This window comes from Amphibalanus amphitrite, unplaced genomic scaffold (assembly GCF_019059575.1).
Source record: "Amphibalanus amphitrite isolate SeventyFive unplaced genomic scaffold, NRLGWU_Aamphi_draft 000783F_arrow, whole genome shotgun sequence".
NCBI lineage: Eukaryota > Metazoa > Arthropoda > Thecostraca > Balanomorpha > Balanidae > Amphibalanus > Amphibalanus amphitrite.
The window spans coordinates 146,443-255,502 of NW_024882277.1; the positions used below are offsets into that span (position 1 = coordinate 146,443).

Here is a 109,060-nt window from a genome sequence, read left to right on the forward strand (position 1 = left end):
CCTGGTACCTCCATCTGTACTTCGCACATCATCTTATCGGTATTTGGTACGGCGCAGCAGAGAACAGTCAGCTCGTGACACCTTCTGTCGTCGTTCCGTTCACCAGACCAGCAGACCACGGCAAAGTGACCCGTCCGCCCACACTGCCTGCACGTGGCCCCGGTAGCGGGACACCGACCGCGCTCATTGTGCTGGCGCCGACCGCAGCTGGGGCACGTGTCCGGTTGCAGCTGGGCAGGTCCGGGGCGACGGTCGGCTTGCAACTGGGCAGGGGCGGGGCGGCGGTCGTCTTGCCGCCGGGCGGGTCGCCAGGGCCGGCGCCCGCGGCGCTGACGAGCGTCAGATATCTGATGCAGTGACTGCGCTCCGTCGGCGGCGGGCCGCGCCGGCCCGGCCATGGCGGTCGCCTCGCGTCGGGATCGCTCGAATGCCTCGGCGATCTCCAGAACGCGGTCCAGGGTCAGGCCCTTATCCTGCAGAAAACGCTCGCGGAGAATCGGATGCACTGTTGCTTCCACGACTTGGTCACGTATCATCGCGTCTGTCATTTGTCCAAACGAGCAGTTTACTGCCAGGCGGCGCAGCGCCGCCACGTAGTCGGCCGTCGGCTCGTGCGACTCTTGCCGTCGCTGCCGGAAGAAGAACCGCTCCGCGATCACGTTGACCTGAGGTTCATAAAACTCGGCGAGCTGCCGCTCAGCCGCATGGAACTCGTCTTCGTCTTCTCTCCTCGGCTGGACCGGTAGGGTACGGTACACCCGTTGCGCCTCGGCGCCGACACAGTGCAGAAGGAGAGCCGTCTTCCTCTCCGTGCTGTAGGCCTCACCTCCCAGGGCAGTCAGGTAGTTGTGGAAACTGAAAATCCAGTCACTCCAGGGCAGTGCTGGTTTTCCTGGTCTCGCCAGGAACGGAGTTGGCGGCGACACCCCCTCGACGTTCATCGTCGGTAGTATTCAGGATCTCATCCTCGTCGCCAGATGTAGTGTCCACCGCCGTCTCCGGGTTCCGATGTATTCTCACAAACTCGCGGTGCAAAACACTAAGGCACTGTCGTGCTGCGCGGCCGGGCGGAGCCTCTCGACTGCTGGCTCTGACTGGAGCCGAGCAGGGTGCGGCCGCCTCACACTCGTATTACCGGGGGCCCGATGCCGAGCCTCGGACACCCGATGCACTAGGTACTCGATACACTACAACTGCGTTTTTTATTGCCGCTGAAACCATTGGGTGCACACCAAATTTTTGTGAAATTTCATTGACTGTCATTAATTCTTTCTTTCGTAAGTTACATATATCTGCTAGTCTAATAATACCTTTTTCTATTAGATGTTTCCTGTTGATATTGGCATTGCTTTCTATGTTCAAATCTTTGTTCGCCCATAATATGCTATTTTGTAATTGATCTGTGGCACTAAGATTAGCTCCGTTAATGTTATTCCATGCAATGCACGTTTCCTCCCAAAAAGTATTCTTTACCGTGTTTTTTATGTACTTTGCATTTGTATTGCAGTGAAACAGCGTTATGTCGTCATTTAGAAAAAGCATTGGGGTCACCAGGCCCTTCCACTTAGCATCGTGGCTTTTATCTAGGAGTCTTTTTATCCAGGTAACCTTTAAACTCTGTGCCTGAAGTGCTAAGTCTGGCACCTTTAGGCCGCCACCTTTATATTTACTTTTTAATGTCATACGTTTGACTTTATCTTTCTTTCCGCCCCATATGAATTTGAACATGAGCTTTTCTACTTCTTTTATAAATGGTTTTGGAGGAGCTGGAAGCACTGTCATAACATACACCAGCTGAGATATCAATTCGGTTTTCAAAAGGTGAACGCGCCCGTATGGAGTAAGACCGCGACCTATCCATGGCGCTAGTTTATCCTTCATTATGACAAATTTCTCATTATAATTTATTTCTGAAATGTTAATATTCGGGTTGTTAGATACCTTCACGCCCAATACATTAATGGGTGTCGTTGGCCACTGGATATTAAATTGCGTGCAAATCGGCTTTCTTAAATGCCCGTTCCTACCCAACCATAGAGCTTGTGACTTATGCCGGTTCAATTTCAGCCCAGATGCTGTTTCGAAGTCCTCAAAGGTATCCATACATTTATTTAGAGATAGCTCAGATCCATCCATGATAATCGTTAAGTCGTCAGCGTAGCTAGATACTTTAACATTTGCTCCGTTAATTGTCAGTCCTTTAATTGCATTTTCTTTACGAATTCTCTCTAGAAGTGGTTCAAAGCATATGATAAATAAGAGACAACTCAAAGGGCATCCCTGTCTAAGGCCTCGCTCAATTTTATACGGGCTTGACAATTTACCGTTTATTTGCACATTTGCCTGACATGATGTATCCTGCCCACCATTGTAAATAATATCAATCCATCTACAAAAGTCTCTTCCAAACCCAAATCGTTTCAATGTCTTTTTCATGTAAGACCAATCAACGCTATCGTAAGCCTTTTCTTGGTCACATGCTAGTAGGATTGCAGGAATATTTTTGTTTTTACATGCCTGCATGACGTCAAGTATTAATCGAATGTTTTCACCTATGTATCTCCCTTTCAGGAATCCAGTCTGATCTACATTTATTATGTTCGGTGCAGCATTCGCTAGTCTTGTGGCTAGCAACTTTGTTATGATTTTGTAAAATGTATTCAGGAGACTAATAGGCCTTAAGTTTTCGATTCTTCTTGGATCTTTGTTCTTTTTGGGTATCAAAACTGTGACACTCTTCTTACTGCCCACACAGTGCTGCTGTTCCGGTAGGCCTTTCTCGGTGACATTTGACACGGATCTTCATTACCGGCGAGCTGCTGGGGTAAAGTCCGGTCGTCTATGACGGTGTTTGGCTATTATTCACAGTGCTGCTGTTATTGGCTCAACTACGAGACGTGCAGGGTGGAAAATAGCTTACAACTGAAGCGGTGTGTGTGATTGCAGGAACGGCTACGAGTCCAATATCGGCCCGGGTTTCCCGTGACCGTGTCAGTGAGCCTCGCCTCGTCTGGCCTGTGCCGCGGAGCAGCCCGGCCTGCCGCTCCTCCCGGCTCCCCGGCCTCAGCCGTCACGTGGCCCATCCAGACCCGCGTCCCGATATTTCCGTGACCGACCTGACATTCGCCAATAACGTAACGGCGGCGCGGTCGCCAACGCCGGTACGGTGGCCGCGTGACACGGCCGGCGGCGGTACGGAGGCCATCTGGCGGGCGCCGGCGGGCGCCGGGCGGCTGACACGCGGGCCGCGGCCGGCCGCCGGGCGGCGGCAGTGCGCGCGGCGGACCGGCGGCGGGCGGTGGTGTGTCGCTCTGTTCCAGTGGTGGTCGGGCCGCGCCCGCCGGAGTATGACCCGAATGGCGGCCGCCGCGCCGGAGGTGTCGGTGAAGAGCGAGCCGCTGGAGGAGGCCGTGCTGGTGCAGAACGGAGACTCGGACGGAGAGGGAAGCGGTGAGTACGCCGCCCCCGGCGGCAGCGTGACGTCATCCGCCGCCGGTCCTATCGATTTTAATTTGTTGTGTCGACTCCGGCGCGCGAACGGGCAAAAACAGCCGCGCCGCGAGAGGGGAGCCGACGGCCCAGATGCTATTGATTTTCGGCGGGTGTGTTGGGCGAGGTTAGTGCCGCCGGTCGCCGGCCGTGCCCCCTGGAGCCAGCGCCGCGCCGCGGCAGAGCCGAGCCGGGCGGTCGGCCAGCGCGCACCCGAGCCCTGCCTCCCAGAGGGACTCTGCTGTCCTGGGACGGAGGCGTTTTGTACCTAGCTCTGATTTGCTAAAGGAGGTGTGAGTCAGAGGCTTCCCACGCTGGCGTCTAGGTTGTTATCTGATTAAAAATTGATGAGTCATTTGTTTGATTGTTTAGTCGTGTAGGGCTGATGTAGCACGTGCTCAGTGAATGGGAAGCGCTCGTTCCATGGCGGATTCAAGGGCACTGCTGATTGACTGACGAAAGCCACAACAAACGTCTGAACTCTGAGCACCACGGGATGAGCGGATCTTTTAGGCATCACGCAGGCCGTGTGACCTTGCACGCTCCTGTGTCTACCTCTGATAGGCCTCCAGCGAACCCCAGCGGTTGAATGATTGCTGGTGGGACTGATCCTACCAGCGGATATGAACCTGAACAGTGTGGTGTGGACAGAAGTTCTGCCTGTGCAGTATCCATCCCGAAGCACCCCTAGTCGCCATCGTCCGTCGTTCCGCCGCGCCGCCCCACGTGAGCGTCCCGTCGGGTCCCGCCGGTGGGAGGGTCGGTGCGCCGCTGGCCGACCGGCGGGTACCGGCCACCTGGCGCCGGCGGCGCCCTCCGAGCCAGGTGCGCCGGCCGAGCTGGTTGGACGCGGTGCGCTATACGGCACGCTCCACTTCCCCCGACCCATGGCGCCCCTGGGACCCCCCCCCCTCCCCTCCCCCGGCCGCCCCGGACCCGCACCCTGCCGAGCTTGGTGGAGCTGGTCCCGTGCTAATTCGTGCCGCTGGACTGAACCGACCCGTACCTACCGCTCGAGTCTGTCCCTTTCCTGTCCCAACCAGTGCCAGTCTGTTTCGCTAGGTGCCATCTTGACCCGTACCCCTCTGTCCCCTGGCCTCTATTCCCTCAGCATGCTGACCTAGCTCGACCTGACCTGGCTCCGTCAGACCGAGCTCTCATCTGTCTAACCCAACTGCTGTCATTTCCGTTTCGTCACGGCACCGGCTTGACCTATCTGACCTGACTCGTCAGACCCTGACTTGACCTGACCCATCGGACCTGCCCTGACCTCTGCTCGGCCCGAGTCGAACCGTGTCACGGTGGTGTGCCTGGCACCCGGGCGGACTGCGGGACCGTGCCGGTTTGGTTTACATCAGTCGCCGGTGTGGCACTGTCGCCGACACCGACCAGTGGCCTGCGCAGGACGCCGGTCAGCCTGAGAGGCATGGGGGCATGGGGCCTGGTACTGCAGGCTCACACTGACGGGTCAGGGGACGAGTCATACCTACTGGTCTACCTGGAGACGGTTCAGGTGAAGCGGTGACGGGTCACGCAGGGCAGGTCACACAATGGTCCATGGAGAGGTCGGACGGTCCGGAAATCTGCCGGAGGATGGGTCTGGGACAGGTCAACGGGTCATGCGACAGCTACCCGAGCTCATGGATACGTTGGATCGACCAGCTAGCTCAACACTCCGTCCTTTGTCAGTCGTAACTACACTGACCAATATAGCTCGATCTTGTTGTGATCGTATGTCAACAGTTTGAATAGCCGATCCCAAGTCTTCCTCTCGTCTCATTCAACCGACGCCCTCTCTCCGGTGGCGGTGGTGTGCAGACATCGCAGGTATGCCCAAATGGCTCCGCCGCGGCGAAGGTTATGGTCGGTGCGCGGCTTGTTGAAATGCCGCGCCCTGTCGCTCGACGGCCAATTTTCCCGTGCCGGTCCGTGTGGATCCTTGGGTCCGTGCCTAGTTCGTGCCGTATCGGGGGGGGGGGGGGGGGCGCCCCGGGGCGCGCGCCGGGCCGGTACCGAGGTCCAGGGCTGGCTGACGCGGCCCTGACTCCCGACTTCCTGCTGCGCCCCCGCGGCGCCAGCTGATGGAGATGTACTAATTACCTATCTGTTGGCTTTTTACGGTCGGCAAGGGTAGCAGACGATATCGTTCAAACCTGAACAGGCTGCGGGATGACGCGCCCATGAACCACGTGCCCGCTACCGGCCGCTGTCGGCTGAGCTCACTGAGCTGCAGTTGACCGGTCGCCGTGGCGCCCCGCGCGGCGGGCTGGCGGCCGTCCGCGCTGCTCGCTCCCTCCGCGGCGTTCCGGGAGCCTGCCCCCGCCCGGCGGCCGCCATGCTGGTCGGCGGTGACCCGCGGCGCTGCGCCGCCATTGGTCGGCCGCCGCCGCCGGTCGGCTGACCCGGCGCCGCGCGGCCTTGGAACGCCGGCCGCCGGCGGCGCAGCCTGACCTCGCTGTGACCGGCCGCGCCGGTCGGCCGGCCGTATTGATCGAGACCAACTCCGCTCCGGCTCCGGCCGCGGCTCGAGTGCGCTCCGCCTCTCCTACGCGCCGCGTAAAAATAGGCCGCTTTTTCCCGTCCCCCGTTGCAGGTCTGGTCTTTGTGGGAGGTCGGGTCGCGTTGCGCGCCTGGGGCGGTCGGCCGGTCGGTCGGCGGGTCGGGCCGCCGCCACCGACGTCCGGCGGGGAGGGCGGGCGGGCGGCCGACGGACGGAGACGGACCACGTGTCGGACGGTTCCGGCGGCTCACCCGCCCCGGGCGCGGTCAGGCCCGGCCGCCGAGCGCCGCCGAATTACCTCCGGTGGTGACGTCACACCGCCGGGGGACAGGACGCCGCGCCGGTCCGGTGACCTGGCCGGCCGACCGGCTCCTGACGGCCCGGCCATCCGCCGCCACCCGGGGCCGGCCATCCGCCGCCACCCGGGGCCGGCCATAGCCGCCGCCTTTGTCACCGCCCGAGTCACCGCGGAGTTCGGCAAATTATGACGCCGGTAAGCTCCTTACAGGTGACGAAGTCCAACTTTCACAGCTCGCCCTTTTCCTTCCCCTGACATTTTTACGCCGGTCTGGACTTAGTCGCGCCGGGGGCCGCCTCATGCTCACTCGACCGCTATACCCTCGCATCCCGCCCATCCACTCGCCCCTCCCGTCTGTGACGTCGTCAGCGCTTTGGCCGACATCCCGCTTCTGCCATCCGGAGATCAATATCTCTGGCCAATTTATTCATTCATCACCGTCTGACGGAGGAGGGGAGCTGGCCGAAAGGTTGCGCCGCTCGCCGCTCGCTGACCGCCGGCGCTGACCCAAAGGTCACCGCTGCTCGGGTCGGCGCGCCGGCCGGCCGGCCGCGTGGGCGACCCTCCGGTCGATCGAGGCGTGTCACCTGAGCGCCGCGTGCTCGGGTCACGGCCCGGCCCGGTCGGCCAGTCGGTCGGTCGGTCGGTATACATCAGTCATTGATTCCGCTCGGTACCGAGTACGTACCGAAGGCCGGGCGGTCGCCGAGCCGCCGGACCCCGGCCGAGCACCTAGCAGGCTCGATGACGGAGTTCGGTGCTTGGTGCTGACCCCGACGCCTCGGGTCAGGGTGTGCTGTGAATTGGCGAAACTACTTCTACGAGACCTGGCTTTCGGCGAGGTATTCATGTCTCGCCAGTGAAATGCAATCTGTCCCGCACCGGTGACAGACTGTGCTGTTTCTGAGCTGTACCGGTGTCCTGCTTCTCTGATCTCTCTGCAGGGTCACCCTGTGACCTCTCAGTGGGTTCCCTCTGACCTCTCATTAGGGTCACCCTTAACCTCTCGTTAGGGTCGCCCTCTGACCTCTCGGTGAGGTCGCCCTTTGACCTATCTGTGGGCCCTCCCTGACCTCTCTGTGGGGTCACCCTCTGACCTCCCGTCGGGCCGGTCTGCCGTGCCGGGGTGGCGCCGGCGCTGTTTGGCTGGCCCAATTGCGGGTTGGTGGCCGACCGATAGCCGGCGGACGGCCGTGCACCGATAGCGACTATCGGCTGACACGGGGGTCCGGCCGGTCACCCGTCACTGGGACTGACACGGGGACCGGTCACCGTTCATTGGGACTGTCACTGGGGCTGATACCGGGGGCCGGCCGGTTACCGGTCGCTGGGGCTGACACAGGGACCGGTCACCGGTCACCGGGGCTGACACGGGGACCCGGCGGGTCACCGGTCACTGGGGCTGACACAGGGACCGGTCACCGGTCACCGGTCACTGGGGATGACACGGACCGGTCACTTGTCACCGGTCCCTGGAGATGACACAGGGACCGGTCACCGGTCACTGACACGGGGCAGGTCGGTTGATCGGACTGACACAGGAGCCGGACTCTGGCGGCTGACCCGCCTGACCCTTGTCCCCCGCCCGGCTGTTTTCGCCACCGCCGCGCCGGACGGCGGGACGTCTCCGGACAGCGGCCTGCCCCCGCCGCCGGCGATTGGCTCCAGAAATAGCACCAACCCGTACGAGGGACCGGCGATGGTCCTCTTCGGCCGGTACAACCTCCGCCCTTCGGCCCCGGGGGCATGGACTGACCCCAATGTGTCGTCCCGAGCAGGTCCCTCCTACCGATCAGGGACGGCTCCTGACCTTTCCCCAGGGACGGCGAGCACAACAGAGCAAACGGCGCAAATATTTCACACATACCTCGGCCCGGCGCTATCCGAAAAGGGAACATGTCCCTCCGAGTGAGTAACCGTGTGGGTCGAAGACAAACAGACGGACGGACTGCGACGGGCGATACTGACCACTGGACACGCCCGACCCATGGAGGTTATAGCTCATCGTCCCTGACTACAACTAGGCGTGCCGGTCAGTGGTCGCTCCCGGAGTTTCTGAATTCGCCTGGCGACAATCCGACTGTCGATATGTTTTCATCCATGGCTGTCGGATTACTCCCTCTCGCCGCTTAGACCGTTTATTCCGGGCAGGCTGTGGCCAGACTGGCCCGTTCAGCTGCCCCCGGGGTGTTCTAGACTCTCCCGGGGCAAAATCTCCCAGACCCTGACTGACCCTCCACAGACCCCTCATCCAGGTCCAGCACTGCCCTCCAATGACCCTCTCCGTGTCTACATCTGCCTGCAGCAGACCCCCGTTCCGGGCTGTGGCGCTGCCCTCTGCTGAGTGCCCTCCACCGTCCCGCGCCGGCCGGCCGGCGGTGCACCCGGTGGCCGCCGCGGGCCGGGCGGCTGGTGACCCGGCCGTCTCGGTGTTTACTCGGGGTGACCAGCCGTGGCGCCGGCCGGCAGGGTCAGCCGGTGACCCCGTTTGGAGGCGGCCAGCTGTGGCGGCCCGTGACAGGCCGGCCCGGCCGTGCCCGCTGGCGGCCGCGCCGGTCAGCAGACGGAGCCCTGCTGCGCCGCCCGCCGCTACGGCGCCCCGGCTCTGGCCGCTACGGCCTCTACTCAACTTGGATGAAATGGAGGAATGTAGTGCTTAACTTTGTTCAACTGCTGTTGGGAACTGTTTTTAACCAAATTTTGTTTCTCCTGAACATTTCCGTCTCAAAGGGCCGCGCAAGAAACGATGCAAAAAGTAACAAAGACGGAGGCCGCATTATTGCCGTGTGACCGATGCGAGAGCGCCGCGTCGCTCTCCCAGACCGGGACAAGGGAGCGCTTTGTCGTGTCACACGGCCCATCACGCGCTGTCCCAGTTCCGCAGCACATTGCACATTTTCCTCTTCCTCGCTTGTTATGGATCATTGTCCGACGCTCGTGTCATGTTCGGCTGATGTGCACCTGGTTTATGAGTTGGAGCACGCTATGCAATGAAATCTTGACTCGATTCTGGAGACATGCCTGTTGGTGTCCAGCCGATGCTCTTGATCAGCTGGTCATCAGCTGATGTCCTCGGGTTGACTGACGTCAGGGCGGCCCCCTAACGTTGCATCAGAGGGGGTACCACGCGCAGGTCATCGCCCCTGCCCCCGCCGTCGTCAGTGCCACCTTTCCCGGCGAGGCGCGGGGCGGTGCGGCTCGCGTGCCCCGAGCCCCCTGGGTCGGCCATCTTTCCCGAGCGGCGGGCGCGCGGCGCCGGGCCTCGCGGGCGGCCGCAGCCGGCGGCGGGCCGGCCGGTGCCCCAGCCGCGACCGACCAAGGTCACAGCAGCTGACACGCGACCGACCGGGCCCGCTGACCGACCGGCCCGGACCCGGAGAGCCGCGCCGGTCCGGTCCGGACGGACGGACGCCCCGGACTTTGGGCGTGCCCGGCGCGGGTGCGTTTCCTGGTCGGTCCGATGGCGGCCCCGTCGGCGAGGTCGGACCAGGCGGAACGACGGTCACCACGCCCCCCCCCCCCCCCGCCCCCACCGGCCGTGAGACCTCGGCACAGCTCCCGCTGAACGGATCCGGCCTCTGTCGAATCCAGAGGTATCTGTTTTTTTTTTGTCGGTCGCAGATAAGAGATTCAAATTCAGTTTAATATGCACAATCAGGTGTTTGTTACAACATAAAGATTTAGGTACCTAGGTACAGTCGCAAATAAGCGATTCAAATTCCGTCTGATATGCACAACCAAGTGTTTGTCACAGCTTATTTACTTACGTGACCCCGCGCCGTGCCCCCAGGCGATGGAGCGGCGTCGGCGATGGACGACTCGATGAACGATAGCGTCAACGGCAACTCGATCCTGGGCACCTCCCTGGCCATGACGTCGATGACGTCATCACCCTTCAGGTAATCCGGCTGTCGACGGACGCCAATGTCGGGGGACTGCAGGAAGGCGGCGGAACCTGCCTTATAGGTACAACGCACTGTAACGGTCTGGAGACACCTACATCACACCTACGGTTTTCAGAGAGAGCATTCTGGAAATGGTAAATAAGGATTATCTAAAATCTAGCTGTTAGGCTAGTTCCCTGGGCTGCAGACATTACGAGCTGCTGGCGCCCGCCTTTGTGGGCGTATAAATAGGTAGGTATGTAGGCAAGGTATATAGGCACACCGGTGGGGGTGCCGGGTGCACAGGGCGTGTCGGTATTGCTGTGGACTGTGGAGGTTACCGTACTCCGTACCGTCAACTGACAGTGCGGCGGGCCGACCCGGACCGGCTACAGCTGCGGACCGGCCGGGTCAGCCGCCGCCGGCCGGGCGGCGAGGTCACCGGTCGGCGGCGAGCGCGGCGCGGCGCTGACATTTACGGCGGCCGGGTCACGGGTCAAAGGTGACTGCTGCGGGCGTCCGGCCAGGGCCGCCAGGGCAGAGGTCAAGTGGGCTCAGCTGGCAGCAGCCGGCGCGCTCCCCGGGCACCGCACAAACTGCAGCTGCTGCTGCAGCCGCTGAGACGGAACAGCTGTCAGAGACAGAACAGAGGGAACCAGCCGAGTGTCTGGTGTGAAAAGGAAGGTTCCGTCGGAGCCCGACAGTGGAAACTGGCAACTGTGCAGTCACGAGGAGTCGCAAATTTTGCTCGTATTGGCGCCTGTATGTTCACACTTCACTGCATGCTCATGCTGTGGCTCTAGCCGACCTACACTGTTGAGAACTCTCGACTGTTTGATCATATAGTTCTTTTGTTGTCCAACCACGAAACTGTGATCGCTATTCCCTTTTATTTTCTATTTTCAATGCTCTATGTGCGAATATACAGTAAAGAAATATTATGAAGTTTTCTCCGTTGTCATATGGTAGTACTACTGAGCATTTAATATGACGCAGATAATTCGATTTTGGCGCAGTCTTGCGCGTGCTGGGCCGTTGACCTTTGACCTGCGGGACCTGCGTATCGGGCTCGTGTGTATCGCAACTGGGTCGAAATTTGTCAGTCTTTTCCAGTTTGTTACGGAGAATATGTATTGAGCTATCTGCTTACAATCTTGGGCCCTGATCTTGGGCATTTATTTGCGATGGATCAAGCTTCAGAGATGGCCGAGAAGATTACCAAGCCGGGAGCCGTCATGGAAATCTGTGCCATGGATCCCAAGCCCTTCCCAATCAGCATAAAACCGAAGCCGCTCTGTGATTTTACTGGGGTTTTATTGTGGTGCGTATTCAAATTCATTCTGAATTTATCGCCTTAGGAGTAATGAGGAGTTCAAGGCCATAGAGGAGTTCATAATGCAAGGTTTAATTAAAGGGACCCTCCCACCTTCAAAAAAGTTTATGAATTGGCATGAAAGTGATGTCGCTCGGTTCAGAAAGAGCGAAAACGAATATCTACCAAATTTCACTGAAAAATATTCACCGGTTTTCAAGATATTAGACTTTTACTTTTGTTTACTTTTTTTGGATCTCCGCTGTTTCTAGCGACTTTATTTTAGAAGTGCGGCGTTTGCGGCAGATATTGCGCGCAAATAGCATATACCACCGCGTGCTACAAAACGTTTTAGTCAAACATTTAAAAATCGTTAGATATCTGCGCTGACGTCACACATTCAGAGGGGTATTCCTAAGCATTAGCCCCTCTGAATCAAAATGCTGCAATTTTGAAATTCAATATTTCTGATTTAAGGCATTTCTCGATGTTGTGAGTGCCGAAACCGGTAATTGTGAGCCAGGGAACCCATTTTGACTATCTCAACTCAAATCTAATGTTAAGGTGGGAGGGTCCTTAAGTGAAAAAGGCTAAGTCAATCTTTAGCGGTTTTGGTTTGGTGGATTCTGTCAGAAGTTCAAGTTTCAACTTTCAGAAATCAAGAAATCAAGAAATGCCTTCGCTTTGAATAGCGCCTAGCGGTAGGCTGATTCGGAATATCCTGTTGTACGATTCTCAGTTATCTTGTCTGCAGTACCCATAATGATATTGGCCTGACTTTGGACCTCATGCTCTCTGTTCAGTGTTCACCAAAAATAGGTGTTTGCGCCTTTTGGCATACCACGGGCGCTAATGACGTGACACGTTGCGTGGCTACTGTGAATCGCACGTGGGAACGACCTGCTATCGCGTCATTGCCAGAAAGGTGATGTTGCTTTCGTGCAAACGGTTCGGTGAAAGGGCGGCTTGACATTCGTGCTGCTGCCCCCCTCTCCGCCCATCAGCGGGTCATTGACGGGGTCGTGATAGGTCACTCCTTGTCGGCGTTGTAGCCGTCACAGTCCGGCCACGACTGACATCTTAGTGTGGCCGGCGGCGGCGAAAAAACGGTCCGACTTTTCCTGGAGCGGGTACAATGGCCGGTGTCCGTGAACCCGCCGTCCGCGCCGGCGGTCATGCGGCGGGGGTCGGGTTTTCCTGCAGCGCGCTGTCAAATGACCCGAGCTCGGCGTCAGAGGGGCCGCGCTGCCGCCGCCGTTTTCCTCCGTCCGGCGGTGTCGGCCGCCGTGCACGGCTCGGTCCGAGCGGAGCGGACCACTGCCGACCCGACCCGGGGCGGCGCCACCGGGCGGTGTCGGATCCGGCGGCTCTGTCCAGACAGCGCGGCGGCTCCCGACGTGCCGGTGGCGCTCTCGAGTGCTTATACGAGCTAATTGGTGCGTCAAAATAAGCTGGTTTCTGCATGATGTGCGTTGCAATATCTCAGAAGTTTCCCCTTGCTATCCATTGCGCGGTGAGAACGCTGGCGTAGGTGTTCGGTGGTGAAAAGTTGTCTTAGGCAAACTCATTTGTTCAGCGATTGTCATGGAAGTAACATCTGTCAGTGTGGCTGGAGTCTATATAATTGCGTTCCTGCTCTACCCGATTCTGTGCATTGTGTCCACATTTGACTTTAGTCTGTACCTTGTGCCCCTCTGTGATTCGCCTGCATGATGTCGCCCTCTCCCACCGTATGCATCTTGTGCCCCTCCCCGACATGAGTCTGTATATGTGTCCCTCTCCGGTGGTCGGTATCTAAGTTGGTCACCACTCGGTCCGGTTGACGCCCTTTCTGCCGTCCATACCCTTCTCTGACCTCCCCGCCTCCTCTCTCCAGCAGCACGACGCTGCCCAACATGTCTCTGACGGCCGACTGGGCGGCGCGGCTGAAGGAGCTGGACGCCGGCGCGCCCATCACCGACCTGCTCACTGACCGGCTCACCACCTCCTCTGCCGCCGTCAACATCGACATGTGCGTGGTGTGCGGCGACCGCGCCTCGGGACGACACTACGGCGCCATCAGCTGCGAGGGCTGCAAGGGATTCTTCAAGCGCTCCATCCGCAAACAGCTGGGCTACCAATGCCGCGGCACAAAGGACTGCGAGGTGACCAAGTACCACCGGAACCGCTGCCAGTACTGCCGACTGCAGAAGTGTCTCAAAATGGGGATGCGCAGCGACCTGAAGGACCTGCGCAGCCAGGGCTACCAGCGCTACTACGAGAGCCTGCCGCACCTAGCCGCAGAGGTCCGGACGCCGCGCGCCGAGTCGGGTGAGTGCGCGGCCAGCGCGGCTGTGGGTGGGGACGTGGACGGTTTTAGTGTGGGTGAAGGTATATTGAGGCATCTTTGCGGTGTGATAAGTCATTAAACAATGCTGGAAACGACTGCCAACGGAAACACCGACTTACAGCTCATACTAGTTAGTATGCAATAGCACTGAGCTCAAAATGGGATCTTTTTCACAGGAGTATCATGTGCTGAAAGACTCGCGCTCCTTTTCCAGGCAACGGCAGCCGCAATTCTCCAGACATGTCAAATCCACGCTTCACGCTTCAGGACCGAATCAACTCCATCATGGAGTCGAATGTGGTGCAGCGAGGATATGGCAAGATACAAGGAAAAAGTAAGACTCAGCCAGTTTATGGAGGTACGCATGCTTGGTTTTGGGTTTATTTCCTTTCACACACCGTTTTTTATTCACTTCTTTCTTCGATAAATCCGACGCTAAGTCATAGTGTTTTCTTGGAATGCCTTTCAAACTGTTGAGTCGTGTTAGTGCATCACTTGGTGTTGGTTTTTGTAGCGTCCAGTATTACCTATCTCTGAAACTATCTGAATGTTTTCTGTTTGAGGTCCTTTTAAGCACGCTTACTTTTCTTCCATATCGATGATAGAATCGTCTGTCAGCACTCAGCATTGGATTCTTTTCGTCTGTCTTTTTTGCGCCTTGGATTGGTTGAATGATGGGTAACACATTGCATTCATAGCTTCATGAATATTTCCCCTTCATGTGTAACCTTGTGACGTCCGCTCTGGCGCCAGCATGTTTGGCCGGTAACTCAATTAGTTAGACGCCGTGTTGAAATTCTGAAACTCCGTCCTAATCCTCGCCACCGGCCGGTGTCCATCGCCCTCGGTGGACCGAACTGCACCCGGCCGCTCCTCTCGGATCGGACCGGCTGACCAGCCGACCTGTGTTCAGACGCCGGGGCACCCCATCCTGTCAGAGCGCCAGGCCCCGGTCACAGGGTCGGATTGGGAGGGCCCCGCGCGGAGCCCGGCGGTCTTACCGTCGCCGGGCTGTCAGTGATCAGGGCGGCCCTGACCTTGATTTAGAGATGTTCTGTTGCAATGAGCAGTGTAAGCCGGTATGTCGCGCCATCTGTCAGCTCGGAGAGCTCGGATGTCAGCGTGTGAGTCGTCCCATCACCGCCACCACTGGGGAGCGGTCGGAATTCTGAGGTGTCATCAGTACCCATCACATGTTTCAGGCTCCTTCATAAAGCGTTTATTATTGCTGGAATCTTCTAAAACCTGATTCGGATACCAATATCTTGAAACTCGATGTCGCTTATTGATTGCATAATCAAATCTCCTTTATCACCTAGTTAGACATGGACCCGGCCAGTATCGCGTGGCCTGTGTGGTCAGGTTATGATGTAGATGCACACTTGGACATCTGACGGTCTCTCCTCGCGCACCCACCCACCGGCACGACCCTCGCCTCCTCTCGGGTAGAAAGACTCCTTCCTTGCCCCCAATCGGTCCTGATCCCACCCTTCTGCCCTCCGGTAGCTCGTCTAATATTCCGCCCCTCTAAACCCTCTTTTCCAATCGGCTCTAACCCCACCCCTCCGCCCACAGACAGCTCTGACCCCTCTGCCCCCTGTCTCCCCAGTCGGCTCCGGCGCCGTGTCGCCAGTCCCGGAGAACGGTCGGACGGAGGGCGGTCCGGCGGCCGCCGCGCCCCCGCCGCCCCTCTCCGCGGCCGCCTCCGACGAGCGCGACAAGGAGGCGGTCGGCCGCGTGGTGGAGCGTCTGACCCGCATCCTGGAGTCGGACGAGGGCGACGGCGGCGACTCTGGCGTGGTGGCGCTGGAGGGCGCGCTGCTCGAAGGCGCGCCGCTGGCCTTCTCGGTGACGCCGCCGCCGTTCAGCGGCACGCTCGACTCGTCCTACATCACAGAGATCGGCTCGCGTGTGCTCATCACCATCGTCAATTGGGCCAAGAGCATCGCCGCCTTCCAGGTGCTGGCCTCGGACGTGCAGGAGAGCCTGGCGCGCGCGCGCTGGGCCGAGCTGTTTATGCTGGCGCTGGTGCAGTGTCGCGAGGCGCTGGACCTGCCGCGGCTGCTGACGGCTGTCACACACCACCTGTCCACCTCCGTCCACGAGAGGAAGACGCCCGTCTCGCGGCTCCGACTGGTCAGTAGCGCAGGAGGGGCGGTGGGGGTTCGGGTCACTTCCATGTTACGGGTGGAGAACCAACGGGTCTCAGGACAAGCCGAATGTTCTAGGCATTTAAAAGTCCCCTTTCATCCTCCCTAAAGAGTATGTATCTAACGTGTAGTAAACTTGAAAATGACGGGCTTTCAACCAAAAATGGGGTTTCAATGATATGCTTGACGTTGAGAAGCATTAAAGCAGTTAAATGCTTGATGAAAAGATATGAACTTAAGTCGTTGCAAGCCGTATAAGATGATTTTATCTCACGTGACGTAGCATGTTGCCGAGTAAATCTCTCTATGATTGGTGGAAGGCGCGATGTCAGGACATATGTGATGTAGTCTCTGATGTAGGGTGATATGTACATCAGCACATGAGCTTGATGTTAAGTTTTTGACGGCGCAGTAATGGCCCCAACCATACAGTTGGGATTTTGAACTTTCAAAACTTTTTAGTTTTTGTGCATACACTATAGCCGCATCTCCAAACCTCAGCCCCAGAGTTTGTTACGTCCAATCCACGCTCGAGCCAGTCGTATGCTTTGTTCGCTGACAAACCTTTGACAGCACTCCGTCCATTTATGTCCCAGCAGGTCACGCAGCACCTGTACATGATCCAGGAGTTTGTGGCCAGCGTGCGGCGGCTCTCACCGTCTGCCGCCGAGCTGGCGCACCTGCGCGCCATCGTGCTGTTCCACCCGGACGGCCAGGAGCCGGCCTCGCGCCGCCAACTCGAGCTGTTCCAGAGCAAGGCGCTGGAGGGCCTGCGCCAGCTGACGGCCGAGCGGAGCGCAGAGCCCGACCGGCTGGAGCAGCTGCTGCTGCGGCTGCCGGCGCTGCGCGGCATGAGCCCGCTGGCCGTCGACCACCTGTTCTTCCCGGAGATCCCGCTGACGGGGCCCGTGTCGGCCAACCAGGCGCGAATTGAGGAGCTGCTGCCGCACATCATCCGCGGAGACGCCGACGATATCGGTGAGAGAAACGGAGGGGTGGTGGGAATAGGTGGGGAAGGACGGGGGTCAGCGATCATCCGCACATCATCCGGGGGGACGCCGACGATATCGCTGAGGGACGCTGAAGTGACGGGCACTGGACGGGTGGTGAGATCGCTCAACTGATATGATCACGTTTAGGGTGCCCTACCTATGACACCATGCTACCTTTGATCAGTCATTCAAGCTTCTGCTGTGAATTGCTAAGTTCTTATCTCCTTGTTGCCTTTTAACTGGCAATCCTTGGATCTAGCTGTCTGTCACGCTATTCAGTTGTCACCCTATAAATTGAGTTCACCAATCTGTTCCGTGACTATGCATGCGCTCGTGGCGCGAAAAGTAAACACCTGCGTTCAGCATCGTTCCACTTTTCTGTGCTGGTTTTGTACGCGCCAGCAAGCCCTCGATGCTGAGCTGGTTGCACCCCTCCCGACCCCGGTGTAACGGCCCGCTCCTGTGTTTTCCAGGCGGCACCGAACAGTCGAGCCCCAGCGGCGACTCGCCCTGCTCAGAAAACCCCTCCGAGTGAGTCGCCCGGCTCAGTGACGCGTCCAGGACTCCAGGAGTCCGCTCCGAGTCGGCTCCGAGTCCGGACTCGGCGCCCGGGCCGGACCTCAGGCTGTCGTTTCGGCGCTGATCTCCGGTGTCCTGCTCCGGCCCAGTCCGGCGGGTCGGCCGGACTCGGAGGTTGTACTGGAGTGTGTGTGGCCGTGCGAGGTCCGGTTGCCCCTCTCTCCGGGGGCGTTCCGGACCCGCTCGGTGATTGAGGGAACAACGAGCCGGCGTCAGAGTGGAGGCCGGCGCCCGCTCACCGCCGGCCGGCCGGCCAGCCGCCGCCGCTCGGCCGCCACCGGGCTGCTTATTTTTGTACCTGCTCCATAAGGCGCGGCGCACGAGGCGGCGGCGGCCGGCCCTGACCCGGCACCACTGTACAAAATGGCGCCCCCGCTGGCGTGATAGGTCGGCGACGACCCGCCGGCCGCGCGGTTTTTCACCCGGCGGCCCTTTTTAAACGTGATTCGCATTATCCATATCTCGATTTGGGCATCAGTGCGGAACGCAGTGTCCGAGTGTTAGGCGACGTTCGTTTTTATTCCCATTTCGTGCATGTTTTCTTCGATTATCACTCACGCGAGCGCTTGTGTTGTTTGTACAGAACAAGGGAAGTGAACATCTTTTATGGTCTTGTTTTGTTTTAATGCATATTTTTACACGGAAATTGACAGTGAAATTTGCGGTGTTTTTAAAATCGGTGCGTAATTGTGCATGTTTTCACGGTGTTCCTGCGGTCCACAGATGGATATTTCTAGTCCCAGCATGCCTACATTTGTATGAAGTGACTGTAAATACATTCAGAGAACATCACTGCTGTCTGTGGCCGGCGCTGACAGGCCGGGGTGTGACCTGGAGGGGCTCAGCCGCCGCGGAGAGACACCGATATCACAGCACATCGGGACGGCACGCTCGGCTATCCACGACCAGTGGGATCTTCCACTGACGGCACTGCACAGAGGCCGGGGTCTCGGCGGCCGGGGGTTGCGACAATCGTGGCGCAATGAAGACGTTTTTGCGGCGGCAATAAGCCGATGAACACGCGCTGTGTCTGGGGGCAGCGGTAACGGTCGTTCGGCAGGCCGAGGAGGGATGGAGGGACTGGTGGATGAGAGGGGTAGATGGGACAGGGGGTCGGGGTCGGGGTCACTCAGAGCCGTCCGAAGGTCCGACTGGCTGGACGGCCAGTAGGTATCAGTCACAGAGGGAGGACTCTGGTCACAGGTCAGGCAGTCTGCCCCGGCACCGGGGCCGCCGCGCGCCCCTCTCCGCCGCCGCCGCCGCCGCCAGGCGCTCACAGCCAGGACACGTTGACGCGTCGCGCGTCCATCAGCTGGTTGTTGAGGCGGATCAGCTGCTGTAGGAAGCCGTCGTTGGGGAATATCTCCCGGCGCGCCCTGGGGAGGAGCGGGCCGTCAGTGACGAGCCGAGTCCGACCTTGGGCGCGCGCCGCGAGCTGGGCGGAACGGTCCCACACTGGGAACCGCTCAGAAACGGCTCAACGGTCCGCCTGCTAAACCGGAAACCGGGGTAAAAACTCCCAGCCGAAATACTGCTTCACAGTTGGGCATATTGTGGCGGTTCCGGCACTCCGGCAATCAACAGTGCATCTCCAGCCATCGCCGTCACACTGAAAGTGAAAACTGCGCCGGAATCGTGACGAGCAGAGTCAAAGAACGGGTTTTTCTCGCGGTACTTGAAGGGCAGTTAGTTAATCGGCTGCTAGCGCGCCCAGCTGACCTTTAGCAGTGGCTGCGATATCGTCAGGAGTCAGTGAACGGTCTGCAAGTGACCCTGACACCGACACGACGCGCCGGGGGCCTCAGAGACTGTCGGAGATGACTCACCTGGTAGTCTGAGACTGTGAGAGCTGATTCACCTGGCAGCTCGAGTCTTTGAGAACGTGCAAGAACGGTCTCACCTGGTAGTTTGAGTCTGTGAGAACTGCCTAACAGGCTGAGCCTGTGAGATCGACAACACTCGCCTGACGAGTGACGACCTAACCTGAAATTATGAAGGCACCGAAAGCTCACCTGATTATCTAGTAGCCTATGGCAGAACTCCGGTCTCTTGACAAGCTGACAACCCCTGAAAGTCCGTAAGACTTAACCCGATAGTCTGGAGGGCCTGTGACAACGCCCCTGTCAGTGTGTGAGGTTTCAACGACTGTCTGTAGTAGGGCCTTATCAGTCCCCTGTCACGAGATCACACCTCACAGTCTGGAAGGCCTGCCCTCTGTCACACAGGCCTCCGTCAGTGTGTGCGGTTTCACCTGACAGTCCGGAGGGCCTGTGACGCCTCACCTGACAGTGTGGAGTACCTGCGACAGACACCGACTGTAAGATGTCGCTCACCTGACGGTCTGCAGGGCCTGCGACAGACACCGACTGTAAGATCAGCTCGCTCACCTGACGGTCTGCAGGGCCTGTGACAGACACCGACTGTAAGATCAGCTCGCTCACCTGACGGTCTGCAGGGCCTGCGACAGCGACATGTGCAGCTTGATCATGAGGTAGGCTATGACCAGGGTGGCCGAGCGGCTCAGGCCCTGGACGCAGTGCACCAGCACTTTCCCTGCGGCAGGATCGCGGCCGCCGGTGGGCGGTCAAGGTCAGCTGGTGGTGCGCGGGCCGGGCCAAGCCGGGCCGGCTGACCGCAGGGCGCTGATCCTGCACAGAGTCGGCCCGGACCCGCAGTACCACCACGGTCCAACACAGATGGGCAACATGGCAGCCGAGTCACATAGTTCAGTCGTCAGGCTTTGTTTCAAGTGAATGACGTTGTTACATTTCAATTGGATGTTTAATCTGATTGCCTTTTAGATTGCTAACTGCGATATGAGTAGCAGGTATTTGACCATAATTGCATGTCTTGCCCCCGTTAGTACCTACCACAGGCGATGACAGCTGCCATGAACAAAGACCACAAAATGCACTGAAAACAGCGCCACAGTCACGGCGGCGGCGCAAAAGTCCGGCCGAGGTCCGGGCTCCGGGAAGCGGTGCTAAGCGCCGAGCCACGCCGGTCGGCGGCGGTCGGTCGGCCGGCCAGGCGTGTCGTGTCCGCCGGCCGCCGACGAAGCCATGCATCAGCTGCTGCACCGGCGGCCGGGTGCGGTCGGCCGTCCCGGCGGCACCGCTCACAGCTGCGCCGGCCGCGGCGCCGCACCCGAGGCCACCGGTCCCCGCCGACCTCAGCGCCCGGGAAGGGGTCTGGGACAGGGGCAGCAGCCGCGGCGCGCCCGTACCGCTGCGCCGGCTCTCGTGGATGAAGTCGGCCGCCACCTGGAACCAGTCCTCCAGCCGGTACCAGTCGGCGTCGATGGCGTGCAGACCGAGAAACTTGACCGGCAGCCGGCGGCGCTCGTAAAAGTACGAGTCGGTGTCGACCAGGTGCGACTGGCCGATCCCCTGGGCGGCGTTCAGCACCGCCGAGACGCGCAGCGACTCCAGAATCACCGGGTCCGTGGCCATCCAGCTGCAGACAGCGCCAGGCAGGTGGCAGCACTATCGCTACTATACATAGATGTCGCCACAGCAGCTCAGGGGACCGGGCACGATCAGAGCTCTGAATTATCTTGGTTGGACAGAAGTCAGAACCACATACCAGGTAGTAGTTAACTCGCGTCAGAGCGCATAAATAAGAATGTCTGTAACACTTACTTCATATGCTGCAGACATTTAATGTTACTGAACTGACAAGAAGTTACATGACTCGAAGAGTTTCCAATAAGCACCATCTTTACAGGCGAACTCAAAGCCACATTGCAAAATAGTGGGTTCGGTCTGTCCGTTGGGTAATAAATGGTTGGTGATTATTGTTAGCTCCGGTTCATGGCTGTGATCATTCAGCTATGAAATTATCAAGAAATGACCGTGTGCTGTGCATGATGTACTTGATATTTACTGCTCACATGACAATATTGCATGTGTCGTTGGTCGCAATGCATGCTTTCAGCCCCTGGAACAGCTGTCATTTTTGAAGTCCGCAACGGTAACTGTGATGCCTTAATTGAAATCACTTTCTGTTCGCTCCCTTCCACCGCATCGTGCTACCTCATTACCCAGAGCTGTCATTATTGAGGTCAGCGGGTACATCGGCCCTGGAGTCGACCCGTCCGCCGGGGGTCGGAGGGGGGGGGGGGTCGACTGGCACGTGACCGTTCACGTGACCGGCCCGCTCAGCGATGGCCGCATAATCGTCCCCTGTGCACCCTCACGGTCTGACGCTGTCGAACACCGCCGCACATACACGGCCCGGTCTGGGGTGGGAGCGGGACGGCACGGGGAATGACTGGCAGGACTCACAAACAGCAGAGGAGCTGTGGTATGGCCTTCAAAGGGTACAGGTCGGCACCCGGCGGCACCTGTCACCTAGATCTAGAGCAGATCTAACGGCAGCCCAGAGAGAATGGCAGCTAAATATACATGCAATATGCATGTCTTGCGAAAGCAAATCCTGGATTGGAAGAATGTTTGACAGGGAAATGATAAGAAATGGAAGAGCCCACTTGTTGAAGGTATATGCAATGGAAGCTGTCACAGTGCATCTTTTCTGACCGGCAACAGTGAGAGTGCACCTCGCGCCAATGAAGCGGTGAAGTTCGACACACCCTCAGTCGCCAGTCCCGGCCGCTGGGGGCGCCTCTGGGTCATATGCTAGAGTCCGTCGACTATTAGCCGTCACGACACCGCACCGGGCCGGTGCATTGAATAGACCACCGAGGACAGACAGCTGACATATATTGGAGGCAGGCCCTTTCTGGCTGGGTAGATGGGCGACCAGGTCAACCGCAGGGTACAGCGGATATAGTGATCGTGCCGCTCCTGCAGCGACCTGGTCTGGCGAGTGTTGTGACCACCTTGGCCGGCGCTGTCGGTACCTCGACCTACCAGTCTTCCTGTATTCCGTCCAAACTGGGCGCCTCAGTCTCCTAACAGTGACAGAAAACGCACCGTCTTGTAGGAGTGGTCTGCTCCATCGCCCAACGATTTCGTTCCTCTGGAAGGATACCTCTTTCTTGTGTTCAAACCTGGTTTCATTCTGCGTGCGCTGTGCCATTATGACGACACATCTCCGAGACAACAAGGCAGGGAGTCCAGCAGACGGCGGTCGGAATAGCTGCTTGCACGGCGCAGTGCACCCAGGTGCAGCCGCACGATTGGTGTGTCAGCGGTGTGTGTGTTTGTGCAGAGCTGTGACGCCACCAAAAGCGAGCCACACGGCGACACAGATGGGGTTCCAGTCTCGAACCAAACAACAGGCGGCCAAAGCCAGGCTTAGAGGACAGTCCACAGCGCGCATCAGCTTTGCCACTCACGCGACAGCCATCATAATTCATACAGAGCACGCAGGGCATATAACGCGGGTCCCATGCCGTTAGCTGAAGCCCGGACAGCAATTGCAGTCAGCTGAAGCGGCGTCTCGGCCAGACCACCACTCCCTCCCACCGTCGTCTCTGAGCGCTCCTGCAATAAACTCAGCCGCCTTGTCGAAGTGGACCGAGATGTCGAATCCCCGGACGTCCAGGGCGCTGAGGCCCAGGAACTGGACGCCGAGCTCGCTGTAGTAGCCGGCTGAGGTCGCCACGTGACCCCGCAAGGAGACGGCGCCGCCGCCGCGCCCGAGCGCCGCGTTCAGCACGTGGGTCACGTGCAGAGAGCGGAGCAGAGGCAGGCAGAGCGCGGTGGAGCTGCGGCGGCCGGCAGAGGCGCCAGTCGAGCGGTCAGTGGTGGCTCTTTGGCTATTAATCACGTTTTGACGGCTACCTACCCTGTCATGACCGAGATGTCAAAGTGAATAAAAATCATCAAAATTTGCCTGTTATGGTTACCTCATTGAATCGACAAGGTGGTAATACTTACTAACATTCACAAAGGCGTGCATCGGGCACCGAAAAAGTACCGAGCTCGCGCCGGCGCGGACCGGTAGTTCCGTACCGGCCGCCAGAGGCGCCACTGGCACACAGCTGGCCGTCAGTCGTTGTCGGAGGCGGACCATCACCCCACGGGGTCTACCCGTCAGTGTACCCCCTATAGAGCCGTCTGACCATCAGTCTCAGAGTCGCCAGGCTCGAAGTCTCGGAGTCCGAGTCGAACCGACCAGAGGTCTAACCTCAGTCCTACGTCCTCAGGATAGAGAATGCATACCTTGTCCCCATATCCTGTCCCAGCCGCGTCGGGGGCCTACCCATCCGCAGCCGCAGAGACGTCAGTTGCTAAGGGACATGACGGATATCAATGTAGCGTTCGGCGAGCGTCCGGGGCTGGACCCGTGTTTGGTACTTACATAATGATCCGTTTATGGTAAAGTGAATAAAACATGACGAATGCTACGAGGGCACTATAACAGCAGTGCCGCGACGGCGCTGCAGCTTTGATCAGATGATAACCAGCGGGCCAGGCAGGGCTTTATATAATGCATGGCAACAGTCAACAGCTGCTGTCTGTCCGTCTCTGTGTCCGTCCGGGTGGCCCCATGTGACTGGTGTGTGTTTCTGTCTATATATCTTCCGTCCGTGTCTGCCCGCGCCGCTGTCCGAGCCGCCGCAGCGTCAGTTTAAGTCACTCCGTCCCTGGCACGGGGCCATGCCGAATGTCAACTCATTAAGGAGCCATCCCGCCTACTGTTTTTGGTCACCGGGCGTTCGAGGCACGGTCGACGGACCGCGAGGATGGCCGTCACGGAACGGTCGGACCGTGAGTCACGGAGCGATGTACGAAAACCAACCACCCACGGCGGTGAGGTCATTACGGAGGGTCAGATGACAGTCCACAGCTCCCCGCAAACCAGTATAGAAGGAGCGGAATGTACACAACGGCGCACCAGTTCAGAGATCAGATACCACATTATAAGTCTAATCACATACTTGGTCGAACGGTTGTTGAATCACGAGACCACTGATCATGTGAGGTGATGAGGTAAAAAAGGCTGGCCATACCGCAGCTGACCGGACGAATGCTGATTGCTGACATATAAGGACATGTGACCGATTACGCAATATGTTGTTTTCGATATCACATGTTGCTTACAATTCCGCGCGCCTGAATCAACATTGGGTTATTGATTACAGTCGAGTGGTCGTTAACCCCATTGTGTTATGAGCTGGTGACCGACCAACGGACACCAGTTCTCACCAGTCTCCGATGATGATGCCCGGGTAGACCTCGTCGTATGGCCGCGATGGGAAGGCTATGACGCCGCGAGAGGGCGCCACCAGCATAGCGCGCAGGTCAGCCACAGTCAGTGGCGAGCGGATGTCACGCCAGGCCGTCCTGCCCAGCGGAAAGGGTCGGGTCAGGTCAGGTCAGGTCAGGTCAGGTCAGGTCAGCCTCCGTCAGCGGTGAGCGGATGTCGCGCCAGGCCGTCCTGCCGACCGGCGGGGGAGGGGGGGGGGGGGTAGGTCACGGCAGAAAACATGGGCATGACATGGGACCGGGTGACGGAACACGACAGAGGCACGGTTTAGGTCAATGTCGAGGACACGATTCAGGTCACGGTTAAGGACTCAATCAGGGCCACGGTCTAAGGCCACGGTCAACTTACGGTCACAAGGTCAAGAGCTGGGTCAGGCACAAGGTCACGGCACAGGGTCACAGTTGAGGTCAAAGTCAGAGTCACGGCCAAGGTCATGGTCAGTATCACAGTGAAGGCTAGCGTGACCTGGACCAGTCCCGAGGTACAGCCCGGTTCGCGGTGGAGCTGATGGTACTCCATCGTCAGGTCGGGGCGGTCAGGTCGGTTGGAGCGGCACAGCGGGGTTAGATCGATGCGCGTCATCCGAGGTCCGGGTTCAAGGCTGCATACGATCGGCCGCGGTTCAGATACCGGGCGCCGCTCCAAGTGGCCAGGGCCATTGATGAGAGAGAGAGAGAGAGAGAGAGAGAGAGAGAGAGAGAGAGAGAGAGAGAGAGAGAGAGAGAGAGAGAGAGAGAGAGAGGAGAGAGAGAGAGTGAGTGAGTGAGTGAGTGAGTGAGTGAGTGAGAGAGAGAGAGAGAGAGAGAGAGAGAGAGAGAGAGAGAGAGAGAGAGAGAGAGAGAGAGAGAGAGAGAGAGGAGAGAGAGGAGAGAGAGGAGAGAGAGGAGAGAGAGAGAGAGAGAGTGAGTGAGTGAGTGAGTGAGTGAGTGAGTGAGTGAGTGAGTGAGTGAGTGAGTGAGTGAGTGAGTGAGTGAGTGAGAGAGAGAGAGAGAGAGAGAGAGAGAGAGAGAGAGAGAGAGAGAGAGAGAGAGAGAGAGAGAGAGAGAGAGAGAGAGAGAGAGAGAGAGAGAGAGAGAGAGAGAGAGAGAGAGAGAGAGAGAGAGAGAGAGAGAGAGAGAGAGAGAGAGAGAGAGAGAGTGAGTGATGAGAAGAGAGGGGAGAGAGAAGACAGACTGATATTTGCGTTCGTGACTCGAGTCACTCGATACATCACACAATAGCCGCCGCTTCTAAAACGTCCTTGATTCTATTCAATCCGATAACATTAATGGTCATAAAAACAGACGCGGCTCGACAGCCAAATGTATGAGGCGTCACAAACCACTCAGAGTCAGAACATGCTGGAAGAAACGTGCGTTCAGTCCGACCATTGTTTTTCTCCCGGCGAGAACACAACTGAAGCTTATTGGGAATCATTGTTTTTCTCCCGGCGAGAACACAACTGAAGCTTATTGGGAATAAATCTGGTTTGGATGTAAGGTCACGGACAAACGCGCATCAGCAACTGAAAGTAAACATGGAGAATCAGGTGTGAGAATAAAACACTATTCCTTCCTAATTATGAAAATGGGGGTGACAATCAAGACAGCAGTCCTAAAGTAGTGATTAGGAACAAAACAATCACCCTCCAAACCCATTTTGCAAACAAACAGTCCCATATCGACAAATGCACGGACCCCGAGCTCGCATTACCTGCTGGTGAGCGCCATGGCGACCCGCCGAGCTCCTCAGCGCTCCGCTGTCCCTGCCGGTGTGTCTGGGGTCGGCTGGGGAGCCGCTGAGGTCACAGCTCCCTGCGCCGACACTGCAGGACGCAGAGTGGGCGGCCACCACCGGCCGACCCGACCCCGACCCCCGCCTCAGCTCCGACGGGCCCTATTAATAGGCGGCCCGTGAGAACATTGTGCCGCCGCGGGGACGGGTTGTGAGTGTGACTCGGACAGTGGAACACTACCACTCCGGACCCCCCTGCCCTCCGTCAGTCGGTCCCTCCGTCATTCAGTCAGGACGACACGGCAGCGAACGGCGGACACTCACACGACACGGATTAAACAGGAAACTCGACACAAGTGGTGATCAATGCGAGTTTATTGATCCCGCTCCGACCGCCATGGGTCATTATCACTGAATCACTGACACAACCTTTGTTACGCACAAGTTCACAGTCACGCCACACTGATCACACACAAGTCACAGCCGTATCAGGTCCCTTACGACCTAACCCCTGGGCCAATTGGCAGATGACAGTTGTGAGACAGCTGGCGCACGCCTGTCACAAAGTGTGACGGCTGTCACCGGCTCCGACTTCCGAGCCCGTCAGTGACAGCACACACCTGACAGGGACGGGACGCCGCAGTCAGCAGCAACAAACCGAGACGGGGAGGAGGAGCGGGGCGGGGGGGGGGGGGCGGGGGAGGGAGTGGACGGAGACAGGCGATAGAAGAGACAACTCATCAGTCATGGGGCACAGCATGAAGACAGGAAACCGGACACAAGAGGCCAGAGAAAGTGGATCATTTCACCCGGAACGGATCCGGCCGTATGGAAATTGGCAGAGGATCATCGATAATATGCTCACGCCCTTATCGAATGACAGCTAACGTCGACACAGGCCGGAAAACGGACCAACAATGTCCCTGATCCTTAGAACTGTGTTATGGCGTCACCACAATATCACCATAAAAGACACGGTTAATGACTGAACATCGATAGCGTATCAATCAAACCGGGGAGCCAGTTTAGCTGAGCCGCAGCGCAGACGGAGAAGAGAGGATACATCGCGCCGCCGCTTCCGATACAAAACTGGTTAGCTTCCACGGCTGACGGCGGAGTAAATTTGTAGCGGCCGTTCTGTCGCGAATGACTCACCCCGGGCCATGAGTCAGCCCACTCCCCCTGTCACACCCCATCCTTTGGCGACACCGACCGGCCGACTGTCCCAGCTCCCCCCCCCCCGCGCGCAGCTCCGCGCCGCAGCTCGGCCAGCTCCGGAGCTGCGGCGGCCGCCGGCGGCGCGCAGCTGCGGCGGCGCTCAGCTGGCCGCTGGCCGGCCGCCAGTCGTCTATTCTGGTCGGCGGCGGACGGACGCGGCGGCGCAGCACGTGCGCGGTCGGTCGCTCGCTCCTGGACCACAGACGGTGCGCCGGCAGTGGCGGTGACGCTGGCAGCGGCGCTCGGCGCGCCTCATCATGGTGCCCTCGCTCCAGCGGCTGATCGAGGTCGTCTTCGAGCTACAGGTGAGTGTTCTGGACGGAGTGTCGCCACCGGAGCGGTACAGCCGCAGCGGCGGGGCTCGGCAGACTCCAGTCACCCCTCAGGACCGGAGTGGCGCAACTGCTGGCACCCGGCCGGTCGGTCGCAGTCTCTTTGTGTTGTCTTTGTGTGCGGCGGCCGCTCTGGATGGTTCTGCCTGCGTCACCGGCGCAGGGCGACATTGGAGCCGGTAAATAGAGCCACCCTTCGATGGACAAGTGTCGTGCCTAATCACTTTTCCAGTCACCAGGGCCGCATTTCCAAAACAGTACTGAGTACTGTCACGCGACAATAAATCAACAGCCGGAATGTCAAGCTTGGCGTCAAATTCCGGATCACGAATTGACAGGTGCCGTTCACTTCGCCAACAGACGTTCCATGTCTCTTTGTGTAACGAAAGTTGAGCCCACACTTGGCTGGCTGTAAACACGATGTCACGATTCCTTATGGAAGTTCCAGGTTAGGTGCCCCTTCGCACCCGATACGTCGCCCTTTATCGCCAGTACTGGTCCACCGTTCCCACGCAACTCCTATCACAGCTCTGAGCGGTGCAGGCAACGGACTCACCCACTGTCTGCCCGGCTGAGTCCTGAGTTCTGGCCGCGGAAGGTCCCGGCCCAGTGGTCCATCTGACTCACCGGTGAGGGATCCGTCCCCATCACACAGCCCAGCGTCCAGCGGCCCGCGGCGGCCGGCCGGCCATCACTCGGCGGCGCCCTGTAGGAGGTGGGCGCGCGCGTGCCGTACCTCCAGCTCCCACATCTGACGGTGGACCTCCGGCAGAGGCGCCAGCTTGATAACGCTCAGCTGCGGGGGCGAGCCGCACGTCAACTCCCCCACCGCCATACAGTAGCGACCTGTCAACACATGACGGGAGTAATGCGTCAGCTCCCCCACCGGCCATACAGTAGCGGCCTGTCAACACAGGAGTAACACGTCAGCTCCCTCCACCGCAATACTATAGCGACCTGTCGACACAGGATAACACGTGGGCTCCCCCACCGCCATACAGTAGCGACATGACAACACAGGAGCAATGCGTGAGCTTCCTCACCACCATTCAGTAGCGACCTGCCCGTACTGGCAACGCCATACATGATACAGCAGCCTATAACACCGCACACGATGGTCTCGTCGATCGAAGCATCCGCCTTCAATGTCGGTTTTCTGACCCACCCCGATCCCGTAATGCCCGTTGGCCGTTATTCTACCCAGGGTCTCTCTCAGTCTCCCGTCCGGCCCTATTCCATCCCGTCCCTCAGCCCACCGTCCTCCAGGACCATACAGCCTTACCCTATCCCTCTGTTCATGCGAATCGTGTAGTTTACTCAGAGTTCGTGTCTGCGTATTTCATCTGATCATTTCGTCACCCGACACCTTGAGGACCAAAAGTGTTCGAAAATAGATGTAAATTTCTTGATTATAAGTTGCATAGTGCAGTTGCACACAGATCGTTAACGTACAACGCTGGCGCCGTTGCGCCGGCGGAGCCGTGTCGCCGTCATCGTCGCGTCGCTGACGGGGCCGGTCAATGGTCATTGCACATGTGTGCATCAGGTGGACCACGTGCCGTGGGTGGCGAGATTTACCCAAGCCCGAAGCGCGCTGCCGTCAGTGCGTTTTCTCTCGAACATCCTCCATCGGGGATCTAGCTCCAGCCCCGTCCCATCCCCATTCCATCACCCACCCAATCTCATCCCATACCTCTATCCGTTATTGGTCCCAAGCCGTGCCAGTCTCAATTCGTCAGCCACCATCTTCAGCTATCCAGTGTGGGTCCCCGCCCGGTCACCCACCGTCCTCCATCCAGTGCGGGTCCCCAGGCGCCGCCGTGCAGCCAGTCAGCAGCACCGAGCCGGAGGTATCCACCAGCGCCGCACTGTCGTAGTCGGCGCTGACGTTCCTCAGCTCGCCCTGCAGCCAGACGAGCCGCAGCTGCCGCGGTGCCCCGCCGCCGGCCAGGCGCCACTCAGAGGACTCCACCAGCTGACCGCCGGAGGACTCAACCGGCTGGCTGCCGTGCAGATCTCCGGCCAGAAGCTTATAGGCCGGACAGTCGAACCGCGCCATTATCTGTGGCAGTGGGAGTGGGTCAGTCAGTGTTTCAGTGTCTGGGTCAATTTTAGAGACATGTGACACTAACACTGCAAAACAAGGTACATTGCCACGAGATCTCCAAATTGCGCCCTGCACAGGGCCCAGAGGCCAGAGTTCAGCGCACGTCCAGCATAACTTCGCATGCGGGCGAATTCAGCGCATGGCGGTGGCTGAATTGTTCGGCGCAGGCCGCAGGGCGGCCGCTTGGCGCTTGCTCGATATGTTTTGGGGGGCTGTTGTTATACATTCCTCTTCTCCTACTAGCTCCAACCGCTAACTCCTCTTCAAGCATTTTACATGAAATTAACCTTTCACTTTACCGCGGTCATATTCCACTTTACGAGTAATTACTTTTCTCTCCCTTTTCTCAATTTTCCCAATTGGCTGTCCTCTTTTTTGGCCAAGGCCATCTATAGATGGCAATGCTGAATGCTGAATCACGAACTTATAGATGTTCATGTAAATACGTCTTATAAGACGTATTTACAAATTTTTTGTTTCGAATTTGTTTAACATAAAAAATACTGCAAACTGGTTAATAATATATTCATTAAATATCAAAAATTGTATTTTGCTTATAGATTTGGAACAAAATTTATGCCAATGATTTATAAGACGTCATTTATATTCTATATTTCGAAATCAGCTGGTTTCTCTACATCGAAAATATTCCCATTTGATATTTGCTTTGTTTATCAGATTGATGATGCTTATTACTAGATTTTTTTCAGAAACCCGTATTAAACCAGATTTTTACACAATATTTTTAATTTATGTAACATAAAAATGACATGGTATTACGTTTAAAAGTAATTGTTGACAAACATTTCTTAACAAAGTTTTTATTACGTAATATAACGCGTCCACGAACTTTGCCTCCGCAACTGGCAACGCCTCCGCAAAATGCTCAAGACGCCAGCTGCATTTCAGAGACGTGACTCGAGAGCCGAGGATGGGAAACTTGGGCAACGTTTTGTGGTATGTGGCATGTGACCTAGTTTCCTCCCTATGTTTATTTACCCTTGGGATTGAAAGTGATTCTGGTAGTTTATGAATTTCAAATTGTTAAGGGGTTATAAGTATGAGGCAGGCAAATGTTCAAAGGTGTGGACAACCTTGAAGCCCTGGCAGCTGGTCTGGAGGTCATTGTCTAGGAGGGTGTGTATTTGTCAGCATATTTTCACTGATCTTTAGCTAGTGCTTAGCCTTGCCTGAAATATATTGCTTCAACACATGTTTGACCTCAATTGTGCCTGTTGGTGGCTCCAGGGCCTATTTTAACATGTTAACTCAGTTGGGCAAACTAGGCGGCGGGAATCAAAATATGGAGGCATCAAAATATTGATTCTAGTGGGCGGAGCTTTGACCATATATGGGCATAGAATCAATATTTTGATTCAATTTGGGACATTCCCACCTTCAGACGACCCGTTACGGCGGAAATAACCCCCATGACGGCGAGATTTTTTGACAAGTCAAAACAAAAAACTTCCCCGCTTCAATTTTTCGCTGCATGGCTATCAGCCGTTTGTCGCGCGTACCTTTACGAATGGCATAAAGATTTCGCCGCCATAATTCAACAAAAACGTGCTGATAAAACTTGCTCTGTTTATCATTAACGACGAGCCTTTGTATTTTTTTCATAATTTTGTCTAAAAGAAAATAAAAAATGCGTTATTTAGTTGTATAATTCATTTATAAGAAATATTCTTTTTCTTTGTATCTAGCCACGATTTCCGGTTCCCGCCATTTCGCGCCGGCGTCGTGGGTGTGTGGATGCAACGTAGTGCTCCCGGTTTTATTTTGTCTAAGCGACCTTTTCTGACGTGTAAGTAACAATGGATCATATTTTAAGATACTTTGAAGTGTGTTTTTCAATTTCAGGCATGTGATCTTAACGTTTCTTACCGAAAACTCGTTTTAAGAGATGGTTTTAGGAACATGGCGCGGTAGCGACGTCAGCGGCGCGGGACGCCTTCTCACTCTTCTATTGTCTTTTTAAGCTATATTTTTTTGAAAATGATGTCTTAGGTGTAGTATTTCAGTGAAATATGATGTCCTTTAAAAGTTACGGTATAAATTAGGTACAAGAAGCCTAATGTTTTGTCTCACCTGATAGAATTGTTGGGTGGACTCATGAAATGGGGGCAGTGCATGTCCAGTATTTTACATAATTTGGATGTTTTAGCCTCTGCTTGTGTCTCACTCACCCAATTGTTGCTACAACTTTAATTTGTAGCATTTAAATTTTTAATGGCAACTAGGTTATTGACTTGTTCCGAGTCAAGATTGAAAGGTCGTAGTGCATGTTCGTGTTTGCCTTATCTAAATAGTAGGTATGTATGCTTGGCTTGTAATTGCTTCGCCGATTTTTGCTACATATTTAATGATGCTTACTTTAAGTGTAACAAAAGCAAGTTGCTGAATGGTGTAAGCCATATTTACATTATGCGTGATCTTCAAGAAAATTATGTGTCTAATGTACGGCAGTCCAGGGAATGCTGGATAGTTAATTTTCAGGATTGTCCATGCCAAAGTTAATTTTAGAGGCCAGTTTTATCAACACAAATAGCTGCCTGCTGAAATTTTTTGCCTTAAGACTGTTTCACATATGGAGCGTTAACATGATGGGCACGTAAAAGGATAGGGCTGTACCGTTCATGCTCTGTATGTGAAGTAACTTTTAAACAAAAAAAAAAAATCCAGCAGTCACCTATTTTTCTGTTGGTACAACTGGCCTCAGATCTACTTTTTTGGCAGAATTTATATAATTGCATGAGATGACAGTTGTTGGCGCACCTGGTGGCGTTCAGTGGAAATTTAAGTGACATTAAGTATTTAATTTTTTATTAAATACATTCTAAAATTAATAGTTGCTGAACAAGGGGAATAATAACACATATAGTTTCCTAATTTATTGTCCACAAATGTCCTAATTATTGTGTTCTGTTGTTTGCTGCAGGTCAACCAAGGATCAAACACTGGTCGTTGCGGGGATCGGCTTCAGAGGGCCAAGGATGGCGTCTTGAATCGCTGTTTAGTCGACAGGCAACTGTATGACGCCATCCCTGTCAACCAGAGCGTCGACTGAAGTAGGGCGGCGTTGCGCGGACCTGGCCGCACCCGACCAACCGGCGGAGTACCTGACTCGGGCTGGGCGGAGACTACCTACATCACGACCTTTTGAACTTTGATCTCGTGGCGAGAAACAATATGACGTAAGGAAGTGTGTATGTGGCTGGCGGGGCCGAGGGTGAAATGCGCCACGTGTTTATCCTGCCGGATGACGACAGCGTCACCAACCTGTCAAAGAACGAGCTGGTGCAGCGCGTGATGACTGCTATCTCGTCCCTAGAACCGGAGTAGAAAAACGTGCGCATAGCCCAGATGAAGCGAACCAAAACACAGACAGGACTGATAGCTTTTCGGTCGAGAATGTTCTGAAGATGCTGATCAGTAGACCAATTGGTGACCGTTTTCGGTGGTAATATGGGATCTTGTGGTGTTCCAAAGCGACCTGCTTTGGGTGTGGACATAAGTGGCTCAACCTGACAGGATTGATGTTTTAGGTAGCCGTGCTAATCATAAACCCTATATTGAGTGTATCTGTACAAATTTTGTTTATATTTATTTCATGTATTTGATTCGAAACCGAAAATTGCTGTTTGTAATTAGGCAACATCGAGACGTTGAGGTCATTCTCCAGACGTTTATTTGTTTTTTTCTCACCTGTCCGCGGTATGTCTTATTGGTTAGGTCTCAGTTTCAAATATTATTAACTGCATGTTTTGCAAATACGTAGCCATATTGAATAAGAGACGTGTCCTAAAAGTGAGTATTGCTTTGCATGGGATGTGAGCATCAACGACAGGGCTTTGTGATGGCAAATATGTGGCAATTGCAGGGATCGTTGTGAAATGTGTTATGAATATCATCGTATTATTTGCGAATGCAAATACATCCGTGTATCATATTTTCATTCAAATTGTGCAATTTGTGCAACGGGCTTGAGTATATTGTTCGGCGAAATATCTCCTACTGTACTCCACAGAAATGGGACGGGATACAGATGCGTAGAAACACATTCATGAACACGTGAAAGACGATAAGTTAACTTTTTTTTACTCAAAATCAATGCTACAAAGCAGGGATGTGGAGCCGTGAAAATGTCAGACGGCTTCGGCTCCGGAGGAAAAAATCGGCTCCAGCTCCGGCTCCGGCTCCGAGTAAAATGGTCGGGCTTCGGTTCCGGCTCCGACTCAGTACAACCCCTATACAAAGGTCAGCACGGCTCCCTTCACGCATTCCCTCGAAGGCTTGCAGCTTTGAGCAGGGAGCCAGGGTGAGTGCTGAAAATCCCTGGTCTACCGTGGGAATAAGGTCTAGAAAAAAATTACACGATCCTGTGCTGATAATATCTTAATGAATTTATTGAATTTGCATTATTTGCACACAAGAAACATCCCATAAATCAATTTAAAGGGTGAAGTACGTCTGCAGAAAGTCAGTTCGCAGAATCAATATATTGATAAACCAGCTGATTTCAGAATCAAAATAATGATTAGCCAGCTGTTTGCAGAATCAAAATATTGATTCTCGCCGGGATTAGCCGCCGTGATGAATCAATATCTTGATTATTTTCAAGACACTTTCCAAAACTAACCAAAGAGGTTAGGGCTATTGTTTCGTGCCTGGTGGGCAGCTTCAACGTTGCTCTTCATTTTGTGAAGAAACTATCTTGAAATTGTAGCCGGTTGCTGAAGAATTGACGTTTCTGTGATGGTCTGCACGTATGCCCATATATGGTCAAAGCTCCGCCCACTAGAATCAATATTTTGATGCCTCCATATTTTGATTCCCGCCGCCTAGTTTGCCCAACTGAACTGGGGGGGGCAAATGCCCCCGCACTCAACAGAATTGCCCCCCCAGTTGTCGAGATTTGCCCACTTTAAAAATGAGCATAAAGGAACAGGGTAACAAACATACTACTGTGACTTGTTTTGCAATTGAAGTTGAAGTTGAAGTTGAAGTTGAGCATTAGTGAGCTGTAGTAGACTAGGTCTATTCAATGCTCACATCGAGCCGGACTAGGAAATGAGCCATAAGGTCAGTTGTGGCGTGAGGATGCAGGTTTGGCAGCCCTGTGTTGGTCTAGTCTTCGTTTGAACATGTTTGTAGAAGTAGCCTCCACCACATCTCTAGGCAATCCATTCCAGTCATTAACTACTCTGTTTGAAAAGAACTTCAGCCTGTATAGATGACTTGATCTGCCTTTTTTCAGCTTCAGATGATGCCCTCTCGTGCGGTCTTCGTGGTCGACTTCAAAGAACTGATCACTGTCCACCTTAACCTTCCCTGTCAGGAGCTTGTATGTTTCAATGAGGTCGCCTCGACGCAGTCTGTCTTCTACGCTAAGAAGTCCAAGACTGCGGAGGCGCTCTGGGTAGGGTGTGCTCCTTAAAGGTTTTACAAGCTTTGTCGCCCTCCTTTGAACTTGTTCCAGCAGCTTGATGTCCTTTGCAGTGTATGGGCCAACAGCCTGCATACCATATTCAAGATGTGGGCGTACGTAGGTGGTGAACAGAGGTTTGAAGTTGTCGAGATCCAGTCTATCAAATGCTTGCTTTAGCATACGTAAGGCCGACATACCCTTAGAAGCAGCTTTCTGGCAGTGGACTGATGGCTTCAAGTTGTTTGTGATGTAAACTCCTAGGTCCTTCTCCAGGGTACTGACTTGTAGTTTTTTACTGGTTGTGCCATCTGACATGAAGTAGTCTACACTTGGATTGTTCGAGCCACAGTGCATCACTTTACATTTTGCCTCATTGAATCTCAAAAGCCAGTCCTGAGACCATTTCTGCAGAAGTGATATGTCTTGTTGGAGAATCTCAGCGTCCTGTTTTGCTTGAATAGGCCTGTATATCTAATGGATATGGATGGATCCATGGATAATGGATATAGACAATGGATGTCAAATGAGTCAGTCTGCAAGTAATGACCAGTGGTGGATCCAAGGGTGGGTCATATGGGTCATGACCCCCCCCCCCGCCCCCTTGGGTCCCGGGGACACCACAGGCCTGCCAGGGGCACTACCGGCTTGTCAGGGGCACCACAGGCCTGTTGGGACTGGGAGCACCATCGGCCTAGCAAGAGCACCATAGGTCTGCGCCAGGGGCACCACAGACCTGCCAGGGGCCCCATCGACCTCACAGGGGCACTTTGGGCCTGTCAGGGGCACCACGGCCTGTCCGGGGCACCACAAGTTTTTTAGGGGTACCACAGGCCTGCAGGAGCACCATCGGCCTAGCAAGAGCACCATAGGTCTGCCAGGGGCACTACAGACCTGCCAGGGGCCCTACCGGCCTCGCAGGAGCACCACATTGGGCCTGTCAGGGGTACCACCACAGACCCGCCAGGGGCACCACAGGCCTGCCAGAGGTACCACAGGCCTAGCAAGGGCACCACGGACCTGTCAGCGACACCACGGGCCTGTCGGGGGCACCTCAGGCTTGTCAGGGCCAAGGGACACCATCAGTCCTTTCAGGGGCACCTCAGGCCTGTCAGGGGCACCAGAGGCCTAGCAGGGACACCACATGCCTGACAGGGGCACCTGCGGCCTCGCAGGGACACCTTGGACCTGTTAGTGGCACCACATGCATGTCAGGGACACTCCAGGCTTGTCAGGAGAACTACAGTCCTGTCAGGGCCCAGGGGCACCAGCGGCCTAGCAGAGGCACCATCGGCCTAGCAGGGACACCACCGGCCTCGCAAGGGTATCATGGGCCTGTCAGGGGCACCATGGGCCTGTCGTTAGAACCTCAGGCTTGTTAGGGGCACCACAGTTCTTTCAGATGCACTGGCGGCCTAGCTCCATGGCACCATGTTTGGCCGGGATCGCGATTCGGCGTATGTCGCCTGGCATTAGCCGCGCGCCTGGCATTAGCCGCGCGTTTGCAGTCTTTTCGTGGTTTCAAACGTTCAAACATGGGATATGATGTTGCTCCCATGCATTAGGGTGGGTGTCAAGGTCACCGGAAGGTCAGGTCAGGTCATTTACCTTTGATGACCTCGGTTCACATTTTCGAGTTTTATACGTTTCTAGGCTAGTTTTTTTAGCTGAATTCGAATTTAGCAACCATTTGACCATTTACGAAGTAGTTTTGGTGCCTTCGTAACATGTTACGAAACTGTCAGAGGCGGTTGCCACCTACTACGAATACCCGGCAAAACGCTTACTGGTTGACCTGACCTGAGCCTGACCTGACCCGACCTGGCCTGAATGCATGAAGACATCATCTATGATCATAACTAAGTACTAACATGATATTCGTGATCAGCTCCCCGAAAAAAAAAACATAGCACCCACCCTTTACGACGCTCTAACAGGTTACGATTTTCCCGACGTTTGGGTCATTGACCTGACCTGGAAGGTCAACCGATGACCTAGGACCTTAAAATTGGGTATCATCGGCTTACTGTCATCACGGGCAGCACGGTCGTTTTTTTTTTCCGCGAAGCTCTGGCTCGATCAGGGGCGAAACGGCAAGGGGGAGGGTCCAACGGACCTATACGTTCGCAGCTGGAAAACACCAATACGGGCGAGGGTTAATGGATTATTAAAGACAATTTTCCAGGTTGCCCCCCCAGTAAAATTCCCTTAAAATAGGCTCTGGGTGGCTCGGAGGGTGAGTAAAGACGAGAGAAAGAGTGGGGGTGCTTACACTGCTTACTGCTTTATCCTGTTGTTGTTCTTGGCTAGGTGCCTACCTAGTACCTACCTCTTAATGTGCTCTTGCTCCTTACTGTTACAGCTGGTGGCTGATCAGAAATTGTGATGAATCATTTGTATCTGCATACTGCTAACCACCTTGGCCATCTCAGGCTGCACCATTTTGCTCCTGCTGATGGATAAGGACCATTGATGTCAGGCATCAGCAAATTCCAGAGTGCAAAGCATGGGAGAATGAGGTCAGAGCTGCACCAGTTGATATGGAAATTTTGCACCAGCCTACTTCAGCAATCAGCAAGGCTCAGGCTGGAAATCTGCTTCAGCCTGTATTGAACAAGATCTACATATTTTGCTCTAAAGTTGAGAAAGTGTTGTTTGGTGGTAAAAACTGTGATTAAACACCAATTATTTATGAATGATCTGTTGAGTCTTATATGCATTATATTGTTGAGTAATGCTACACTAGAATAGTTGTATAGCACAAAGCTATTATTGGGCCCATACAGTCCTTGCTAGTTGCTGTTCCATGCCAAACCTGTACTGCATTGTGCACTGGCTAATAGCCTCAGCACCAGGAAGAGCTTCTGGACATTGTCATGCTTTACAGCTGAGGCTTGGCTTGGACTTGGACTTGATGGGTTTTGAGGAATTGCCTTTGCAAAGGCTCCTCCTATTCTTTTTAAAACTTGAAACTATCGTGCTATGAATTGGTTAGGGGTGCATTACTAGTATTGAGCTTTTTTTTTGCCTTCTACTTCTTAACTTTCACATGCTGTACAAACTATGTTTCTTTTCTTCCATACTCCTTTTATCATTATCAAAGGCCAGTTCATTTTGATGATGGATGTGGAACAAAAAAAAAGAGGCAAAGTTGTGATGAATGGTGGAGGGAAATTAGTAAAATGACATCTGAGGTACAGTCTAGACTTGAGCCTACCATTAGTTGACCTTTTACTGGTCTCTTTTTGCCTATCTTGCTCTCAGCAGTCAGCCCTGCTCTAGAATTGATCTTTGTCCTGGTTTCGCCCCTCATATATGTTTCTACAGCATTAATATGGTGCTTCCAGATTCCAGAAATACTATGGTTTTTGGATACCTAATACCAAACCTGTGAATATCCAGGAGCATTATCAAATAAGTGTCTTTTGAAATGTGTCTGCTTTAGAAACAAGCCCTATAATTTGACTTTGCTGTAATCTGTGTGTACTGGGTGAGACCCAGAAAGCTGTGGTCTAGGTCAGGTGATCACCAACAGAGTCTCATTGCAGGGATGATACTCTTTCTGAGATGTGACAAATCTGCATTCATTCTGCAAGCAGTATGCCTCTTATGGCCGGAGCCTGGAGGTCATCAATTCTCAGCGAGCAAATGCACCACTTGGCTGAGAATATAGGCAAAACAATGCTGCTCTGACTGATGCTCCCCTGCTGGTCATCCACTGGTCGTTATCACTGAGTCTTAAGCCCCCACAGATGGCCGGCTCACCGTACCAGGGACGCCGGGTCACGGTACGGACTGACTCGCCCCACCCACCACCCGCTGATTGACCTAATCTCTCCCCTCCCCCACAGAGGCGTAAGAAGGAGTCCAGAATGGAGGACGACCAGTCGTCGGACAGCTCTGTGGAGGAGCTGCCGGCCGGCGGCTCGGAGCGCTACGGCTGCAAACACTACCGGCGCAAGGCGCGCCTGGTGGCGCCCTGCTGCGACAAGGTCTACCCGTGCCGCTTCTGCCACGACGAGGTCGAGGACCACCAGCTGGACCGTAAGACGGTGCGCGAGGTGGTGTGCGCCGCGTGCGGCCACCGCCAGGGCATCCTGCAGACCTGCACCAACTGTGATATTGTTCTAGCCCAGGTGAGTGTCGGGTGACGGCGGCCGAGGGCGACCGGAGACGTGCGAGATGATAGGTTCTACATTTTAACAGCGATACATACAGTACACATTGATCTTTGTATCGTGAAGCATGTCAATATCAATACCATAGATGGGCTTTTTTGGCTCATGTCTTGCCTTTCAACTTTTGTTTATTTTTTGTTTTTTAGTTTTTTTTTCACGACCAGTATGTGCATCCTTTATGTGTCCGTCTGTTCGACAGTATTTTTAGCCGTGTGCCGACTGTCGACTGTACCCTAGTCTGATTTTTTTTTCTTTTTGCACCGTGTGCCGACTGTACGGTCTGACATCCATGTGTCTACACGATAGTATTTTTGCGCCGTGTACCGACTGACCAGTTAAAATGGTTGTGTTCGGCAGTATTTTTGTGCCGTGTGCCGACTGTACGACGATGAGGACAAGAAGCAGTACCACTGCGGCGGGTGCGGCATCTGCCGGGTGGGCGGCCGGGACCTCTTCTACCACTGCGACATCTGCGACATGTGTCTGCCCAACAACCTGCGCGACAACCACAAGGTAGGGGTCTCACCGGCAGCGCTACAACCTGCGCGACAACCACAAGGTAGGGGTCTCACCGGCAGCGCTACAACCTGCGCGACAACCACAAGGTAGGGGTCTCACCGGCGGCGCTACAACCCGCGCGACAACCACAAGGTAGGGATCTCACCGGCAGCGCTACAACCCGCGCGACAACCACAAGGTAGGGGTCTCACCGGCAGCGCTACAACCTGCGCCCCAACCACAAGGTAGGGGTCTCACTGGCGGCGCTACAACCCGCGCGACAACCACAAGGTAGGGGTCTCACCGGCGGCGCTACAACCTGCGCGACAACCACAAGGTAGGGGTCTCACCGGCAGCGCTACAACCTGCGCCCCAACCACAAGGTAGGGGTCTCACTGGCGGCGCTACAACCCGCGCGACAACCACAAGGTAGGGGTCTCACCGGCAGCGCTACAACCCGCGCGACAACCACAAGGTAGGGGTCTCACCGGCGGCGCTACAACCTGCGCGACAACCACAGGGTAGCGGTCTCACCGGCAGCGCTACAACCTGCGCGACAACCACAAGGTAGGGGTCTCACCGGCAGCGCTACAACCTGCGCGACAACCACAAGGTAGGGGTCTCACCGGCGGCGCTATAACCTGCGCGACAACCACAAGGTAGGGGTCTCACCGGCGGTGCTACAACCTGCGCGACAACCACAAGGTAGGGGTCTCACTGGCGGCGCTACAACCTGCGCGACAACCACAAGGTAGGGGTCTCACCGGCGGTGCTACAACCTGCGCGACAACCACAAGGTAGGGGTCTCACCGGCAGCGCTACAACCTGCGCGACAACCACAGGGTAGCGGTCTCACCGGCGCGACCACAACCCGCCGCTCCTCGCGTAGAGCCGTGCCGCCGCCACGCTGGCTGAAACCCTGTTAATGTCAAGTAAAACTGAGACTGATGGGAGGCTGAAATCATTTCAAAAGCTGGCTGGTCCATTTTCTGTTTAAATTCAGATCAGTTACTAATGAAGTCTGCTCGTAATTGTTTGGGTCTCGTATATGTATGTTCAGGGCAGTATAAGCTATGACAACTGTGACACGTCCACCTACTTTGATCAGAGTGCATGAGGTACAATAACAAAGTCCGACTGTTGTCAGGTGCTCGTACCTCTGCGGTATATATCTGATAGCGCTGCAATCGCCAACATTCATGTCCATTGATCACTGCCGATTTATCATTTAACCTCACGGCTTTAGTTAGTCACCCACCCAGTCCATCAGCTGCTGGCCAGTTACTTTTTCAGGGGTGCCGGAGGACATAACTTCCTCCTGCGTGCAGCGAACCGCCCCGATCTCTGTCCTGCTCAAGTGGTCGGTCCGGTCCGCATGGTGATCAATATCATCACCAGTTATCCTGATACGGGTTTTTAAGGCGCTGGTCCTAAACTTCGCTGAAACTTCGGTTAAATCAGCAGACGAATTACACCTTTCTCGATGGCCCCCGGTAGCACAAACCTGTCCCCAACCCAGAGAAGGCTGTTCGGTTTCTGGCTGCTGATAACCCGCGCTCTTTACATGATCACTTATCGGGCCCAGTCAGTGTATCGACAGCTATCACAGCTCATCCCACCTGTACCTTGACCCGGCCTCGCCCCGCCGCGTCACCCAACGCTCCCCGCCTCTCCCGGTCACCTGTACCTCTGACCGTGTCCTCCCGCCTTCCCTTCCACTCCAACTTCCCTCCCCGTTCTATTGACTCTGCCCTTCCTGACGTGTGCTCTGACCCTACACACGCTCCGCTCCTAAACCTGTGCTCAACGCTGACCCCTGATCCGTTGTAGCACTGCCCCCTCCCCCTTATAACTGGGCCCTTCACCCCTCCCTCTGTTATCTAAAACTGATCCCCGACCCTCCGCCTCCCGTCCCACTCCCTCGTGTGCTCTCCAGCTCACCTCCCCCTCCCTGTGCCCTCCCACTGACCCCGTCTCTCTCGGCGCCGGCAGTGTGACCCCCCTGACGACACTCACACCCCCCCCCCCCCCCCCGGCAGTGTGTGGAGAAGGCGAGTCGCACCAACTGCGCCGTCTGCATGGAGGACATCCACACGTCGCGCATCTCCTCGCACATCCCGCCCTGCGGACACATGATCCACAAGCCGTGCTTCCGGATGCTGGTCGACCGCGGCTACTACGCCTGCCCCACCTGCAACGTGGCCATGTTCAAAATGGACTCGGTGAGAACGGGGAGGGGTGGGTGGGACCGGTGGGGACGGGGAGGGGTGGGGTGGGACCGGTGGGGACGGGAAGGGGATGGGGTGGGACCGGTGAGGACGGGGAGGGGTGGATGGGACCGGTGAGGACGGGTGGGGGATGGGGTGGGACCGGTGAGGACGGGTAGGGGACGGGAAGGGACCGGTGAGGACGGGGAAGGGTGGGTGGGACCGGTGAGGACGGGAGGGGATGGGGTGGGAGTCGGGACCGGTGAGGACGGGGAGGGGTGGGTGCGACCGGTGGGGACGGGTGAGCGAACTGACTGGGAGTCGTAGTGTGAGGTGTGCTGCTGGTGAGAGTATTGGGGTGACGGGGCTGGTGAAATGTGACTGCGTTGGTGAGAACGGGTGAGCGGGGTCGGTTAGAGCAGGATGTCTCTGTGAGAACTGCTGGATGGTGTCAGTGTGAGCGGGCGGGCAGTCTCGATGCGAGGAGGACTGGTGCTGTGAGACGCCGGCCGTCCATATGCATTATGTATGATACACGCACCAGATGGCCAGGTTTTGACCGATGAGCTCCGTACTGGGGCTGAGTGGGACGTGATGGCCGCTCCGTGCTTGACTGAACCGCCCCAAATATGGCATTGGAGGATCGGTGGCACGTGAGCTGTCACTGCAGTCTGCACTGATGATCGCGCTGTGCTTTTCATCATCGTCCGATTTTAATGGCGATTTTTGTCGTCTTGTCTCGTTAGTCGTTATCACTTTCCCTTTGCTCCACATGAGTCCACATGAGCTGGGTTGATGTTAGGCGAAAAGTGTCGGTGAATGAGCATTAATTGTCCCCTGTCAGCGGTGTATAGGGTCAGTGAATTGACACTGATACACTGAGACGTGTCATGGTGGGGTGTTTGTGGACTCTGACCGTCCCCTCGACCCCTCCCCTGGGCCAGGTGTGGTCCAAGCTGGAGCGATAGCCGAGACACGTACACTGACTGCCCATTCCTCTCCTCTCCAGGTTTGGTCCAAGCTGGACCAAGAGGTAGCCGAGACCCAGATGCCAGAGAGGTACCAGAACTGCTACGCAAAAATCCTATGCAACGACTGTCAGACCAAGTCGGTGGCGCCGTTCCACATAATCGGCCTCAAGTGCGGCGGCTGCGGCTCGTATAACACGGCGCGCGGCGACGGCCCGCTCTACAAGCGCAACGGTGAGCCACGCGCAGCCTCCGACGTCACAGACGCGGCCCCCGCGCGCGACAGTGTTTATTCGCGGAGAGTTCGAGATGGATGACGTCACACACGGGAGTGTCGCAGTATGTGACGTCATTGTACTCGGCTGCCGTTCCGGGTAATCGTAAGCGCCTAGTGTCCCGCTGTCTGGACGGCATTGTTAGCAGAGGGCCCACGTGCTACACATGTGTTCTACTCTGTGAGCTATTCGGAGCAGCTGTGGGTCGGCAACCGTTTTGTTTTGGGTGTGTTGTGGGAAGGGGGCGCTGCAGGCCTTTCACTGTTTAGGTTATACGACCTTTGTTCTATCTCTGGTGCGGCGCGTGGCGACTCTCGCGTGGTTCTAGAGTACTGGGCCAGTTACGATGTTTACGAATTTGTATCCTTTCTACTAATCAGTAACCAGCACGGTCTCACGTCCTCTGATCATCGGTTCCTCTAATGATTCACAAAAAGTAATGGCTAAAGTCCCAACCCAGGGACGTTGACCTTAGTGTGCTCTCATCGGAACCTCGTCTGCTTAGGGAGTCTCCTTATTGTGTCTGTTCTAATTCGTCTCCGGTTGCCTCCGTCTTTGTTGCAACTTCTGTTTATCTTGTTTGCCATCTATTCGTTTGTTTGGATTATCTTGCCTCCTGTTCGTCTCCCTCTAGTATTTGCGGATGCCTGACGCGACCATCCCGCCGTATGGGCCCCACTTGACCCGTCGACTCGATTTCATCCAATGGTGACAGGTCTGTCTGTGCTCCGTTCTCAGGCTGAGCTGGCTCCGTTCTCTGTTTCGGCCAAAGGTGACCGATCTGTCTGCTCCGTTTCAGCCAAGGGTGACCGATCTGTCTGCTCCGTTTCAGCCAAGGGTGAGCTGGTGCCGTTCAGTGAGCTGGACGATGACGACGGTGAGCCGGAGCCGGTCGTGCAGCCGCCGCCGGCCGCCCCCGCCGCCGCCCCCGCCCCCGCCGACGAGCCGGCCGACGCCGAGGAGCAGCACTGACCGCCGGCGGCGCGGGGTCGCCGCGCCGGCCGCCCGGCCGAGGAGCGGCCGCTGACCGCCCCGGCCCGGCGGTCCACTCGCAGAAACAGATACATTTATAGCTGGTATTCGCTAGAGCGTGGCTTAGTAGTGACTAGTGGTAAATTAGCCTAGCGAGAGTGGCGAGTGGTGAATTTTTTAGAGCGCCAGTGGAGGCTGAGTCTGAGGGGCCGGTCTGCCGTTTATCACAGTCACGCCGGGACCTTTGGGGCGTCTTCTCCCCGACCCCGGCCGACGACGTGCGCTGATATTAAGGTGTATATGACGCGGAGTGTTGGCGCCAGGAGCGGCTGACGGGTGGCCGCCGCACGCCCCGGTGCGGCGCCCCGGGCGCGCCCGTGCTTCCGTGTACTTCTCAGGGCGTCTGTGAGAGTCCCGGGCCGCTCCGGGCGCCGGCGGACGTCCCGGTCACGTCTGCGGGCGCCGGGTCGGCCCGGCACACTTGGAGCCGTGTCGGAGCGGGGAGGGTGTCTGCGCGCCGGGCGGACCGGGCTCGTCACTGCCCGGGCGGCCCGGCGGCGGCAGCACCGGCGCCGCCGCCAGGGCTTTCTGAGAGTGACCTGCGCCGCCACGAGGCGGCCCGGCGGACCGCGGGAGCTCGTCGCCGGGTCTCGGGCGCCGGCCGAGGCCGATCTGTTTATTGACGGCAAATTATGCACTGGTTGATGTGTATGACGATTTGGACGGAGCTGTTTTGGTGACGGCCGTTTTCTTCCCTCTGTCGCCGTCTTTGCCCCTTTCTCTGGCCGTTTCACTGCCTTTGCGACTAGCACCGCATGTCCTGGACTGCCTGTGCTTTTGGACTGGTTTCTTTTCCTGTCTGGTAGCTTCTAGGAGTCTCAGTGAGCGCCACTAAGGCCTTTGCACCGCGGCGGTCCAACTCCCCCGCCCCAGCCCGGGGCGGACGGTTTTATTTGTCGGTGCAGAGGCTGCACTGCACCGTACTTGACTATTGCGTGTTTGTTTTGATGACGCGTCAAATCGGTCGTTTTCGCTTTTCGATTCACCTTAGTTGTACTTTTATGCACCTTAGTTGTATGCAATGTGAACTGATATCTCGAGCGACCTGACAATAAATATATGAGTCGGAAGCTCTCTGTTCAGCTAGAGTCGTGACCAATCGACCGAAGAGCTGTGGCAGCATGGCAAAAAAAAAAAAAAAAAACGCAAGATTCACCACCGACCAGTATGTCGTGTTCCTTTCAGGGCGATATGGACCTCCCGGTATATGACTCAGGGCCTGGGTGATATCTTAATGGCTGTGACTCGGCCACACCTCGGGAAGGACCTTGGACTCTGTCCCCGCTGCTGAATCGAGCAGTTTGGCTTCACTTCCGACCAATGCACCTATCTCTCTGTGCTGACGTTTACGTTTTACAATGTACGGTATCTGAGTTAGAGCGATAAAGCCACTCTGTAGTCAGGTGCGAACCTGTTCAGTTGTCTCCAGTGTCAGTATTGGAGCAGAGCACTGAGAGGCCACCCTACTCTCGCCCAGCGGCGTACTCGCGCCAATCCCGCCGTGTTGTGTCGCGCGGCTCGCGCTGAAGGCTGTCGGCTGGGTGACGAGGGCGCTGACTCCGATCGATCCGGGCCGTCAGGGCTCAGAGCTGACTGACATCTGTGTACAACCGTACACCCCTGGCCACAGTCCATATAAGGTGAGAGACGCGCGCGGGCGCACAGCTGCCGACGCAGCGGTCCGCCGCCGACTCGCCACCCGGCCCGTCCCGATAGCGGCGCTATCCGCGCGGGAGCCGCCGCCGGCCGTGAGGGGGCCTCACTCGTCGGCCGAACAGCTGTGCTACAGGTGGTGTCCGCCGCCCGGCCGGCGTCGACCCTGCCCTCGCGCCCGCACCAGTCGCTCGCCGCCGCCACCGCCGGCATGTACAACTTCGGCAGGGACGAGGCGCGTCTGTGGCGCAGCACCACGCCGCGCCCCGCGCCCCTCGGAGGGTCCCAGGTCAGTCTGCGCTCCCGGACCGACAGCGGGGATGGCTCCACCCTCAGCCTGCCCCGCGAGAGGGCTATCGACGTCCCGGCCAACTTCGTCGCCAAGCCGCGACGAGGGGTCGCCGAGCGGCCGGACCCCGCGCCGCCGCCGCCGGAGGCCGCCAAGAAGAAGAAGCGGAGGCTGCCGCGACTGAGGATCCGGTTCACCCGCAAGAAGCGCTCGGCGCACGTGGAGTGGCCGCCGGAGGCGCTGGAGGCCGCCGAGCGGGCCGGCTCCTCCAGTCCGCCGCCGTCGGTGGCCGAGCGGCCGCCGCGCGACCCGCGCGTCAGTCGGCTCGCCGAGCGGCCGGCCTCGGGCGCCGGTGACGACGTCACCTCCAGCGGCCTGGGCAGCTCCTGGGAGACGGGGCTCAGCGTGTGCTCGTCGCCGGCGCTGGAGCGGCCCGGCCTGGCGCGCCACGCCTCGCTGCGCCGCTCGGAGCGCCGCACTCTGCGCGCCAGCCGCGGCCGCAGCGGCTCACCCGGCTCCGACTCGTTCCGCAGGACCGTGTCGTGTCCGGACGGCCTCGGCTGGGGCGGCGGCGAGACCGAGCACCCGGCCGTGCCGCTGCCGCCCGCCGGCGCCGGTGCAGAGACAGACACGGAGTCCAGCCGCACAGCTAACCTCGGTGGTAACGGAGATGCCACTGCCAGTGATACGGTAGCCAGTGTCAGCGCGGTGAGCAGCTTCGCCAGTCCCCCCGGTGGGTCAGACGACCGGCACACGGTCAGCCCCTCTGCTGACCCTCCCAGCACGGATCACAGCGCGCGCCCGGCGCCGGCCGGCTCGGTCAGCGTGGAGCGGACGTTCGCTGCTCAGCTGGCGCACCTCCGGCCGCTGGCCGCCGGGGTGCGCCACTACTGGAGGCTTCGACACGAGGAGGAGCGGCTCGGGACGTTCCACGTGCACGAGGCCAGTGTCGAGTTTGAACAGCTGCCGAGGAACATCCAGCCATTCGTGCTTTACCACCGACCTCTGGTGGCCGAAATCAAAACCTTCTGGGCGCAGAAGAGGAAGGCGCTTCGCGCACGGGCCAGGAACTGTGAGTCTGCGAACAGTTCAGTAGCCAGTGAAGAGTACAGTGAGTACAGTGAGCAGTACAGTGAGCGGGACGGTGGCGCGGGCGGCGATGGTGTTGGCGACGGTGCCGTAGAGATTCCCGTCCAGAGAGATGACGGCGAGCCGGCGAAGGGAGACGAGCCACGACATCGGGACAGTGACGGTGCCGTGTGCCGTACAGACACTGCGACTGACTCACACGGCGTCAGTGAGAGTGCACGGCCCGAGCCGCGGCCGGCGCCCGACGCCGACACAGTGCGTCAGGTGCGGGCTGACCTGGACAGTCTGCGACCGCTGCAGGACTTTGGGTACGTGCTGACGCCGGTGACCCGGTCCCGGCCCGCACCGCCGCGGCGCGCCAGGTCGGCGGCCGTTCGGACAGTGTCAGCGGAAGCGGACGAGAGCAGAGGAGGAGACGAGCAGGCTCCGTCAGGTCTGAGCTCCGACCTCTCAGGAGAACCAGAGCGTGCACTATCAGAGACGACATTCGAGGTGCCCAGCGAAACATCACAAGAGATACCAAAAGCGCTACCACAGGACCTACCAGAGGTACCAGTTCAGACAATGCCAGAGGCAGAGGCACCATCGAATGATCTGTCAGAATCTCCCAGTGAGAATTCGGACCCGCCGTCTCTGACAGATCCGCTTGCGACAGCTTCATCAGAAAGCGACCACGGACACGAGTCAGATGGGTCAGATCTTACAGAGGCAGATACAATGCCCTCAGTGAGTAGACAGAGGCCATCTCCGATCGTACTCCCAGCTCTGGAAGCAATCGTAAATACCGAGAAGCCTACCGTAGCAACGGTAAAACCGGCGACTTCAGATTCCGCGCCGCACTCAGAGAGCGAGTCACCATCAGCTGCGGATCCCTTCACCGCGCAGCCCAAGCCGCGCCCCCTGAAACCTGTCGTCGCGGCCGGTCCCATCAGAGCCTGCTCCCTCGACTCGGGCGCCGACCCAGGCAGCCCCCGCTCCGGACCCGACTCTAAGCCCTCCAGCCCCGACGCGGCCGACGGGGAGCGGCGCGCGGCCGAGCTCAGCCGGTCGGCGTCCTTCGCCAGCGCGCGCTCGTTCTGGCGCTCGCTGCAGGACCTGCGGCCGATTCAGGAGAGCGACCGGCTCAGGAAGAAGGTCAGTTTCCGCGAGCAGCAGGTGCAGCGCCGCCAGGACCCGGTGGCCGTGTTCTTCCGACACCTGCTGCACAAGAGCGAGTCGTCCCAGGAGGTGAGCCGCCCGCCGCCGGCCGAGGCGGACGGCCAGGGGGAGCCGCACCGCTCCACGCTGCCCGTGGAGCCGCGCCGCCGACCGGCGCACACCCGCAGCCTGCCGAACGCCGTGGTGGCGCGCGTGGAGCCGAAGCCGCAGCGGAGGTGGCCGCGGCGGCCGGAGGAACCGTCCGACTGGCGCTGGATCCAGGACCCGCCGCTGAAGGAGGCCGCCGACCCGCCGGAGCCGCCGTCCGTGCGCCACCTGCGCCAGGCGCTGGGCTCCAAGCCGGTGCAGCCGGTGGCGCCGTACCACCTGCAGCGCCAGGCGCCGGCGACGGCCAGCAGCCGGCGCTTCATCCGGCCGGGCGTGGTGCGCCGGCTGCAGGCCCAGTTCGAGGACCTGGCGCGACAGCACTGAACCAAGGAGCGGCAGCACTGAACCATGTGCGGCAGAACTGAACCAAGGAGCGGCAGCGCTGAACCATGTGCGGCAGCACTGAACCAAGGAGCGGTAGCACTGAACCGTGAGCGACGGCAATAGACCTGGTGCGACAGAACGGACACGGTGCTGTAGAATTGAACCTGGCGCCACAGCACTGAACATAGCGGGTCAGAACGGAACTGGCAGGTCAGAACTCAAATAGGTGCGCCACATCTAAAACTAGCCACCCCGCGCCTGGCTGAGTGAGCCTTCGGTGTCAGTGATCCGTCTGTGAGTCACTCGCAACACGCGAGGAAAGCATGACGAATAGGGAGGACAGCGACGACAAGAAGTGGACAAAGAGATAACTGCGAGCTTTTATTGCGCGTCGGGTCAAACCGCGCAACAGCGGCGGATTGCCGGGAGCCGTGCCCGGCAGTTTTATGACGGAGAGTGTCAGTCTCAGGTGCCACGGGGCGAGATGTTTACGATTTACCTATCGCTCGGTGCAGAGTAGTTGCTGAGCTGGTGTTAATAGCTCGTACCCCTTGCTCAGGTGCTGAGCTCGTAGTCGCGGGTCGGAGGTAATTTATTGGGTCGTTCAGTCTAAGTGATACTTGGCAGGTCCTTGGTATCCATGTCAGGGCAATGAGAAATACCATATGGCTTCGTACCGCGTGCTATCTCGAGATAAATGACTTGCTGCTACGGGGAGGGTCTATCTCGGCTGTGGTTTTATCTCCCGTGCCCACAATCTCCTTGAGACGGATGCGGTAAAATGTAATATGGCCTAAGTCACTTATCAGCTCGCCGGAGGTGTCTAGGCCACGCTGGGCCCAGCCACCTACCACGAAGCCGGGGGTAAAGAGGGTGTTTTAGCGTGATGTTGCCTGAATGTCACATCCTTCCACATTCTGAGCATTTATCAACCGAGCTTCGGAAAGCATAGCGTTATTCATTGTTACGTGACATGTTTAAGCTTGGTGAGACTGAGATGTTCTGTGTGACCCGTAATACACATCTTCTACAACATGAATTATTCGTAAAACCAACACATTTTTTCCACTACTGAAATATCTATCAGTGAATTGTACACATGTATTACAAGCGGCATGACCCACGATGACCCACATACGGATGTCCAGCCCCACAGCCCCTGCTCATTTCCGACTTTTCGCCTTGTTCTTCATATTCTGTCGGGCCAGTTTGCCGGGCCGTTTGTTGGGCGCGCCGCCGCCGCCCCTGCCTCCCTTCGCGCGGCCCCCCGCCGCCCCGCCGGCCGGCCCGCGACCCTTCCCGCCCGCCTTGGAGACGAACTTTTTGCCGCCGCGGCTCTTGCCGCTGGTCCAGGACGTGTCGGAGGTGCTCTCTGCTGTGTTCCGCTTCTGGCCGCGCTTCCTGCCGCCGAACCCGAACCGGGCGTCCTTCTCCTGGCGCTTCTGAGACAGTCTGACAACACACAGGTCGGAACGGGTCAGATATGTACCGACAAAGGTGGGTACGGGTCGGTATTCTTTTAACGACACGGGTGGGAACGGATCAAATAAGTGCCGAAAAGGGTGGGAACGCATCATAACTAGAGCATGACGGGAAATGGGGACAGTTAGGTGACCACACGGATGAGCACGGGTCAGATTTGTAGCGGCACATACGGACGCGGATCAGAGCTGCCATGAACGAACCTTCCCACTTCAAAGTGAAGCATACTGAGATGCCACCCACCACAATGCAAAGTGAATTTAACCCAAAGTGAAGCCTCAGCACTTTTCGAAACAGAGCAGGCATTCACCATAACGATATTACAAATCATCAACTCACTTTTTCTTCTGATTGCGCGCCTTGCCCGGCTGCTGTCGTTTGTTGGACTGCAGCTCCTCCGGCGTCTCGAGGAAATCGAGATTCTTTTCCGTGCCCTTTCTGAACTTCTTCATCTTCTCCAGCATCTCCTTCTTCTCCTTCTGCTTCCGCTGCTGCGCCTCGATCTGCGTCCTCTTCCCCGTCTTCTTCAGCTCGCGGAGTTTGCGCGCCTTCTCGGACATTTCCTTCTGCGTCTTCTGCCTGATGAGGAACTTCCGTACCTGGCGGGGACGGACGCGCAGTCAGAGGCTGAGTTCGGTCACTGGGGACGGCGACACAGCGCCCGGCGGGGAGGGGAGGCGGGGGAGGGGAGGCGGGGGAGGGGAGGGGGTTTTGTGTGCAGGTGTGTGTGACTAAACGCCACCGTCACCAAGTGTGAGCAAGACATGCCTTTCGGGCGATAGGGGAATTGACCGGGTGTTAACATCGGTAATGCTGCAAGTAGGCAACAAAACGTGTTAAACAAAGTGTTCTGCAAAAGTGACGATACAGTCTTCACCAAAAGTTATTTGCTTAGTGATGTTTGTAAGATATACGCATAATTGTTCATCGGGCAGAAACGGGGCCATATCGACCAATTAGTTTAAGTTTTACATTCTTTTAGCATGTCAAACCATTACTCGGCTTTGAAGAAAACCTATGCCCAGTGTCCATCCAAACGATGATGCAGCCGGTCTAGTCGTTAGTCGTTACCTTGTCCATCTGTTCGTCCGATTTGACCATCTGGGCGAGGTAGTCGTCGGGCCGGCGGGTGGGTACTCCCTCCGCCTGGAGGCGCGGCAGACCCTCCAGCACGGCCGCCTGCAACGGCGGAGACATGGGCGTTAGAGAAGCGGAGACAGCGTCACAACGGCGGAGACACGGGTTTCAGTGGTGGAGACAGCGTCACAACGGCGGAGACACGGGTTTCAGTGGCGGAGACAGCGTCACAACGGCGGAGACAAGGGGTTTCAGTGGTGGAGACAACGTCACAACGGCGGAGACACGGGTTTCAGTAGCGGAGACAGCGTCACAACGGCGGAGACACGGGTTTCAGTGGCGGAGACAGCGTCACAACGGCGGAGACACGGGTTTCAGTGGCGGAGACAGCGTCACAACGGCGGAGACACGGGTTTCAGTGGCGGAGACAGCGTCACAACGGCGGAGACAAGGGGTTTCAGTGGTGGAGACAACGTCACAACGGCGGAGACACGGGTTTCAGTAGCGGAGACAGCGTCACAACGGCGGAGACACGGGTTTCAGTGGCGGAGACAGCGTCACAACGGCGGAGACACGGGTTTCAGTGGCGGAGACAGCGTCACAACGGCGGAGACACGGGTTTCAGTGGCGGAGACAGCGTCACAACGGCGGAGACACGGGTTTCAGTGGCGGAGACAGCGTCACAACGGCGGAGACAAGGGGTTTCAGTGGTGGAGACAACGTCACAACGGCGGAGACACGGGTTTCAGTAGCGGAGACAACGTCACAACGGCGGAGACACGGGTTTCAGTGGCGGAGACAGCGTCACAACAGTGGAGACACGGGCGTTACAAAGGCGGAGACACAACGTCACGTCGTAATGACACACAGCCGATACCAGGTCAAATCCCGTGCTACAGGCATGAAATAGCGACACAGAGCGTTGGGTCATAGTCGCTTTGGTGTAGGGGTGAACGAGAAATCGGTCCTCACTGGAATGAAGTCGGACAGAGAGTCCCGGCGCTGTCATTTCACGCGGAACATCGCACAGTGCAGACGGCATCAACACTTCAACAGCACTTCGAACCACCGAAGTCTTACCTGGGCCTGCCGGTAAAACAGCATCTCCCGTTTAAAGTCATCTTCTGCTATCGAATCATCGGTGGCATCTGTCATTATTTGCTCTTGCTGAAATAAAAATAAAGCCTGAATCAGTCTTTAAAATCGTTTCTCTAGGAGGAGAAGGATTACTATCGCTGGAAACATATGCACGGATACACGATATTGTCACAACCGTAACGTTGTGGCGAAAAACTGCTTTAACTTGGCTTTAACATCATAACTGACAATGATGCACGTGGGATACGAGTTTTGCCGCATCATTTCATACACTCAGACAAGACGGCGAATTAAAACAATCACCACCCTGAGCGCCGAAAAGCAGCCCTTGTCTGATAGGATGTGTTAGTCACTCGTGCAGTCCTCTGTTCCGATGGGCAATAACCGTTTGTCAGAATGCGATATTGCAGAATAAGAACAAGTGTTGTCCTACTGATAACATTCGTTTGTTCGGCGCTGCTGGGTATGAACAGGCGTGTCGGTTGTTCTGGTAGTGGCTGTTCGGCCTACCCAGAACCCAGGTGACGCTCACGTGTGACGTGTCTCCGTGATAACGCAACTGATACAGGTGTCGTCAGGATATCTCACGATAGCACCTCCAGGCGTTCAGAAACACATCCGCGCTGCCGCTGTTAGCGGGTGTGCACGCGTGAGTGATCAACTATTCACAATTTCACGTTACATCGCTTATTCGTGCACAGCTCCGTTGCTCATTAGCTATTGAAATCCAGCCCACCCGAACACATGATTGCAAAACACTGCAAGTGCGTAAAACAACATCTATCATACACAGCCCAAAGTCGTCACGCAAAACAAGACACGGCCCAAGGGGGACCCTTGACGTCACGTGTATCGTCACCTTGATGACGTCACAGTTAGACCGCGCCGCAGTGACCACTCAGCGGTGTGACCGGACGAAGCTATCAGACCATACGTGGTAGTTCCGGGTTACTGGGCTCGTCCACCGCCCCCGGTATCGCGCTTCAAGTGTCGTCACTCGGCGGCCTCTTTAACCAATGGTCACTGGCCATTACGCCGGCCCCTGTGATGTTTCCGACCCACGCACCCGAAGGCAGCGGTACTCCGTGGAGATGTCATCTTATGCTGCTAAGACTAATAATAAAAACATAATGAATACAAAAAAATGTCATAAAAACACGGAAACCTTTTTTTGCTGGGATAAACTGTACCGAAATTGAATCGCAGATTCTGCAAAATACATGGATTTTGCAGAATGATGTGTAGATACCAAACGAAAAACGATAAAAAACGGGTACCTATGCACTTGTTATTCCAGGTCATAAGAGCTTCAGCTGAAGGAATCGATCTGTGGCAGTGGGACAAAACGATCTAATATCGGACAACACACTTTGGATTTTTGCATGATCAAATAATCGTCCCCAGCCTTTTGGCAAACTGCCAGTAGCCAATTCGCATGACAGTATAGGTAGTCACTCACGTCTCGTTTGAGTTCGGGCGCCATGGGTGCGGGCCGGTTGACCAGGTCGAGCCGCTCGAGCCACGGCAGGCGGACGCGGATCTCCTCCAGTTTGGCCAGGATGGCGCCCTGGGGGTGGACAGGGAGCGTTACTGGCCGGCCGAGACGGGGTACTGGCCACACCGTCACGGAGTCGGTGTGGGGCGAGGTTATAACTAACAGATGGAAATGAGCTGATATATTAATTCAGCATCAGCACACACTGCAACCTGCAAATATGGTGGGAAAGATAGCAGAGTGGTCGTGGATGCATAGTGCATACTATGAAAAGAATTTGTTAAACAATCATAAGGCAACAAAAATTATTGTTTGCATGAAAAAAAAACGATGCGACACAAAAGAAAGCATCAGAAAAATACTTGAGTTTGAACAGTACCTACCACTTGAGAGTAGGTATCTGATTGGAGGGACCTGCTAAGGCATTCTGTCTAATATGCTGGGAAAATTCAGGCACCATCAGCAGACAGGCACCGCCTGCTTTTCTTTAATCTGGCAGAACAATGAAGAATATGACATTATGTGAAAAAGTAACGAGCAATGTTCAGCAGGCATGACTTACCTCATTGTTGACAAATGTTTTCACTGGTCTTTCTTTGACAATATTCAGACCAGGCTGCAGCTTTCCTGTTCTGAAGGCCTCCTGAAGCTGAGAACAGTAAAAAAAGTTATGGTAAGCATACATGAAGGGTAGACAGGACAAGTGAAGGTTGTGAGGGTCAGGTTTTGCTTACAGTTGAAAACGACTGAGTATTGCACTTCTAATGAAAATTTATAACAATGGCAGGCTTGGCAGCAGTGAGCAGCCAGCATGGCTTAGGAAAAGGTAACAGTTAATTATAATACATTTGTTTTACCAAAAGCACTAAGCAGTGAACACAACCAATGCCTTTGCCTTACCTCCTCATCTGAATCCTGTGCAGAGTCCTCTGAGTGATAGCCTTCCATTTCAGAGTCATCGTCCATGAGATCCATTGTGCTTGCTAATGATAAAAGTGATGTCTGAGGAAGCATCAATACAAATGATAAATAAACACCATGCACTTAGTGACATTTAACAGCTTTACAGATTATACCAAGAAAAACTAGCCACTTAGTCACCTAGGGCTTAAGAATTCAACTGCCAAATTATTGTTCATCTATCTTAATAATGAACGGACTTGAGAACTCATCTACGGCAGCAGCTAGGTAGGTAACACATCATGATTCATGAAGAACTTGGTGAAGTGCTTATTGCTGCCTTTTTCTGTAATTATGCTACCAACCTGCTGCAATTATCAACCTTTTGGTTTTATCAGCAAACTTATAAATGAGTGGCAGAATTGGCAGTATACTGGTGATGAAAATTCTACCAACAATTATGGTCATATTATATGCTGATGAAGCCAGATGTGCACAGGTCCCAGACAACCAATTACAACAGTCAAGATGACCATTATATAAGTGTTATTCAAGCATCAAATTATTGTACAAATCACTGCTCATAAACTCTCCAAATGACTGAAAAATGCTCGCATTCCTTCGGAGTTGCAAGATCTAGGAAAATCCTACAAGATGCAGCACAGATAAAAATATCAGATTATGGTGGTGGTAGCATGGCGGCAGTTGCTGCTGGGGCGGTGCGGGTGGGCATGCAGTCGGGCGGTGACCCGAGTCAGGTGATTGCCTAGTACCTACGTAAGCCGAGAGGTACTGCAACATAAATAAACCCTTTTTGCACCAATCGGCAATCATTGTTTTGTATGTGTCCTTATTAATGGAATAAATCTATTCTATCCTATCAGCTCATGGATCCAAGCTGGAAACCGCAGGATTCTCTGAGAGGTGAGAACTATCAACTCTGAAGGAATGCAAGGATGCTACTTCATTAAGAGTTAATAAGTAATGATTTACATAAATATTTCATGCTTGAAGACTATTAATCTGATGGATATATAAATTTTTGTGTTAAGTTTTTAGGGTTTTAAGGTTTTGTTTAGTTTAGTAAGGTAAGGTAAGGTAATTGTATTGGATCCATGCATGTCTGGCTGAAACCATATCATTTCATTCATGAATAGTAGAATACCTAACTTAAAATCATGTATGTCACACTGTTTGAAATGTTGAGTTTAAATGTATAACCCATGTTTTCACATAAATGAAGCACAGTTTTGACCACTGTTTTGACAAAGAAAACAAAAATATTAGGCACTGCTTGTCAGAATCCTGGCGATGCACGCAACGTTGCCCAGACTAGTTTGAGTTGTATAAGAAATTAATTTACCTCAGAAAACGTTGACCGTCAGAAGCTGATAAACTTCTTCGCAATATAATTTATAAAATCTACAGCACACAGTTCAAGATTTTCTTACGGAGTTACGAATATTTCAATTCGAATTTTTACTTTCAAAACACACGCATGCTTCGCCGAAGGCTCGAGATCATTTGTCGCAATTGTAATGGCAGTTTCGCCAGATCTGGCGCAGCTGTGACATAAATTTAGCATTAACTTGATGCAAAATTTCAGAAGTGACTACCAGTGTTTACCAGTGACACCAGTGTTACCAGTGACAGTGTTTTTATATACCTTGGTGACTACAGTGCTGCTGAATTCAGTCGACAGCAGTCGACAGCTTCGCTACCGCTTTTCGAGAATCGAGATCTTGCATTTCAGAGAAGTTATTTGAGACATAAAGGCTAGGAAGATAAGTACAATACCCAGTAGATCAAAAGTGTCAAGGAAAGGAAAACATCGAGTGAAATGCTCTCAGACGACCTCGAAATGCATCGGACCATATAAGCATAGGCGGCGGAACGGGGAGGGCACCGGGGCAACGTGCCCCCCCCCCCCCTTTGATTTTGGCATTTTAACATTAGCCCTATGGGCGTTGCATGGAAAGAATGGGACCAAAAGTCGGCAGTGCCCCCCCCCCCCCCCCCCCCCACCCTAATTAAACGCGTTCCGCAGCGACTGACCATAAGTGCCCTTCCTGATGTGCCCTTACACAGTCTCATTCTCCACGATTTTCTGACATCGAACTTCCTTCAATCGAAGAAATGCAAACGCGAAACACCTCCTCACAACGGACAACCTTAAGCTACAAAGGTTTCTCGTTTATTATGCAACAGACTGTCGTTCAGAAGCAGGAGAGCCGCCAGCCGACGTATCATATTTGGCTGCAGGCGACGGATGCGCCGAGAGAAAAATCCATAACTATGCCATCGATTTGAGAAGCTACATGAGCATCTATTGGAAAAAATACACTTCTCATGCTCGAGTCGCGTCTTTCATCAGGCACATATACTGCATGGTATATGAATCAATCCCTACCCTATGGATTCGGAGAACGTCCGACAGCGAAACTGATTGGGCCTCGCTGGAGGAGGCTGCCACTGTCCGGGTACACAGATTGGGCGTCCAATAGGAACCAGACACGACCAGAGAAAATCAAATGATCACAATCATCGCAATAGACACACTGCACAGTACACAATGACGCACAGCTGGATTCACGCTGCCACAAAAGTTCTCATGTACCAAAAGCTGTAGGTATAATATCACACACAGACTAGCCGCCGGTGGCGCCTGATATTCACGTTCCGAGCGCTGCCGACTTGCGTTTGCGTTTCTCGGTGTTGTCGCCAGGGGCGCTGGGGATGGCACGCGCCGCGCCGCCCGGCGGGCTGTAGTTGAACGGCGGGATGACGGCGGTGGCGTTGGGTCGCGCCTCGGTGGGCGACTGGGCGGGGGAGCCGACCCGCCGCCAGCCCTGCGGCGTGAACACCATCCGGGAGCGCGGCGCGGCGCCCTCGGTCAGTGCCGAGCCGGTGCGCGACGGCTCCAGCGGCCGGTTGGCGTTGGCGTCGCCGGACACGGGTTTAATCCAGACGCGGCCGTCGTGTCCGGCGCCGGGCGAGTGCAGCTGCTGCTGCTGCTCCTGGCGCGCCCGGCTCGCCTCGATCCGGCGCCACAGCGCGGCGATCTTCCCGGAGGACTCGGCCGCCAGCGGGCCGCCGCCGCCGCCGCCGCCGGCAGAGGTGGTGGAGCTGACGCTCGAGTTACTCGCGCTCCGCTCACCCCGGGTCGGAGTCCGCCCGCCGCCCAGACTGGAGTTGCTGGCGCTCTGGCGCAGCGCCCGGCCGCGCCGCGGGGAGGTCGGCCGCTGGCGGCGCGCGCCCGGGCTCTGACTGGCGCAGCGCACCTTCAGAGACAGCGTGCTCTCGTAGCTGGGCGACTTCGGGATGCGCGAGCGGGCCGCCGACAGCGCCTGTCCGCTGTGTGACTTGGGCGGCGGCCGGGCGCCCGACGGCGGCCGGCTCAGCTGCGCAGACAGCGCGCGCGCGATCTTACCGCCGCGCGTGGGCGCCGGCGGGGGGACTCTGGGTTTGGCGGTGCCTCCCTCCGCCTCCGCCTCTGCCTCCGCCTCTGCCTCGGCCACCGTCTGCTCCTGAGTGGGTTCGTCCAGCGTGAAGGTGCCCTGCTTCTTCAGCTGCGCCGGCGGCTGGGGCGGGGCCGGCTCGGCCGCGGCCGGCGGCGCCGCGCCCACCGGGGTGGTCGCTGCCGGCGGCGGCCTCTTCACCGGAGTGGACGTGACGGACCTGGCGGGCCGGACGGCGCCCACCCAGGCCGGCCGCTGGATGCGCGAGGTGGCGCTGGCCACCGGTACCGACACGGGCCGCTTGGCGGCCGTCCGCCCGGCGGCCGGAGCCGCGGAGGGCGTGGACGCCGGCCGCGGCAGCTCGCGGCTCACCACGCCCGCCTTGCCGGCCGAGCCGAACCGGCGCAGGCCCAGCTGCGGGCTCGAGGTGGCGCTGTTGGCCGGACTCGGGGTGGCCGAGCGGGAGACCCTGGCCAGCGGACTGCCGGCACCGGCCACCGCCGAGCCGCTGATCACCTTACGGAGCTGGGTGGTCTTGGTGCCTCTCACCGGGCACACGGCCGGGGAGCTGGCGGAGCTCGGCCGAACAGCCGACACCTTCGGCTTCACCGCCGCCTTGGCCGGCGTGGCGGGAGCGTCCCGCTTGGACGGGTCGGCCCGCCGCGGCGCCGAGTAGAGCGGCTTCCTCTTGCCGCGGATGCCCTTGGGCTGCTCCGATTCATCCTCCGGCGGCTCCTTGCGTGTCTCCTCCCCCGGTTTGACGATCCGCGGCCGCAGTTTGACGGGCGAGCTGTCGGTCGGCTCCGAGCTCAGCTCCGGCTCCTCGGCCTCTGCCGGCGGCGCCAGCACGGGAGTCGGAGCCGCAGCCGGAGCCGGGGCGGACGCCGAGACCGGCACCGGGATCCGGCGGACCAGCGGCGGCGGCACCGGCGGAAAGTGGGGCAGCGGCGCGCTGGCCGGGTCGCCGTGCAGCCCGCTGCCGCGGCCGGCCGACTGCAGGCAGGCGATGGCGCGCTGCGCCTCGGCCGCCAGCTGCCGCAGGTCGCGCCGGCCGGACGGTGGCGCCGGACGCTGCAGCGCCTCCTGCGCCAGCTGGCGGATGTCCAGCCGCGGCGCCGGGGACGGCGGCGAGGGCGTGTCGTCGGCCGACGGCCGCTGCAGGTCGTCCGAGCCGCTCTCCACCGTCTGGGTCCGGTACCGGTCGCGGTCCTCCTGGCGCCGCTGCCGACACGTGCGCCGCGCCCGCGACGAGCCGGACGCCGCCGCTGAGCTGACCCCGGGCGCCGACGCCGACGCGCGCAGCGTCTCGTCCGTCTCGGTGGCGGCGGACTCGGCGCCGGGGGTGAGCGTCAGAGTCAGGTCGGCGCTGCTCAGGTCCTCGGAGCCGGCGCCGCGCGTGAACGTGCGGTAGCGCTCGTCGGAGCGGCGCCGGCGCGGGTGCGGCGTGCGTCGGCGCACCAGCGGCGAGCTCTCGGGGGTGGAGTCGCGCGGCAGCTCGGGCGGGTCCAGCGGCAGGTCCTCCTGCGCGCACATCTCCGTGTCGCTGCCCAGCGTCTCGGAGCCGGGCCCGGCGCCGCCCAGCGTCGAGTCGCAGCGCTCGGTGGGCTCGCCCAGCTCGTGGAACAGCGACGGCGGCTCCAGGGCGGCCAGACTGTCGGCCGGCGCGGCGCGCGGCTCGGCCACCTCCGAGCGCAGGCTCTCCAGGCTCAGCATGCTGTTCTCCATGTCCAGCTCCTCCATGAAGGAGGGCGGCTTGACCAGCTCCAGGTTGGACTGGCAGCTGCTGAGGCTGCTCAGGCCCTCGGCCGACTCCTGCATGCCTCCCTGTGTGGTGGCGCCGCCGCCTCCGCCACCCAGCGCCCGGCGCATCATCTCCGGGACGAAGCGGCTGGCGGCGGACGGCCGGCGCGGCAGCAGCGGCGAGCGGCCGTTACTCAGCGAGCCGCTCGACGGGAAGCCGTTGAACGAGGCGCCGCTGTCCATCATGGACGGCGGCCCGACGCCCTCCAGCAGCTCCAGACTGCTGGTCAGGTCGGAGCTCTGCGCCATCACCGCGTGGGACATCTCCAGCGCGGCGGCCACCGCCGACGCGTCGCGCGCCACCCGCTGAGAGGTGGTCATACAGTCGGGCTCGGCGGCCAGCGTCGGTACCGGCACCGGCGGCGCGCCGGCCGACCGCGGCGCCGCGCCCACCAGGGAGACGCTCCGCTCCGAGACGGTCAGGGAGAGCGAGGAGGCGGCCGTCACCTGCACCTCGACGGGCGGCGGCGGCGAGGGCGAGCTCCGCGCCGGCTCCTCCTCCTCCTCTCCCTCACTCTCCTCGGAGGGGGTCCGGGTGACGCCGAGCGGCACGGGCGAGCGGCGGCGCCGGCCGCGCCGCGGGCGCCGCAGGCAGCTGCCCTCGGAGCGGCTCTTGGGCAGCGCGGCGCGTAGGCAGCGCTCCAGCAGGCGGGCGTCGGGCTCGTCGCCGCTGCTGGAGGCCTCGCCGTCGGAGCGCGTCTCCAGGGAGCCGACTGAACTGCTGCGGGAGAGCGGCGTGCCGTCGGCAGACATTAGACGGGTGCCCCAGCCGCTGCCGCCGCCGCCGCGACCGGTCTCCGCCGCGCCTGGGGGCGAACAGAGAGAAGCGTCAAAACAGGAATAAAGTTCGTTGAAACGACGAGCCATCGAGTGCAAGGTGCTATCCGCTACATGAATTCCTTATCAGACACATTGATTGGAATCCACCTTTTATCAGGCGCGAGTTCTTTTCAGTGATAGCAGCGATAAGCCGGATAGCTTAGTGACAGCTTTGGAGATTGCAACAAGTGAGTTCGGGTATAGAAGATCAAAGTAACTATGCCAACCCGGAGCCACGGACCGCGCCCGTTCCCGCTATGACCCCGTCGCCCAGCCTCCCACCCACCTCGGCCGGTGCCGGCGTTAGCCAGCGCCTCCTGCGCGGACGCCGCCGTCCACTCGGGCGGCAGGGCTGTGGTGCGGACGGGCCGGTCGGCGCGGCGGGGCGTCAGACCGGAGCCCTCCAGGTCCTCCACAGTGAGGTCGCCGTCCGCGCCCGGCTGCCGCTCCGAGCGCCTGAGGGCAAGCAGGGGTCAGTCTGATACGGAACGGACAATGGGAAAACGGGGTCAGCGCGGGACCAGCACCGAGTCCAGAGAGGAGGGCGGTGTCGCTACGACTGGCAAGAACGGTGCGTTAAAATCGGGTGTCGCCTAGCGAGGACAGCACCGCCGTGACGTCGTCTGAAAGCGGAATATGTGAAAAACACGACGACCAAACGAGCGCGTGGGCGTGTGACGTTAGCGTTGCACCGAGACGTGGGTGACATGTGACGTCATTACCTTATTTTGACTGGCGACGTGGGAGGTTGCCACTCGTGCTGAGTGGGTGCGATTTCACCGGGTTGGAGTGTTTTTGAGCGGCGTTTGATGACCTGCTAAAATGATTAGTAGGCACAACAGTGTTTGGGGTGGCGCCGAGCCAACCGTGACCGACGCATCTAAAACTGCTGGGCTTACTGTCGCGGCCAAGCTGTCACACGTGACTTATACCACAGTCAAAGAAACCACAAACTTTGAAACCTCGCAGCTAATTCAGGTCACACGAATGCGCCGAATCTGACAAGTTTTTCACGCCGTGTTTTGAGCTTGCCTGAGGCGCTGCCCGCTGTCGACAGCCGGTATCTATATGACCCGGGGTCTGATTTACGGCCTCAGTTGGCACCGGGCCCTCGTTCGCAGCTTGTCTGCGCGGTGGCCAAGTATATGTCCCGCGACATTCCGCCGCGGGCCGCGTCAGGAGGTCATCCGGTCGATACCCCCCCTATGACGTCACCAAAGGGGGGGGGGTCTGCTCCGGACAGGGCGCGGCCCGCCGGCGACAGGCGCGGTCGATACGGCGGGGACGGGCCGGTTCGCTCGCGCCGGCCCCTCGCCGGGCGGTGTGTGCACTGGACAGCTAATCACGAAACCCGGTCCGACTGGACACGCCCCAGCGGCCGCCGAGGGCCGTCACATCCAGCGGCGCTGGGACACGGCGTAATACACAGAAAACCGGCCACCGCACACAGAAACACGGGCCGATAGACCCCGGGGACTGCTGCTCGGGCAGCTCACAGATAGACGCGCAGACAGACCGGCAAACACACCGACAAATAGACTCGCCGACAGTCACTCACAGGCGCGCAGACAAACAGACAAACAGAGCTGATGGGGCCGGACGCGGTCAGCCGACACCCTGATTGGACATTGTCCAAACAGCCGCAGTCAGCCTGGCACACAGTACGGACCGACACGACAGCAGACTGGACTCGGACCGAACGGAGACGTCATACAGGCCGGGTCCACGTCAAAACAGCTAGTGACTATTGAGCTAGTGACTTTTGAGCTAGTACAAAAGAGCTAGCTAGTGCTTCAAAACAGCTAGTGAGAACACAGCTAGCGCCAAAATAGCTAGTAATGCAAAATAGCTAGTGCATTAAATCAGCTAGTGACTAAACAGCTAGCGTCAATAGAGCTAGTAGAGCAAAATAGCTAGTGCTTCATTATAGCTAGTCATAAGCGTAGGAACCATGGGTGCAGTGGGTGCAGTTGCACCCACAATAATTCTCCAGTGGGTGCAGACAATGTATTCTGCACCCACAATAATTTGGAACAAAAACCCCTTTTCTCATCAACACTACTTCCCATGCAGCACAACAAATTCAGGATATTTTGCCCACTTTCCACCTTTAGAAGCGTTCGCTACTGTGATGGTCTTCAAAACTTACATTTGCGCTCAAGTAAAAAAGGAAGCAACGGAACACGTGTGATTGAACACATACCGATGACCCACTGTCAAAAGTTTTAGCCCGATACCTATCTTCGAAAATGGCTAAGTTAGCCGCATTTAGGTACTTTTTGCGGTAGTCAATATTGACATTATCAACGCTTCTAAATACACTTATCATCGGTAGGTACCTTTTCGACATGGTACACCCTCAAAGCTCACAAGGAGCCTCCGCTCGGGTGCCGCTCCCTACCCCCTCCCCCCCCCCCCCCGGCTTCACCGGCCATGGCTGGATTTCTGCACCCATGCACCCACAATGTTCCAGCCGTTCCTACGCCCATGTACCTATAGAAATCGCTAGCGTCGACTAATAGCTAATAAGCAAAATAGCTTATTCGTAGAGCAGCTATTATAGGTTCTTTCCCGACGAAGAGTCCCCACGGGTAGAAGGAGCAGAAGAGCACCGTAGTTTGACAAAATTATTTGGAATGCTAGGAGGGCAGAGGACGGGATCCCTAGGACAAACAACAAATTAGAAGCGGGGCACCGGGGAATTAAAGAGATGGCATATCGCGGGAAATACATCTTTACAGTCATAGATATCTTGCGTTTTTGAAGCGAAGTGAATGGGAAGGGAACAGAGGTCCAACGAAATTGCTATTTTGACGATAGCTATTTCGTCACTAGCTGTCTTGAGGCACTAGCTCTATATGCTTCACTAGCTACTTTGACGCTAGCTGTTTTGTCACTAGCTGTTTCTAAGCACTAGCTATTTTGCTTCACTAGCTATTTTGACGCTAGCTGTTTTGTCACTAGCTGTTTTGAGGCACTAGCTGTTTTGTACTAGTTCAAAAGTCACTAGCTCAAATGTCACTAGCTATTCTGACGTGCACCCTACAGGCCGTGCCCCGGCCCACCGAGTCACAGCTGCTCTGTCCAGGCTGAATGTCAATGTGGGACACGGTGAGCCGTTCCGTCGTTTTCCCATTGTAACTTTGGACGGTGATCTGGCGGCCGGCCATTCGCGGCGAAATAGAACCACCTGAGAGCGGCCGACACGACCGCGGCGGAACGGGAACGTCTCTGAGAGGGCCATCCCCGGGAATATAGGGCCACCTGAGGGCGGGCCGTCTACGGCGAACAGAGCCATCGGACCGACTAACTAAACGCCGTGGGACTCGTACACCGGAGAGTTGGCCGTCCCCTGAGGACAGAGTGCGGAGAACCGAGCGCCGACGGCCGGACAGAGCCGACGGAGAGCCGACCGACATGACCGCGGCGGGGCCAATCGGACCGTACTTCTCTCTGAGTGGCCATTCACTCCGACCACACCGGGAAGCGGACTTAATGGCTCAATTTCGATCAGGCCCTTCCAGAGCTCCAATCCGGTGACGGTGAGCCAGGGAAGAGCTGTGCGATTTGGGCTAGCGGTCGAGACAGGACAAAGTTAGCACAAACTTCCAAACTCAATAAAAACGTTCCAAGAACGACCCAAAGCAGATCGCTGATGGGATATTACCCATAGTTTTTAGAATGGACACATACGTTCAGAAATCCACCGTTTGTTAGAGAATGAATTGTATGTTTCAAGGACTCCACAATTGAAGGTATATCCCTATTGAGCACAGTAAAACCCCTACTATCGTTCCTCACCTGTGGTACTGTTTGACGCTCCAGGTCTGCGGCAGCCGGCGGGGCAGGGACGAACCAGAGGCCACCCTCTGAGGTAGCCGCGAGCCGATGGGCCGGCCCGCCGCGCGACCATCCTGGAAAACGGAGCGAACACGTCACCGCATCAGCAACAAAACATAGGGAGATAACAATACCAGGACCATTAGGTATATGCCGCACATCCTGCATTAACATTAGCTGTTGGGGAGCGTCATCTGGTTTGCGTCTCACGGCACCCACCACGGTCCTCCTATCTCGGTCTCCCACCGCTCCCTCCCTCCCTCCCTTCCTCACACGCACACAAACTACAGTTGTGAGGGGAGACGCGATAGCATATCACGCGCACCTTACGGTCAAAGACCTACGGGACTGAGCCTGGAGTTAGCGCTATTTACAGAGTTCTTTAGTCAGTGACGCACAAATCTTCCGTAATCGCAAGAAGAAAACACGAGAAGAAATACTAAAACGGTCGTGCCATTCTGCATCGCCTTACTACAGAAGTTTCCACCTCTCCCGTCCGCACCGGCACCACCGTGATCAATGGACGTCAATCACATACAACTAGACGTCAATAAACCAATACTGCTTGACTTTCCGACATGTCCCGGAATATCGTGACCACATTAGGTAATGCGAGTCCCGAATTGCCCGATATAGAGCTCTGCCACAAGTCGATCATAAATATGTGCATACATATGAGTGATTTACTACGCCATCCCCACACTGCACCAAAACGGCGTAACTTTATACAGTTGAATCACTGGACGACATGAGTGTGATATGAGTAATACCACGGTGTATTTGGTTTATTTATATCCGCCATTCCCATGGCAATATATCTCGGTTCGCCACCGTTCCAAGGCCACCTGTCAGTATACGGTTCAGCCCGACGATAACGAACAAATACCGGCCGATATATCTGGGGTTTATTCTACTCCGATTGATTATATCGACTGGTACGGGCGGTTCTCCTGCCACGCTGGCAGACTGGTTCACTGATACTTACAGACAGCCCGCTCTGCAGACAGATTATCGCATAGTACGGATAATTCTCTCACGCCAAATAGCTGACTTAGACACATGAGGCCTTTTACATATGTCCGGAACGCTCACCCATTGACCAAGAGCTTCACAGTTACAGCCTGTGTTGACACAACTCGACAATAAATCCACAAACTGAGACCTAAACAATGCACAGTGAACCTTAAACCAAACAAACAAAAGTCGGGCATTGATGAGAACATGCATGGTCATCTCTCCAAACTCTGGAGGGTTATTCAGCCAACCGGACGAAACGCGACGTTTGCTTTGCTTTTGTTCAACACAATTCAGTGTTTATGTAACGTCATAAACAGTCAGACAGGAAGCAAAAGGAGCACCAAACAGGGACGAGTTCGATTGGATAAGGCTGATGACAGCTCTTCAACGACAATGTAATTGTGAACAGCAGACTGCACGGGACCATGACGGCTACGTAGGTCCGCTCACGGTCGCCTTTTGATGGCTCACCGACTGCAGGTCACCCGACTCAGCCTGCCCGCATTGCGTCTCTCGTTGTTAGAAGCAATAAAGCAAATGAAAATATTGGAGGTTTAGCACTGATAAAGGTGATATATGTGCGAGCGTCAAACCCTCACCAAGAAGAGCTTGTAGCGCTCACCACACCCGTGCTAAAGGCCCCTATATCCGCCCCAGTCTCAGTCTAAACGGCGCCACCACAGCCCATCAATTCCCCGCACCACCAGACACCAGCTTACACCGCGGGATCGACTGCTAACAGCGCGGCCTCCGCTAATGGTCCGCTAACGGCCGTAACTCAGTTACCTGCCGCTCAGGGGTATTCGGTGGATCCCGGCCTATGGTCGTCACCGGTCGTACCGGTGACCTATGGCGAGCGGCGGATTAAAGGTCAGCAGGGTGAGTGAATGGCAGAGTGGTCACTGTATTTATAGCGGACTGAATGGAACCGTTCGGCCGTACTGGAGAGGACTGAACTGGTGAGAGAAATATCATCTGCCTCAGTCAAATATTGGGACAAAGTTACCACGCTTCGCACGGTCTGAAAGTCCACATCTTTTGAGAGCGACCTTCGGGATTCTCCGTGAAGTTCAGTTCCATATATCCGACCAGCCTCGCGTGGTCGGCGGCCATTTCAGAGGAGCTTGGCCATACATACGGGCGGCCGGAGTGAGGGAGGGGGTCGTTACGACTCTGAACCGAGGGGCTGGGCGGCGCGGGCCGGCCGTGACATACTGCGCATTTACGGCAGTGTATCCGAGGAGTTGGACGGTTCAAAACAGCGGAGAAGTTCGGCCGTGGAATGACAGAGTTTATAGCCGAGTCGGTTATAGCTGGCGTGACGGCGGACCGTTCTCCGCCCGGTCAGAGCCGCGGCGGCTCGGCGGACGGCGGACTCGGCAACATTCCTGGTCGGCAGTGACACGCGTCACCCGTGGGAACCGTACGGGTCCGGCCGCCTCTCATCGTCTGCCAGTCACCGTAAACGGGCGCCTCTCCACAGCGGCCCTGGGACGGCGCCGGTGCGGGCTGTGCTAAAGATGAGTATGCCGGCTCTGTTACTGAGGAAGGGAATGGGTGTCGCTCTGTTATCGCTGATACCGTGGAGGACCGGTCGCTGTCGCTCTGCTACCGCTCTGCTACCGCTCTGTTACCGGGAAGACGAACAGGTGCTGCTCCGTCACCGCTCTGTTACCACTCTGTTACCGCCGAGGACCGGCGGGCATCGCTCTGTTACCGTGGAGGACCGGCGGGTGTCGGCCTCCTCCCGTATCGATCCGCCGTGCGGCGCAGATGGCGATCGCTCCGTTTGTCAGACCGTACAGGACGCAGCAGACCACACAGAGAGCTGGGACAGACGGACGGAGAGCACACCCACCTTGGTTTGGTCGCGCTGGAACATGGCCCCCGACTTCTGTCCTCCGGCCGCCGGCGCCGCCGCTCTGCCGTCGCCCACCGCTGTCGGCACCGGACTGACGGCCGCCGGCACCGGACTGACGGCTGGCGGCGCTGACACCGCACTGTCTCCGAGAGGACCTCCCGGTCGTCCCGTCACTGACCGGACCGCAGCGCCCTGCCGACACAACACAGGCTCAGCAGGACAGCAGGGAGCTGCCGACACGACACGGCGCTCAGCAGGACTGCACCGGCGCCCAGCGGCGACACGCCGCAGCCGCCGCCGGCCGGGGGTGTCTATCGATCCACTGCGCCTCCTCCAGCGCGGCGGGACGGCCGATTTTCCACGCCAGCTGGCCGACGCGGCGCCTCACAGCCGAACACGCTTCACCAGACAAACTAGTCCGGTTCAGCCGCGGTCTGATCGGGACGCAGTGAGCTCCGTCTGGTTCAGCCGCCGCTGGGTTTGGTGCTCGTCCAGCGGCCGCCGTCACACTGCCGTCGTTCGCGACACGCCGCCGCGACTCGGGCCGACCGGCGCCGGACACGACTCCGCGAGCCGGCGGGGAGCGCGCGCGCGGGCGCGGGAGCGGGAGTGGCCAGCGGCGCGCGGTGAGCCGTGCCCAGAGAGCGTGAACAGAGGCAGTGAGCGACGACGGGCCGGGCGGATCGATACGGGCCGCCGGGACGGCAGGGGACGGGATACGGGGACGGCGGGGAATCCAAGGGCAGAGCTGCACAGGCCGGGATAGAGGGATAGCCGAGCCACGGACACCCAGCGGGATAGAGGTCCGGGGAACATACATGGACGGCGGGGAATCCGAGGGTAGAGCTGCAGACTGCAGAGGCCAGAATGCAGAGACAGCGTGGGTTATGAGGACAGAGCCAGAGCTGTACGCCCGGGACTTAGAGAAGTGGAAAAGCTGGATGGATCCAGTAGATCGGGGTATAGCCACGAGATCAAGACAACGAGGAACTCCTGTCGAGTCAAAAGAACAGCGCAAACTTACGGGAGTTGTTGTGAGACCGGAGGTAACTGTGAGGGAGGGCTGGAACGAGATAAGATAGAATGGGACGAAAGCACTACCTCCTCTGTTGGTGACTGTTCGACTGACTGAGGCCGGTTCCAGCTCGGCACCACCGGGAAGTGCCAACCCAGTGCGGCTGGTACCGGTGACCAGCGGTCAGCGCGAGCCGGCGAGCAGTGACCATCCGAGCCGTGACCGGGGTGAGCGCCGGCCCGGCGCGGCGGTACCGGTGGACGCTGGCCGTCCCAGCCGTGACCGGCGGCGCCGGAGCTCTCACGCCGCTCCAAGCCGCCCGCCCGGCGGCCCGGAGACAGCTCTCGGCCCGAGTCGCCCGTCCCGGCACGAGCCTGACCCGGTCTCCGGCCGCCGGACGCGCCGTGACACCCCGCGGCACCGTCCAGCGTCCCACAGGAGCGCGCGCGAGAAACCGTGCAATGCGGGTGGGAACGGGGCCGGCGCTCGCCTCGACCCAGCGCTGGACGGCGCGAAATGGGGCTGGAGGTGGGCCATCAACGGTGAAAAGCGGCAGCTCGACAACAAAGAGCCGCGGAAAGGGAGCGGAGAAGGCTTGAGAACTGGCTAAAAAGGGAAACTGCGATGGCCATGGCTTATGCCTGTTGCAGGGTATCAAAGGGATGCTGGGAATCGTTGAAAGAGTTCTTCCGTGTCAATGACTCAGATCAGGACTGTCGAGATGAAAAGACCTGCTGAATTGGTTCCACATGAAGCATAAGGCTTCGGAACATTAGGAGTAAGCTTTGTTTGTTTTGTTTGTTTTGTTGGGTTAGGCCCTTTCGGTCCAATTAGACCATTTCAGAGCCGGAAGGATGATAGGAATTAGGGGGAGACATTGGTCTGGGCAGGCACCCTAGTGAGTCGCCGGGGCTGAGCCCGTCCAGAGGACAGGCCACCCAGCCCCAAGGCACTCACTGCACCCGGCTACGGGGTGCGCTCCCTCGGGAGCAGCGGTGCCGCTCCAAGGGAGCAGCCCGCATGAGATAAAGTTGCCTGTCCAGCCCGGAGGGGGGTTGCGGCGTGGAGGAGAAGGACTTCAGTATCCTGAGGATAGAAGCACGGAACGGTGGAGTAAGCTTTGTACCTATGTATTACCTAGTTTAGACGATAAATCACTCTGACCGAACTGTCATGAACACCAAAAAGCAAATGCGAGCCTAATAACAAACAAGCATGTGAGCGACAAGAACAAAAACAAAAATCAATAAATAGCAGTAAATGTGACTGACCTTGACCATCGATCCGGGCGCCATCAAGCGGCTGGGCTGCGCTGACCTCGTCCCGCCGGCGGCGGCAGGTCGGTCCGACGGTGGCGCCGCGCTGCGGCCGGTCGGCGCACTATCGGCCAGCCTACAGAGAACCATGGCGGGGGAGCGTCAGCGGGCGACTGGCGGTGTATACCGCGACACGGCCGGACCGGGCCGCGCAGCTGCGCCACATACCGCACACCACACAGGTGCGCGGCGACCACCGGCGACAGGCCGCGGATGGAATACCAGAGGGGACAGACGTCGACACCGACACAGATCGACAGCACAGCCCTGATAGATCGGGTCCAGAGAGCGCAATAGAGGGCACAGCAGACACGCGCCTTGACGACAGCGATCATGATATCGTAATCGGAAACTTGACTGAACAATTTTATTACACAGGAAACCTAGCCAACGTCACACTCACTTCTGAAAGGTTAGGGGAGAGTGGGGTAAGATGCCCAGGGTGGGAAAGACGCCCCACCCCCTCTAGCGGCAAAACAAAGAATCGAACCTGGAAATTAATGCTCTTAGCGTAAAGCGGAAGCCTGCCTTGTTAACTGCACAAAAATTTGCGAGGCTCAGTTGGGCAACGGCTGGCTGGTGATTGCATGTTTTTTATTTGCTGCTTTCAAAAAGTATTTTGGTGTCAAAACATTGTAAATATCAAAGAAGGTAGATAATTTTTGCGTCCCTTGCCATAGTCGTGATAAATTAACATGCGTGTACTGTGTCCCAAACAGTTTGTTTCAGGGTGTAGTTTTATGGCTAAAAATTGTACTGATTTAATGTTACCTCGGTACCTTGGGGTAAGATGCCCCCTGTCCTGATGGGGAAAGACGCCCCCCTAAATCCGTAGGCTGTCCTTCAAGCAGCCCGTCAAATCATTTATTACATACCTGTGATGAGAGACAAAAGCCGATCTGGGACTATTGAGAGTCCAGTACGGTCGGGTGCTCCCCATGCCGGTCTCTCGGCCCACACAGCGACTTTTTGGGCGGCATCTGACTCTGAGAGCCCTTACGACGGCCTCTGTGGGCCACATTATTGGCTCCAGGGCCCCTCACGACATCCTTTGAGGGCTCCCACGTTGGCTCCACGGGCCGCGCTGGCATCTGATGTCCCCACGATGGGCTCGAGGGCCCTCAAGCATCATGAAGACCTATAAGGGCCCCACAGTGGTCTCCGAACGCCACCACGGAGGCTTGTTTGGCCGCGCTGGACTATGATGGCCCTAACGATGACCTCTGAAGCCCCTTACGACTACTTTTGAGGGCCCTTACGATGACGTTTGGTGTCTACTGCAGGCCCGAAGGGACTACTGATTCGTTCAGGCGATTCACGTGCCCATTTATGTCACTTATATTGCAGGGGGCATCTTACCCAACGCCAGGGGGCGTCTTTCCCACCCTGTGGGGTAAGATGCCCCCTTTCACTTCTTCAGGAAAATGCTTAATAGCAAAAAAAGTTATCATATTTCAAGCACGAAAGTGTGATATTTTTGGAGAAAAATGATGTCGGCTTCCGTTGAAACTACAAGTTTTTGCTTTCCGATCGTCATTTTCGAATAATATATGACATAGTAAACCCCTGGGCATCTTTCCCCACTCTCCCCTACATGGAGTCCCAGTTCAAACAAGTTGCCGCCCTCCCAGTTCCCAACATCCCCTCCCTTGTGTTTTGCGCCTGGAGTCCGGCCCTGTCGTCCTGGAGCCTGGGGCGAGTTATCCTCCACCCGTTCCCCAGACGCCACTGACCCACTGTCCGGTACCATGACCCCGACTCCTGGTTCAGGTGTTCCCACACCTGCGGCGCCGGCTGACTGCATGCTGTGTATACAGGACCGACGGTGGGTAAATGTAACCACAGCTGTGTGTGTGGCTGTCACCGAGCGACGGCTGCTGTCGTCACCCCTCCCCTCCACCCGAACTCTGCCTATCACCACAGCAGACCACCAATCACTAATCACCAACCAGTAGCAAACCCACCACCCTCCACCCATCATTCTGTGGCGCCCACCCACCACCCACCGTCCCCACCCATCAGCGGGCAGTGCCCACCCATCGTCCCCCACCATCAGAGTGGCACCCACGACCGCACGTGTCGGGTGTGACAGGTAGATAATTGACGGGTGACGGCCGGCGACGGGCCGCCAGCACCTAATTGGGTCGGCGGTGACGGGAGGTCGAGGCCGGTCATTCCGATACCATTGGCAGTGCGATCAATGACAGTCAGATATGATCAGTGATCGCCGCAGCCGAGACACCGCGCCGGACGGAAACCGATAGCCGTTAGAACGTGAATGGTGAGCAGGCAAGGAAATATTCCGAATCGATTAATTTGTGGTCAGAAGCGGGAACACTGGCTAGCAGTATCGGAGACCAGAATGTTAGCTTATTTACCGTGCATTGACTGATGTCGGCGGATCCGAGAGTCAAGTGAGCGCTCACCAGTGAATCTGGGAATATTGATGGTTATAAAGTGATAGGTTTATGGATGTGATTTGTTTTGCAATTACCGGTCACAGGGACTTCACCCACTATGTCCCGGATGTGGTAGCACTATCGAGGCCGTGGGATCGCCGAAACTGCGTCAGCACGGATTGCGTGATGGTATCGATTCGGTAAGTGGGCGCACGCCGAGCGCTGTCCGCAGTTCCCACATTTACCGAATAGATGGGCACATTAGCGCCGGCCAGAAGTGCCATCTCAGCGCTTCCGGCCCGGCTGAGTTGTGTGCGAAACTCGAGACAGCTAACGGTCTCATGGCACATTCCGAACGTCTTGCTTCCACGAAATGGCTAGGGTCGCTAGCGACTAGCGACACCCGCTCCGCCGCCCAGGGCCCGATCTGGATCATGCTCGAACAGTGGCTTATGGCATATTCGGCTACCTTATCATCCACCGCAAACGAATTGAACATGGGATCGAATTAACCGCCACGTGATTATTTCCGACGGAATCTGCATCTGAAGACGTCAGAGGCCGGCACCACCAGCTGACTACCCTGCAGTCGAAGCAGCAGCTGCCTGGCGATCCCACTGAGGTAATGATACGAGTTAAGACACTAGTCGCGCGACCATTTATGTGTGCAGCCGCTGACCATCTGTGTGGGTAGCCGCTGCAGCCGCTGACCATCATGTGATCTGGACGGTGCCAAACATCCAAATGTTGAGTGTGGCATGGCATCGGGCCGGACGGCGATGTTTGTCTGTGTGTTTTTTTTCTTTCGCAGAAGGGATGGGAGAGGAGGGATTGTAAGAGCACGGGGACTAGCTGCTTTTTTGTTTTGATCTGAGTTGCGTGCCTTGCCTCTTTATGAAGGTTTCATGTCTGTGTGAAATAAATGTTTTGAAAAAAAGAGGTAATGATACGAACTGTAACCCCCGAATGACTCGCCTTCGACGACATCAGAGGTCGGCACAGCAGCCGACCATCCCACCGTCTGAGCAGTGGTCCCACCGAGGTAATGGCCCGAACCGCGATCCCTCAACTGATTCGGCCGACATTACCAATCTTTTCCGCCACGTCCAACTGGCGTTTGATGGGCTCTCCGCTCCGGCCGACCGATAAAGGCGGCTCAACTCCTACTCGCAGTGGACCCAGCGACTCCTGAACTCTGGGGACGTATGCAACAACGCGGAAGCGTGTTTCTATTTTTGAACTGTATGTACGTACATCGCCAAAATATGCGCTAATAGGGCAGTTTCATAAGCATGGCAATCGGCCATAGCACCCACTACCAAGTTCTCAGCCGACATCAATGTTAACTACGTAATATCATGATGGATCATCATGAATGTCTCTAAAGCCCCACCGCTGTGCTCCGCCCAGGTATCGGCTCAGCCCTGCTCCCAGTGTGTATCAGCTGGGCGCCCGGCCAGCTGGGCCCCTGTTTAGTTCTGACGTGGCTCTCAAGCTCCACAGTCACCTGTACCACCCGTCACACAGCCCCCGCACGGTCACCCGTCTCACCTGTCGTTGTCAGTCGTCTCTGCGGAGTCCTGGAAGCCCCTGGTATCGCCCGCCGCCCGGTCCACAGCTGCGGCCGACGGCACCCGACCGCTGACGTCGCCACCTGCCGACGGTTTGGGAAGGTAGAACACAGCGGCCCGGAAGGCGATAAACAGCCACCCACAGGCGACAAGCGCTAATCTTATGAGGGCCCCTTATCTAACTCGACACCTACCTACATGGTGGTCACCTCCGGTTCTAATCATTCAAAGGTAAGCCTTTTTATCAGAGCGTTTCGAGTTCAGCCACAAACATGAAGTATCTAGGCATGACGTTCGAAAACCCACAGCTGGTGACGTGCTGACCCGACCCACCGTTGGCGTCTGACGTCCGGCTCGGCGCGGGCGCCTGAGTCCGCAGCCGTCCGGGCGGTGTGCCGGCGCGCGGCAGGCTGGGTGACCGCGGCCCGTCGCCGGGCCTCCGCTGCGGCCGCGGGGAGCCTCCCGCCGCCCTCTGGAGCGGCGAGTCCCCGGCGGTGGCGCGGCGCGGCAGGCGGCCCGGCGGCCGCGCAGGGCCCGGTGAGGAGGGCCCGGCGCGGGCCGCGGGCCGCCGCGCCGGGAACGGGGAGCTCAGAGTGGGGTCGTCCGAGTCCGGCTGGTTACTAGACGACGTGGCGTCACTCAGCTGGGAGCTGTGGAACGGACACAGAACAACGACCGTCACAGTACAGTCACCTCACGGCTCACGACACCGCATTTGAAATCAAGAGGCAAGACTCATCACTTATTATGGTAAAATTGACTAAAAAAAAAGGCCTTAAGCTGCTATAGAAACACAATTAGATATAAAAACGGTAGATAAGTTCTAACTTTCGCTGATGGCTATTTTATCCACGATAACTGTGACAACGTTTCGCTTTTGAGCGTCTAAGTATCACGCTGGCGGTGGTATCCCGCTCAGCGTCACCGGAGCGAACCGTGTACCTACTAACCTGAACTCGGCGTACCCGGAGCTGGGCTCAGTGGTGGCGCCACTGCTGCTGCCGGCCGACCCGGCGCGCGCCAGTCGGGCGGCCGGCGGGGCCCTGCGCCGCCGCTCCGGCGTCAGCGTCGGCTCGGTGACGTCCGAGGAGAGTCCGCTGAGCGCGCTCAGCGTGCTGTCCGTGCAGCCACGCACCGTGTCGCCGTCCGAGGCTGGGTCGCCGTCCGGCTCCTCTGACTCGTCCGGCGCGGAGGGAGCCGAGCGGTCCTCTGCGGAGAGCAGACCCACGGCAGGGCTGTCCTCGGTGGGGTCCTCGGCGGGGATGTCCTCGGCGGGCAGGTCCTCCGTGGGTATATCCTCGGCGTCCTCCTCAGTCGCCTCCTCGTCCTCCTCCTGATCCTCCTCCCCCGGCGGCGGGGGCTCCTGCTCGGCGGGCAGGTCCCTGTCGGCCGGGCCCGGCGGCCGCTCCAGGCCGACCAGGGAGCGGACACGGGGCAGGGAGCCGGCCCAGCCGGCCGCCGGCCGCAGCAGCCGGCGGCGCAGCTCGGCCTCGGAGACCCCGGCCTGGCGGGCCGCCTGGCGGACGGCGGCCGCCAGGCGCGCCTCGCCGCGCCGCTCCAGGCCCGGGTCGGAGAGCGAGCTGAGCACAGAGTCGCCGCTGTCCGAGCGGGGCACGCGCCGCGCCGGCGGCCCGGCCGTGGCCAGGAAGCGCGCCTCGGGCCGGCCGGCGCTGGCCGAGTCCAGGTTGTCGCAGGTCTCGGCCAGGCCGCCGGCGTGCAGCTCCTGCTGGAGGGCACGCAGCCGGCGCGCCGGCAGTCCGGGCGTACCGGCGGCGGCGCCCGGCTCCGGCGGCGGCACGCCCTCCGGCCGGGCGGCCAGCAGGTTCTTGAGCGCCGCGCTGCTGCCCATGGCGATCATCTGGTGGCGGCTGTGGATCAGCGAGCGCAGCATCGACACGGCGCCCAGCTCCCAGAGGGTGCGCTGGTCCTGGGCGCAGCGCGCCGACAGGTTCCACAGCGTGCCGCACGCGTTACTGACTATGGTCAGACTGGAGGACTTGAGCTGCTGCAGCAGCGTCTCCAGACAGTTGTGCTCCCGCAGGATAGCCCTGTGACAGCGGGTGGAGGCCGGAGGGTCAGTGGTGACGGCCGACGGAGATAAAGTTACAGTTCGTTCTCAACACTCGAAAGTGGTCGGCATTCCCCTATTCACTGTTGATGCATTTTGACGGCTATGCAACTGCGGCACATTAACAATTACATTAAACCAATAAAATTACCAATGCATCACAACCAATGATTGGATGCTAACTCTATAAAACCCCCTGAATCTGTCCCTTGTTTAATCTCCCGAAGCTTCCACTCTCTTAGGTACCTGTAGTCCTCCCTGCCGGCGATGTGGCTGGACATGTTGCGCAGGATGCCGCCGCCGTTCTCCACGATGGCCGTCGTCTTGGACGGCGACTGGTACGTCAGCGTCTTCACCAGGAAGGCCAGCGCGCCGTCCACCGCGCAGATGTCGGCCTGCGGTCAGGGCGGGACGAGCTGAGCGGGGGTGGCCGAGACACAGCGGCACGCTCCCGGCGCCGGTGGCACCATTTATCGCCAGCCGAGCCAATACTGTCAGGGAACGGCGGCGGGCGGTGGGCGGAAATACGGAGCGGCGCCGGAGCGGACCGGGAACATCAGAGACTGATTAACAGTGGCACTGTCGGGGCAGATCGAGTGTAGCTGCGAATAACAGCGAATGGAGAGCGAAGCTTTAGGAACGAGGGCTGGAATGACGGCATCTGCAAAATGCACCAATTATGGATACTCATGTGCGCATGTAAACGCTTTATTAAAATTCAATGCTTATGATTTGCATAAGCATGTTGACAAATTGATGCAACGGCTTATGTATGAACAATTCCATGAGAATTTGAAATATGGAAAGTAGAATATGTGCATAAATTTGAAGAGTTTGGAACCAACTCGTAATAATCTGAGAGCGATTACCATACAAAACCTCACCTAAGCATTCGGGGATTTTCCGTTCCAAGGAACGCCCCATAGCACGAAAATGCATCGGACCTTTCTATACCATAGAAACAACAAAAACATGCGAATAACAGGCGGCAGCGTCGCCATCTTCCCAGCCCCCAGATATTACACTGCACTAATTAGACCCACCCGCTCCGCCTCCCAAGCCCCTATCTTTTCAACACCGCAGTGATCTAACAACCCCGCACCTTGTTCATGCCGCAGTGGGCCGACAGGTTCCAGAGCGCCGAGAGCACCGATTTGAGCGTGGACTCGCGCTGGGCGGCCATGGCGGCCTGCGTGAGTGCCGTCACCGCCCCCACCTCCCGCAGCGTCTGCTTGCTGGCGGCGTCCGCGCGCCACGACAGGTTACGCAGCACGCTGGCAGTCACCTGGAGAATGGCAGAGACAGGGCAGGTCAGGTCAGGTCAGAACAAACCGTGCAGGGGTCTGAACTGGCTTGAAAAATAGGAAATGAAACCCGGTCATAATGCTGTTAATAAGAGCGCTCCGACTAAAATGCGCAATGCTGGCCACATTTCGAGGTTAATCCACAGTAATTTAAGTGCATGTCTATAGCCGTCCAACTGCAAAATTTCGACCAAGTGTGAATACTGCGATCAACTTTCGGTCATGGACGAGTTTTGGACGGTAGAACGTAATCGACGACTCGCCTGCGTGAGGTCCTCGTTGGGCGAGTGCAGCTGAGCCACCAGCGCCCTCATGAAGCCGCGGAGGCCGCAGAGCAGCGCCTTGTTGGTGCCGTCCCCGAACGTCAGGTTGGTCAGCGTCATCCCGGCGAACCTGGCCGTCACACAGTCGGCCGTCGGGTCACAGAGAGGTCACAGGTCACACGGTCGGGTCACAGAGAGGTCACAGGTCACACACGGGTCACAGGTCACACACGGGTCACAGGTCACACACGGGTCACAGAGAGGTCATAGGTCACACAGTCGGGTAACAGAGAGGTCACAGGTCACACACGGGTCACAGAGAGGTCACAGGTCACACAGTCGGGTCACAGAGAGGTCACAGGTCACACACGGGTCAGACGGTAAGTCAAAAGGCCGCAGCTCAACGCGGGTTACACACCGGGGTACAGAATGCAGCTGGTCCACCAACAGGAAACAGGTCACACGCTGCCACACGGTCAAGGCGAGGTGCAATCATGCCTGACAGCGGCAGCGCAGCGGTCCAATAAGCTCCATCCTAATGTCGTGCTCAATGAATGGGGAAATGACGGCCGTCGAGGCCAGATTTCCGGCTGGTGGCGACAGAAAGTGTGACTGATCAGGACAGGCCGGGGAATGGTCAGCGCGTCAATCACAGAGAATGACGGGGAAGGCTGGCAGGGCGATAGTTACTGTGGGAGCTATTGGGGCAATCAGTAACGAAAACTACGCCGCAAAAACAGTGCAGTAGTATAAAACTGTGCATTAACTACATAAATCAAAGAAGACGCTGCTATGACTATGACATTACTGGCTCCTCCGGCCTGCCCCTCCTTCTGTCCCTTTCCTTACCTCCTGGTGCTGTTACAGGTGAGGTGAGCGGTAGCCGAGCCGTGCGCCTCGTGGTCGGCCTGTACCAGCTCTGCCACCGTGTACAGCCCGCCCAGCTGACACATAACGGTGCGGTGCTCCTCGTCAAACGAGAGCTTCATCAGGGCCACCACCGTCGGCACCGGGTGGTGGTCCAGAGAGTCTGACGGGGAGGGGAGGGGTCAGAGGGGGGTCAGAGGGGGGTCAGAGGGGAGTCAGCTGGGGTCATCAGGGCCACCACCGTTGGCACCGGGTGGTGGTCCAGAGAGTCTGACGGGGAGGGGAGGGGAGGGGTCAGAGGGGGATCAGAGGGGGGGGGGGTCATCAGGGCCACCACAGTCGGCACCGGGTGGTGGTCCAGAGAGTCTGGAGAGTAGGAGGGCAGACTCAGTCAGGGGACGCGGAGCATGACTTTCGGGTGAATATCAAGCTGAGGGGTGTTCACGGGCACCGCACACTGCTGCGTGCGGTGTGTGCGGAGCGTCCAGCAGGCGTGGGGGTAGGGGATGGGTAGGCGGCTCTGACGTCACGGCTGCGTGCGGTGGACGGTCCGCTGTGGCCAGTCCCGACCGGCCACAGCGATCGCTGTGTGCGGTGACGGAAGGCTGACGTAGGGACGCAGTGGGCGGAGCTTGGAGGCTGTGTGCGGTCCGACCGCACACAGGGCCCGTGAACAGCCCTCTGGTGAAATTCGCTGTAAATACGGGTAACAGAATGAAAAATACTGCATGCCGACTGCCGAGGTAAACCCTCTAAATAATATTATGCACAGAAAGTAGCGTGCAAATATCAATAAGCGCCAGCGCAAACATCCAGTGTTTTTTATGCAGAGGTCTACCGCTTCACAAAAACAACCGCAAAAGGTCAACACGTCCCTTAGTCAATAGCGCTCGATATCCTTATCTGAAATCTCTTATGAAAACACCCAGGGGGCCTCGCACTATCAGCCTGCCGGCTGCCACAACAGCCATGGATATTCTGGAGACGATCCAAAGTCTCTCCCTAGCTCCTCCAGTGACCTCAGCACCTCCCTTGTGACCTCACCGTCCTTCAGGAGACCGCCAGTGACCCGCCCTCCCACCTACCTACCTTCCATGATCATGCCGGTGCCGCCCTGTTCGTCCATCCGCTGCCACAGGCTCTCCGTAAACTCGCGCAGCTGCTCGAGCAGGCGGAGCACGCGCGCCTCCCGGCGCGTCCGCTTGTCGTCACACTGCGAGTGCACCAGGTTGTGCAGCGCGTGCGACGCCGACGAGCGCACCTGTCGTGCGGAGAGACACGGGGTGTCAGCGGCGGGGGCCCAGGGAGGAGGCCGGGAGGGGAGGGATGATGAGTGAGTCTTCAGCGGGGAAGGGAAAGGGAGGAACGAAAAACGACGCCAACCGTCGTGTAACCAATGCTCAAGCATGACGACACGGGGAAATATGGATTATGGAGCAAATGCCGACCTAGGGAAATAACGTCAACATGTCACTGTCAACATGTCACTGTTGCTATGTTATCGGCTCAGCCGCCCGGCCCCTGGATGGACTTATATCACCCCTGTTATATCCTTACCATTATATCATCACTGCCCCCTCACGCCACACGCGATCACGCGTCACCCGGAGACTGGCAGACGCCGCGTTACACAAACACACCGGGCCGTGTGGCCGTGTGGCGGGGGACAGTCAGCGCCCGGTGACTCATGAGCAGCACTGAGTGACGAGGGAGGGAGCCGTAACTCGGCACACGTCAGCCGGGCAGTGCGTGCAGCTGGCCGTCAGTCGTCTGTGGCATACTGCAGTCAGCCGTCTGCGTTATGTCAGACCACGTCACCCAGCGCTCGGTAACGCAGCGGTAAACCACGCCGACGAGGGGCTCGGTCACACGACGACCGTATGTCACGAACCAAACAGCTGTCGTATCGCAGCAGACACGCGCACCAAATGGACGTGAAGCGGCCTTTATCTCCCGGAGGCAGTGACACGCTGCAAACGGACGGCGCTGTGTGGGGTAAAGGCTTGTTCACACAGGCTGACAGACAGCTCCGGTGCTGCAGCTGACAGAGCTGTTACAGTCCCGTCAAGTCCAGGTGTCAATGTCGGTAATATCCGTCAGCCCGGATAAAGGGTGCCAGCGTCACGGACATGTTATGAGAGTTGTATTTAAGTCTGTTTGACACGCGTGAACACACGCCTATTTTCAATGTTTACTCTACAACGCACCAAACCGGGTTCACAAACATCTTACGCGTTTTATGTGTAATTATTGGTTATTAGCAGAAGCCTGTGATGACAGCATAAAAAACATGGTTTGATTATCGACGATGAAATGCCAGCCTTTCATCAAAGGCGCCTTGAAGTGCTGCCACCAACCGCGCTCCCTCGGTGTTCCCATACATTAGGCTGCGTTGGCAGCTCTGTTTATACGTGTTGCCGGTGAGGTTGGCAGCCGGCAGCGGCATTAATCTGGTCCGACACTCGGCAATTTCAGACTTCATTAGTGCTCACTCGGCCTCGTGTCGATACGACCCCGGCGGTGTGGCTCGGCGGGGAGCCGGCTGACACATCCAGTCCTCTCGTTTCACGGGCCCTGGTCGCGCTTTGGATAACGAAGGGTCTATAAGGCGTCATATCATTGTTGGTGTACGCCTGCATGGAGAACGTCCATTTCAGCTCTGCAAAAATAAGAACAACCAGGAACCCACATTGCGCCGTTTGAGTTTTTAGCTGCGGCCCCAGAAGTTAACCTCCTGTTCACTTTTGGCGGATATCGACCGTGAGTGTGCCGTTCGTTCCGCTGCTATGACGATCCCTTAGTGTTATTACACAGGTGTCGATAAGTACATACACGGGCAGTGCCACACCACCACTCAGTCACCTGCACATATGGATAGGTATGCACGGCCATGAAGAACACAACGGCAAGAACAGAGCGGTCCACAGCTGTTCTATCAACTGCCGGCAACGGTGGTCGACTCTTCATTTCGTAATATCCCCACTTCCCTCTTCAGTCGCCTCTCTCACTCTCTCCTTCCTTCTCCCACCTCCGTAATCTCCCACGGTTCCCATAACCCGCCCAGCGCGCCCACCCAATATCGCGCCGCACTGCATATTGGACGGACATGGCCGGCGGTGTGGCCATATGGCGTCCCTGCTGGGGACACGGCTGCACCGCCCGCCCACACATCGGACCGCCCTCTGTCTGCATGACGCCATACATCCTACCCGGGGTCGGCGCAGACAGCTCATCACAGCAGGGGAATGGAGCTGCTGCGGATATATGGCCTCATCATCGGTGTACGGGGTAGGTCCCAAAGAACGTCCGATATTTAGACTAGTTTATGAAAGATGGGCGATTATTTTCCATTCTGCTCTTCTTGATGTGAACTCAAGATTTTCGCGATTGATTATCGATGGTTTATTTTTTTTTATCGCGCTGACCTTTCCGGGCCGATCTCATCTCCCGTCGATTTTAGCCCAGACCCGTCCCGCTTTATAGGAGGGGCGGGTGCACTATGGTTTTATCTCGTTTTATCGGCCGGCAGTCCCCGGCCGCTGCAGACGCCAGAGGCTGGTCGAATCTGGTCTGGTCTGCTCTGGTCTGGTCTGGTCTGGTCTGCTGTTGTCCCCTCTCCTCACCTGTCGGTCGGGCCGGGGTCGTGTGCCCGCCGGCGGGCTGGTCTCTGTGGCGTGTATGAGCCGCACGACCAGCGGCAGGCCACCCGACTGGCGCAGCGCCGCGCAGCTCTCGGCGCTCGACGACATGGTGAGCAGCGCGCTGGTCATGGTCTGGCCGTCAGCCGAGTGGAGCAGGTGCAGCAGCGACAGCGAGACCGGCTCCGAGACCTCGCCGCCGCCGGCCGACAGACGCAGCGGAGACGGCGGCAGCGGGCCCACAGACGACTGGGGGTGCAGAGAGGGGTGTTAGAACGGACGGAGGCCGCGGACCGACAGACTGGGCGGCACAGAGGGGCGTCAGAGCGAGCAGGGGACGACGGCAGCAGGCCCACAGACGACTGGGAGGCACAGCGAGAGGTGTTTGAACAGACGGTACAGAGGGGCGTCAGAGCGAGCAGGGGACGGCGGCAGCGGGCCCACAGATGACTGGGGGGTGCAGAGAGGGGTGTTAGAACGGACGGAGGCCGCGGACCGACAGACTGGGCGGCACAGAGGGGCGTCAGAGCGAGCAGGGGACGACGGGCGGCGCCGGCGGGGAGGGCTGTGGTGGGGGATATTTGGAGATACAGACGGCGATGAGAGCGACAGGTGGCGGGTGTTGATAGTCGGGAGGGGAGGGGAGAGGTGCGAAGAGAAGCTTCCAGACAGAGCTGACGTGGGACGCAGGGAGAGGGGCCTCAAACGAGTTTGGACAGGGTAAAATAATGGGAGAGATAAGGGGGTATAACTCCTTCAAGCTGGCGAGGAGCGAGGGCTGGCTCCCCTAGGCTTGGGAGCTGTGTCTCCGTAAAGCTCTGAGCTGGATGGAAGAACATGAGAGATGCGCTGCCCCCCTCCGTAAGAAAGGCGTCTCTCACGGCGTGGGCGGAAGACAGAGGTGGTGAGCCTCGGTAATGTCACGCTAGGATAGAAACGGACACGATGTGTAGCGGGTCAGGGCTGGGGGGAACAGGCACGATAGTGAGCGAACCGGACCGTGAACCGAGCTCACACGCTGAGCAAATGGACCGAGACTGACAGCAGTGCACAGAGACGGACACGGCCTGCGTAAAACGGCCGGCGATTAAAAACGATTCAATGCTGTCTTCGGTGGAGCTTTTCAATAGCGCAAGACCTAAGACAATTATGATGAAAATACATGAACCCGTAGAACTTTCATCTCAGCAGACGAGAAAGTCACCATCAGCAGAACTATGGTGAAATACTTTCGTAAATGCATTGAATTCACTATTATGAATGTTACGGTGCCCTTGATTTTGCGTCTCAACTCGCAAGGGCATGCCAGATCAAACGACTCAGTTACAGAATTTGTGTCTGAACAGAGTGAGAGCCATGCCGTTCCGGTTCCCATTCCAGCAACTCGGCCATTGTGACAGCACGAAATCGTCAGCCATTTCAAAACATCTCATTTCAGCTGAATTGCCGGGATCTTGGGAGCGTTGTCAGCTGTAGAAATGCATGACATAGCGAGCCTATCTCGTTTGTCGCCGGCCAATCTCCCGAGCTGGCCATAAATAGACGGGTTCGCGGGGTGGGCCGCCGGGCGCACTGTCTGGGTTTGGGGAGTCCGCCGCCGTCCGTCATCGCCCTGTGACGTCAGATGTGACACTGACCCAGACGGTCAGGGCCGCCTCGGGCGTCTGCGGGGTCAGCTGTGCCCGGGCGGGGCGGCAGTGGGCCGGGGATGGCAGACACCCAGAGCGGCGCCTCGAACGGCCCTGGGTTCAGGACTGGGAACGGTGGGGCGGGATGGAGAGGTGCTGTTCCGGGACAGTTTATAACCACCGTTAGCAGTGATTTATGGCCGCGATTTAGATCGCAGTCCAAATTTATGTTTCGTAAAAGTTCAGAGTGAGAACTTTGGTCAATCGATAACCGTTTGACGCCGTCTTCAGTTCCAAGTATCGGTTCTAAGGAGGCCTTTGAACTCAGTTGGCATTTCGGATCGCCAAATACAAGGACAGGCGTCGACTATAGACTCTAAACATCTTGCCTCCTAGACCTTCCCTCACTCCCCTCCCTGCGCCCCTCCCTCACTCCCTTCCCTGGTCCGAGATCCCACGTCCCGTTCTCTCTCCGTCCCTTACCCGATGCTCCATCCTGCCGCTGAGTGGCCCGAGGTCTCTGGCGCCGATGGACGGCGGCCCGCTGTGCCACAGCGGACTGTCTGCCCAGTCGAGCTCGTCGACGCCCCGCAGCGGTCCGCGGCGCCGACCTCGCCGGGGCGCCGCCTCCTGCAGACTGCGGCCGGCCGGCGCGCCGCGCGGCGCAGCGCCCTCCTCCTCCGAGTCGGAGGAAGAGGAGGAGGACTGTGAACGAACGGGGAGGACTGGTCAGAGAACGGGGTGGGAGGACTGTTAGCGAACGGGGAGGGGGGACTGATCAGTATACAACACAACCATACAACAGCGGAGTAGTGTCGTTAGCTTACAAAGTTACCTGAATGCCAAACTAAGTATGAAAAATGTTCAATTCACCATCAACACCGAGTAAAGTGGCATCGCTGACATCACAAGCACACAAACGGAAACGACCGAAACACAACTGGATGCTTTGAGGCGGAGCGATCCTGCAAACAAAAATAGCTGCCACGCAAAAAGCCAGAACACCTGTTGCTGGTGCTACAAAGAATGGTGGAACAATGTAACAAGAGAAGTCATTAAAAACTTAGACGAAAGACATCACCAGACCCTTTCCTTGATACAAAGCACTGCCTTCTACGAATGCCTAATGCCGCCTTGCAAGTACCATAAGAAAGCAGTGACGAAAAACGGTCATGAATAAAAGGCGGCATTCCGTTCCATAAGCGGCGCGTATCTAATTGCAGACACACCTGTCGTTTGCGGAGCGATAATTAAGCATGTCATCAGCTGCGGTGTTTAAAGGGACCCTCCCACCTTAACATTAGTTTTGAGTTGAGATAGCCAAGTTTGCGGCCAGGCTCAGAAACCACCATTTATCCTGGTCGCAACCCCCGCAGCTTTATGGTGTTCAAGAAATTTCTTCCCTTTACTTGCAGGGTGGGACCAGCTTGGTCCCTATCTCTTAACCATTACGGGAATCTGATGACGTCATCAGGCTTTCGAACGTCCGTTAAATGTTTGACTAAAACGTTTTGTAGCACGTGGTGGTATATGCTGCTTTGCGCGCAACAAATGCCGCACTTTCAAATAAAGTCGCTAGGAACAGCGGAGATCCCAAAAAGTAAACAAAAGTAAAAGTCTAATATCTTGAAAACCGGTGAATATTTTTCGATGAAATTTGGTAGATATTCGTTTTTGCTCTTTCTGAACCGAGTGACATCAATTTCATGCCAATTCATTAACTTTTTTGAAGGTGGGAGGGTCCCTTTAAACTGCTGCCATTTCAGTCTGCCAGCCGCCACCGTTCAACCTCCAACCTCGCCACAGACCGACAAACCGCCGGGTTCAACGCATCCTCTGCACAATGGCAACCGCCGACCGCAAACCCCTCCCCACTGACAGACCTGGGCACAAACACTGAGCAGCGGCGGCGACAGTGCTGGGGACGGAGATGGGGAGGGGTATGGTTGAACAATACGACAGGAAAGATAGAGTGGGCCAGAGCGCGCCGAGAGATGGAGCGACCTAGAGCAAAACAGTCCACAATGCCGGATCCGCCTCACTATAAACCAACATAGTCCCGCTGTCAGTATGAAGTGTGGATACACAATAGGCGGGCCCAGTTCCAGTCTGTGGAGTGGGCATTAACTGGTGGTCGGGTCGGGTCACAGTGAGGACATTGACTGGTGGTCGGATCACACAGTGTGTACACTTGTCATTAGTCCGGGACCGGAGCGGCGGCGGTCGACAGGTGTTTGCTCAGCTGATGGACCGCCACCACCGACCGCAGCGCTCAGTTTGACCGGCGCAGTGGTCCGGGTCCACAGTGACCCGTGACCTACCACTAAAGCCCCACAGCCAGACACTCACCAATGGTATGGGGTGACCCATCACCATGTCATGCCGCCGCTGTCCCCGGTCAGACCCGCGACTAACCAGTGAAGTCCCCAGCCCACCTACCCTGGGGTGAGTTTCCATCCCCACAGCCCCCGCCCGGCTCTCACCATGTCGTCCATTTCGCGTCTCAGTCGGCTCAGCTCGGGGCCGATGTCAGCCGTCGTCTCCTGCGGCGCCGCCGCGGTACATAGCGGGTCGCTGCCGGCGGCTGGGGCGGTGCCGGGACCAGGACAGGAGTCTGTACCGGCGGTCGGCGGAGCAGCGCAGGCGGAGGCAGCGTCAGCCGGTGACTGCGGACGTGACAAAGAATCGAGGAGTCAGAGACAGCGACAGAGCTGGCGACAGAACCGGCACCTATCACACTGCTCCGTGCCGGGTACCGCCGGAAACGACGTCACAATGGCACCGCCGTGTCCCTCAGAGGCCAGAGCACCACAATGCAAGGTCACAGGTCGCCTCGCAGGCCGTCCGTCGGCCGAGAGCGGCCCGGCGATTAATGTCGCTGATTACACCGCATAATGGAAAGCCCGCGTCAGGCCACGAAAAAGCCTAACTTTCACGTGACGGGCGTGCGCAGCGCGTGCATCAGGGGGGGGGGGGGGGCGTGGGCACTGGGCGAGTGTGGGCGACCGAGTGACGTGAACGCGAGTTTGTGGCATGGCACGAACACAATTCACGTGTAGCGTGTGCCGGCTCACCGTTAACTATCTAATTACATCCTGTCCCTTACCACGGTGATTCGGCCGGTCCATTCGCGATTATAACGGAGTAATGATTCCATCAGAGGCCGCTCGGATCGTAATAAACTATAAAACTGCTGGCAGAACCACCGGCTCATTTGTGAACAGGATCATTACCGGCTGGCTAAGTATAAACTCCGTGTCATTATCTGTGCACTAATGGATTGGCAGCCATCAATCAGAGAGACTATCAAGTTTCGCGGCCGGTGTACGCCGGTGGCGACTCGTCCGCCGCGGGTACCTACCGGTCCGTGTTCCAGGTGCTGCAGTCGCCTCTGCAGCGCCTCTATCTGACTGTAGAGCCAGCGCTTCTCCTCGTCCTCCGTCACTGCGGGCTGCGCCTGGGTCTGCCTGGAACAGCACACAGCTCAGTGACACTCCGTCCTCACTGCCGGACCGCAGAGCCCCGCACGGCAGACGGTACCGGGCTGACCCGCGCGGCTCAGGGAGCCGCTACAAGCAGCTTATGCTAACGATTCAGGTGCCAGGTGCGATCGTCAGAGGGATTAGCCCCGTGGAATTCAGGGGCGATTTGTAGCTGTGAATCTGTGATTGCGCAAGCCTTATATAGAGCACCCTCCGACCGTTTCCGACAATCCTACCCGGCGCTGCATAATGTAGAGCGTTAGATCTCATCGCATTCAGTGTCACATTCTATGGCACAGAGCTGGTGGTAGATAAACCAATGCCACGTCTCGCCCCAGCTGGGCGCGGCCCGTCCCTCACAGGTCCTGACCCCCATGTCACGAGTCGCCTGGTCAGTTTCACCGGACAGGTAACACCCGTCACGGCTCAGTCCGTCACAGAATGAGAGAGCAGCTCACAGTGAACGTCTCACGGACACGGTCGGAGCGAAACTGACCCGATCGAGCACGGTCAACGCTATCAGACCGTGACTGAGGCACCGGGACAGCCCTTCACGAAAGGTCTTTAATCGAGCTGACCCAAGGGGCGGGCAGGCGAACTCGTGAGGCGAGGGCGGTGGGCGGGGTCTGCTGCCTAAAACAGCGTCACGTCAGGGCTGCAGCCGTGACCCTATTGTAACCCGGCGATTCTCAGGTTTACACACGACAAAGCTTAAAGACGGCAGGCAGTGGCAACAATCAACATACAATCACGAACTAATGTGACCCAACCCTCGCCAGAGCTGCAGTTACTATCCCAAACTCCGCAATGGCCTCCCCGAGCTACTCACTGGGTGCGCTCCAGCTCCGCGATCCGATGACTTATCTCCCTCTCCAGCCTGTAACCCACTCAAAGCTCCGCAATGGTGTGTTTAAGGGCTACTCAGTAGGTACTCACTGGGTGCGCTCCAGCTCCGCGATCCGGCGGAGGACGGCGGCTCGGCGAGAGGCGCGGTCCGCCCGCCGCCGGCGCCGCTCCGAGCCGTCTGTAACAGACACACGGCGGTCAAATAGACGATCACATACAGTCACACAGCAGAACCGCTCCGAGCCGTCTATAACAGACACACACGGCGGTCAAATAGACTATCACATGGACAGTCACAGAGCAGAGCCGCTCCGAACCGTCTGTAACAGACACAGACGGTAAACGGCGGTCCCACACGGTCCCACGGTAGTCACACAGCCGCTGGGTAGCGGTCCCACAATCGGGACTAGCGGAGACGGTCGGCGGGTACCGGTGCCGAGCTGAGAGTCGAGGAAGAGGAGGACGGCAAATAGCAGTTAGATGGACACAGGCTGACCGGTCAGACAGAGGTCACAGGACCGACAGAGCGGAGTAACTGACGCTGCAGAGGAATGGAGACGGAGGAGGACTTGAAGGCAACGATACCGATACTAAATTACGTACACATGCAAGTAAACAACAGCACAGACAACAGGATGAAGACGCGCAATACATTGGTGACTTGCCTCCCCTCCCCCACTCATGGTGACGAGACGAGTCGACAGTATAGCTTAGATGAGACGGCAAGGCCCAATTCCAGCCCCATGCAAACACCATGACTCGGCACCAGGCACGATTGCAGTCGGACAGCTTTTCCATCAGGATATAATGACAGGAATCGCCCGTCATCAGCCGGTGAGGATTATCGCACCGCAGCGGTGCGGCGGAGCAAAAACGGCCTGCTATCATATCAGCTGGGGCCGCAGGAGCGGCCGCCCGGTTCGCTGCGAAGATCGTCTGCGAAGACGTCTCGCACAGAGTCTGTATTCGCACGTGCGGAGAGGGAGCCAGCTCGGTCTCACAGCGACAACGGACGAGCACCAGAGGACGCAGTCGGCAGCACTGCAAGCATCCAGCCATCACGGTGAAACATTGTGTAAACCCAGACCGGTTAAACGCTCCATCAGCGGCTGGGACAGCCGGGACAGCCGCTCCGCCCGACCGAGCCGGCTGCATTTAGCGCTGATATACCGACGGCCGGCGATAGAGACAAACGGTGAAACGGCTATAGATGGCCGGCGCCGATGGTGCCGTGGGAACCTCCCACCAGGAAAATCGTTTTCCCAGTTCCACACCAGACCATGCGGAAATCAGACAATCACTTCCTCCCTATCACATAGCGGGGCGTTTGGGCCAATTTGCAGCAGCGTCATAGCCTGGCGATAGCACCTGATGGCGTCATCATTCCAGGGAGAAGCAAACACACCGATAGACGCATGAACGGACACGGCACCTCTGACCGCGGTGGGCGGGCGTAATTCACCACAGATGACTGTAGCCGGCTAATGAATCACCCACAGTCTGCTCACACAGCCTGTCTCAGCGGCGGCCAAAGGGGCAGCTGGCCACCGGCACTGAGCACAGCTGCGCCTCCTGACCACCGGCGAACGGCCGCCGGCGCCGCAACGCTAACCGGCGATCGATCCCGGCCATACGGTCCGACCGGCCGCCGCGCGCCGCGCCGGGCCGTACCGAGCCCAGCTGACAGCGCCCGGCGTGCACGGCCCTCTCAGCTGCAGCGGTACCGGTGAGAAGACCCACAGCGAGCGCTACAGAGACGCCATCACTCACCGTGAGCTCAGCAGATCACTCAGCGGAGACGTCACTCGGTGCTCGGCGGCGGCGCATCTGGTCCTCAGCTGGGCGCCGACACACCGCGGTACGGCACTGAGCGCTCAGCACACTCACAGACGGGTCCCGTAACTGGGAACACTGCGGGGACACAGCCGGCGCCGCCGCCGCGTCTCGGGCGTGTCTGCCGCGCCGGGATGGCAGCGCGCGCGGCCGGCACTGCCGATCGATCGGGGCCGCCGGTCCGGCGCCGGGCGGACCACCGGCAGGGACCAGTGGACCACCGACAGGGACCAATGGACCGCCGACGGGGACCAATGGACCACCGACAGGGACCGGTGGACCAGCGGCGGCCCACCACCGCAGCTGACCGCTGGACCCGTGACCACAGTCGAGCAGCGCCGCGGCGCGCACCTCCCCACCTGCCGCTCAGACCGCTACTGACGCCGGCATGCACGACACGCCGGCCGGGCCGCCGCACGGAGCTGCCGCCGTGAGTCAGAGCCGCCTGTGTCACGGCCGCGCACACTGCCGACTGACCGCCGGACCGCCGACAGGGGCGCCCTGGCACCGGGCCGGACCCTGGCACCGCCGCCCGCTCCCGTCACGGGCCTGGCGCGTACTCAGCCGGCTGCCGCGTCCGTGACGGCTCGGGGTCACGGTCGGCCGTCACGAGATGGCGTCACGACTGGCGCCGGCAGCGTCACGGTCCACCACCGGCGGCTGGCCGGCTTCCCACCGGGCCGACTCTCACGTGTCCGCTCCGAGCCGCCCGCGCTGGTCACCGGCCGGTCCGCAAACACCGGAGACTGTTCCACACAAACACCGGTGACCGATCCACAAACACCGACTGCAGGTCGGGGTAAGTACAGTAGCAGTTGATTCACCAAACACCGGGACACGATGCAGACCGATACACAGCACACTGCACGTGCCGCTGCAGCCGACTCACCCTAGCACTTGCTCACCGCGCTCTGCAGCTGTGCACTGCCCACACTAGCGCGTCGCCGACCACGCGGCCCGGCTCCCCTCTCGGCAGCCCGCGCACCTCCCCACCGCTCTGCGCCACCTCCCCACCGCTCAGCGCCACCCACCTAACCGCTCTGCCGTCCCGGCCGGCGCACACGGCGGGACTGTACCGCTGCGCCGCGCGGCCCAGCCCGGCTCGGACAGCAGACAGCGCGCCGACGGGGCGGCGCCGCGCGGCCGCCACGCGCTCCCACGCGCTGATCGATCCCAGAGCCCGGGACCGGCAGGGAGCCGACGGGCGAGACCGACGGCCCTTAGGGAGCCGGAACAGACGAGCCCCCTCAGGGATGGGAGTGAGCCATGTCATGAGGGGAAAACAACGGACAATCAAGCGGGGGACGGAGGACCAAGGGCAGCCCTGCAGTCATTATAATGCGTTACAAGGGTCTCAAGAGGCCACCGTCTTTCCAATGGATGTCGGGCGTGGCACTCCCCTGAAACACTCGACGATGAATCTAAGTGGGACGACACAACTGCTTCGATGGCAAATAAGCTTTAAAACTGCTCTCAGTTGACGGAGAAGCCAGTTAAAAGTTCAGCCCAGCTCTCCACGACAAAGGAGCGGACCGGTCTGTCTGTCTCGTCGGCCCGACAGCCCGCGGCCCAGACGTCGGAGGGGGGGGGGGGGGGGCAGCCTCCATCGATTGCGGCGAGCGGCAGCTGATCACACCGCCGCCGGCGCCGACCGGGTCAGAGGTCACCCGGCCCGCGGGACGAGGCCAGCAGACCAGACCCCGGGGAGGGCACTCCAGTGGAACCGTCCGTCAACTCCCGAATGCTATCGAAGTATACGTAACTGCTGACGGGACACGTCTGAAGAGGGCGATGCATCAAGCATTCAGCCTGAATGAGGGGGCGATAGGATGAAAGGGGTCGGAGTGGCGGCTCAAATTTAGCCAACGCTCAGCTTGACTGGGAGCGGAGCCAGTCAGCGGAAAGGGTAACAGTGGCAGGCCATTAGCCAGCTCGTCAAATGCCAGAAGCCATTTCTGAACAGAACGGCAGCCAATTAGCATAGTCTGCATGGTTTGGGCGAGCGCCGAACTCGGTTCAAAATAGCAATCCTCTGCCCGGCCGCCGACAGTCCGCCACCGTTCATACGTACATTAAAACGGTCATCCATATTCATGCCCGCCTTGATCGCTGACCCGTCTGCGCTCTGGGTCTCTGTCACTGCCGCCGCCCGCCGGCTCTGTCCCTCGGCATCTGGAGCCCCTCTCTCACCTCCCACGGCTGAACACATCAATCAGCTAAGTGGCCGCCTGTGTGAAACCAATGCGGCTGAGTGCTCGGCGCGGTAGCCGCGTCTGGCCAGAGATAAAGCGGCGGCGCCTACCCGGACCGCTCCGCAGTCAGAGACGAAACGCAGGCCTCGCCGACCGATAGCGCTGCACTGAGTATCAACTGAGGGCACCGTCCGGCCCTCGGGACGAGGCGGTACGCCTTATAGAGAGGCGGTGATAGAGCTGTCCCCCTGATGGCACACAGCGACACGCGGTGGTCCTGGCGCCGAGCCCGCCGAGCGACGGTGGAGCGACACTCGTCAGCGGGTAACTCTACCCGTGATCTTCCGTACTGTGGCCGTCAAGCACCTCACCGCCAGTCAGTATACAGAGCCGCCGCAGCTGCCGCAGACAGGAAACGCCTCTCGACACGACACGGATGTGACTGCGGAATACACGACCGCGGGCTGTGCAGACCGGCTGTATACACAGATGATCGGGCCTCAGCCGGGGCGGATGGAGGGCACACTACGGTCAACGAGCAGTGAATAGTCGTGAATAACTGATGTCCAACGTCTTCCCAACAATCAAACACAACTGACGCAGCTCAATTCACATTCAATCTCGCCTATTTTTTTTTCTGATGACATACGGTAAAAAGGCCTAACAGCAAAAACCCAAACGATGATAAGTGCCAACCAGTTGCTGAGTGCCTCCCCACTCGACTCGACCATTTACCACCGTGCCGGTCTGGCAGTGGCCCACCGCGCCGGTCTCCGGAGGACCGGCCATGGCCAGACGGCCGGGACTGGCTCCGGCCCAGATCCACTATCGATCGGTTCACGGGCTGGCCCAGAGTGCAGACAGAGACCGACTCCCAGTGTCTGAGACTGCAACGAAATTTGGCTGTCCGCAGTCTGCACCGAACCGAACACCAAAGGTATACACTATACATTTACATAGTCAGGAGACGAGCCGTACAACAAGAGAAATCAAAACGGTTAGAACTGACCAACAACGGCGCGATAGAAGTTTGAGAGAGAGAGAGAGAGAGAGAGAGAGAGAGAGAGAGAGAGAGAGAGAGAGAGAGAGAGAGAGAGAGAGAGAGAGAGAAAGAGAGAGAGAGCAGAAAGGGAGAGATAGAGGGAGAGGGAGAGGATAGGGAAAGGAGAGGGAGAGAGACAGAGAGAGACAGAGAGAGAGAGAAAGAGAAAGAGAAAGAGAAAGAGAAAGAGAAAGAGAAAGAGAGAGAGAGAGAGAGAGAGAGAGAGAGAGAGAGAGAGAGAGAGAGAGAGAGAGAGAGAGAGAGAGAGAGAGAGAGAGAGAGAGAGAGAGAGAGAGAGAGAGAGAGAGAGAGAGACAGAGAGAGAGAGAGAGAGAGAGACAGAGAATGAAGAACGAGATAGCACGATGAAATAGCCGAAGCGGGACCGGTTTCGAGCGGCAGCGCCATGTAGCGCCTGTGAACTAGTCTGATAGAGCGGCCGCGGAGAGACCGGCCGTAACCCGCCACCGGGACGAGGTCGGTCGGCGGGGACTGCCCCAGGGGAAATGTCTCGCCTCTGTATCGACCTGAACACCGGGAGACGGCCGCCAAACGGGGCGGAATGGCGGCTCCTCCGCGTCTGGTGGGGCAGGTACGGCGGACGGCTCAGCCGGGTGTCAGCGGTGCTAATGTCGGACGGAATCCGACGGAGACGGACACTCGGACCGACAGTCATCAGCTGATTATCCCAGCTAGAGTGGATGTCGGAGCAAGAATGTCGGTGCGCTAATAACAAGGCTCAGTGAGACAGCTCGCTCCATAAATGACAGCTACGGTGAATCCTCTCCGCAGTAATGGCGACAGGGGCCGATATGTCAGCCGCCTGCCTTGCGGTACAGTATAACTTCAGGCGCCTACCCCTGCTGCCACCTAGGGACAGAAATACGAACTTCGCGTGTCGAACGGCGCAGCATAGTTTCAGGCGCCTACCCCTGCTGCCACCTAGGGACAGAAATACGAACTTCGCGTGTCGAGCGGCGCAGCATAGTTTCAGGCGCCTACCCCTGCTGCCACCTAGGGACAGAAATACAAACTACGCGTGTCGAGCGGCGCAGCATAACTTCAGGCGTCTACCACTAGCGACATCTAGGGACAGAATGTGACGGTCTCGGCGCTCGGAAACCTCGACTCCGCGATAATGGCCTCAAACCTCTGACGGCCAGTTCAGAGACCTTGTAAGAGGTGCTACTTTCATTACAAGCACATTTTCATTAATATTCACCGACCACCGTCGTTTGTGTGTAATTCTCATCAGCAGCATCACACAAACGGTCTGCAGAATCACCCACAATGCATCGACACCATCTACCAGCCCACTATTCCAGGTGCATTGTGAGGGACATAAACAGCACACTTTCCCCTTTCCTCTCCAGCTACGCCCACGTCTCCCGGAGGACGCCCATTTCTCTCTCGGCCCACACCAAACGGGGCAACTGAGAGTCATCCAGGGGCAGCCGGCACCGCTCCTCATAAGGTACGGGCCCGACCACAGCCGTCGGGATCTCTCTCTCTCTCTCTCTCTCTCTCTCTCTCTCTCTCTCTCTCTCTCTCTCTCTCTCTCTCTCTCTCTCTCTCTCTCTCTCTCTCTCGCTCGCTCTATCGCTCTCTCGTCTCCCTCCCGAGCCCTGGAGAAGTCATAAAGACCGGAAGTTACTCTGGAGAAGTCACTCCGCGCGGGCCGACCAGGAAGGCACCTGTGTCGTCTGCGGTGTGCGGTCTATCACCGCCACCGGGAGAGCCGCGTCTGTCTCTGTGCGGCATATGGACCCGCCGAGCCCGCCTCTCGATCTCCCTGCGCGCGGTATATGGAGCGTCACCGTTATTCGGCCGCCCGGCTCGGTGTGGCGCCGCTCCGACCCCTGCCCTTTACGGAGCGCCCTCAGCGGGACGAACAACTGTGCCGCTCCGACCCCTGCCCTCTACGGGGCGCCCTCAGCGGGACGAACAACTGTGCCGCTCCGACCCCTGCCCTATACGGAGCGCCCTCAGCGGGACGAACAACTGTGCCGCTCCGACCCCTGCCCTCTACGGAGCGCCCTCAGCGGGACGAACAACTGTGCCGCTCCGACCCCTGCCCTCTACGGAGCGCCCTCAGCGGGACGAACAACTGTGCCGCTCCGACCCCTGCCCTCTACGGAGCGCCCTCAGCGGGACGAACAACTGCGCCGCTCCGACCCCTGCCCTTTACGGAGCGCCCTCAGCGGGACGAACAACTGCGCCGCTCCGACCCCTGCCCTTTAAGGAGCGCCCTCAGCGGGACGAACAACTGTGCCGCTCCGACCCCTGCCCTTTAAGGAGCGCCCTCAGCGGGACGAACAACTGTGCCGCTCCGACCCCTGCCCTTTACGGAGCGCCCTCAGCGGGACGAACAACTGTGCCGCTCCGACCCCTGCCCTCTACGGAGCGCCCTCAGCGGGGCGAACAGCTGCGCCGCTCCGACCCCTGCCCTGTACGGGGCGCCCTCAGCGGGACGAACAACTGCGCCGCTCCGACCCCTGCCCTATACGGAGCGCCCCCAGCGGGACGAACAACTGCGCCGCTCCGACCCCTGCCCTGTACGGGGCGCCCTCAGCGGGACGAACAACTGCGCCGCTCCGACCCCTGCCCTATACGGAGCGCCCCCAGCGGGACGAACAACTGCGCCGCTCCGACCCCTGCCCTTTACGGAGCGCCCTCAGCGGAGCGGCTGGTAAATAGAACAGCTGCCCGCCGCTGCCAAACGGGAATATGTATTCCACTGCAGCTATCATCGACTGAAGGTTGGAGGTGTCTGGTCGGAATTCAGAGCAAACAACGGTATGATGATACAATAAATCAAAGAGGAGTAGCCTCACAGAAATGACATACCAACTTATTCATAGTGGCTTAATAACCGAAGACTTCATTTTCCATTCAGCACAACTCGGTTCACAGCTTGAACACTTGGTCAGAGATAAATCCATAGCCTGGACACGCGCCCAATCTGGAGGAGACCACACCCACAACCTGGGAAGGCCCAGGTCCACCTGATCACCCACGCCCACAGTCTCACCGCATCAATGCTCTCAGCCCGGGTGACGTGGTCTCGGTTAACAGGTGGTTTGTTTAAAGGGCAGCCGACAAACAAACCGAAATACTGGCCGGTAGCCAGTGGAAGAGCTCCCGTTCTGACACATCCTCTTCCAATTGTTCAGCCGAGCATTCCATGTTTATAAATTGTCTTGGACCGTGAATGTGTGGGTGGTCCATTCCTTAATTGTTTCATCCCCGATTTTAAAGATTTGGCGTAAGGATGCCTTAATGTGCTCAAACATAGATAACATGATTCATGCTATCTATGACTAAAATAAGTGACTGTTAGCAATGAAATCACTATTATTTGGTGATGTCGATAACAATCAAACACGGTTAAGTACCTACTATAGATAACGCCGTTATGATGGCCAACGGTCGCCAAACAATACCACATATAGCGGGGGCATTCCACGATAGATCGTACCACTTTTTTCCAATTTGACACCCTCATCTCTCGGAATTTGTCGAGAATTGGTCTCAGGGGTAATCAGGGGCTCTGAATCCACCTGTAACAATTTCAGGCTTATCAGATAAGTATTTTTTGAGTTATGGTGTATAACATTTTTTGGATATTGCTTTGCAGCGCTAAGTTTGGCGGGCTGTAACTCTAAGACGGATTATTCAAATGCCAAATGTTATATAACATTGAACTTACAATGAAACAGAGATTAATATGTATTTTTGAAATTTCGAAAAATACGCTTTTTTTGATATATGACATATCGAGTTTGCTTTCATTTGTATTTTTTGGACTTTGGGACCAAATTTTTTTGAATTTTTATTTCTTTAAAAAAATATTTGGCTCATTGTTAAGAAGTATGCAAAAAATTAGGAAGGTGTTCTTTCTATAAATGTATTTATTTTACGTCACGATAACGGTTTCGAATAGTGATTTCGGGAGGGGAGCTTACAAATGGCGTGGTAAAGCTGCCTAGTGACATCACGGGCTACTGAAATTTCAATTCAAGTCTGAGTCATCTGAAAAAAAGTGAAAAGAGGGTTCATTCAACCCTCTTTCCTATAAGCGCGAGGGTGAAAAAGGCTGTTTGGTTCTGACATTGTTTTGGACGCCAATGACCATAGGTGTCCGAGATGAAAGTTACAGGACGCATACATGGTGTCCTCCAGAGGTCTCACAACTTGTATATCTGGGAATTTTTCAAGGTTACATGAGGTCAGGTCGGTCACGTGACATCACTGTTATAAATCAATGGGGAAATATAAAACTGTTATTTTGGCGCCGAGAATGATCTAAAACTATCCTACGTACATGGTATCGTGATTTCATGCACTCCTTGCAAAGTCCAATGCTTTACTTTTGCATTGTTAACCTTGCGTGACGTCATTTATGACGTCACTAGGGTCGTACGAGTTTTTCGTCAATAACTCCCGATCAAATGGAGCTAGAGAGTCGGGAAACCACCAATGGACTCGGGAAGACCTTCCTAATCGAATGATATGCCATATGATACCCTTTGCCCAGCTTCGTGACCTGAGGGGCTCTGACCTGACCTTGACCCGAGGTCAACTACTTAAGTTGACCTCACCCTAGCAAAAAGTATACCATTCGATGCACCTGAGCTAGGCGAACACAATGATGCCAAAATCGCGGCTCTGCGGCCATTTTTTGCGAAGTTATTTACTAAAAACCGAACCCGTAACTTCAGTCACGTGACCTGACCTCAGACGCTACCGGTTAACCTGAGACCTTAAAATCGGGTACCAATCGCTTCGACTTGTAACGACACACACGCTCGTTTTTTTCCGCGAGGCTCTAGCTCTATTAGAAGCGAAACGGCGTGCTGGGGTCGTATCAACCCCTCCGAAACCCATTTTGTTTGCGGGAAAATGAGGAAGTTCTAGAAAGAACACCTTTCTAATTTTTTGCATGTCGATTTGCAATGACATGAAGATTATTTTGAAAAAATAAAAATGTGAAAAATTTTGGTCCCAAAAGTCATTAGAGGCAAATGAAAAAAGATTAAGGTTGTTGCTCAACAATGAAATTTTTTCTTTGGAATTTTTAAATAGTAATATTAATTTTTGATTCATCGCAAGCTTAGTGTTGTTTACTTTTTGTTGGTTGCTTAACCCGTTCTTGAGTTATAGGCCATCAAACTCACCGTTACATACCGATGTTAAAAAAAATGTAATGCAATATAACTCAAAAAGTTTTGATCTGAGAAGTCTGATATTTTGCCAGGCGTCTTTGGGGCCTATGATTACCCCTAGGACCGATTTTCATTACAATCTGAGAGATGAGGGTGACGGGCCTGGTACGATCTATCGTGGAATGCCCCAGCGGTAAAACGTAAATGCACCATTTTCCCCTACTTGTGTCATCAAGTCATTCCCGTAATAACCACAAAGAAACAGGACATCGAGATTAAAACATTCAACACAGAGTGATAACCTATTCAATTAGCCATGCCGTCTTTCACAGAGTACCAATCGTAACGCACGCTTGCATCAGACACGGTAACAGTTCAGAAATGTGTAAGGGCATGAGAACGTAGACCGTGCTGCTGCAAGCATTGATGGCTAACTGATTTTTTTGACGAATTGTGGAAAGCTTCATCAGGATTACAGAAATACAGCAGCTCCATCAGTGATGCAGAAATTGCAGACACCGGCTACTTGCAGGTCGACTCTAGAAAAAATAGGATTAGGATGAGTCGCTGTCAGGCGGCCTCCCTACCCTGCGGCGGTACCGGGTCTCTCGATTATCCCGCTCCTTTGTGCAGCACGAACCGTCTGTGGGAGAAGTTTGGCCGTGAATCTCGCCAGGCGGCGTGCCGACAGCTCCTCTCCTGCCGCTCGGCCGTCCTGCTACCCCCGACATCGCCAGACTTCCTGAGTAACGACTCAGCGACTCACTGGGTGGTGCAGTCGCGGTGCACCCGTGTCAGACGGGCCCGTGGCATATGGCAGCGCGGGCAGCGGAGGAGCCGGCACAGAGACTGACTCATCACAGCAGCGGGTACCAGACCATACCGGAGCAGAGCCACCACAGGGCGTGGACGGCGCGCAGCGAGGGTCGGAGACGCGCCCGATATAGAAAGGAACGTCCGGCGAGACCGGGACGACCAGTGGGAACCAGACCACATTACTTGTATAGTTTATATGTAACAAAATGCTGAATGAGTCACAGTGACTCGCAGTCGTTAGATGCATGTTGGTATTTTCCTACACACAATTATGTCCCGTTACCAGAGATTCACCTTCGCGACGGGACATTTTTCCTCTTAAAATGATGGGATCATATGATGCATCCGACGAATAAAACAAGCCGGCGATAAAAGTACAGTTGCTGCCACAGATGACGTTACCAAAGGAAGGAAACTAGGCAGGCACGAGTGCTGCCTAGCCGGTCTGCGTTATAACTTCTCCAGCCACAGTTAACGTCAGCTGTCGCCTCGTTACTGCAAATCCACCGGCGCCTCTGAACGGCAGAGCAGCTCCGCAGGAGTAGCAGCAGAGGCACCCTTTATCGTCCGTCGGCCGCTCCACCGTTCGCCGACGCTCTTCATATTCTGTCAGTAGATCTCAGTAGATCCCAACGTCCAAATACCGTTAAACTAAAGAAAGCATCCACCGACAAATACCTAGTTATCCAGCAAGCACTACTGACCCGCTAAACCCTGCAGCTAATCCCGCAGACGGTTCCCCAGGGGATGCGTGAGTTTATGGACGGCGCTCGTGGCCGCGGGCCGCGGCCCCTCAGCCCTGCTGACTCATGCCGCTCCGCCGAGGCCAAACAACGGAGCTCCCACTGACGAGCCACTGCCGGTCCGGCCACACGGGGCAGGGGGAGGCGGGCGGAGAGACGGACTGACGGTAAAAAACGGACACCGGACCAAATGCTGGCAGCCGCAGGTCGGCAGAGGTCACACCCGACGTCAGTCGAACTGAGAGACGCATTTCGGCCAGATCAATTCAGAAGAAGGGACAGATAAGTCGCAAAGGTCGCCTAAGAAAACGTTGATTCTGCGTTGATATGGGAAAAGCTGTCTCTCAGCAGACGCAGAGTCTGCCCGAGAGCCGTGTAGAGGACAGGTTCAGCATCTGGTGTGGCGCCTGGCTGTGGGCGTCCCGTTTCCGCTCACATCAGCCTGCCGGGAGGCTCGTAGGAGGTGCGCCAAGCTGGATTAACGGTGACGCATTTATCAAATAAAAGGCTTCTGAGTAAGCCTCGAGAGTTAGACATGCCGTTTAGTCTGCCCCGCTTATGTTTATTGTTTAATTAGTGTCGAGCTCGCAGCGTGGGTTAATAAATGTAGCGTGAATATAGCAGCTGTTAGTGGATATGGTTGGCAGAGCTGCTAATTTGGCACTACATTCATCTGACACATCTCGCGTTCAAAATGTGCAAATCATCATAACCTTTCTGGGTTTCACAGCCGCCAACTCGGTGACCAAGCAAAAAGTTGACACGACACATGACTTCGTGAGCAAGTGGAAAAAGAAACCACTTCGTCGCCACCATACCCTCAGAAAGGCGGCATCGGGCATGCCAATGAAACGGTTCACTAGTCGCGCCACTCACGTCCCGAGAAAGCGGCTTTCAAAATCCGTCTGCTTTCAAAAAGCCTTGACAGCTCGGGTCACATCCGGCGACCATCATTCCCATTGGAAGTGAGGTCAAGAACTGAGAAACATTGATGGTAGACCAGAATTTGGGACGATTCTCCTCGTCTCCGACCGGAAGGGCCACATAAACTAATAATTACACATTTCGAGCCACACGCCGACACCACCGGGACTTAAGGTCATGACCGCGCAAATTGAACTCAATTAGCGCGGAAATTGGATCAAATGGCCGCACCCGGTGCTAAATTGCATCACACAGGGGCATCAGTCGTCCCGATAAGCCTGAGCTTACCGCGTGACTCAGAATTCATCTGAAATCGGCGGCACAGACGGCTCTGTGCACCATCCCGGCCGAGTCTTTATGTAAACAGACCAAAACGAGCCAGCCGGCCGGCGCGGCGACCCAGTGCCGACCCAGACGGGCCCAGTGTCGACCCCAGCCGCCGACCCGCCGGTCTGCGGCGCTCTCCGGCCAGTGTCGGCTGACACAACAAACAGCGCTGGGCGCGGTACCGACTACCGCCGACACCCGCCCGGCTCCGGTGGCGGCGCAGAGACCGGTGTCGGCTGTCGACGCAGACCGAGGCGCAGCGACGCGATCACAGTCCCATACTGGAGGGGACGGGACGGGGGGCGGGACGGACCCGATGGGAGGCAGGTAAAAACGGCGGACAACCGGCCGTCGAGGCGACTAAAAACAGCCAACAGCGCCGGGAAGGTAGCGAACTGGGTCACAGTGAAGGCGGAGGAACCAGACTCAACGGAGTGTGGAGAGTCTCAGACGAGAGCCGAGGATAAAACCAGTGCCGTGCAGACTGCCGCGGAGGATAAGTTAACACGACATGCGAATCCTGGTTGGTAAACACAGCACGCTGCAGACGGAGACAAACACGGATAGCTCCAGTTAAGTGGCCACTTACTCCTATCTCCAGGATAGACGGTAAACAATCGACGGGAGAGAGAATGGGTCTGGAACGTGAAGGTCAATACTTGACGGGGGCGATACCCCAGTCACCAACCGGGGTCGGGTCGGGGTGGAACTGACCTGCAGTACCGGCGGCCGGCGGCGGGGCGGGGCCGTCCATCTCGGTGTGTCCGGGTGGCCGCACCTCCTCCGGCGCGGGGCGGAGACTGGAGAGAGCCGGCCGGCCGCAGACAGGGCGGGATCAATACCGGACCGACACCAGCGCGGCCCCGCACTGACCGGCCCACCGCGCCGCGGCGCGACCCGCACTGACGCGCCGCGCCGCCGCCGCAAACGAGCCACCCCGACCGGCCGGCCGGCGCGCCGCCACGTGCCACGTGCTAGCGCGGCCCGCCGCTGACGACGGACGCCGCCCGACTGACGACGGCACGTGGGGGAGCGGCCGGCAGGGGCGGGGCAGCGGGAGAGGTGTCAGGGGAGGGGCGGGGCAGCGGGGAGACATCAGACAGAGGGGTGGGGGAGAGGGGCGGGAAAGGCGGTGAGCCAGACCAGAATACCCGTTTGAGCACTGACCTCATCGCGGTCACGATCATCGGCCGTGATCTGGAGGCCGGACGGGGGCAGCCGGCGGCGTTCTGCAGTCTGGCAGGGGACCAGCCGGCCAGCCACTCACGGGAACGCCCCGGCTGGCCGCCGGAGCCGGTCTCAGGAGCAGGAGAGGCGCCGGAGCCAGGCCGGTCGGCTGGGAGCACAGGGACGGACCGAGACGATCAGTGGATAGGAATGGTCAGTTCGCAGTCGCATTCCAGACCGACAGTGTCCCCACCCCCTAAAAATAAAAAAAAAACACCTCGGTTCTCGGCACACTGACAAAGACACTAAGATTGCAAATTAAATCCTATGGGGATTCCAACGTATGAGAGGCTGAAGGTACCGACAAGTTTTATGTGATGCATTACACCTTTGAGCCAACTGAGCTGAAAATCGCGCGTGCATGATCAAAGCTGATGAAAAATACAAAAAAAAAGAACATTTGGTTCACTAGGATACAAAGGAATAAATACCGCATTTTGTGACAGAGTTAAATGACAATGTATTTTCTACTCGAAACAATAACGATGATTTATTACATAGCTAATACGATGAGACTGAGATGCTTTGAGCAGTGCACACTTCATCAACTCAGTGACGATGCATGATGATCTTCGATGACGATTAAACACCACTGCCCTTTGCATACAACGTGAAACGTGGTGCTCGCATAAGACACTGACTCACAATAACACGTTACGAGAACGTCAATTCAAACCAAAACCCAACGCACCAGTGCCTACCTTCAACGTTCAGCAGCAGACACCGCACGGCACACCGAATACCGCATACTACACAGCATCGCTCGCGCGACACCACTGTCCAGAAAACCTCCCCAGTCCCTCTCCCCTCGCCTCGCCTTCCGCTCAGGTGGCCGCGTACTTCACCTCGTCGAACGCCTTTCTCGCCTTCTTGAGCTCCTCGTTCATGGAGAGCAGGTCGCGCACGCGGGCGTACTTGCGCGGGTCCTTGCGCACAAGGTACATGATGTCCTCGACCTGGACGCGTCCGTTGCGCCCCACCTCCATGGCGCGCTGCGTCATCTGCGTGATGAACTCGATCACCAGGTCCTCCAGCAGGTCGACACTCTCCGTGTACGGGTTCCGGTCGTCGCCGAAGCCGTACATCATGCAGCGCAGCTCCTTGCTGAAGAGTCGCCGGCGCCCGGAGCCGCCGGCCAGCTGACTGGCGTCCTCCTCGTCATCAAACTGGTCCTCATCGGCAGCGGGGGCGGCAGCGGGGGCGGCGGCGGCGGCAGTGGTGGTCGGGGTGGGTGGCGTGGAGGAGGCCATCTGCGACACTGTGGTGAGAGGGAGAGTGGTATCAGAGGGGCGAAGGAGTGGGGAAGGGAGGAGAGAGAGAGAGAGAGAGAGAGAGAGAGAGAGAGAGAGAGAGAGAGAGAGAGAGAGAGAGAGAGAGAGAGAGAGAGAGAGAGAGAGAGAGAGAGAGAGAGAGAAAATGAATGCAATAAGCTTAACCCGCGCCGTGCTGGTGGGCTGAGTTTTCCGTGTCGTTCTGGGGGGGGGGGGGGGGGGGCATTTTAACCCTCGCCCGTATACTCGTAGGAAGTCGAACGTGCCCCTCCCTTGTTTTTTTTTTCGCGAATAACTCGCGTAAAAAAGCGGACGATCGTGACGAGACTTTCAGTACCCTGGCGTTAATCAATTTTACACCTACCCTGAAAATTTTATGACCCTGACCCAAATGACCTTTGACCTTCTTGTTTGGCAGATATCGCGATTCGGCGTATGTCGGCTCGCATTAGCAGCGCGTTTGCAGTCTTTTCGTGGTTCCAAGCGTTCAAACATGTGATATGATGTTGGTCCCAAGCATTATGGGTGGGTGTCAAGGTCGCCTGAAGGTCAGGTCAGGTCATTGACCTTTGATGACCTCGGTTCACTTTTTCGAGTTTTACATGTTTCCCAAAAGACTCCATTTTTGGGTGTTTGATCTGACCTGGAAGGTCAACCAATGACCTAGGACCTTAAAATTGGGTATCATCGGCTTCCTCTCGTCACGGGTAACAAGCTGTTTTTTTTTTCGCGAAGCTCTACCTCAATCAGGGGCCAAACGGCAAGAGGGGTCCAACGGACCCCCCCCCCCCCTTATACGTTCGCGGCTGGCAAAACACGAACATGGGCGAGGGTTAACGGCAACGCCCCCTTCTAACTCGGCTCATAGGCCACGTAGCGACATGCGGCAAGCAACATTCGAAAGAGCGCAAAAATAATGAAGAAGACGCTTCGGTCATTTTTTAGGTCAGGTCAAAGGTCAAAGGTCATCAAATGTCAAATTTGGCCTTTTTCAATAATTTTCGAAAAACCGGCGCATAACTCAAGAACCGTTTTAACAGTTATTACCAAACCTTCTAACCGTTTTTCATAATAATTTCAATAAAATATTTTAACCGTTTTTAACCAAAATAGTACGCAAACAGATTGGTCCATTGACTGACATGTTGTCCCCACCCACCCATCGGGCCAACCCGAGACCGGTCCCAAGCAGCGGGGCCGGTCGGCTGGCCGGCCGGGCGAGGGGCCCGCCTATACGATGGGCTGACCTCCCGTTCGGCCGGCCGACCGCCGCGCCGGGGCGCCGTCCACGCGTGATGATCACGGTACGCGGGACGGCGCGGGTGGGGGCGGGCCGCCCGCCTGGAGCGCCGGGGAGGTAACCCACAGCTCTCCCCGGCAGCTCTCCTTGAGCTGAGACAAGCACAAATCAGGAGCTTTTACGGCCCAGCGATCACCCTAGGCAAAGATATTCCATTTCTCTTTGTCTTGTCCCAAAAAAAGGCACCTTGCTGAGGAATGTGTGCCTTGCAGGGGTCATTTCCCTCTTTTAAAACTGAATAGTTCTTCCTATATTAAAATATAGAAAATATTATTTTTAATAAGCTAGGTTTTACTTTCTTTGCTGATCATTTTTAGCAGAAAGAATTATAAAATCATTGCAAAAAACTAATTTCATGAAAGTGAGCGATTGCCTTTAAAAGAATCAATCTTGAGGGTGTCCTGCTGGCAGACTTCAAAAGGTACAGGTCTCGCGGGTTTTAGCGGAAGGTTTGGCACCTATAAAATTTAGTGTTCTCCAGGCTATATCTTCGTAGTCTTAGCTTTCAAGTGTTGAAGATGCGATCGGCTTATTGGCCCGCAATATTTATATAACCTAACAGGTATACCTATACCTATACCTATAAGACACATCCCGGATCAGAGTGTTATATGTCTCATCATTAGGTCATGGATGAAGCAGTGCATTGTATTAATCCATGTATTAAGTACCTATTAATCCATGATCTTATTGAGGATCATGGATAAGAAATGCCTAAGCCATGAATCATGATCATGTTGATGTGTAATGGATGGCAAGATCAAGATGCACCTCAACCTAAGCAGCATAGAAATAAATAGATGAATGCTATTACATACCTTTGTTGCCGAATACTCCTGTGGTGTAAATGGATCAAATTTGGTTCAAATACATCTCTCAGTACCTTGACCTAGCCATATATCTTGCAGCATTTGGCTGGTAAATATTTGTAAGAATCTTGGGTAAATAAACAAAAGTTTGGCCAAGGTCGTTTATTGATTTGATGCTTTAAAATTGTCTAAAAAGTACCCTGATTATTTGACGTCACAAATGTAACATTTTTACACAATGAAAACACAACTTTGAACGAGCTTGCAAGCATAGCCTTGGAACTTGGCATCAACCAATTCATGAAAAGCGATCTTCTTATATCATAAAACAAAGAAATACAAATTCGTGCCCCTTAAGAATTATCTTTTCATTTGTTCAAAATGATTTTCACAATTCAGTGACGTCATTGCGTATGAGCAACGTGGCGCAGAGGACGGATATTTTTCGCCACCATATGGTATCCACCATATTATAGGGCCTTGCGCATATTTACGTCTGGACAACGAGTTGCGTTGGAGAGTCCGGAAATAGTGGCGATTTCAGGACCGCAAGAATGGACCGTCATTGGAATGACTCTTTTTTAAACCGTGCACTGTTTTCGGCCGAAATTTAATAGTTACTACAAAATATTTTGTTATTACGTTTCCCTAAGAATGAATGCCATCAGGGCTAAATTTTTAATACTATTGCATTTTGTCAAGGAGCATATAGTGCTGTTATATTGCAGTTTTAGCGCGTTTGTTACAAAATATGAAGCGAATAAGCGTCAGTGTAATTCATCAACAGTGGCAGAAGTTAACTTGAATGCTAATTGCTCTTGTCCATCCACTAAAATTTATTAAATATTTTGCTTTGTGTATTCCAAAAGGAGAGGAAACTATTTCATTTGTGCCTTCATGTCAGAATTGAAGGTGGATCATTAAATTTTCAACGCAGTTTACAAACAAGCGTTTGGTCTTTCTCGTTTATAAGAAGTGGCTAAGAAAAGGTTGATCAATCCTGAAGTTCAGTCATCGTACCTCAACTTGGCAGCAAGATCCCCAAGGACAGAGGATATATTGTATACATGTCCTGCTCCTGTAAATCAAAACAAACAAGCATTTGGTCTTTCTCGTATATAAGCAGTGGCTAAGAAAAGGTTGATCAATCCTGAAGTTCAGTCATCATACCTCAACTTGGCAGCAAGATCCCCCAAGGACAGAGGATATATTGTAAACCTGTCCTGTTAATCAAAACATTTTTGTGCCTTCAAAGGCTTAAGTTATCTGTGGTGTGTTCGGAGTTAGGCTATATGGCCGTTTTTGTTGTATGTTTATGTGGAGATTGAATATATAACTGTGACCCTGTGCTTGTTTGTATACTTACGGTCAAACAGGGAACAGCACATTCACATAACATACTCACCTAGCACCTAACTCATAGCTGTACCCTGCAGGATCTGTACTTGTTCATGTCTCGAGCATTAACAAAGCACCAAAGTAGCTTAGTAATCATTTCCCACATTTTCTGAGCATCTAACATGACATACAGCAGTGCAGAGCAGCTTCAGAGAAGAAGCACTTTAAATGCACAGACTCACACCACCAGCCACCCAATGAGCCAGTTCCTCAGTTGACTGTTTCCCTGGACACAGCTTGGCAATGTGAGCTAACTTTTGGCAAGTTGAAGGTTAGCAGGTAAGACTGAGTTAGGGTGAGTACCTACCTATAACTGGGTGCTACTGCCATGCAGGTCTTGGGTAGGCTGCAAATATGTGTGATGATTGAGGTTAGGTCAGCTGTCAGGTTAGTCAGGTTCAGGTATGCTCATTGCTCAGGTCACATTTTATGGACATTTGGCAAATTAAAAAACTAACAATCTGATCTAAGCTAACCCGACTAAACATACACAACTACTGACTATAGGAACTGAGCACCTACCTACTTGTGCCTACATCTCATACCATGTCAAAGTAGAGTTCCTTGGTGGAAGATTACCCTCAGTACTTTTTATCCCAGCCCTGTGAAGAAAACTAATACTTCTAAGCTCTGAGTCACTGCTGGCCATCCACAGGAAGAAACGCTGAGACTGAGAGCTTTGCCATTGTATATTGGACCAATAATGACTATCACGAATGACTATGAACACATAATATGATCACATCGTTGCATGGATTGTCACATTGACAATTTTACTACAATCCTTTTTTCAAGAAATACAGTGATGATGATTAACATCAAAATCAACATAAAGTGGATTTAGTGATCCAAGCTTTCTCCTCCAGTAGCAAATGGAATGATCGCATGTTTCATTTGCCAGACACTGAGTACCTGATGCACATTACAATCTGCATAGCATCTAAGCATAGTAAAACTGCCCAAGTCCATTCATTCTAGATTTTAACTTGATAGTTAGCACTAATTTATCTTGCTGAGCTGTTGTAAGTTATCATTCAATATTCATACCAATACATCAATATGCGCTCATCAGTCAACATTTTCTGGCATGATCCTGCTCAGTGTGCTCTTCAGTATTGCTCCAAGGTCTGCAATATTATAGCTTGTTTTTGGACAATAAGCTCTTTTAATTTTACTTTTTCTTGCTGATATATGAGCCCGATCAACTTGCGTTTATCAACCAAAATTTCATAACTTGTTCAACTTGATATTGATATTGCTCAGTAGTCAGGACCTCCGTCAGCCTCCTGGATACTTCAGATTGTTTCCAGTCAACATGCTTCCTAAATATGATATAAGTCAATCTTAAGGGATTCAAAACATCCAACAAAACGACGTACAAGAGCAAGAAAACCACCAGATAAACTAAAAAATGGCCTTGGAACAGAGCCAAGTGGTGCTCCAT

At 56.5% G+C, this 109,060-nt stretch overlaps 7 protein-coding genes and 1 long non-coding RNA gene across 30 annotated transcripts; 3 read left to right on the forward strand and 5 right to left on the reverse strand.

Moving 5' to 3' along the window:
• The first annotated feature begins 3,262 nt into the window (after positions 1-3,262).
• On the forward strand, positions 3,263-18,325 carry LOC122366074 (orphan steroid hormone receptor 2-like). Of its 16 annotated transcripts, none has more exons than XR_006253835.1 (8): positions 3,263-3,450; positions 10,078-10,186; positions 13,360-13,793; positions 14,027-14,170; positions 15,422-15,948; positions 16,562-16,940; positions 17,428-17,775; positions 17,865-18,325. XR_006253835.1 is itself a non-coding variant. In XM_043337857.1 (7 exons), exons 1-7 carry the CDS (start codon positions 3,348-3,350, stop codon positions 17,487-17,489), a joined length of 1,758 nt encoding a protein of 585 aa, XP_043193792.1. In that variant the 5' UTR covers positions 3,263-3,347; the 3' UTR covers positions 17,490-18,325. The 16 variants fall into 16 exon arrangements, 8 of the variants coding, with proteins under 8 accessions (XP_043193792.1, XP_043193795.1, XP_043193793.1 ...); XR_006253837.1 differs by having other exon boundaries at positions 14,027-14,146; XR_006253836.1 differs by having other exon boundaries at positions 3,276-3,450; positions 13,363-13,793.
• Positions 18,032-26,589, reverse strand: LOC122366076 (dual specificity protein phosphatase 3-like). 2 transcript variants are annotated; one of them, XM_043337869.1, is made up of 5 exons: positions 26,402-26,589; positions 24,649-24,786; positions 22,963-23,204; positions 19,975-20,086; positions 18,032-18,909 (listed from the first exon to the last, which is right to left on the reverse strand). In XM_043337869.1, exons 1-5 carry the CDS (start codon positions 26,416-26,418, stop codon positions 18,807-18,809), a joined length of 612 nt encoding a protein of 203 aa, XP_043193804.1. In that variant the 5' UTR covers positions 26,419-26,589; the 3' UTR covers positions 18,032-18,806. The 2 variants fall into 2 exon arrangements, with proteins under 2 accessions (XP_043193804.1, XP_043193805.1); XM_043337870.1 differs by lacking the exon at positions 22,963-23,204 and adding an exon at positions 20,760-20,989 and having other exon boundaries at positions 26,402-26,577.
• A 190-nt stretch (positions 26,590-26,779) lies between these two features.
• Positions 26,780-30,626, reverse strand: LOC122366077. 4 transcript variants are annotated; one of them, XM_043337872.1, is made up of 3 exons: positions 30,379-30,626; positions 29,758-30,034; positions 26,780-28,818 (listed from the first exon to the last, which is right to left on the reverse strand). In XM_043337872.1, exons 1-3 carry the CDS (start codon positions 30,385-30,387, stop codon positions 28,664-28,666), a joined length of 441 nt encoding a protein of 146 aa, XP_043193807.1. In that variant the 5' UTR covers positions 30,388-30,626; the 3' UTR covers positions 26,780-28,663. The 4 variants fall into 4 exon arrangements, with proteins under 4 accessions (XP_043193807.1, XP_043193806.1, XP_043193808.1 ...); XM_043337871.1 differs by having other exon boundaries at positions 30,410-30,621; XM_043337873.1 differs by having other exon boundaries at positions 30,367-30,443.
• LOC122366075 (RING finger and CHY zinc finger domain-containing protein 1-like) lies at positions 27,775-45,735 on the forward strand. 2 transcript variants are annotated; one of them, XM_043337868.1, is made up of 6 exons: positions 27,775-27,945; positions 39,359-39,643; positions 40,043-40,198; positions 42,223-42,405; positions 43,400-43,592; positions 44,466-45,735. In XM_043337868.1, the coding sequence occupies exons 1-6, from the start codon at positions 27,898-27,900 to the stop codon at positions 44,603-44,605; spliced, it is 1,005 nt and encodes a 334-aa protein (XP_043193803.1). In that variant the 5' UTR covers positions 27,775-27,897; the 3' UTR covers positions 44,606-45,735. The 2 variants fall into 2 exon arrangements, with proteins under 2 accessions (XP_043193803.1, XP_043193801.1); XM_043337866.1 differs by lacking the exon at positions 27,775-27,945 and adding an exon at positions 30,915-31,036.
• LOC122366078 lies at positions 31,354-34,031 on the forward strand. Its single transcript, XR_006253843.1, has 2 exons — positions 31,354-31,886; positions 33,021-34,031. It is a non-coding gene; the product is annotated as an uncharacterized LOC122366078 (long non-coding RNA).
• Positions 45,736-50,408: 4,673 nt separating the features above from the next.
• LOC122366079 (probable rRNA-processing protein EBP2) lies at positions 50,409-56,903 on the reverse strand. 3 transcript variants are annotated; one of them, XM_043337876.1, is made up of 8 exons: positions 56,741-56,903; positions 55,378-55,479; positions 55,040-55,126; positions 54,442-54,549; positions 52,965-53,051; positions 51,879-51,986; positions 51,147-51,406; positions 50,409-50,777 (listed from the first exon to the last, which is right to left on the reverse strand). In XM_043337876.1, the coding sequence occupies exons 2-8, from the start codon at positions 55,450-55,452 to the stop codon at positions 50,489-50,491; spliced, it is 1,014 nt and encodes a 337-aa protein (XP_043193811.1). In that variant the 5' UTR covers positions 55,453-55,479; positions 56,741-56,903; the 3' UTR covers positions 50,409-50,488. The 3 variants fall into 3 exon arrangements, with proteins under 3 accessions (XP_043193811.1, XP_043193812.1, XP_043193813.1); XM_043337877.1 differs by lacking the exon at positions 56,741-56,903 and adding an exon at positions 56,669-56,687; XM_043337878.1 differs by lacking the exon at positions 56,741-56,903 and adding an exon at positions 56,543-56,561.
• A 652-nt stretch (positions 56,904-57,555) lies between these two features.
• LOC122366072 (adenomatous polyposis coli protein 2-like) lies at positions 57,556-102,520 on the reverse strand. The gene is made up of 19 exons (XM_043337855.1): positions 102,326-102,520; positions 88,660-88,747; positions 87,603-87,708; positions 86,725-86,907; positions 84,725-84,946; positions 82,599-82,862; positions 80,065-80,236; positions 78,958-79,138; positions 78,109-78,238; positions 77,644-77,826; positions 76,788-76,936; positions 75,424-76,521; positions 74,807-75,123; positions 74,454-74,556; positions 70,459-70,579; positions 68,170-68,364; positions 65,256-65,368; positions 61,741-61,910; positions 57,556-61,441 (listed from the first exon to the last, which is right to left on the reverse strand). Exons 1-19 carry the CDS (start codon positions 102,363-102,365, stop codon positions 58,050-58,052), a joined length of 7,227 nt encoding a protein of 2,408 aa, XP_043193790.1. The 5' UTR covers positions 102,366-102,520; the 3' UTR covers positions 57,556-58,049.
• A 762-nt stretch (positions 102,521-103,282) lies between these two features.
• Positions 103,283-106,356, reverse strand: LOC122366082 (transcription initiation factor TFIID subunit 13-like). The gene is made up of 2 exons (XM_043337889.1): positions 106,228-106,356; positions 103,283-104,098 (listed from the first exon to the last, which is right to left on the reverse strand). Exon 2 carries the CDS (start codon positions 104,086-104,088, stop codon positions 103,663-103,665), a length of 426 nt encoding a protein of 141 aa, XP_043193824.1. The 5' UTR covers positions 104,089-104,098; positions 106,228-106,356; the 3' UTR covers positions 103,283-103,662.
• Between the last annotated feature and the right edge of the window lie 2,704 nt (positions 106,357-109,060).

Bases quoted from the DNA above. Each gene is read 5' to 3' on its own strand.
- LOC122366075 (XM_043337866.1), top strand. From the start codon at position 30,962: ATGCTCAAGACGCCAGCTGCATTTCAGAGACGTGACTCGAGAGCCGAG. The intron at 42,406-43,399 runs GTGAGAACGGGG...TCTCCTCTCCAG, and splicing joins CCATGTTCAAAATGGACTCG to GTTTGGTCCAAGCTGGACCA. The intron at 43,593-44,465 runs GTGAGCCACGCG...GCTCCGTTTCAG, and splicing joins CCCGCTCTACAAGCGCAACG to CCAAGGGTGAGCTGGTGCCG.
- LOC122366072 (XM_043337855.1), bottom strand. From the start codon at position 102,365: ATGGACGGCCCCGCCCCGCCGCCGGCCGCCGGTACTGCAG. The intron at 87,709-88,659 runs GTGAGTACCTAC...GTGCTGTTCCAG, and splicing joins GCGGAGCTGGAGCGCACCCA to GCAGACCCAGGCGCAGCCCG. The intron at 79,139-80,064 runs GTAGGTAGGTGG...CCTCCCCGTCAG, and splicing joins CACCGGCATGATCATGGAAG to ACTCTCTGGACCACCACCCG.
- LOC122366082 (XM_043337889.1), bottom strand. From the start codon at position 104,088: ATGGCCTCCTCCACGCCACCCACCCCGACCACCACTGCCGCCGCCGCC.
- LOC122366076 (XM_043337869.1), bottom strand. The intron at 20,087-22,962 runs GTGGGAGGGAGT...ATCCTGCCGCAG, and splicing joins AGGAGCGCTCAGAGACGACG to GGAAAGTGCTGGTGCACTGC. The intron at 18,910-19,974 runs GTGAGCGAGCTG...GCTCCTCCCCAG, and splicing joins CAGGCCCTGCAGACCGTCAG to GGCGCGCCGGGAGATATTCC.
- LOC122366074 (XM_043337857.1), top strand. From the start codon at position 3,348: ATGACCCGAATGGCGGCCGCCGCGCCGGAGGTGTCGGTGAAGAGCGAG. The intron at 3,451-10,077 runs GTGAGTACGCCG...CCGTGCCCCCAG, and splicing joins CTCGGACGGAGAGGGAAGCG to GCGATGGAGCGGCGTCGGCG. The intron at 16,941-17,427 runs GTGAGAGAAACG...TGTGTTTTCCAG, and splicing joins CGGAGACGCCGACGATATCG to GCGGCACCGAACAGTCGAGC.
- LOC122366077 (XM_043337871.1), bottom strand. From the start codon at position 30,517: ATGAACATCTATAAGTTCGTGATTCAGCATTCAGCATTGCCATCTATA. The intron at 30,035-30,409 runs GTAATTACTCGT...CCACTGCCACAG, and splicing joins TTGAGAAAAGGGAGAGAAAA to ATAATGGCGCGGTTCGACTG. The intron at 28,819-29,757 runs GTGGGTGACCGG...ATGTGTTGACAG, and splicing joins CCCGCACTGGATGGAGGACG to GTCGCTACTGTATGGCGGTG.
- LOC122366079 (XM_043337876.1), bottom strand. From the start codon at position 55,452: ATGGATCTCATGGACGATGACTCTGAAATGGAAGGCTATCACTCAGAG. The intron at 55,127-55,377 runs GTAAGGCAAAGG...TACTGTTCTCAG, and splicing joins CACAGGATTCAGATGAGGAG to CTTCAGGAGGCCTTCAGAAC. The intron at 50,778-51,146 runs GTGAGTTGATGA...GTGTGTTGTCAG, and splicing joins GCGCGCAATCAGAAGAAAAA to ACTGTCTCAGAAGCGCCAGG.